This window comes from Cnephaeus nilssonii (assembly GCF_951640355.1).
Source record: "Cnephaeus nilssonii genome assembly, chromosome: 20".
NCBI lineage: Eukaryota > Metazoa > Chordata > Mammalia > Chiroptera > Vespertilionidae > Cnephaeus > Cnephaeus nilssonii.
The window spans coordinates 46,155,681-46,296,929 of NC_137091.1; the positions used below are offsets into that span (position 1 = coordinate 46,155,681).

General features: G+C 49.9%; 8 protein-coding genes across 9 annotated transcripts in view; 2 read left to right on the top strand and 6 right to left on the bottom strand.

The window, feature by feature from the left end:
* Positions 1 to 5,782: 5,782 nt before the first annotated feature.
* LOC307116136 (sialic acid-binding Ig-like lectin 5) lies at positions 5,783 to 21,281 on the bottom strand (the record flags this gene model as incomplete). The annotated part of the gene is given in 13 exon segments (XM_079799812.1): positions 5,783 to 5,869; positions 7,618 to 7,690; positions 13,217 to 13,392; positions 14,721 to 14,805; positions 16,526 to 16,718; positions 17,188 to 17,472; positions 19,043 to 19,194; positions 19,196 to 19,337; positions 19,423 to 19,677; positions 20,149 to 20,196; positions 20,352 to 20,633; positions 20,786 to 21,157; positions 21,236 to 21,281. Coding segments are annotated over 13 exon segments (2,196 nt in total).
* A 9,251-nt stretch (positions 21,282 to 30,532) lies between these two features.
* On the bottom strand, positions 30,533 to 39,028 carry LOC307116137 (beta-1,4-galactosyltransferase 3-like; the record flags this gene model as incomplete). The annotated part of the gene is given in 8 exon segments (XM_079799813.1): positions 30,533 to 30,686; positions 30,766 to 30,870; positions 31,043 to 31,165; positions 31,687 to 31,791; positions 31,793 to 31,872; positions 33,186 to 33,421; positions 34,160 to 34,437; positions 36,679 to 39,028. Coding segments are annotated over 8 exon segments (1,137 nt in total). The 5' UTR covers positions 36,735 to 39,028.
* Positions 39,029 to 45,100: 6,072 nt separating this feature from the next.
* Positions 45,101 to 63,118, bottom strand: LOC307116138 (sialic acid-binding Ig-like lectin 5). Its single transcript, XM_079799814.1, has 16 exons — positions 63,057 to 63,118; positions 62,596 to 62,976; positions 62,099 to 62,368; positions 61,817 to 61,864; positions 61,319 to 61,573; positions 60,949 to 61,233; positions 60,355 to 60,490; positions 50,120 to 50,232; positions 49,617 to 50,042; positions 49,120 to 49,389; positions 48,827 to 48,874; positions 48,314 to 48,568; positions 47,944 to 48,228; positions 47,633 to 47,732; positions 46,192 to 46,273; positions 45,101 to 45,674 (listed from the first exon to the last, which is right to left on the bottom strand). Exons 1-16 carry the CDS (start codon positions 63,097 to 63,099, stop codon positions 45,480 to 45,482), a joined length of 3,192 nt encoding a protein of 1,063 aa, XP_079655940.1. The 5' UTR covers positions 63,100 to 63,118; the 3' UTR covers positions 45,101 to 45,479.
* Positions 63,119 to 75,831: 12,713 nt separating this feature from the next.
* LOC307116533 (sialic acid-binding Ig-like lectin 5) lies at positions 75,832 to 81,750 on the top strand (the record flags this gene model as incomplete). The annotated part of the gene is made up of 9 exons (XM_079800606.1): positions 75,832 to 75,868; positions 75,947 to 76,324; positions 76,540 to 76,818; positions 77,081 to 77,188; positions 77,586 to 77,840; positions 77,926 to 78,210; positions 78,424 to 78,523; positions 80,613 to 80,679; positions 81,568 to 81,750. The coding sequence occupies 9 exons, from the start codon at positions 75,832 to 75,834 to the stop codon at positions 81,748 to 81,750; spliced, it is 1,692 nt and encodes a 563-aa protein (XP_079656732.1).
* A 5,925-nt stretch (positions 81,751 to 87,675) lies between these two features.
* Positions 87,676 to 94,578, bottom strand: LOC307116531 (sialic acid-binding Ig-like lectin 5). 2 transcript variants are annotated; one of them, XM_079800601.1, is made up of 9 exons: positions 94,512 to 94,578; positions 94,038 to 94,430; positions 93,545 to 93,823; positions 93,245 to 93,292; positions 92,737 to 92,991; positions 92,367 to 92,651; positions 91,832 to 91,931; positions 89,378 to 89,459; positions 87,676 to 88,689 (listed from the first exon to the last, which is right to left on the bottom strand). In XM_079800601.1, the coding sequence occupies exons 1-9, from the start codon at positions 94,546 to 94,548 to the stop codon at positions 88,495 to 88,497; spliced, it is 1,674 nt and encodes a 557-aa protein (XP_079656727.1). In that variant the 5' UTR covers positions 94,549 to 94,578; the 3' UTR covers positions 87,676 to 88,494. The 2 variants fall into 2 exon arrangements, with proteins under 2 accessions (XP_079656727.1, XP_079656728.1); XM_079800602.1 differs by lacking the exon at positions 92,367 to 92,651.
* A 6,299-nt stretch (positions 94,579 to 100,877) lies between these two features.
* LOC307116139 (sialic acid-binding Ig-like lectin 14) lies at positions 100,878 to 102,472 on the bottom strand (the record flags this gene model as incomplete). Its single annotated transcript, XM_079799815.1, has 5 exons — positions 100,878 to 101,017; positions 101,121 to 101,217; positions 101,459 to 101,730; positions 101,941 to 102,357; positions 102,436 to 102,472. 5 exons carry the CDS (start codon positions 102,470 to 102,472, stop codon positions 100,878 to 100,880), a joined length of 963 nt encoding a protein of 320 aa, XP_079655941.1.
* Positions 102,473 to 107,125: 4,653 nt separating this feature from the next.
* On the bottom strand, positions 107,126 to 112,035 carry LOC307116536 (sialic acid-binding Ig-like lectin 14). The gene is made up of 7 exons (XM_079800609.1): positions 111,967 to 112,035; positions 111,489 to 111,884; positions 110,997 to 111,275; positions 110,776 to 110,820; positions 108,346 to 108,603; positions 108,108 to 108,243; positions 107,126 to 107,972 (listed from the first exon to the last, which is right to left on the bottom strand). The coding sequence occupies exons 1-7, from the start codon at positions 112,001 to 112,003 to the stop codon at positions 107,936 to 107,938; spliced, it is 1,188 nt and encodes a 395-aa protein (XP_079656735.1). The 5' UTR covers positions 112,004 to 112,035; the 3' UTR covers positions 107,126 to 107,935.
* Positions 112,036 to 140,135: 28,100 nt separating this feature from the next.
* SPACA6 (sperm acrosome associated 6) overlaps positions 140,136 to 141,249 on the top strand; it is an 11,895-nt gene continuing 10,781 nt past the window's right edge. The window contains exon 1 of the mRNA XM_079799799.1: positions 140,136 to 141,249. This exon is cut by the window's right edge and continues 215 nt beyond it. The gene's annotated coding sequence lies outside the window, so the exon portion shown is untranslated.

Genomic DNA, 141,249 nt, shown 5'->3' on the forward strand with positions numbered 1-141,249 from the left:
AATCAAACCTGGGACCCTTCAGTCCCCAGGCTGAGCCAAACCAGCTCGGGCAAGGCCACCATTCTTTGAAGGCTTCATCCTCATGACATAGTCACCTCCCAAAGGCCCCGCCTCCTAATATTAAAACAGCTAGAGGCCCGATGCACGAAATTTGTGTAAGGGTAGGCCTTCACAGCCCAGGCTGCCTCCTGGCTACAGCTGCCTCCTGGCCCGGCTGCCTTGAGGCCCCGCACCGCCCCCTGCCCGCACCAACCTTGGCCTGGTGCTGCCCGCATCTGCCGCCACCCCCCCCCCCCCCCGCCCAGTTCCCCCATTCCCTGGAGCCCCCCCCCCCACATCGATCACCCCACAGAGGGTGGCCTGGGCCTTCCTCTGAAGGGGCCTATCTCCCCCACCCCCCTTATTGATCGCCTGCAGAGGGTGGCTTGGGTCTCCCTCTTTGGGGCAATCACAGAGCCCCCTGATTGATCGCCCTGCTGGCCTGGGCCACCCTCTTCAGGGCAATTGTGGGGCAATGGTGGGCCCCCTCACCAATTGCATCGCACCCGCCTTGGCTGGCCTGGTGCCAGTGCGTGTCATAGGGTGGTCTCCCGGACGGTCATTCTGCTGTTCGGCCGTTTGGTCGATTTGTATATTACACTTTTATTATTATAGATGAGGGTTAGATTTCAACATATAGTTTTTGTGGAGTCACAGCCTATAGTATGTGGGGCCATTCAGGTCACATCTTTTCTTTGTCTTGGTTGGAGGTCATGTAATTGGCATGAGCTCTGTAGTGGGCCTTCACCCTTTCTCCTCAAAACAACTATTACAGCCCTGGTGGGTTTGGCTCAGTGGATAGAGCCTTGGCCTGCGGACTGGAGGGTCCCGGGTTCGGTTTTGGGATGGAGCCCCAGTAGGGGGCATGCAGGAGGCAGCCAATCAATGATTCGCTCTCATCATTGATGTTTCTAACTCTCTCTCCCTCTCCCTTCCTCTCTGAAATCAATAAAAATATATATATTTTTAAAAACAACTATTACAAGGCAAGGAGGTGAGTCAGATACTGTAGGAGAATAACCTGGTTCACTCTAATTTCCAGGAAAGGAAAAAATTTGCAAGTTCCCTACTTTGTGATCAGTTATAATTGCTAATTACTGGTAGGTGTTGACACTCAGTGTGAAATATTATTTTTTCCAAAAGTAAATACCAATTAAAAAAATATTTTTATTGGTTTTACAGAGAGGAAGGGAGAGGAATAGAGAGTTAGAAACAGCGATCGGCTGCCTCCTGCACACTCCCTACTGGGGATGGAGCCCGCAACCAAGGTCCATGCCCCTGATCAGAATCGAACCCGTGATCCTTCCGTCCACAGACCGACGCTCTATCCACTGAGCCAAACCAGTTAGGGCAGTGGTCGGCAAACTCATTAGTCAACAGAGACAAATATCAACAGCACAACGATTGAAATTTCTTTTGAGAGCCACATTTTTTACACTTAAACTTCTTCTAACGCCACTTCTTCAAAATAGACTCGCCCAGGCCGTGGTATTTTGTGGAAGAGCCACACTCAAGGGGCCAAAGAGCCGCATGTGGCTCGCGAGCCGCGGTTTGCCGACCACAGGGTTAGGGCAATACCAATTTTTTTTGTTACAACCTAAGGATGTCTGGGATCTGATCCCTGTTGGACTTCTCCAACCTCCTAACATTTTACTCCATTACTTTACAAGATTACGCCTTCAGAAAGACTAACGCAGCCCCTGCCGACACCCCCAGTCAGCCCCGATGGTGTCCTATTGAACATGAACAATATCACAGGATGTCACACCGGACGAGGCAAACTGTGACTGTGGTGGAACAAGACGACTCCAGTCACGTCTCAGACACAAGCAAGAACTTGTCAAAGCCACCAAAGGGGCGCACACCCCTCTTTCTAGGGTTACAGGAATGACTGCTGATTATGGAACAACTCCAGCATTAGTCGCTGCTATGGATTGAACATTGTGCTTGTGCGCACACACACACACACACACACACACACACACACATCCATATGTTGAAGCTCTAACCTTAATGTGAGGGCCTTGGGGGTGGGGCCTTCAGAGCTAATTAGGTCACGAGGTGGAGCTCGCATGAACGAATTTAGTGCCCTTATCAAAGGGACCTCAGAAAGCATCCTCACGCCTTCTCCAGGTAAGGACACGTTGAGAACACGTTGCCTACGAACCACACATTGGCACCTTCTCAGACACCTAATCTGCCCGTGCCGTGATCTTGAACTTTTCAGCCTCAGAACTGTGAGTGAAAAAGAAGGAAACATTATCCATCACTGATTGGCTGCCTGCTGCATGCCCCCAACTGGGGATCCAGCCCACAACCTAGGCATGTGCCCTGACTGGGAATCAAACCAGTGACCTCTTGGTTCATGGGTCAACACTCAACCACTGAGCCACACTGGCCGGGCAGAAAACATATAATTTTACACATGAAACACAAACAGGGAAAATCCATGATCCTTGAGAGAATAAAAAAAAACACAAGATGAGATTTATAATCACCCCATTGTTCTGCTAGAAGGTAGTTTTCAATGGCGCGCGCACACACACACACACACACACACACACACACAAAGACTGAAATTTCACTGATTGAAGAGTCAAAAACTGGACATTAAGAAGACCGTCATGGCTAAAATGTGTACATCAGAATTTTAGGCAGGAAACAGCATGGCAGAAAGAGGGTTCAAGGTTGAGTTGTTTGCAAAATAACTAATGACATGTGCAAACCCCATGAAGCCAAACAAGAACAATTTCTAAAGAGAAAAAAAAATTACCAGAGCTATTAGATGGAAAATTCCCAGAGAACATAAAGTGCTTGGACTTGTGCATATTTCCTCCAGCTAGAGTGAAGACACATCCTTTAGTATATAGTATTCAATCAAATCTTCAAAAGTGAAAGAAAATTAGCACTAAAATAAAGGCTATACTAGACCTGTCTTTAAAAAGGAGGCTAATAATAAAAGAGCTGTAAAAATATTGGCACAATATGCAAGTCACTTGACTGCCTTCAAGAAAAATAACCAATGTTCTTTAAAGAAATACAACAAAACCAAGCATTCAACTACCTAAAAGTGACAATGTCCACCACCCAGTGAAAAATTACTAGACATATAAAGAAATATGAACCTGCAACACTTCATAAGAGAAAAACTTTTACTAGATGATGCTCAGACATGACAGAAATGGACTTCACACACAAAGACATTAAAATATTTCTTACAAATATGTTCTATATATTCAAGGATATAAAGGAAAACATTACCATAATAAGAGAAAAAATAAGATTAAAAACTAAAGAACTGTAACTTCTAGAGAAGAAAATACATTAATCTGAAATGCAAATGTCATTGAATGAAATTAACAGCAGGTTCGACATTGTAGAATAATCAATTAACTTGAAGATATACCAATATTTTCTGTTCTAATTGCAGAATAAAGAGGAAAAAATCGGGAGAAAGTTGCACAGATGTTCAAGGCCCTATGAAATAATAGGGGGCCATCTAGCATATGTAAAATTTTTGACCCAGAGAAGAAGGGAGTGAAAGAATAATAAATAAATAATATATTTGTTTATTAAATAAATAAATATTGGCTTCTATTTTTACAAATTGATCATAACTATAAATAGACAGATTCAAGATATTCAACAAACTCCCAACAGGATAACATCTCTCTCTATTTTCCTCTCTTTATTTTAAACACACATGCCAAGCAAATACACACACACACACACACACACACACACACACACACACCATACCAAGGCAGATATTAATCACATCACTTAAACCCAGTAAAAATTAGAAAATATTAAAACCATCCAGATATAAAGACAAACTGCAAACAAAAATAAAAATTACAACAGAATTCTCATTTTATATATATACTAGAGTCTCGGTGCACGAATTCAAGCACCGGTGGGGTCCCTCGGCCTGGCCTGCAGGGATTGGGCTAAAAATTGCTCTCTGACATCTCCTGAGGGGTCCCGGATTTCGAGAGGGTGCATACCAGGCTGAGGGACCCCACCAGTGCACGAATTCGTGCACCAGGTCTCTAGTATGCATATACTAATAAGATCTTTGGTTAATCTCTTCCTGCCCTCTCTCCTCCCCGCTCCCTCCTTCTCTCTGAGATTCATCAGTCTGTCCCATGTTTCCATACCTGTGGTTTCCACTCCTGTGTTGAACATCTGCCCCATGGTGGTGCACATCATAGCTACTGGTTGGACAGTTGAATGGTCAGCTGGTTGGCCAGTCGCTTAGGCTTTTATATATATAGATATGAAAACCAAAAGAAGTTGAAGAACTGAAAGGGAAAAAATATTTTCCTAGAATCCCTCCTTCAAGAAAAACATCTTTCCAAAGCTAATGTAAACAAATATTTTTCCAAAAAAGACCAGCTGGGAAAATTTATCACCAGCATATAAAAAGGTTTTCAGGTTAATGGAAAATGATAGGGAGAGGGAAATGAGAAATATGGTCAAAAGATACAAACTCCCAGTGGTAACATAAATAAGAACTAGGAATGTAATGGTCAACATGATGACTATAGCTAACACTGTTGTACATATATAGAAGAGCCATTAAGAGAGTAAATCCTGAATTCTCATCACAAAGAGAAAAATGTTTTTCCTTCCGTATGTTTTATTGCATCTATATGAGAAGATGGATGTTATCTGAACCTACTGTGGTAATCATTTCACAATATATGTGCCCTGGCTGGTTTGGCTCAGTGGATAGAGTGTCAGCCTGTGGACTGAAGGGTCCCAGGTTCAATTCCGGTAAAGGGCATATGCCCGGGTTGTGGACTCTATCCCCAGTAGGGGATGTGCAGGAGGCAGCCAATCAATAATTCTCTCTCATCATTGATGTTTCTATCTCTCTCCCTCTCCCTTCCTCTCTGAAATCAATAAAAATATATTAAACATATATATACATGTATATATATTTTAAACATATATATATATATACATTTATTTACATATATATATATAAATAAATAAAACTATCATGCTGGGTGCCTTAAACTTGTACACTGATGTATGTCAATTTCCAATAAAGCCAGAAAAGGGGGAACTGATACTACAGAGAAACTTGAATGAATACCCAAAAAATAAAGAGCAAATGAACATGTTACTATGTGTGTATAAATATTAAAAAGTTGATTTTTCTAATTTTAAAAAAATCACTTTAAAACTGTTTACAAATAATATATTATGAGATTTATAACAATAAATTATGGGGTTGAGTTATGGGCTTATCAGAACCACATTCAGGTAAGCACACAGAAGCAAAATATTACACAGAGTATAATGAACATTAACACGGACATCTCTGTCTCCTCACTTGCCCTCCATTCATTGAGAGAGAACTATCAGGAAGAGTCCTGGGAACCAGAGGGGAAGGGTTATTTCTGAATGGGACGCAGGACGGAGTCATCCAGCACCTCCTTGCTCCACAAAGCCGTGGGGCGTGGCTACCAGGATACAGTGGGTAGATGGACCCTCATCACCTGTCAGGGTGCTGGAGCCCAGACCTCAGCACCTCCCTGAGGAAGGGGCTCGGTCACTCCTCGCAGCCGTATCCCCAATGCGAGCCTCTACACCTGTGGGGGAAACAAGTTCTGAAATGACAGATCAGTTCCATGGAGGGTTTGCTCTGGAGAGAACAAGATGTGTGAAGCCACCATGGTGTCTCCAAAACCTTGGAGAAACCTCACCTGGTGGAGTAGATCCAGGCGAGCCCCTAGGTCAGGAGAAAGCCAGCCCTCATGAAGTGCCCACTGAGCAGGGTGAGGACCGGGGGCCAGGAGCCCTGCTGCTCCCCGTAGACCTGGGTGCAGAAACAGGAAACACCTGGCTGGGAGGCGGGGGAGGCGGGTGCGAGGTGGAGGTATGACTTTCCTCAAGTCCACATAGTGCTGATGAATGCCTTCCAACCTCAAAACACGGGTGTCCTGCTAATCCTCACCTGCACATCCATGTTCAGGGAGATGTACAGGAGACCGATAGGTGCTGGGCGTGGCAGGTGAGCGCTCCTCCATCCCCTAAGACCATGTGGGGCGGGCAGCTCCAGGACCCCAGGATCCAAGGGCTTAGAGGGGCTCAAGGTCAGGCTCTCCGGGGACCAGCTCAACCTGGCAGGGCGGTTGCCATCCGTTTCACAGACAGCGCGCGGGGACGGGCCCTCCTAGACTCCCAGGGAGGGGGCATTGCACAGGTCCTCTGGGCAGGAAGGGCAGGGCTGAGGGACCCTTCTCCGATCTGGTCACCCACAGACACAGGAATGGAAAATAGTGTCTCTGAGACAAGCATTGCAAGTGATGGCCAGAAGGTCCATGACGTGAGGTGGGGGAAGGAGAGGCAACCTGGGGATCCCAGAACAGGGCGATGGATGTTTGAGGAAGAGCTGGTTAAATCTAGACCAGGGGGAGCCCACTCTGAGGTGGACTTGAATGTGTGGCCTTGTGCAGAGGTGCTAACACAACATGTCTGATCATCGCGGGCTCATGCACAGGGGATGCTCACAGCCTCTCCCCTGAGGGATGAGGGTGCTATGGTGAGTTCTGAGCAGGGAAGGGACAGGTCACTTCCGGGGTAAGTAGCGATCATTTTGGGGCTCAAATTGTAGCAGGCTGGAGGGGGGGGGTAGGTAGGGAGACTCCAGGGCCTCTCTCACCTGTGCCGTTTCCCCTGAAGACGTGATCGGTCAGGTTCTGTGGACCACCTGGAAGAGAAATCAGTAATTGACCCCCTGCACTAGGATGGGCTGGTCATGAGCAAGGGGGTGGGTCTGGGTGTTCTCTCCACCTTCACTCCAGTCATGTGTCCAAAAACAGTCGCCACGTCTCCTCCACCAGGGCCCTGCCCCACCCTGACACTGAGCCCCAGGGACCCGTGGTCCTGGCTGAGCACTCACACACGTTGAGCCGGATGGTCCTCTTCGTGTTCACCTCAGCTCCAGGGAAGGCCACTCTACAGGTGAGGTTGATGCCATGGTCCTGGGGCCGTGGTGTGAGGTGACCACTGAGGAGTTGAACGTCCAGGGAGGTGATGGTGACCCCAATCCAATAGAATGGAGGGGGTGTCCCTCTCTCACAGGCCCATGGCTCCATATAGGTAACATTCTTGGGGTGCCCAGATTCTAGGAACCCATGGAAGTGGATGTCAGGTGTCCTTGAAAGAGCTGAAGAAAAGAGAGACAGACCCAGGTCCTGGAGGTGGGGTCCCCGGGTGTGCCCCTAATAGCAGCCTCTACCTCTACCTCTACTTCTATCCAGCCCAGAGTCCTGCCCCCATGCCTCCCTGGGGTTTTCCCCAATGAGGTTCCTTCCGGGCCCAGGAGGCCTCAGGACCCATCCATGTGCCCTGTCCTTGATCCCATTCCTTACCCATCACACGTACAGAGAGCTGGTTCTATTTGCCTCATCATGCCGTCGCTCCGCTCTAAAGAAGTATGGCCCTGTGTCCCTTTATGCCCGTTCTACGGGGAGGAAACATTTTTATCTTGGTTTACAAATAGTTCTGACAATATGTGGGCACAGCAAGAAGTGGACTGAGACCCAGTGATAGGGAACCAACCTGAAAGAGCGTGGAGGCGCCGCCACCTAGTGGCCGAATGTCGTCAGTACACTGGGTCTTCATTTCATCCCGGCTGAGAGATGGCCATGAGACCCAATACTCACTGGACAACGGCTGAAGGTTTGAATAATATATTTGTCTGGGAATTTGCCCATTGACTATACAGACCTTGAATTTATGGGTTTTAGGGATTTTCATTACTTTCTGCCTAGTTGCTGCTACGTAGAGTAATGTCTTCTTTATGTTCCCGGACGCTGGTTGCTCTCGCCTCCTATATATATATTTCTGGATTTAACTGAGCTTTGTCAGCTTTAGTGTCCGAATCAAAGAACTAAAAGTTCCTGGTGTTGTTCATGTCTATTGAATATTTTCTCTATTTGGTCTTATCACTTTGTATTTCCTTCCTTCAATTTCCTTTCGGTTTATTTTACTGTTATTTTCCTAAGGTTTTAGAAACAAACTCATTTCTGATATAGACATCTGAAGTTATATATATATTTCTTCCAATAACTACTTTAGTTTTCCACTAAACATTTTATACTTAGTATTTTAAAATATATTTTTATTGATTCCAGAGAGGAAGAGAGAGGGAGACAAAGATAGAAACATCAATGATGAGAGAGAATCATTGATCGGCTGCTTCCTGCATGTCCCCCACTAGGGATCGAGCCCACAACCCCAGCATGTGCCCCTGACCGGAATTGAACCCAGGACCCTTCAGTCCGCAGGTGGACACTCCATCCACCGAGTCAAACCAGCTAGGGCCTTAGTATTTTTATTATCACTTAGTTTTAAATAATTTTATATTTGCATTAATGATTATTTTATCCTTGACTTATTTATAAGGAATTTTATAAATTTCCACTAATATACACAGTTGTGTTTATGACTATGTAATATATTATAAATATAATATGCTTTTGTTATTGATTTCTAGCTTAATAGCCTTGGAATCAGTGAACATATTCTATATTTCAATCCATTGACATATGTTGAAACTTTACTTCATATGGCCCAGTATATCCTATCTAATAAAAGAGAAACATGTAAATTGATCATACCTCCGCCACATGCACAAGCCACGCCCACCAGCCAATCAGAAGCGAGTATGATAATTAACCCAACAAATATGGCGGCAGCCATGGAGCTGGAGCAAGCAGGAGGCTTGGGTTACTCCTGGCGATGGAGGAAGCCAAGCTTCCCACCTGCCCTGGCAGGCCTTAGCCTCCACTCAAAGCTACAAAGTTTCAATTATAGAAGATAAATAAATCCCAACAAAAATGGCGGCGGCCACGGAGTTGGAGCTAGCCGGAGGCTTGGGTAGCCCCTGGTGATAAAGGAGGCCAAGCTTCCCCCTGCCCCCCGCCCTGGCCTGCCCTGGCCTCTGCTCAAGGCTACAAAGTTTCAATTATATAAGATAAATAAATCCCAGATACCAAGGCCTCTGCTTGGGTCGCTGGGGGGCATGACTGGCCTGCAAACCACCACAGGCCCCTTTCCCAGGCCGCCTCACACCCAAGGGAACCTCCACCCTGATCCGGGACACCCTTCAGGGCAAACCAGCTGGCCCCCACCCGTACACCAGGCCTCTATCCTATCTAATAAAAGAATAATATGCAAATTGACCATCACTCTAACACACAAGATGGCTGCCCCCATGTGGTCAAAGGTGAGGGCAGTTGGGAGGGACCAGGTCTGCAAGGAAGGGCAGTTGTGGGCAATCAGGCCAGTAGGGGAGGGCAGTTGGGAAGGACCAGGCCTGTAAGGGAGGGCAGTTGGGGGTGATCAAGCCTGCAGGGGAGGGCAGTTAGGGGTGACCAGGCCAGCAGAGGAGGGAAGTTGGGGGGAACCCAGGCTTGCAGGGGAGAGCAGTTGGGGGGGACCAGGCCTGCAGGGGAGGGCAGTTAAGGGTAACCAGGCCTGCAGGGGGGGGGGCAGTTAGGGGAAATCAGGCTGGCAGGGGAGCAGTTAGGCATCAATCAGGCTGGCAGGGGAGTGGTTAGGGGTGATCAGGCTGGTGGGCAGAAGCAGTTAGGGGCAATCAGGAAGGCAGGTAGGTGAGCAGTTGGGAGCCAGCAGTCCTGGATTGTGAGAGGGATGTCCGACTGCCCGTTTAGGCCCAATCCCGCGTTTAGGCCCAATCAGGATTGGGCCTAAACAGGCAGTCAGACATCCCTCGAGGGGTCCCAGATTGGAGAGGGTGCAGGCTGGGCTGAGGGACGCCCTTCCCCGTGCACGAATTTCGTGCACTGGGCCTCTAGTGATAAAATATTTGGGAATGTTCATTGTGTGTACTCAAATAGATTAGATATATTCTCATCATTGGGACAAGTTTTCTATCTATAGCTGCAGATCAAGTTCCTTAATGATGTTGCTTATATGTAGTATAATAACACATCCTTAGTGATTTTCTTGTCTGTGTGTTTCATCAGTGATTGTAAAATATATATTAAAATCCCCTCTAGGAATGTGGATTAGTTTGTGTGTTTTTTTTTTTAAATGTCAGTTTTTGCTGTATGTTGTCATATCATGTACATTTCAAGTGTTATGCCTTCCTGGTAAATTGAACCTGTAATCATTATGAAGTGGTCCCATTTATCTCCATTAATACCTGTATTGTAAAGTATATATTTTCTGATACTAATATACTTGTGATAGTCGGTATTCCTCAGAAAAAGTCAATCAAAGAACAATCCAGGTTTCACACAGATCTCTTGTAAACAACATATATGCACATTTCCCCCCAGTCTGATCATATTTATGCTTTATTGAGAGAACTAAGTCCATTTGTGCTTAATGCAATTTTTAAAATGTGTATTTGGGTCTAGTTACAGAATCTTATATTTGTACTATATATATGTTCTTCTCTTTTTCCCTCCTCTCTTAATCTTCCATTTCTTTTTTTTCTCTGGTTTGATTGGATAATGTTTCCAGAACCTTTTATACTTCTCCTAATTTGGAGGTGATAAACTTGGGGTCAATTCCTCTAAAAATATCCTTGAGATTACAGCAACAAAATATCAAAATCTAAAGCTTACCATAATATTTCATTTGCTCCTGAATAACATAAAGACTCTATCAAATGTAAATTCTATTTACATGTTCATGAATTATGTTACTATAGAATGGTATTTAAATATTATATTTTATGTTTGACCCCTCTACACATCATTATACTTTAATAGGTCTGGTGCATGAAAATTCATGCACTGGAGGGGTGCGGTGCCTCAGCTTGGCCTGCCCCCTCTCACAGTCTGGGAGCCCTCAGGGGCTGGAGGCAACCCGGTGATCAGGGGAAGGCAACACCCCATCACATCTCTGCTGCTGCCACTGCTGGCAGCACAAGCCTCGGCCGGCCCTGGGCAGCTGGGCAGCTGGCATCCAAGGTTTGCCTGTGCCTTGAGCTGGCCCTGGGCAGCTGGGGGGCTGAGGGGACTGGGGGACTCCAGAGGCAGGTGCGAGAAGCAGCCGAGCCCACCTTGGGGTGGGCCCGGTGTTGCCATGTGCCCGCCACCCCAGCAGGGTTGAGGGGACCGGGTGCCACCACCTTGTGGCTATGGGCGCTGCCATCTTTGAGGGCGTGGTGGTCAATCAGCATATTCCCTCCTTATTGGCTGTGGGCGCCGCCATCTTTTGTGATGGCGTGGAGGTCAATTAGCATATTCCCTCTTTATTAGCTAGGATAATAAGTATTTGTTTCCTTCTGCTCACATATTGGCCACTTTATAATAGTTTCATTCCTTTTTGTATATTTCAGCTTCAATATGGGATCACGGATACCCAAATTATATCTTTTAGCATTTACTTGGAGAAGTTTTTGTTAATGAATGGTTTCGTTTCTGTTTGTATTAAAAATATTTCACCTTCAAGCTTAAAACATAATGTTCAATAAGTAGGACTTCTAAATTAACATTTGTATCTCTCAGGACATATCCTTCCATTGTATTTGGTCTTCCCATATTGTCCCTGAAAAAATCAGCTGTGGGTCTAACTCTGGTCTTTTTAAATGTATTCTGTCTTTTTCTTTTTTTTCCTACTCTTTTTTTGTTTATTTGTTAATTCTCACCCAAAGATATTTTTTCCATTGATTTTTAGAGAGAGCAAAAGGGAGAAAGGGGAGAGAGGAAGAGAGAGAGAAAAAGAGAAACATCAATGTGAGAGAGACACATCGATTGGTTGGGCCAGGGTTTGAACCTGCAATCCAGATATGACGTGCCCTTGACCCAGAATTGAACCTGAGACCCTTCAGTTCTTGGGCAAATGCTCTAACCATTGAGAACACAGGCCAGGGCATTTTTCTGACGACTCTTAAGAATTTCCCCTACTCCTCGGAGTTCATTGATTTTCTTTAGTTTCACAGATGATGTGGAGTCTTGCTTCTCTAAGAGGTAGCTGTTGGGATTGGCATGGGAAAGGAATGTGTGGCTGGTTAGAAATGAGGTTGGTGAGATCAGCTCGGACAGGGTGTGTAGAGCCTTGAACAGAAAGATGAAGTAAATAAACTTTACTTGGGGCGCTCATGAATTCTTCGGAGCAGGTTGTGACACAAACATCGGATGCTGTGGCCTCTGGCACTGACCCCTCCAGGCCAGAGGGGAGAATTGTTAGTAGAAAGTTTGTTGTAACAAAAGTCCTGACACACACATGTGTGCAGAGGTCACAAAAAGCTTTGCCAGCACTTTATTTATTTATTTACTTACTTACTTACTTATTTACTTATTTGTTAATCCTCACCTGAGGATATTTTCCCCACTGACTTTTAGAGAGAGTGGAAGGCAGAAAGGGAGGAAGGGAGGGAAAGAGGGAGGGAGGAGAGAGAGAGAAAGAGAGTTTGAGAGAGAGAAACATCAGTGTGAGAGAGACACATCGATGGGTTGCCTCCCATACAAGCCCCGACTCGGGCCGGGCATCAAACCTGCAACCCAGATACATGCCCTTGACCGAGAATCGAACCCCCCACACTTCAGTGCATGGGCCGGTGCTCTAACCACTGAGCACCCCGGCCATGGGTGTGTTAGTGCTTTTGTTAACTGTGTCATAGGTACTGTTTATTGATCTTTCACAACAGCCTGGTTAGACAGGGATGATTTCCCTGCTTTGCAGAACAGCAGAGAAATAAACCGACTCACTCAACAAGTGGTATAGATGGATTTGAACTCAGTTCCTTCGGACACACATCCTCTGGTCCTTCAGACATACCAGAGGATTCAGACCATTGCCAAGAAAATCGTTCATTTTAAAATAATCAGACACTGAGATTATGGGCTGAAAAAAAAAGTCATGAACTTAACCAGTTGAAGTCCTAAACCCAGTACCTCATCATTTCTCCTTACAGTTCTGCCAAGTTTCCACACAGAGTCTGTAAAGAGATACCTCGGTTCAAGGGAGGTCATTAGGGTGGGCCTTAGTCCAGTGTATCTGGTGTCCTTATAAGAGGAGGAGGTTAGGACACAGAGACACGGAGGGAGGACCGTGTGAGGACGCAGAGAGAAGACGGCCGTCTGCAAGCCGAGCGGAGAGGCCTCCCCAGGCACCGGGCCTGCTGGCACGTGGATCTCGGGTTTTCCGCCTTCGGAACCTGGAGCAAGTAGGTCCTCACTTGTGTGTCTTGATCTCCGAGTACACGGTGTTGGCCTCTTCCGTTCCCTGCGGCTTCAGGTTGTGAAACCTGACGAAAGCGTAGTGGAGCTCCTGTTCCCCGTTGGCGAGGGGGCCAGCATCACCAGGGGCTGGGGGAGCCGAAGGGCTGTCCGTCCAGAACGGGTGCTGATGTGCCTGAGAGGAGAGAAGAGGAAGGGTTCCAAGCTGCTCAGAAGGGTCTGGAAGAGAGTGGCCAAGGGCCGGGCTGAGGTTGGGACTGGCGGGACTTTCATCGTTTACCAGTCCATTTATTTTAAAACTAGAGGCCCAGTGCATGAATTCATGCACAGTTGGGATCTGGCTGGCCTGGCCCCAATGGGGGCGGATTGGGGCCAGGCCTGTCGGGAGGTTGGCCAGCCAGGGCCCCCCCCACCCCCCTCCCACCGCATTGGGGCTGATCAGGGCCAGGCCAGCTGGGGGGAGGGGCCAAGGGCAATTGGCTGGTGGGCCCCACCCCCAATTGGGGTGGGGGGCCTTATTGGGGGTCAGCAGCTGGGGGAGGGGCCATGGGAGGTTGGCCGGCCAGCCTCACCCCTGATTGGTGTGTGTGTGTGGGGGGGGGGCTGATGGGGGCAGAGCTGGCTGGAGGGAAGGGCCACAGGTCAATTGGGGTGGTGGGGGCCCATTGGGGGTGGGGCCAGCTGGGGGGAGGGGCTGCAGGTGGTTAGCAAGTCATCCCCACCCCCTATTGGGGTGGGGGGGGGGGACAATCAGGGGCGGGCCGGCTGGGGGGAGGGGCCATGGGAGGTTGACCTGCCAGCCCCACCCCCTGATTGGGCAGGTGGGCGTCATAGCAACCATTCGTTCTGGTCATCACAGTGTTCAGGTCACTGGCTTATATATATATAGATGTGCAGTCATTGCCCTGGCCAGTTTGGCTCAGTGGATAGGGTCCCCGGTTCGATTTCGGTCAAGGCACCAACCTTGGTTGCAGGCTCCTCCCCAGCCCAGGGCCCTGGTCAGGGCTCGTGCAGGAGGCAACCAATGGACGTGTTTCTCTCACATCGATGTTTCTCTCTGTCTCCCTCTCTCTCCTACTCTCCCTAAACATCAGTGGGAAAATATCCTCAGGTGAGGATTAACAACAACAACAAAAAATGTTTCATCATTGCCCGCCTGGCACGGCTCAGTGGTTGAGCGTTGACCTATGAACCAGGAGGCCATGGTTCGATTCCCAGTCAGGGCATAGGCCCAGGTTGCGGGATCAATCCCCAGTGTGGGGTGTGCAGGAGGCAGCCAATCAAAGATTCTCTCTGATCATGGATGTTTCTATCTCTCGCTGCCTCTCCTTTCTTCTCTGAAATCAATAAAAAATCTATTTTAAAAAAATAAATTAAATTAAATAACCACTTGTGCAATTCCAGAAAGTGTTGGACATCTAACACGGAAATGTCTAAAAGCCCCTCTGGCAGGCAGCATCCAAAAGGGATAATGCTGGAGGGGAGCTACGTCCCGTCACTCACCCCGGAGCCGGAGCCGGAGCCTGGGTTCACATCCTTGTCCACGCTCTGCATTAGCTGGGCTGCTTTTTCCCTGCAGGTCTTCACTCTAAGGAAACAACCCCAGGCCTTTCAGCCTTGCTATTTGGGGCAGGAATGGGCGGACCACCCCTAGTCTATAGGAAGAGCACGTGATGAGGCGGGTGAGTCCTGTCTCCAGGTGCTCCCCCCACCCAAGTGCCAGACATGGAGTAGTTGGGAAGAGACCCCAATCTACCTGGCCCAGTCGATTGCAGGTTGTTTCATGCCAGCGCTCGACCTCCCTTCCCTGGCTCCTGGCTTTCCCACCAGCCCGGGCTCCTCCAGCTCAGGTTTTCTGTGATCCCCAGACCTTAAGTCCTTCCCCCCCAGACCCCTCCCTCTGTCCCTGGAGCTCACTCCCACCTGAAGACGAGACAAAGGCAGAGAGAAAGCAGGGCCAGGGCCATGATGCCAGCTCCCCCAAATACTCCCAGGACTCCACCGGCCCTGGATTCCGGTTTACCTGTAGGTAATTGGAGATTGGTGTAAATTCTAACCCCAAACTGGCCATTTCTGTCTCTGTCTGGCCCGTAAGTGGACCCGCTCTCCGTCCAGGACTCAGTCACTCGGCACTCTGTCTCCTCGTAGACCCTGGACCAGACCCTTCCCCTCCACACTCCCCTTCCCCGACCTCAGGACTGAGGCTCTTACACATCAGCCACTCCCGTCCAAGCCTTAAAATGCCTCTTTTCCAAGCTCCCTCTCTCTGGGGCTGTTATGGCTTAAATTGTGTGCCCCCAAAATTTGTATGTTGCAGTCCTAACCCTCCGTACCCCCCACCACCCCACCATGCCTCAGAATGTGACCTGAGCCTTAACCGGTTTGGCTGGGTGGATAGAGCATCGGCCTGAGGACTGAAGGGTCCCAGGTTCAATTCCTGTCAAGGGCGTGTACCTTAGTTGCAGGCACATCTCCAGTAGGGGGCATGCAGGAGGCAGCTGATCAATGTTTCTCTCTCATCGATGTTTCTAACTCTCTATCCCTCCTCCTTCCTCTCTGTAAAAAAAAAATCAAATATATTTTATTGAGTTTTTACAGAGAGGAAGGGAGAGGAATAGAGAGTTAGAAACATCGATCAGCTGCCTCCTGCACACCTCCTACTGGGGATGTGCCCGCAACCAAGGTACATGCCCTTGACCGGAATCGAACCTGGGACCTTTCAGTCTGCAGGCTGACGCTCTATCCACTGAGCCAAACCAGTTAGGGCAAAGTATATATATATTTTAAAAAGAATGTGACCTGATTTGGAGATAGGGTCTTTACAGAGGTGACCGTTACAATTTAGGTCACTAGGGTGGGCCCTAAATCCAACAGGACTGGTGTCCTCAGAAAATGGGGGAATTTGCACACAGACATGCACAGGGGGAACGCCAGGAGAACATGAAAGCAGAGACTGGAGTGATGCTTGTATAAGCTGAGGAACACCAAAGATTGCCAGAAACACTTCCCCGCCCAGAAGTTAGGGGAGACCTGCAACACACCCCCAGCCTCAGGACTCAACCCTGCTGACACCTTGACCTCGGACTTCCTGTCTACAGAACTGTGAGCCAACAAGTCTCCCTGACAAAGCCTCCATGGTGGAGGTACTTGGTGATGGCAGCTGGGAACCTACTACAGAGTCCTGGCTCCTCCTCCCCAGGAATCACCCCCCTCAGCAGACCCCAGGCAGCAGCAGGACACCGGCTCTCTGGGCCTCATGAACAGTGAAGGAAGTGGCAACTGAGTCTGAGACCAGCCTGGAGCCCCACCCTCCACCGTGAGGCTCAGGGAGCTGTTGGCCCAGGGCCCCTGCAGAGCTGGAGGTGACCCTGTAGGAGGCGTTGCCATGGTTCCCCAGCCGCCAGTGCAGGGAAGGGGCTGGCTGGGCCCGGGAGGAGCAGCTGCAGTGCAGACCCTGGTCCTCCCAGGAGCAGGAGGGTCCCAGCAGCTGGGGGCGGGGGTCTGGGGGTCTGTGGGGAGCAAGGAGAAGGGTCCGTGGTGCCTCTGCCCTCCCAGGACCCAGGTGACCTGCCCCTGGGAGCCCCTCATCCCCTCCTACCCCCCAACTCACAGTGCACAGAGAGGCTTAACAAGACAGGGAGGGAGCCCAGCAGGTTCTGAGCTCGGCAGATGACTTTGCCTTCATGCTCCCTTTGCATCTCAGACAGCTCCAGGAGCCCTGGTGCTGAGGGCTGCCAGGGGCTCAGGGCTTGTTCCTCCAGCACCAGCTCAGGTGACACCACCCACTCCCAGGACTCAGTCTCCCCTCTTCCCACCTCTTTGCAGAACCCACTGTCGGTTCTATTCAGGCAGGAGATGGAGGGCCCTGTCCTAGCAATCACCCTGTCCCCGTTCAGCCCCCTCCCCAGCTCCACCCTCTCTCTGACCCACTCCCTTCTCCCTAAGCCTCTGACCTCAAAAGGTCCCTTACCTGGCAGCCGCAGGACAGAGGCGCTCTGGGCACCTAGGACATTCCTAGCCTCACAGCTGAGTCTGAGGTCGGGGCTGAGCCCCAAGCGGAGGCTCAGGGAGCTGTTGGTCCAGGGCCCCGCTGAGCGGGAGGTGACCGCGTGGGAGGCGTTGCCATGGTTCCCCTCCAGCAGCCCCGCCCCCAGCCGCCAGCGCAGGGAGGGGGCCGGCTGGGCCCTGGAGGAGCAGCTGCAGTGCAGACCCTGGTCCTCCCAGGAGCAGGAGGGTCCCAGCAGCTGCGGGGGGTCTGTGGGGAGCGAGGAGAGGGGTCAGCGGTGCCTCTGCCCTCCCCGTTGGTTGGCAGTTAGACAGACATGAGCAGAGCAAGGACGATGGGCCAGGTATAGAAAATCGCCAGGGCAGGAAAACCCCGGATGCAAGGCAAAGGGCAAAACTGGGAAGCCAAGGACCTCACCCCAGGGTGACCTCTCTGTTAGGTCTGATCAAGTAATGGAATCGATACCCCTCCCCCGGGAACTGGCTTTGCAGGCCATTTCGCTATGGACATTCCCTTTGCGGAGACCACATTTCACTTGCGGTGAGCACATTCCATGATCTCCCCTCCTTTAAAAGCCGCCGACTCCCGTCCCTGGGTGCTGGAGCCATCCAGGCTCAGCCGCCTGGCGTGCGGGTGATCGAAGAAATCCGTGATCCCTCACCACCCTGGCCTCGTGCGTTCCTCCTTCGGCGACCTAACACTTTCCTCCTTTAGCATATCGCTGGTCATGCGGTTCGGACCCTTCCCTGACCAGTCCTCCCCGGGCCTGTTGCTGGTCATGGGGTCTACGGAGAACAGCCCTTGAGCATGAAGCCTTCAGGACAATGAGGTTCTGAACTCTGTCAAATTCGAGGCCTCGGTTGTGTTTCAACTGCAGGCCCGGAACAGCAGCAAAGCCAGGAAGGGACACCACGGCTGACCTCGGGACCAGCTGCAGTGACCAATGACCCTCTGCCCTGGACTCACCAATCAGTGGACACCGTGAGCCTGAAAGGACACACCCTGGAGAGCTGATGAACATTCTATTGGGATACCCCTCCCAATGCCAGACCCCCAAATAAACACCTTCAAGACGGGGACCCAGTGTGCTGGGGGGCACACTGGGCCGCCCCCCGCCCCCACTGCTTCACACACACACACTCACACACACACACACACACTCACACACACAGACATTAACTTTATTCCTCTCTATCCTAAGCGCCAAGGGCCCCTTCCTTAGCCTCTGTAACTTGCTTTCTAAGCCCCTTACTTCTACGGATCCCTTCTTCTACCTCTCTGACTTTCTAAATAAACTTCCATTTATACTTTGAGTCTTGGCTCTGAATTCTTCCTTAGCCAGAACTCAAGAACTGAGGTTGCTGAACCAAGGTTCGGTCAGGCCCCACCAGTCTAACACCTGTTGCCATTCTCAGTGCTGCCAACACCAGGACCTGGGTGTGCTGCCCCTTGGGTAACCCAGCGCCCCCCCTCCCCCAATTCACAGTGCACAGAGAGGCTTGGAAAGGCAGGGAGGGAGCCCAGCAATGTTCTGAGCTCTGCAGATGAATTCACCTTCCTGCTCCGTTTGCATCCCAGGCAGCTCCAGGACCCCAGGGTCTGAGGGCTTTTCCCTCCCAGCATGACACCTCCCACTGCCAGGACTCAGTCTCTCCTCTTCCCACCTCCTTGCAGAACCCGCTGTAGGTTCCCCTTGGGCAGGAGATGGTGGGCCCTGTCCTAGCATCACTCCTGTCCCCCCGCAGTCCCCCTCCCCCAGCTCCACCTTCTCTCTGACCCACTCCCTTCTCCGTGGCCTCTGCCCCCAGCAGGCCCTGACCTGGCAGCAGCAGGACCGAGGCGCTCTGGACCCCGTGCACATTCCGGGCCTCGCAGCTGAGTCTGAGGTCTGGGCTGAGCCCCTCGCGGAGGCTCAGGGAGCTGTTGGTCCAGGGCCCCGCTGAACTGGAGGTGACCACGTGGGAGGCCGTGGGAGGCGTTGCCATGGTTCCCCTCCAGCAGCCCCGCCCCCAGCCGCCAGCGCAGGGAGGGGGCCGGCTGGGCCCTGGAGGAGCAGCTGCAGCGCAGACCCTGGTCCTCCCAGGAGCAGGAGGGTCCCAGCAGCTGCGGGGGGTCTGTGGGGAGCGAGGAGAAGGGTCAGCGGTGCCTCTAATCTCCCCAGAACCCAGCTGTCCTGCCCCCTGGGGCCTCCCCACTCACAGACCACGGAGAGGCTGAGAGAGACACTTGGGGAGCCCAGCTGGTGCCGAGCTTGGCAGGTGAACTCCCCTTCCTGTGCAGGCCCCACGCGAGGCAGCTCCAGGATAGCGGTGCTGGAGATGGGGGTGGCGTTCAGGCCTGGGGACCCCCGGAACCAGCTCAGCTTGGCAGGGGGGTTGCTGTCAGCCACACAGAGCAGCCTCAGTGTCTCTCCCTCCAGGATGGAAAGGGGTGTGGTCTGCAGAATCTTGAGGACTGAGAGAAAGAGAGAGAGAGAGGAGCTGAGAGAAATGGGGTGGACAAAGCTAGGGTCTCTCCTCCTTGCTATGTCCACACTAGCTCTGAGGAGAGGACCAGCACTGTCCTGGCCTCAGGCCTCCGGAACGGGCCCAAAGTCGCCCAGGCTGCCTGGCATTTGGAGGACAGCGGGCTGGGAATATGAAAAACAAAAGCAGTGATGGGCCAAAGAGGAGGTAACGGAACAGGAGGAGGCAAAACTTCAGAGAGGAGGGTGAAGCAAGAGGGATGCAAGCTCCTTTTTATTTAGCCACAGAGAGCTGTGGGTGAGCAGAAGATCAGAGAGTTGAGGTGTGGGGAGGAACCTTCCATCTGTCCTCAGTAGCTGGCCTCCCCTATATATCCCACGTAGACCCTGGCCCGTTGGAGCTCTGAGCCCACCTAGACCCTGTGCCCATCCCCGCCCTGAGAGCAGAGACCCCTTCCTACCTGTGCTGTTTCCTTGAAAGATGCTGATGGCCATGTTCTGTGGAGCATCTGGGACAGAAGGACATGGCAGCCTCAACATCCATGGAACCAGGAAAGGGGGTTCCCTTCTTGGTGGACTGTCAGGACCCCAATTTCAAGCCCTGACCCAGCTCTTCCCTGGCCACAACCCCTTAGGGACCCGGGAGTCCTGGCCCAGCACTCACAGGCCACATAGAGCCGGATGGTTCTCTCCACATTCACACCAGTGGCAGGAAAATGCACCTGACAGGTGAGGTTGGTGCCGTGGTCCTGGGGCCGTGGGGTGAGGGTGAGCACGGAGGAGAGATGATGAGACCTGAGGCTCAGGGAGCTGTGGGCAGCTGATGTCCAGGAGAAGATGGGGGCCGTGCCCTCCTCACAGGCCCAGGGCACATAACAGGTCAATTGCTTGGGGCGGCCGGACTCCAGGGTCCCCGGGATGAGGATCTCAGGTTTGTGGGTCAGGGCTGGAGTGAAGAGAGAGATGGTTAGGACCCCTCGGCATGTCAGCCTGCCCCAGGGTTTTATCATGGCTGTCCCCACCCCAACCTCAGGGACTTTCATTTTTCCATTTCTGGTACCTGACACCCGGGGGTCTTTCTTTGGGCCCCTACCATACCTGTCACTTTCAGAGAGAGCATTTTATCTTCATATGTATGTTCATAGAGTCTATTTTCTATATGAAGGTAGTACGTCCCACTGTCCCTCATGTTGACATCTCTGATGATCAGGGAGCAGTCCTTGGACTTGGGGTCCCTGAGGAGCAAGAACCGGCCCTGGATCCTCTCCTGTAGCTTCTTTTCTGGATCGTTTGTGGCCACTAAAAGATCATCTTTTCTATTCCCTTCTTTCTTGAACCAATACAGATAGGTGGATCCACCGATACTCCAGGAGTAGAAAAACTTACACCGCACTAAGACACACAGACTCTCCTGCACTGTCACAGACTCCTTTAGTTCCAGCCGGTAGCTTGAATCCTTAGCCAGGGCTCCTAGGGAGAGAGAAAAACTCAGCCTGGAGCTCCAGGGCCTCCCCCGAGTGGGCTGCCCTCTCCCCTCGGCCCACTCACCTCCCCACAGCACGGGCGGCAGCAGCAACAGCAGCCTCAGTAACATCTCTTCCTCATGCCCTGGCCCAGTCTGTCTCCTCGGTTCGGGTCCCTCTGCGAGAGAGTGGAAAGATGCAGATGAGGGAGGGCAGAGAAAGCTTAGACAGGAAGCCTGTGGTGAGAACCAAAGGTCACAAGCCCAGAAGAAGGAACCTCAGATTCAGAGAGTCTGCTATGATTGACTCTTTGAAATCATCCAGCCCCATTTCTGCCTGTGGCAAATGAACCCTGAGGCTCAGAGGAAGCGAGAGGCTTGTCCAAGTAAGATAGCAAGGACGGACGAGAGCCCCCATGTCCTGGGTCCATGGGCAATCACCTGCACTGGAAAAGCTGGTCCCACCTGGCCAGGTCCCTGACAGTCATGGCCTTAGGACTCTCATGGAGGTGGCCTGCTAGGGATGGGTCTCAGGATAGCCAATATGGGCACCAGTAGCAGTAAAGGGTCTAGAGGAGGCAACAAAAACACCACATACCACCACTCATTTCCTTCATTCATGCCTTTGCAAACTAACCAAAAAAAAAAATTTTTGAACCAGTCCTGACCTTCAACTAGTTCAAGCAGTGAGGGAAGACAGACCAGCTGATGGGCTAGAGCTTTATCTGAAGGTAATGGGGAAACCGTAGAAGATTCTTAAACAAGAAAGGAGCAGGGTCATATAGGTATCAACATGGTCTCTCTGAGGCCAGGGTAGGGAAAGAGGTGGGAGAGAGAGGCAGGAGGTCAAGAGGCCAGAGATCAAGACTATTGTGGTTGCTCAAGAAGGTGAGAACCAAATCTGCATGTTTTGGAGGAAAGATCTGATGTGAAAGACACTTTGAGGAAGTGAAATTTGAAGGGAGGTGTGACGGGTGTGGGAGGGAGGCACCTAGAGTGACTCCCAGAGCCCTGACAAAAGTAACAGGGGGGGTGGGGGTACCATCTCCAAGAGCACAGTAAATGGGCAGAGCTGGGCTGAGAAGAAAGTTGTAGGAAAACAGTAGACTTGGCCTATGGGGCTCTTTCCTGGGGACCCTTGGCTACGTGTCACATTCAGAGACAGTGTCATATATGGGGAGTCATGGTTCACGTAATCTCTTTCTATCCTGAAGTATTCCCACTTCCCCACATCTTGGAAAATCTGATGCTCAGAGAGCAACTGTGGGTCCTTCGGTCCCCCAGGTGGTGGAATGGGCCCCAGGTTCTCTCACCCAGGTTTTGATAGGGCCTGTGGCCAGAGGGGGGATGATGGTGTCTGTGGGCCACCTCCAGGATATGAAGGTGGTTGTGGAGTGGGCTAACCCATGGGTTGGACCGGAGAATGGGACAGGAGGCAGAGGCAGGCTCTCCTTTGCTGTGTCACTGACTGCAGATCACACACTGTTCCTGCAATATCCTCCAGGGACCAGTCTCTGACTGAGCCCCGCCCGGAAACGTCTTGCACAGACCTCAGTAGCCCTCACAGCTGTGGCCACTGTGGCATTGGCATCTCTGGGCTGCAAAGAAATAGTCCAGATTCCCTTGACACCATCTGACTCTCAGCCTGGAGGTGGGGGCAACTGCTGGGTGTCTAGAGACTCTTTCTGGATGGAAATGTATGGTTTCTGCCCCAAACTTCTCCCTTCAGCAGAAATACCCGTCTCTCCCTTGGGCCACTGCAGGGGAAGCGAAAGCTGAGCTCTCCTCCCCCTGGACCACAGCAGGGTGGACCCTTCCCTCCTCTTGGACCCTGAAACCCTGCCTCTCACCTCCTGAAGACCAACACCCACTTCCCTCAAGACAGATGTGTAATTTGAGGGTCAATTTCCTTCCGAAAGCTTTCTTGGAGGCCCTCTCGTGGGGACAGAAGAGTGGGATTCCAAGACTCTTCTGGGACTAAATCCTCTCTGTGCAGAACCCTTCCCAGGGCTGGAGCACCCCAGGTGCCCCAGGAAACATTGGATGAACACTCTTTAAAAAATTTTTTTAATTGATTTCAGAGGGGAAGGGAGAGAGAGAGAGAAACATCAATGATAAGAGAGAATCATTGATGGCTGTCTCCTGCATACCCCACACTGGGGGTTGAGCCTGCAACTGGGGTGAAGAGCAGAAGTACATTCTACTACATGCTCTTTGACACCCTTTGACTATATGAGACCATGCAAATAACTTGCCGGGGGCGGGGGGAAATAATTAAAGTGAAAATATTGTAAACTGAAGAGGTGAGGCTGGGTGAAGAGGTGCAATCAAGAGGGGTCTTCAAAGGCAACGTCTGATCTTTGAATTTGGCTCCTGGGGAGGCAGCTGAGAAGTTTAAGAAGAAGTCAGCTGCCAAAACAAAAGATCCCTTCAAGTGGTCCATAGAAGTGAGGATGCAAAGTCTCCATAAGATTTGACAAGAAGGTCTTTGTTATGGTGGTGAGAGGAGGGGCTGATAATTGGGGACAGGATCTAGGGTGCTTCCTAACCTCTATACTCTGCATTCCTGACCTCAGCCCTCCTACCACTCAAGCTCTGAGATTTCGACTCTATTCTGAGGTGCCGTGGACACCTCGTCCCTCCATCACACCATTGCAGAGGAGAAGGTCTCTCCTGCCTGTATTATTTCCACGGAAGACACCGATGGTCAGGTTCTGTGGAGCATCTGAATTCAGAGGGCAGTATGTTCCTCTTCAGTTTTGAAGTTAGTTTCCATTTTAGCGTCCCCTTGGCCCCCTGCCCCTGTCGGAATCCAGGCCTCAGTTCCATCTGCCTCAGGCCCTGACTCTCTTGTTGTTATTACTCACAATAACCCAGAAGTTGTGGCCCAAACTCACAAGGAGACAATGGGCTGCATGGGTAGCTCTGTGGTCACATGGGACCTCAGTAAGGTCAACTGGTAGGTGACATTGGTGTCGTGGTGCCAAGGGCTATGGGATTGTTGGCAGCAAAAACAGCACCAGGTATTAGGCCTCGGTTCAGCAAACTCAGTTCAAGGGTTCTGGCTAAGAGAAGAATTCAGAGCCAAGACTCAAATGATAAGAAGGAATGTATTTAGAGAGACATAGAAGTAGGAGAAGTGGGCTCAGGAAACAAGTTACAGAGGCAAAAGAATGGCCCTGAGAGCTTCAGAGAAAGAGAGGCAAGGAAAATGCACCTTGTGCTCAGAAGAGAGTGAGAACCCTGGGGAAAGAAGGGGCAGGAGGAAGGCATGGGTGTGCTGGTAGAGAGTGTGATGGGGGCTTTTTTTCCATCCTGAGGGCTTCTCTGGAGGACTCAGGGGAGGATCTCAATGCAGCTGGTCCTGAGGGCAGCCATGGCGTTGCTCTGTCTGGTTTTTCTGCCTTTCTGGGCCTGAAGTTGAAACACAGATGAAGCCTAGATGTCATCTATGGGGTTAATGGGTCATGTGAGGGCTTGAAGTTTTGCCCATTGCTAGGCACCTGGGGCTCTCCGCCCTGGTGACCCCCTGCACCTGGCCTATCTTTCCCACTCTGCTCCTGCCTATCTGACTGCCTACTACAGGATGATGGTGACCTCTGACAAGTGAGCTGTTCCAGGACCCAAGGAGATAAGCGTGTCCCATATCCAGAAGAAGGTATGGGGTTTCCTCCAATTACAGGCTGCTGGCATGGAGCAGATCAGGGTCCCAGGTTGGCCAGACTCTAGAAGTGCTGCGACTTGAGTGTCAGGTGTCTGGGTGAGGTCTGGGAAGGACAGAGGAAGAAACTCAAGACACAGAGAGGGGACTCCAAGGTGTGACTGGAAGTGGCCTCTGCACCAGCCCCCAAAATACCTCCTCTCTGAGCCTCGGCTTCTGGGCACACCTACCCTCACTTTGATCCCTGCCCCTACACTATAAGCAGAGGCCCTGTCCTACCTGTCACATTCAAAAACTCTGTCTTATACTTGAAAGTAAACTTCACAACAGGTCCCCTCGAGGCAGGAAATTTAGAACAGGGAACAAAGGCCTCAAGCTCTACCCCTCCCCTTTTCTGTTTTGGCCAGAACATCAAAGAGGAGATCTTCACTGACCTGTTCCCCACGTCCCCTTCCCAAATTTCCTATAATTGAGAAGATTAAGAAAGGAGGGAGGGAGGGAGGGAGGGAGGGAAGAAGAGAGAGAGAGAGAGAGAGAGAGAGAGAGAGAGAGAGAGGAGAGAGAAAGAAAGGGAGAGAAAAAGGAAGAAAGAAAAGAAATGGCTATCTGAAAGAAGGGACAAGGACAAGCTGTCTTCAGCAGTCACCCCACCAGCATCAGAAGCCAGGCACGACCCTATCCACCGCCCCCCTTGCCCACATTTAATAAAAACCTTCCACCCAGACCCCATTGATGTATTCCATTCTCAGAGGTCGCCCTCTCTCACTTCTTGAGAGAGTGCAAAGCATACTATCGCTATAATAAATTTACTGTGCTTTGCTAAATCCTTCTGTCATGCTCTCGAACCCTTTCTTGGGCTGTGACAAGAACCTGGACCCCAACATCCGGTTGAGGCCTCCCTTGGCCTCCCCGGGTGCCACCCAGCATCACCCTCTCCAACAGAAATAAGTACACCCTGCCATCTTCCCTCCTGGCATCTCTGATGTTCAGGGAGCAGGTGTTGGTCGGGGGGTCCCTGAGGTTATGGAAGCAGCCCAGGGTCCTCTTTTGCAGCTTCTGACCTGGTTGGTTTGTTTGAGAATCCTAGTGTACGTAGGCCCCTTCCAGGAAACAGAAGATGGAAAGTGGGTCCGAGTGATTCCATCTGGAGGTAGGAAAAGGTACAGGTCACCAGGACATGCAAGCCCTCCTGCATGGTGACGGGCCCTGGTGTCTGCAGCTCATACCCTGCATGGTCCTCCAGGGACACTGTGGAGAGCCCCACATTTATCTCTGGGACATTTAGCTTCAGACGCTCCCCACCCTCCTCTGCCCCAGCCCACTCACCTTCCCATCGCAAGGACAGCAGTAGTAGCAGGTGTGACATCTCTAAGACCGGAGGGCCTATTCACAACTCCTTAACACCATCTGATTAGCCCTTCCTGGCAGACATCTGGCATCTATTTGTGGGTTTTGCCCCAAACGCTCCTCTCCGACAGGAACACCCAAAACCACTGCAGGGGAAGTGAAGGCTTAGCGTGGTTCACCCCAGGGACACTTCACAAGGGAGCTCTGTTGCTTTCACTTCCTCACACAGACACCTCCTCCTGGAGACCCTTCTCCACCTTCCCTCGGGGGGGAGCCAGGAATTCAGGTAATTTTCCCATCATGCAAGGGACTCACCTGGGACCAAATCCTCCCATCCCACGCTCATTCTCAGCCCAGGTCTGGGCATGTAGGAAGCCTTGTGAAGCACTGGCCAAAGCTCCTACACTCCTCTTGTCACAGGCCGAAGGTTCGTGTGCCCAATGCTTCAAAACAAAGGCCAATATTCAACAGATCAGAGTTTTGGAGGGTCATGAAGGAAACGTCCAAACCTGTAAGAATTTTTATGAGTTTATTTGAGCCAAACTGATGATAATTGCCGGGAAGCAAAAGCTCAACGGATTGAGAAAGTGCTCCAGAGAATGGCAGTTTTGTAGTTTATATGTTACCATCAAAGGAGGAGGCATAAAAAAGGGTTACACGAAATTCATTGGTGATAAACTAGGAAGGTGGGAGAAAGCAAAGTGGGGAATTCTCTGAGATTGGATGAAGAAAAGAATAAAATGAAGAGACAAATACTTCCTTTGCATTGGCGGGTACAGGATAGTTAACATTTACAGCACATGGAGATGGTATTGGGGCAACAAGATAACAATGAGGGTTTCATGGTCTCCTGCTCTAGTGAGAGAATGTGCTCTGAGGGGTCTGGAAAAAGAGGGATTACTCTGACATTCCAAAGGTCTGTTATTGCAGATGCAAAAAAAAAAGACAATAGACAAACTTATTTAAGGAAAAGATTAATCTTTGTCAAGGAAGATATCTGTCTAGGACATGACTATCCACCATGACTCGCTTTTAGTTAAGAAGTTTTCATTTCAGACCATCCTGTGTGGTTACTTTAGGTTTCTGAGTTTGTAAGGCTACCGCGCAGGCCTTCCCTGAGCTTGTCAGGTTTAATATGTGGCCCCTTTTTCATCCATAGGTTCAAGGAGGAGCCTGCCTCACACACACACCCTCCTTGGGTTTCCCCACAAGCTCTACCTTTGTGGTGTGGTTTTCCTTTCCCAGAGAGGACCAAGATAGCCTTACCATCTGCTGCTCTCACTGCCCCAAACCCCCTCCTGTGCCTCCTCCTCAGACCTTTTCTCAGATTTTATAGTCACATAAACTCTTGCAGCAGGTCCCAAAGATTCATCCTTTTCACACATCATCCAGCTCGATCCATTGAGACCATGACAGCTTCCTTCCTCATCCTACCTCCCTTGACCCAGTAGACTCCGGGCCTGCTAAGCTGTCTCACTGAAAACCATCTGGCTTGTGTTACATGAAGCCACAAGTTCCCTTCTGAACATATGAGCTTCCTGAGCCAGGGAATGTGGTAAGACTCAGAAACAGCCAGATGAAAGAGATGCATAGGGCAAGGTATGGGGAAAGGGCACAGGGCTTCCATGCTCTTTCCAATCAGGTGCACCACGCTCCCCAATCTCCCTGTGTTCACCAGCCTGGAAGCTTCCAAACCCTGTCCTCCTGGGTTTTTACAGAGGCGTCATTACATAGGCATGATTGATTGCATCACTGCCATTGTCAACGGATGCAACCTCCAGCTGCTCACCTCTCAGAGTTGGGGGAGAGGTGGTGTGGGACTGAAAGTTCCAACCCTCTAATCACATAGTTCATTCCTCAGGCTACCAGCCCCCATCCTTAGGTGCTTTCCCAAAGTCACTTCATCAGCTTTAAAGAAAGACACATTTATAGCTTTCATCACTTGGGAAATTCCAAGGGTTTCGGGACCTCTTCCAGGAACAGGGATGAAGGCTAAATATTTTGTATTATATTACTTATTATAAATCACAATATTACAAATATCAGCCTTGGTCAGTCTCTATGTCCGACGATGGAAACCTCCTGCAATACAATGTGAATACAGTGCAAAGGAATAAGAGGTAAAGTTGCACATTTCTCAAGAGATGCAAGATTTCATGAGATCAAGGATGAAAATTGATGTTTGAAAAATATGCCAAAACCATGTATTTGGAAGGATCCAGAAGAGTTAGAACCATTACTATAACAAAATCAACAAGAACGATGACATGATGATTCAAAAGAGAACTGAATGGCAAAGCATTTACTAATGGTTTTGGAGGGAAAATGTTGAAATCTTCATACTTTTGCAAACATTGACCTCAAGTAATTTTTTTTTCCTGAGCACATCATAGAATCCTAACAAATACTTGATGAATAGGTGAAATAGAATAAATCTTATATTTTTCATGTAACAGCTCATTCTAATTATATAACAGCATTGCATATATATTTTTTGGTTACTCCTCACTGAGAATATTTTTTCCATTGATTTTTTTAGAATGGAAGGGAGGGGGAAGAGACACACTGAGAGAGAAACATTGACCTGAAAGAGACACATTGATTGGTTGCTTCCCACAGGCGCCCCAAGTCGGAGTTCAGGATCAAGTCTGCAACCGAGGTTCCTGACCATAATGGGAATCCAACCAGAGACCCTTCAGTCCAAGGATGACGCTCTAACCACTAGCAAAACCAACAAGGGCTGTTTAAACATTTTTCATGTGATCATTTGAATAATTATTCAATCCTCACAACCTTATGAAACAGAAAATTGAAGTACAGATTGGTTAACTAACTTGCCGAAACGTGAACATCTGGTTTCAAACCCTGGCAGTCAGCTCCAGAATCTTTGTGCGTCCTTGTCTCTACCATGTTCTTCTCCCACCTGCAGGGCACTGGATAAGGGCCAATCCCTGTGTTTGGTGTGTGGGATTGACAGCAACCTCCTTGCTAGAGTGAGTTGGACCCTGGAGAGCCAAGCTCAGAGCCCAGGTCCTGCAGCTGCCTCCAATGGAATCTAGCGATGGAGGGGAGCTCTGCCAAGCTCAACACCCAATGGCCTCCCAACACGTCTCCATTAGCTTCTCTGTGCCGAGTGGTGGGAGAGAAGAAGGGGCAGGATTCCTGGATTCTGAGAGCAGAGCCTTACATCAGTGTGGCAATACAGAGAAAAGGTATTTTTTTCAGAATATATAATGCCAGTTTCTCCTAGAAATAAATATATCCCGGTTTTTAATAGGTCTCCTGCCAACGTGGGAGGACTTGGACTGTACGGAATGAAAGTTCTTTGAAAATGGCGGCCTCTGGTGTCATAATCCTAATGGGCCCCCAGCCATGTCCTTTGCCTGACAGTCCCAGAAAGAAAATGAACCGCAGGATGGAGATACGACTGTAATTCGCCATGATGACCATTGGCAGGCTGTGGCTTCAAACGGGCTAGTGAGCATGCGCACAGTTCACCCACTTCCGGTTCACAGTTCACCCACTTCCGGGTTTGGGTAAACTGTGCGCAAGCTCACTAGGACATTTTTGCTCACGTGACCAACTGTGTCTAACCGTCGGTTTCTTAAGGGCCGCCGAGGTGCTGTGGAAGGTTAGCAGTGGGGATTCTGTGGGGTTAGGGAGGTGAAATCAGCTTGGTGGGAGTGATACGGGGGTAGTGGGACGAGCGGTGAGGGTCTGCAGAGTAAGTGATGAGGAGGGGGGATCCTTGGAATGAGTGTTGGGGATCTTAGTGATGGGCGCTGTGCGGTAAGAGGGGGTTTCGAATTGAAGTTGGAAGATTGGCTCGTTAATTTTCATTCCTTGTGTACTTTCTGTATGGATATAAGTATTTTTTTGTAACTTAAATTCCAAGTGTGCTTTAATGACCAGACTTTATATTGTCCCATGAAACTTGTTCATTTGAGGCGCGTCTTAAGGGGCGTTAAGTCCATGTTACTGGGGACATTTGGGGAAGTGATCTGCCGTCCGGGGCACTGAAGAAGGCAGTGATTGATGGGGAGCAGGAGCCTCTGGGATTGGAGGGTTTTGAGGGTCACACTGTGACACACACTGCTGGGGGCAGTGATTAGAGACCTATGAAATGGGTCTTCTGTCCAGTGTGAGTTCTCAAAAGTGTGTGTGTGTGTGTGTGTGTGTGTGTTAAGCACTTGGAACTGCATGGGGAGAACCAGTGCTTGGTGAATCTGAGTGGGACAATGGATGGATGGAGAAGTAGAGATGTCAGAAGAATCGAGTAAAATAAATTCTCCTTTAATAAGAAACCAGGTGAGGCAGGTCAGAGGGCTTCCCTGCAGCCCATCTTAGGGATTCTGTTCCAGCCTCCAGATAACCATCAACTTGGCACTAGGGCTCCTGGGGCGGGGACGGTGATGTCCACAGTGAGGTTGGTGTAGAGAGACTGCAGCTCCTTGGAGAGCAGTGTGTAGACCAGTGAGTTCGCGCCATCTTGTTGCCACCTGCGTTGGATCTCAGCCAGGAAGCCAGGACTGGGGGGAGCAACAGCCATGTGAGCCCAGGGCTCAGGGATGACCCAGAACCGGTCACCCCATTCCAACCCTGACTGACCTCTTGGGACTCTGCTCATGGCTGGAGTCCAGCCCCTCCTCCAGCATGTAGTAGCGGCCAAAGAGTAGATGGGGTCGTGAGAGGAGCATCCCGCTTAGTTCCAGCCTTAGAGGGAAGAGGGCAGAGGCTACATGCCAGTCTCCTCTGATAGGATCCCCACAGCGCAGCCTCTCAGGCCAGGGTGGCCCATGTCCCCCTCAGTCTAGGGCAGCCTGTAGTTTCCACGCCATGGAGGAACCTGCAGCCCTGTGCTAGGCTCCCTAGAGCAGCCCCCCACCTGGCAGCGATGTCTTTGTCCTCACGGTCCCAGCCCCAGTACGTGTTGGGAAAGCCATTTATCTTAAGGAAGTGAGCTGGACGCAGGGCAGACACCCCTCCCAGGTAGCCTTGGTAGGGCAGCCTAGAGATGGCAGGGAGAGTTGGGAACACAAAGAAGTTCAGGTAATAGGCCCTGATCCTTTCCTGGCCAGGATCTCCAAGGTTAATTTCTGGGTTAGCCCTTCTCCCCTCACCCCTGTGATAAGCTCTCCCCCAATCCATAGGATAGCCCTGCAGTTGACTCTGGCATATCCACTCCCTGAATCATCTGACAAGCCCATCTTGTGACCCCAATGATGGCCCCCTTCCTGACCTCTAATTGTCCCCTCCTATCATTCATTCCCATCGTTTGACCTCAGTTAAAAACCTGTTTGCCTACCACTTTATTAAGTGCATCCTGACTCCCTTATTAATAACCAATTCCATCCCCACTTGGCATCCATATCCAAGATGAAGATTCTTCACTGTCTATGAGGTCTTTGCTCAAGACTCCATCCCCTCCCTGCCTCAACCCCCGGGATCAGGGTCTGGATCATACATATGAATAGGGCAAGATTCAGGGAAGAGCAGGGCCTGGCCAACAGTCCCCCTCCCTCCACCTACTTATAGTTGAACGTGTCAATGGCCACAGACACGTGGGCAGGGAAGATGTCACAGATGTAGAGGTTGCGGTTGTCCTCTGGGAGTAGGTTTACATCGTGGAAGAAGACAGTCCCAGTCCTCTTCTTGCATGGCCTCCCAGAACCCCACATTGCGAAGCTTGCCCCGGTTGAAGGCAGTGTTGTTCACCTGGGTGGACAGAGATGCTCAGTGCAGTCCCCACCAGCAGGCAGTGGTGTTCTCTCACCTGTCAGGCCCATCCTTCTCACCTTCTCAAGTCCTGTTCTCCTGCCTGGAACCCCTTATTCCCACTGTGGAGCTGGAAAACCCACACTTGTCCAGAAAGGTACAATGTAAAGGTTACCTCCCCTGGGAAACTTTTCTTGGATCCTCATCCCCTACCATCCTAGGCAGAGTCAGTAACTTCAGCCTCTCAGCTCTCCCTCCTCAGCCATCTTCAAGGTTCTCAAGGATCATCACCTTTAAGAGGTCATCTGAGGGAGGCAGAGGTTAGGAGTGATCAGGGATCACCTGGATCTGTTTCTGTTCTGACCAGACAATGACTGGGTCTGATGCCCAGGAACCATGACAGGGTTTGCCGCTCCTCCTCCTCTTCTTCCTCCATTATCATCATCATCTTCTTTATCACTGCTACCTTAATTGTTACATCATCACTTATTATCATCATGTCCACCATCAACATCCTCATCATCATTACCACTATCTTCATTACCTCAAACACCATCAACATGATCACATTACCTCCATCATCACTATTAGCATCACCATCATCATCACCACCACCACCATCATCACCATCAAAACAATCATTACCATCATCAAAATTACCATCATCATTGTCATCATCATCATCATTGTCATCATCATCATATCACTTATTGAGCGCCTACTATGTGCCAGGCATTGGCTTCACTGCTATACATTCACTATGTTGATCATTTTTCCCCACAACCCAGTAATGTAGGTGTTATCATTTTTGTCTCATGGGGAGAAAACCATGGCACAGATGGTTAAGTTCCCCAAGTTTATTATACATTGTTATTCTGGTAACAGTGGGATGGATAGATGGATGGATACATGGACAGACACATGGTCCTACAATCAGATAACACATGTAGTAATGGACAAGACCAGGATTCAAATAAGCATCTAACTGATTCCAGACCCCTTTAATTTACCCCTTATCTTTATTGCCCAATCTGGCCAGCCCTGGTCTCAGAGAGGTCTCAACTTCATGAAACGGAGTCTTTCCCACAGGCAGCCATTCAAGCTGATCCCAAACTCAACTAGTTAAGACCAAAACTATAGTCCTTGGCTCTGATTGCCCCCAGTTCAAGATCTGTACTCATAAATCCAGTCCCCCAGATATTCTCTAACCCAGACACTCTCTGCTCACAGTGACAACTTCAGCTCTGATTGTTCAAACTCATGCTAAAAGTCCTCTGCCCTCTTGCCCTTCACCCTCCCCATCCCTGCCACACCTGATTCACCACATAGATGGCATAATGCAGTTGCTGGCACTGAAGGAATGGGTGCAGGTGGAAGAGCAGGTGCTGCAGGTGCTGGGCTTGCCCATAGTAGGGTACCACTATTGCTGTGTGGTGCCGTGTCCAGCAGTTGGGTGGCTGGTATTTGCCTTCCAGCTCCACCAGTGGGTTCTTTTCCACCACCTGCTCCATTGTCAAGTTCTCTGGGATCATCACCTTCAAGGGGCCACCTAAGAGAGGGAAAGGCTAGAGATTATCAGGAACCTACCCCAGAAACCCCACACCCCAGTTTTACTGGGTTGAATCATTCCCCACCCCCAAATTCCTATCAACCCAGAACTTCAGAATGTGACCTTATTTGGAAATAGGATCCTCACAGACATAATTGGTTAAAATGTGGTTATACTGGATTAGATTTGGCCCTGAAGCCAATGACTGGTGTCCTTATAAGAAGGTCATGTGTCCCTGGTCAGAGTTCTTCAGTGGTTAGAGCATTGGCCCACACACCAAAGAGTAACAGGTTCAATTTCCAGTTGAGGGCATGTTCCTAGATCATAGGTTTGATCCCTAATCCCAGTCGGGGTGCATGCAGGGGGCAATTAATCCAAGTGTCTCTCTCATATAAATCGCTCTCTCCCTCCCTCCCTCCCTTCCACACTAAAAAAACAATGGAAAAAATATCCCTCAGGTGAGGAGTAAGAAAAAAAAACCTGGGACCACTGCTCAGCTGAGCTCTTCCCAATACTCCTGACCCACATAAACCTTGAGAGTCAATGAATATTTAAAGACACTAAGTTTTGGGGCGATTCCTTGTGATTAAGTAATAGATAACCAACTCTCTCCCCATCACCCCAGCTACCAGGCCCACAGCTTCTGCTTCCAGGTTCTGACCCCTCCTTAGCAATTCCTTGCCAGCTCCCCAAAGCCCCAAGTGGGGTTGGGGCGTACGAGGCCTCCCACAAGCTTACTGATGTAGGGTGAGACAATGGGGCAGTTGGGCAAATCCTCCCTTCTGATGTCCACGTGGTGGATCTGGCTGATGTTTGAGTAGACATCCTGGTGAGGGATTCCTGGAGAGGAGACCTGGACCACAAAGGGCAGCTCTTCTCCCACCTCCGGCTTGTCTGGTGTGAGGAAGTGCAAGGCGGAGGTGAAGCCATGGCGGTAGTGGTTTTCGCAGAGTAATGCCCCATCATCAGCAGTTGTAAGCCCAGAAGTAATAACAGGAGCACTCTCTGCTGTTCCACTCTGGGAAAGAAAGCAGAAGGTAATTCCTCCCATTTTGCAAACCCCTCACTTTTGCACCATGGGTCTCAGTCCCAGTCTTTTGCAGCCATCCTTCCCTGACGGGCTTTGCACACTCCACAGAGGGGAGACCAGAGTGAGACACTTCCCAAGGCCACGTCATCTGTGTGAAAAACCTGTCTTGTGAACGTCTGCAGCCTCATCTCGTCAGCCAGGTTCAACACTTTGGTCACACTGGATGCCAGCTGGACTGCTCCCTTGGTCGGGCAACTCAACCTCCCTAACACTTGATGTCCTTGTCTGTAAAATGAGGCTTATTGCTGGATCGGGCTCATTGTGCCAAGACATGCAATGTGCTTATGTCAGGGTGTGACATGAACTCAACGTTATTCCAGGAATGGTCCAGGTTCTCTCTTATCTCCAGCATTTTTTAAATATGTTTTTATTGATTTAAGAGAGGAAGGAAGAGGGAGAGATAGAAACATTAATGATGAGAGAGAATAATTGATCTGCTGCCTCCTGCACGCCCCCTATTGGGGATCCAGCCTGCAATCCAGGCATGTGCCCTTGACCGGAATCAAACCCAGGACCCTTCAGTCCACAGGCCAACACTCTATCCACTGAGCCAAACCTGCTAGAGCTATCTCCAGCATTTTGCATAGAAGGGACCAGCCCTACTCCTGCTCATTCTGGGTGCCCTTCCCTTCCATGCCACAAGCACCAAGTTGCCCCTAGGGCAGTGATGGCAAACCTGACACGCGTGTCAGCACTGACACGCGTAGCCATTTCTGATGACACGCAGCCGCATGCCGAGGATGAAACATTTGCAACTAGAGTCTTGGAGTTAGTTTTTTCCTCAAAGTGACACACTACCCGAGTTATGCTCAGTTTTTTTTGGTGAAGTTTGACACACCAAGCTCAAAAGGTTGCCCATCACTGCCCTAGGGGCTTCAACAGCCTCAGTATTCCCTTCAACCTCCTCTGATCATTATGGATTGTGACTGCCCATGTCAACCTCCCCCATCAGACTAGGGGCTTGAGGAGAGCAGGTTCAGGATTGACTCATTTCTGGGTCCTCAGCATTTCCCAGCCCAGGAGGCCCCAGGAAATGGATGATGAATGATTGAATGGACGGAGGAATGAATGAATGAATGAATGAATGCAGATAGATCTCTTCTCCACCTGACAGACTCCTACTCATCCTTCAAGAGCCATCACAAATGCTCCTTGTCTTGTCTAAGTCCTTTATTCTCATCTACACTCTGGGCTGTCCTGGTCCCCGGTATCTCTGCTGTCATAGCTCTGGTCACCAGAACTGGAATGATATGTGTCCAGTTTCTCTTCCTCACCATCCTGGGAACCCTGAGAGGGTAGACTTGGGCATGACCCATCTGTGGGTCCCCACCATCACCCATTAAAAAAAGTTGAGCACTCACTTATTTACCCATCTATAGTTACTAAGCATCCAGGCATTATGGTGTGAACCAAGGAAACAACCAGAAACAAAGTCAACAAAAATCTATTCCTCCATGAAACCTACTTTCTGGTGGAAAAGATAAGCAAGAAAATAGATCATTTCGGATAGTAATGAAAACCTATAAATGAAAAGGGTAGAGGAGGAAAAGGAGTAGAGAGTAAAATGATGGGTGGGGGCAGCTATTTCTGCCAGGACAGTTGAGGAGGTAACATTTACACCGAGCCCTGGAGGACAAGGAGGAGGCAGCTGTGGGAAGTGTTCCTGGCAGAGGGAACACAGCAAAGGCCCTGAGGTGGGGAGGGAGGGCATATTGGAAAGAGTAATAAGAACAGAGGTCACAGTGGCCATAGGGCTAGACCAGGAACGGTCTTCCAGGTCACAGTGAGGGACCCTTAAAGTGATACGATCTGACCCACATATTTAAGATTGCTCTAGGACGGTGGATCTCAATGGGGAAATTTTTTTACTGCCTAATCCCACCCCAGGACACCTGACAATGTCTAGACATTTTTTTTATTTTTGATTGTGTATGTGTATAAAGAGATGTTGCTGACATCTGCTGGGTAGAGGCCAGGGATGCTGTTGAACATCCTACAGTATACATGACAGCCCCACCCACACCCAATCAAACCAAAGGACGTCAACAGTGATGAAGTTGAAAAACGGCTCTACAGGCAATGTGATGTTGTTTATCAATGGAGAGGAAGAATGCAACTGTCTCTACCTGTTCACTTCTCTCTTCTCCTCCCCGCCTCTCCCCCTTACCTCTCCCCTCTCTCTCCAAAGAAACTTGGCCTTGAGGCAGGAGGTAATGTCAGCATTGCTTCCGAAGGACCAGGGAGAGTTCTGAATTCCTGCTCTTCCAAAGATCCATTAAAGACAAGGACTGATTCATGGAGACTGAAGGTTTTCCTGTGTCTGTAGCTGAATCCTGGGATCTTTTTCCCTGGGCTTCATGGGCTCCTTCTGATGGATGATGAATCCTGTTTTGATTTACACTTGGAGAGAAAGTGCTGTGTTTACAGTGAAAGCTGGCAATCTTGGGAAAGATGGCAGCAAGTGGGTTGAGTTCAGAAGTCCTGCCTTCCAGGCTCATATCAGGGGATGCCCTTAAGCTGGAAGCAAATGGGTCCCATGGACAGAGAGCAGAATTTGCACTGGTCCATGCTGGTCGCAGTGGTCATTCTGAAGCCAAAGGTGAAGAATATGAATCAATGTGTCAAGAAGCTTACAAAAAGCACTAAAAGGTTACATGCAGGCTGGTGTCTCTGTCATGAAATCAGCGATATATTTTTAGATGAATTAGAAAAGTATCTCGTTGTAGATGCAGGCTCAGGATCCAATCTCAAATGTGGGGCAGAACAGAATGTGATCAGGGATAGAAAATCCTTAAAGCTTGGAGCATTGAGGAAACTACAATTTCAGTAGCAAATTCTCTGTTATGAAACAGGCATACGGAGGAACTTCCTGCTGGTAGAATTTCTCAAGCTTTCCAGCTAGAGAGGCAGCTTACAAAGGAGAGTTGCTTCAGAGAAGCACCCAGGCGTGTGAGTGGCACTTCTGGATCCAGACACCTCCTTTAAGCAAAATGAGAAGGAACTAGACCCTAACAGGTATGGTGGAAATGCACCTTGTTTGTACATAGAAGACGATTGTCAAGAACATCTAAGGAACTTCAGGTGGATTTGGTGCTGTCATTTGGGGGACCAAGATCAGTCTTGGAAATATCCTTATAAGAGTTGGCCCAATATAAGCCTAACCAATGGACACAGACAACAGGGGGTTGAGGACATGAGGGGGACTGGGGGTGGGGGTAATGGGGGAATAAAGACACATATGTAACATCATAATCAATAAAGAAATTAAAAAAAGAGTTGGCCCAGCAGTAATTTGTGGATGTGTTTGCTGGGCTGAAAAGATCAGAGCCCATACTAATTTCTGTTTCCCAGCAGTAAATGAATGGTTCGGGTGTGGAGATCACCTGAGTCGTGCCTCACTGGCCATCTGCAGGAGTTGGGGCGAGTGGGCTGGCGCTGGGACAGGAAAGGCTGCTGCGATGAAAAGCACATTTTGTCTCCTGGTAACAATGGCCCTTCCAACCCCACAGGAAACATGACAGGCATTTTTGAGTCTGAGTTTTGTAGATTTCAACAGATGATTTTGTTACTCATTTTGTAATTCCTCTCTCAATAATATGGATTCTGATTTAAAATGGTGCTACTACATTTCAGGCTTTTGATGGTGAAAGTTTAATTATGAACAATAATTTTTAAAAATAATTTGGTAGCATAATAATGTGATTATGTATGGAAGCATAAGGATTCTTGTTACCTCCTCAAAAAAAAAAATAGGGGAGACTCTTTCACTGTTAAAAGGTGAAATAAGTATAATAAAATCCTACCCACAACCACACAGAACCCTTATGTTCTAACTAGTTTTATGATTTATGAAAAATTATTTTAATAATTTCCTAAATCATAAAAGAGAGGCTAATGGGAAAGTTCATTTATTGGATCAGAAGTACACAAATGAAGTGTATCAGGTATAGTCCCTTGTCCTGGGGAGTGTGGCAGGGTGACGTTACTATTTGCTGAGACTGTGGTCTAGAGCAGGGCCGAATATATCATGGATGTAATTTAAAATTTTCAATTGGCCTCATTTATAAAGTAAAAATAAACAGGCACAATTCATTTCAATGTGACACTAACCCAAAACATAAAAGATATTATCGTTTCAACATGCAATCAAGATAAAACTAGTGAGGTATTTTACATCCTTTTCTCACATAAAATCTTCTCATCTGGTACGTATTTTGCATTTACATTACAGCTCAATTCAGACTAGCTGCAGCTCAAATACCCGTTAGTCATGTGTGGCCAGTGGGCAACATACCGAATAGCAACGCCAGGCCCAGAACAGGAAGCCTTCCCTGATTATGAGCATTAAATGAGATGAAGATAATGAAAGCTTATCGTTTGGTCAATGCACAGTAACTTTCCGTTAACTCATTTATCTCCACAAAGCACTCTGCCAGTAGGTACTGTCATTGTCATCCCCGTTCACAGCTGAGGAATTTGAGATGGTGCGTGGGAGGTGCCAAGCAGTGTCTGGCACAGGCGGGCTGCTCACTCAGTGCTGTTCCCCCACCTCCACTGGCCCCCACCCCCGCCCCCCAAGTCCTCAGCAGCAGCACTTACAACCTCTGGGCTTTATCACCCCTATCTCCCCAACCAGTCCGGAGACAGCCGTGTCTCACAAGACGGGCCTGACACTAAGAAGGAAGCCTCAGGAAATGATTAACAAACGAATGAGTCTAATGACCAAGGTTTAACCCTTTACAACAGAGCACCCCCCCACCCCCCCATCATCCATCACTCTCAATCTTCCCAATCAAGGACCTCCCTGAGTTAGACCCAAGAGGAACTCAGACAATAACACACAGGAGAGGGGGCTTGGATCTGGGGAGGTCCTCCGTGTTTTTTTGGTTTTGGGGGCTTGTGTCCCCGGGAACCCTCCGTTTCACGGGTCTCACCTGTCCTCCATCCAGAGCTCTGCCTTCAACGCCACCGGACAGAAGGCGTGCGCACTGGTTACGGACCACACCTGCGCAGAACCGCTAACCGGATCCATGTCCTGAGCCCGCAGCTCGAGAACCGTAAACCGGACCCTATCCGCTCCCCGCACGCACCCAACTGCCACCCCGCGTGGGTGCGCACCCTGTATCCCCTCGGAACCTGTCCAGCGCAAGCGCTACCTCTCCCTGTTGCAACCCACCCATTTCTCCCCCACCCCGAAGCCTCCCCAACCGCAAACTCTATCATACTCCCAAGAAAGCATGAAATCTGACAACATCCTCTCCGTCTTCGGAATAAACTGCACAGTACACAGCGCGCAAAGGCCCGCTCCCGCTCCCGCTCCCGGCGCAGGCGCAAAGTGGGGCGGACCCGCCTGGAGCCTTCTGAGGGCGGTGGGCGGGGCTAGTGACGTCAGCGCGTGAAGCTCACAGGGAGTTGTAGGCCTAGTTTGTCCGAGAAAAGCGCGCGCTTCGGGCTGAACCGCCGCACGGGCACCTGGGAGTCGTAGGCGGGTAGAGCTGAAGCCTTCTGGGAGTTGCAGTCTGGTTACCCACTTCCGCGTTTTCTGGGAGCCTGGACCTACCAGCGCGGGTTCTGCTCTGGTGAGTGACGGGCTGGACTCGGCCCTTTGTCTCGCTGCCAAGTAGAAGTTGGTGGTCTCCATGTTTCTCTCCCACGCATTCCGGTAGTCATGCCTGCAGAGATCGCTCTCCTCTCCGTGATCCCCCAATGCCCGTCTCCCGGCGACCCGCTTTAGACTCAGCAGCCTGGTCTGACGCTTGTTTCCACCACCCAAGCTGGGTGCCGTTCGAGGGCACTCTCCTCTGTCCCGGTTACCGCCGCCTAGAGGAGGCACCAGACCCAGCCCAGGGTTCAGGAAAGACTTCCAGAGCAAAGGACCTCAACTCTCCTATGCTCAAATGAGATTCCAGATTCGCTGCCTTAAACCTAACCCTCTCACAGTTTCTTTTTCCCCCCCCCATTCTTCCCCATCCCTCACCTCTTACCCACTAAATGGTCCTTCCAATTGTTCAAGCCAAAACCTTGGAGTTGTCCCGAGTCCTCTGTGTCTCTCATCCACTTCTCTCCCCCAACCATGTCTTGTGAGTCCCATCTGCTCTGTTTCCAGAAGAGATCCAGAGGCCGACCACTTCTCTCTACTTGCACTGCCTCCCTCTTCTCCGAGCCCCCATTGTTGCCCACCTGGATCATTGCAGGAGCCTCCTCACTGGTCTGCGCTCGCCACTCTCCACCCTCCGCCCTGTCTTCACACACAGCAGTCTGAGGGATCTTGTTAAAACATAAATCACTCCAGCCAGCCTGTGTGGCGCAGTGGTTGAGCATTAACCTATGAACCAGGAGGTCAAGGTTAGATTCCCGGTCAGGAATTGTGCCCATGTTGTGGGCTCCATCCCCAGTAGGGGGCGTGCAGGAGGCAGCTGATCAACTATTCTCTCTCATCATTGATGTTTCTAACTCTCCCTCTCTGAAATATATATATCTACCTATCACTCTACAGCTTAAGACCATCCAGTGATTCCTATCTCATTAAGAGAAAACCCAAGCTTCTCATCCTGACAACCTCCAAGGCCCTGACCCTCTCCTGTTCAGCTACAACACACTCTCCAACCAACTGAACACAGACAGGCCGGACCCTTCAGGTCCTTTGCATTTGTTATTAACTCCAGAACATTCTTCCATCCTGAGCAAATGCCTGACTCCTTCTTGTCCTTCTGGCTTCATCTCAGATGACAATTCCTTCATATCACTCATTATTTTTCAAGTATGGAGGTTATTTCTTGCTTATCTGTGTGTTGGTTCCTCCACTAGAACTGAGTGCCTGCAACCTTTCCTGTTTGTTCACTGCTGTGACCCCAGTACCTAGGATCCACTGAGCTGGTATTTGTTGAATGAATTAATGGATGGATGGATGGATGGATGGATGGATGGGTGAGTGAAAGCTTCATCTGAGATGTGAAGGTGCTTGGCCTGCACAGCGCTGAGGGAAATGTTCCAGACAATGGGTTTACTCTGGGCGCTACCCAGGCAGCCTCCCTGGAGGGAACAACCCAACAATTCAAAACCCACCTGAAATCTACCTCCCTTCTCTTCTAGTCCAGGAGAAGCGGAAACAAAGCATCGACATGGTCACAGGTGAACCAGATGTAGGAGTTTCAGGTATGGACTTTGTCATCAACGTGTTCAAGAAAATAGATGCTAAAAAGAAAATAGATGCTAAAATGGGGGTTTTCGCTGTCAAACTGGAACACATAAAAGAAGAACCAGGCAGAATGGAATGACTGGTACCAACCAGGCTTACCCTCCTGCTGTGAACAACTATCAAACCAGGTATAACTTGCTTGGCCACTCACTCTGCCTTGCTGCAGGTGTAGCTCATCCTCCCAACCCTGATGACCAACACCAACACCGATCCCCCCACCAGCCACCCAGCTGTGTGCCCAAGAGGCAACAGCTTCCCTGGGAACTTCCTGTGAGCTTCCCCTTTCGACTTCCACGTTGGCAGCTGGACACCTTGGCTTTTCATATTCTAGGCCGGCTCTCTCCTGTCCACCACACCTGTGCTTCAGGTGAGCTGCTCCATGACGCTCTCTCTCACCCTCCTGCTCCCTCCAGAACAGAACCACCTGGCTCCTGGCACATAGTCTAAGGTGGTCTGGGTTTCTAATAAATCCCGTCTTCTCATAGTTCTCTGGATGGCTGTCTCTCGGATTGCACTGCGTCTGATGCGCAATGACAAATGGCACAGACTACAATGTAGACCCTGGGTAGTCTTCTCCTCCAGGTATATTTACTGTGGCCTGTAGCAGGTCAGTCACTGCGATCCCATCAGGGATTGAGGGAATTCAAAACCCAGCTGCCATCCCTATGTGGTCTCATCTATTTCCACACCAAGGTCCTCGGTCATCTCCTGCAGGTTTGGCCTGGTCTTCAGGGCATAGGAGGACCGTGGAATGTGTTGGCCTCTTCCATAAATGAGAAGAAGATGTAGACGATTCTACAGTAAACCCATAAGTTTCAGGATGAGAGAAGGTCAGAGAATGAGGATACACAGGCACCATGTCCTACACCGTGTCCCCAGTCCTCATACCTGCAGCTTCTACCCTATATCCTTCTCTATGTTGTACCCCATTGAAGACCAGGGACCATGTCCCACAGCCCTGTTACCCTACACACACACACACACACACACACACACACACACAGAGCAGGGGCAACAGCAACAGCCTGGGTTTGGGGGGGCCAAGCCCAGGGCCCCTGACATCACGGATCAGTCTTTTCTCTCTGGCGACCAGGGGCAGCGGCCGAGAAGCAGACATCTAGGGCTCTTTCCGGGTTGGCCTTCCCCCCAACACCTCCCCCTCTCAGGAGCTCCCTTCTCCCCAGGGACAACCAGGAAGTAAAGGCTGACTGAGCATTTCACCCTAGGTCTGGTGACAACCTGTCAGGATGGCCCCTTTCCATCCCACTCCGCCCTCATGTCACCTGTCCCAGGTTCATCCCCATGCGCCCTCAGAGAATGGATGGAATGTGGTCTCTCTCCGATTTCCCAGTATTCTTGGGACATCTCTCTGGGAGCAGGGGGATCTGGAAGCCAGGACCTACCTGACACCAAATCCTCTCTCCGTTCTGGCCCAGAGACCAGCTCCGGTCACACAAGAAGCCTCATGAAGGGATGGCTGAACTCATACTCATCCCAAGGGGCCCCTGATGGGCAGAGGCTAGAACAAACCAGTGGCCATGATCCAGCTGCAGATGCGAGTGTGCTGGTTTGTGGGTTTCTGGTGTCGATTTCAGTTTAGAAATCTACTGAACTGGGGTGTGGTTGCCATGGTTCCTGCACTCACACCTTCTAACGTCTAAACAGTTCTTTCAGCCACAAAAGGCGTCCCATTTTTACTGCCTTTATTGACTCTCCCTCTGCTTACCCCACTCACTTGAGCTGAAGAAGTGGCCTTGGCACACTGCCAGGCAAAGAAAAAGATCACAGATCATGTTTTCCGTTGTCCAGAGCTTCGTGACAGTACAAGAAAGGGTTTAAAAGCAAAATAATGGGGAGGAAGTAAGGGAAGGGCAGGAGTCTGACAGGTTTTCTGGAGGGGGTGAGGGTAGAGTCAGCCCTGAGGGGCAAGGGACCCAGTGACCTCTAGAAATGCATTGTGTCTCTGAAGCTGTCTCCTCTTCCCTGGGATGAGGAAGGTTCCAGGGGGAGACTGAGGAGGAGTTTGGCGGCACCTCTGTCTTGTAGGACAGAATGTGACCAGCCTCATTCCCCAGCCTTACCTCCACAGGAGACAGGTCAAGGTTCAGCCTCCAGGGGACCATCCATCCAGTGGGGGAGCTCTTGGCCAGAGGGTTGGCGCTGTCCGTGGTCCTGGAGCACACCTAGGCTCAGTTCTTCCCCTGACCCCAACTCACAAGGCCAAGGTCCCTGGCCTTAGGCCAGCAGGGCACCTAGGTCCAAGGGGCTTTGGAAAGGCTGGGTTCCTCTTGGGAAGGAAAAGTCAGGAGAAGGGGTGGGAGTGGGCTGGGCTCATCTCTGTGTTTTCCTCTCACCCCTCTGCTTGCCTTACTCTTTTGAGCTGATGCCAGCAAAATGCTAAGATTCCACTTAGCATTTGCCACCGAAATGTCCCAAAAAGAGGAATTTCCCTCAGTGAATTGCTGCATGTCTTAGGGGACCTACCAATCTACTTAGGCCACCATTTAAGAATTAAGATCTCGGTTTGGCCTACAGAGAGGGTAGTTTTTGGAGGACACTGGGGCACCTATGGAGCAGTAGGGGCCTGGGAAGGAAGAATGTGCAGACACTGCTAATGACAAGAAGAAATATTGATCAAATGTGTTTACTGCCCACTGGCTGGAAAGACTGTTAGCTGTTTGCATATTTTCTTACTGGCACTAGAAATAGAGGAATTCACCCTACACAATAAGTATTTGTGGGGAAGGTGAGCTACTTGATACGTTCATAAATCAAGTTGAGCATTTGCCTTAGCTATGCAATGTGCTAGATGCTAGAGATTCAAAAGTGAACAGAGCAACCCTGGCCAGGTGGCTCAGTTCATTGGAGTATCATCCCATACACATAAAGGATTCTATTCCCTGTCATGGCACTTACCTAGATTATGGAACTCCCAGTCAGGGTGGATGCAGGAGGCAGCCAATCGATGTTTCTGTCTGTTTCTTTTTCTCTCCCTCTCCCTCTCCCTCTCTCTCTAAAAATCAACTTTAAAAAGTGAGCAAAGCAGATTTGACACTGCCTTCAGAGTGAACCAGAACATTCTGTGGAGCCTCAGTTTCTTCAGCTGTATAATGGGACAGAACACCATTACTCTGAGGTGACCTCGGGGCTGTTGTGAGGATAGGGAGGAGCTTTGGGGACCTGGACGGCCCCTTTTCTGCCAGCAGTAATGTCCCTTCATCATTTACTCAAACCTAGTCACACCTCCCTTCACCATTTCTGGGCAAGACAGGTTGTGCCATGATTCTCTCTCATCATTGGTGTTTCTGTCTCTCTCTCCCTCTCCCTTCCTCTCTGAAATAAATCATATATATATTTTTTTTTAAAAAAAGCTACTTCTAGTTTGTAACTTATGCATTCTTATTTAATTCTGTACAGTCACTACCATAAAAATTACAACATCATAATTGACTTACCAAAGTTTTAGTAAATGAACACTTCTCTCTCCTCCTAGGTAATATGTACATCTTAGGAAATGTAAAAATCCATTTACCCCACCACAGCTACTTTGGGCTTAGCTGTGATTACTGTCGGGAATTTAAATCTATATTTTTATTCTACAGGCAATAATTTCCCCATTTATTTGTTCCAAAACATCTGCATTACTTCCTCATTTTTGAATTCTCTCTGCTGAGTATAAATTATAAAGTGACATTTAAAGATAGTATCTGCTTTCTTCTGCTTTCCATGGTTGCTCCTGAAAAGTCAGTTGAACTGCTCTGAGCGAGTCCTCATTTGCCTGCGCGCTTGATCTCTGAGTACTCAGGGCTGCTGGTGGCCTCCGGGTCCTGAGGCTCCCGTGTCTTCATCTCAGAAAAGCTGAGGTTGGCGTAGTAGAGCTCTTGTTGCTCCCTGGAGGGAGGGGCATCCTTGGCGGGGGGCGCTTGGTCTGGAGGCCTGCCTGGCCCTAGCTTTTCCTTGGAACCCTGAGTGAAAGGGTGAGAAGGGAGTCAGAGAGGAATAAGGCAGACATGGTCCCAAGGGGAAGTTGGGCTGATGGAACAGTGTTCATTCTTCCTCTTATTCCACACACACGTCTTAGAACTCAACTATTCCCGCATGCATTTGACATTGTGTAATATTATAATGAAGGCCTACTAGTCACGTTTCATCCTCACAGAAACCCAGCATGAATGACACTCATTATCCTCATTTACAGATGGGGAAACAGAGGTGAGGAGAGGTGAAGGAACATGCCCACAATGGGTAGAAAGTAATAGTTTTGGGGAGATGGTTCTGGCGGCCTGGGCCTATCAGAGAGGTGAGGTGGGCTCAGTGGTCAGTGTGACTGGGGCAGGAGGCTGACCATGGGTTCCGGGAAATGAAGGGGAAGTCAACTCTGAGCTGTCTTTCCATCTGACCACAGAGGAGCTCAGTGTGGACTCTTTTAATGGGCATGCCCAGCCCCCCTACAAGAGATGAGAACACACCCCCATTACTCACCCAGGTGACTGTGCCCATGACCGGGTCTTCATCATTCGTGACCTTTGGTCTCCTAGCTGCTTGCCTCCTGTGGGCTTTCATGCTAAGGGAAGAAGTCAGCAGCTAGAATGGCTCAGGCACAGGTGGACAACTGCCCCCACTCCCTGATGGACAATGGAGGAATCTAAACTCTGAGGCCAGACTCGGAGACACTCCTGACATGCAGGTGAGGACCTCATCCCCCTGAATTATCCAGGGGCTTGGCCAAGACCGAATGTGCATCACCAAGGCCCCTCTCACATGCAGAGACTTGTGCATGAGCCATCATCAGTGTAATTCATGGTAGCCAAAAAGTAGAAACAACCCAAATGTCCATCAATGAATGAACAGACAATTAAAATGTGCCCCACCCATACCATGGAATATTATCTACACTAATAAAAGAGAAAGATGCAAATTGACCATACCTTAGTGACACCCACCAGCCAATCAGGAGTGAGTATGCAAATTAACCCAATGAAGATGGCAGGTTAATTTGCATATGCAGGCACAGAGTGGCTGGGAAGGGCAGGATGCCTGCTTCCCGCACTGCCCCAGCCACTCTGGGCCTCTGGGCAGCGTGGGAAGGCAGAAAGGCGGCTCCGGGCCAGAGTAAAGGCAGTGCTGGCAGCCAGGGGAAGGAAAGCCCATTCTTGCACGAATCTTCGTGCACTGGGTCTCTAGTTTGTAAATAAAAAGCAATACAGTGCTGTCACATGAACCTTGAAAATGTCATGGCCCTGGCCAGTTGCTCAGTGGTTAGAGCGTCAGCCTGCACACTGAAGTTCACAGGTTCAATTCTTGGTCAAGGACATGGACCTCGGTTGCAGGTTCGATCCCCATCTCTGGTCAGGGCTTGTAAGGAGGGAACCTATGAATGTGTCTCTCTCTGACATCGATGTTTCTCTCTGTCCGGCTCTCTCTGTGTCCATCTCTCTCTCTCCCTCCCTCGCTCCCTTCCACTCTCTCTAAAAATCAATGGAAAAATAATGTTGGATGAGGATTAACAAAAAAAAGTTATTATTATAATAATAAAAGGAAATATCATGCTAAGTGAAAGAAGTCAGTCACAAAGGACCATGTGTTGTGTGACTCCTTTTATATGAAATGTCCAGAATGGACAGGAAACAGGTTAGTGGCTGCCTAGGGCTGGGAGAGGATGGAAACAAACTAACTGTTTGGGGGTGTGGGTTTCTTTTGCTTGTTTTTTTTTTATTATTATTATTTCAAGCAAATGAAACATTTAAAAGTTGACTGTGGTGATGGGTGCACAGCTGTGTGACTGAACGAAAAGCCATTGAATTGTACACTTTAAATATATGGGAATTTTATCTCAATAAAGCTGCTACCTCCTCGGGCCCTACCCCCAAAAAGTCCCCTCTGAATTTACTCAGCTCTGCACCTCCCCGCCACGGAGGCTTACATGCAAAAGGAGATGAGACACAAACATAGGAACAGCAGGGCCATGGCACCAGCACCTCCAAGAGCCGCAGGAACCACTCCCGCCTGGGGCACCGCCTTCCCTGCAGAGGAGAGGGGCATGAGACACCCACTCGTGGGCCTCGGTCTCTCCACTTCCCACCTCCTCTCAGAACCCGCTGTAGGTTCTGTTCAGGCAGGAGATGCAGGCCTGTCCTAGCAATCACCCTTGTCCCCGCTCAGCCCCCTCCCCAGCTCCACCCTCTCTCTGACCCACTCCCTTCTCCGTGGCCTCTGCCCCCAGCAGGCCCTGACCTGGCAGCAGCAGGACCGAGGCGCTCTGGGCCCCGTGCACATTCCGGGCCTCGCAGCTGAGTCTGAGGTCCGGGCTGAGCCCCGCGGGGAGGCTCAGGGAGCTGTTGGTCCAGGGCCCCGCTGAGCGGGAGGTGACCACGTGGGAGCTGTTGCCATGGTTCCCCTCCAGCAGCCCTGCCCCCAGCCGCCAGCGCAGGGAGGGGGCCGGCTGGGCCCTGGAGGAGCAGCTGCAGCGCAGACCCTGGTCCTCCCAGGAGCAGGAGGGTCCCAGCAGCTGCGGGGGGTCTGTGGGGAGCGAGGAGAAGGGTCAGCGGTGGCTCTAATCTCCCCAGAACCCAGCTGTCCTGCCCCCTGGGGTCTCCCCACTCACAGACCACGGAGAGGCTGAGAGAGACACTTTGGGAGCCCAGTGGGTGCCGAGCTTGGCAGGTGAACTCCCCTTCCTGTGCAGGCCCCACGCGAGGCAGCTCCAGGATCGCGGTGCTGGAGATGGGGGTGGCGTTCAGGCCTGGGGACCCCCGGAACCAGCTCAGCTCAGCAGGGGGGTTGCTGTCAGCCACACAGAGCAGCCTCAGGGCCTGTCCCTCCAGGATGGGAAGGGATGTGGTCTGCAGAATCTTGAGGGCTTTGGAGAAAGAAGTGCGGGAGAGAGAGGAATGGAGTGAGGGAGGTGGAGAGAGCAAGAGCGAGAGCGAGAGCGAGAGCGAGAGCGAGAGAGAGAGAGAGAGAGAGAACAAAGATCAGGCAGACAGAGGTGTCGGACTGGGGTGATGAGTTCCAACCTTGCCCTTCCCATGTCTGATCCCATTCCAACTCCTGCTCCCCCCTCTTTCCCTCCAGGGCCCCGGCAGGTCCCAGCCCAGAGAGGAGGGTTCTTTCCTACCTGTGTCGTTTCTGAAGGAGACGCCTATGGTGAGTTTCCGAGGAGCATCTGGGATAGAAAGACAGGGCCCCACTTCAGATGGAAGTCACCCCAATCCCAAGGAGGGCAGGGGGAACCAGTAAAGTGGGGTTTTCTGTTTCTGGCCAACTCCTCACCTACATGCAGATCCATGCACAAGTGTTCTCAGAATAGCTCAGCCTCCTCTACACACACACACACACACACACACACACACACACACACACACACAGTCCCACTATCTCTAGGGACCCAGCCATCCCTCAAACACTCACAGGAGACATTGAGCTGGATGGTTCTCTGGGTGGTCAGCTGAGGCTGCTGGACTTTGACCTGACAGGTGAGGTTGGTGCCATGGTCATGGGGCCTCGGGGTGAAGGTGAGCACTGAGGAATGGTGGGTCTGGGGGCTCAGAGAATCCACAGCAGCTCCCGCCCAGGAGAAGGTGAAACGTTGTCCCCTTTCACAGGACCCTGGCAGGCTACAGGCCAGCTGTATGCGGCGGCCGGACTCCAGCGGCTTTGGAATCTGGATGTGGGGTTTGTCTGTCAGGGAGGAAGAGAAGAAAGGGAGGTGCCTGGTCCTCAGCGGGTAGGGACCCAAAGTGTGATCCTGAGTGGGACTCGTACCTCAGGGCCCCTGAGCACCCCAGGCCCTGTGATCCTCCAACCACCCAAGGCCCAAGGCCTGGATCAGGGAGTGTCCAGTATCCTGTTCCTGCTCTAAGATGGGGTCCTGTGCCCCTGGGTCCTCTCCTGGGCCCCTGCCTTACCTGTCACCTGCAAATCCAGCATCTTATCTTGGTAACTATATCCTTGGAACTTATACTCTTGGAAATATCCTCTGGAATTATATTCAGGATTTCTTATCTCCACTCGGAAGAAGTAGCGTCCTGCGTCACTCCTCCTGGCATCTGTGATTCTCAGGGAACAGTTGTTGGTCCTGGGGTCCGCGAGAAGGAAGCGGCCTTGGGTCTCTCTCTTCCCTGGTTTATCTCGGTTGCTCGAGGCCACAGGAGCATCATTGTCTGTGTTGTCTCCATCCTGGTACCAGTAGGTGTAGAGTTTGCTAGAGGAAGACCACAACCTCCACGGGAAGGAGAAGGAGCAGGGTACATGGACACACAGACCCTCATGCACCATCACCGATTCCTGCACTCGGAGCCCATACTGGTAGCCTGGCTGCTGCTGCAGGGACCCTGCAGGGGGGCAGAGGCTTAGCGGCTGCTTCTGCTGATCCCCCACATGTCCAGCCCCCCTCCCTCAGCCCACTCACCCCCCCACAGCAGGGGCAGCAGCAGCAGTAGGAGCACCATGTCTGCCTCTAGCCAGGCAGAGCGGGTCCAGGTCCCTGTGTCAGGGAGGGAAGTGCCAGCTCTGGGGCGGGGCCTAGGACACCCCAACAGGAAGTCCTGGGGGAGAGACTGCGGCCAGGCTGGAAGGGGAACTTGGCCTCCACAGGACGTGGGGCGTGTGGTGGCTGAGAAGTCATCCTGTCCTCCTCCCCCCTTCCACCCAACATGCTGGTGGATATGCTGAGGCCCCCAGAGGTTGAGAGGCCTGTCCAGATGTGAATCTGAAAGTAATCACCTTACAGATGATGTGTAAGTGGACAGGGAGGTCACCCAGAGGCCATTGGGTCAGAGCAAGACTTGGGGGAGACCCACCTTTAAGCTGAAACCACTGTTGGTCTGGAAAAGGATAACTTTAAATTTTCTTTAGACAACTCAAGTGCTGGCAAGAGAAAAAGGAATTTAGACTCAACTCCCTTTGAGGGTGGAACCCTAGGGAAAAGTTGAGCATTCAAGCCTTTTGATCTGAGAGCTTTGTGGGAACATGGGAAGCACACGTGTGGGTCTTTCAGGGTCTGAGGGACCTGGGACAGTGACAGCACACAGGCCCCATCAGAAGGCGATGTGTGAAGGGAGATCTCACCCCATTCAGAGGGACCCAGAGGCTGAGCCTCAGCACAGCAGCAAATTCTACACCTTTCAGCTCAGGAAGCTTCACCTTCAGGAACCTCACATACTCCTTCCCTTTTTGAAGCCCAGCAGGGGCTCCAGTGATGTGTGGACATAACCTGCAATCCTACTGCTCTTTTATGAAAGAAAGAAACTTGATCAATGTTTTCCCAAATGTGACTGTGATGTGAAACTTCAGACATTCCCAGTAACAAATTGTGTGATTGAAAGAAACGTTTCTTTAATTGTACAGGAGAAAAAGAAATGTCAATCATCCATGCTGAAGGGAACACTGAAGTCTCTCTCCATTCTCTATATTATCTATACATATAAAAGGCTAATATACAAAGTGTCCCTTGGGAGTTCAATCAGGAGACTTGTAGTTCAATCACTTGCTATGACGTGTGCTGACCACCATGGGGTGGCATTGAACAAAGGAAGACCCCAATTGGCCCTGATTGCCAGCCAGGCCTAGGGACCCTATCCATGCATGTATTTCATGTGCCAAACCTCTAGTCCTATATAATAAAAGCCTAATATGCAAATCGACCAAACAGTGGAACGACTGTTGCTATAACGCACACTAACCACCAGGGGCAGACACTGAATGCACAGGCTGCCCTCAGCCCGAAGGCCCAAGGTCAGCCAAGGTGGGTGCCAGCGGGAGTCTCCCGTTCGCTCCTCCGGTTGCCTGCAGAGGGAGGTGACCAGCAGCAGCGGCAGGGGCGCAGCTGATGTGCGGGGCCAGGGAGCAGTTGGCGCCAGACCAGCCAGGGCAGATGCCAGCAGGGGCACCCCAGATGCCCCACCAGTCGCCCAACAGATTGGCCCTGATCACCGGCCAGGCCTAGGGACCCTGCCCATGCACGAATTTTGTGCACTGGGCCTCTAGTATAAATATAATATTCTAGTAATTAATACTTAATATAATATTAACATTTATTCCTATGTGACAGAATTAATCTCCTTTGAAGAGGCAATCAAAGAGTACCAGGTAAAAACAGTGGTGCCTGGCCAGGTGGCTCAGTTGGATACAGTGTCATCCCTTACACCAGAAAGTTGTGGATTCTATAACCGGTCACAGCACATACCAAGGTTGCAGGTTCCATCCCCTGTATGGGCATGTAGGAGACAATTGATTAATGTTACTCTCTCTCATCTCTCTCTCTCTCTCTCTCTCTCTCTCTCTCTCTCTATATATATATATATATATATATATATATATATATATATATATATATATATATATCTCCTCTTCCTCGCTCACTAAAATCAACAAACATATCCTCAATTGGGGTTTTAAAAAATTGTAGGGAACATGCCTTATGCTGGTGTGCCAGATGGATATATCACATGACTAAAAAAATAGTCTGTACTTTTTTCATTTGTCTTATATTTTGTGCTTAAACATTTTCACCTTTGTGACTTAATGCCATATGTTTTCTTGTGTTAGAAAAATCCATGTGTAGCAGATTTTGTATTCTTTTGAAGCAATGATCTTGACATCTGTATCAATATCAGGCTCCACAAACCTGGGTCTGCCCCTGCCTCGGGTGCAGGTGAAAAGGAGGGAACCAGCTACACACACGCACACACACACACACACACACACACACACACACACCGCCACCTATCTGGACTCCTCACGTATTACAGTGAAGATTTTTCCAATGCAAGCAGAGGACTAAAGCAAAGCATGATTTCCATGGTTGTACCCCCACAAGTCACATTACTGAGTGGTCTAGCAAATCTCAAGCTGGGATATAAAACAGACAAGAAATAATAAGTGTTGGTAAGAATGTTCAGAAAGGGGAACCCTCTTGCACTGTTCCTGGGAATGTAAATTGGAACAACCAATATGTAAATCAGTAAGGCAGTTCCTCAAAAATTATACAGAAAGCTGACACATGACCCAGCAACACCACTTCTGGGTATTCACTTAGAGGAAATAAAAACACTAACTTGAAAAGACACATGCATCCCTGTGTTCATTGCAGCAGCATCTACAATATGTGGAAGCAGCCTAAGTGCCCATCAATCAGTGAATGGACAAAGAAAGTGTGCTATGTATACAGTGGAATGGTTTTGTGCTATAAAACGAAGGAGTTCATGCCATTTGGGTCAACAAGGATGGGCCATGAGGGCATTGTACTAAGTGAAGTAAATCAGAAAGAGAAAGACAAGTACAGTATGACCTCACTTATATGTAGAAACATTGAAAAAATCAAACTCAGAGATACAGTGAACTGATTGATGGTTACCAGAGGCAGAGCCTGTGGGGTGGGCAAACTGAATGAGCGTGGTCAATGGTACAAGCTTCCACTTATAAAATGATTAAATCATGAAGATGTGATGCACAGCATGGTGACTGTACTTAATAATAGTGGGTACTGCCCCGCTGGTGTGGCTTATTGGTTAAGCATCAACCTATGAACTAGGAGGTCATAGTTTGATTCCCGGTCAGGGCACATGCCCAGGTTGTAGGCTCGATTCCCAGTAGGGGGCTTGCAGGAGGCAGAGATCAATGATTCTCATCACTGATGTTTCTATCTCTCCCTCTCACTTCCTCTTTGAAATAAATAAAATTATGTTTTAAAATAATAATAATAGTGGGTATTAATACTATTAACTATAATAATGCCATTAATAGTACTGTGTTGTGTATTTGAAAATTGCTAAGAGAGTATATTGCTAAGAGAGATGTACTTAAAAATATAAAATGCCCTTTCTCAATGAAGGAAATTATAAATCTGTTTAGGAGGACATTAAAGATACAAATAAGTAGACACTATGCATGTTAATGTGTATGACAACAATATATACTGAGTGGCCTGATTATTATGACCACCTCATCAGCACTTCTTTGGGCCACCTTTTGCCTTCAATACTGCTGTGATTCTCTTGGCATTGACTCCACGAGATGTTGAAAGGTGATGCGAGGAATCTGACACCATGCCTGATGAATAGCATGTCCAGGTCTGTGAAATTTGATGGTTGTAGAACCAGCTGCCTGATGGCTCTTTTAACTTTGTCCCACAAATGCTCGATTGGATTGAGATCTGGTGATTGTGGGGGCCACCTAAGCAAGGTAAAGTCTCCCTCATGTTCTTGAAACAACTCCTGCACAATACGAGCACCGTGGCATGGTGCATTGTCTTGTTGGAAGAAGCCATCTCCATTGGATACGCCATCAACATGATAGGATGAACTTGATCAGCAACGATACTTAGGTATGTTGTGCTATTCAGACGTTGCTCCACATAAATTAAAGGGCCCAAATCATGCCAGGAAAACATGCCCCAAACCTAACACTGCCTCCACCAGCTTGAAGGGTTGTACTCATGTACGTGGGGTGCATGCTTTCATGCTGTTTCCACGAAATTCTCACTCCGCCATCTGCATGATGCAACTGGAAAAGTGATACATCGGACCACATGACTTTTTTTTCCAATGCTCCACTGTCCAATCCTTGTGTTCCTGTGCAAATTGGAGACGATTTTTCTTGGTAACTGCAGACAGCAAAGGTTTTCGAACAGGCCTTTGGCTTCCATATCCCATACAATGCAGTGTACGGCTAATTTGCCTACAAACATCAGGTAGTCATAATAATCTGGCCACTCAGTGTGTGTGTGTGTGTGTGTGTGTGTGTGTGTGTGTGTGTGTATATATATATATATATATATATATATATATATATATATATATATATATATATATGGCTAATAAGCAAAGTATCCCCTCAGGAGTTCCTCCAGGAGACTGGGAGTTCCATCACTTGTTATGACATGTGCTGACCACCAGAGGGCGGTGTGGAACGCAGGAAGGCCTCAACTGGCAGCTGGAAGGCCCTAATTGGCCCTGATCACCAGTCAGGCCTAGAGACCCTTCATGTGCACAAATTTTGTGCACCAGGTTTCTAGTATAAATATAATATTCTAGTCATTAATACTTAATATAATATTAATATTTATTACTATGTGACAGAATTAATCTCCTATAAAGAGGTAATCAAAGAGTATCAGTTAAAAACTGTGGAGCCTGGCCAGGTGGCTCAGTTGGCTGGAGTGTCATGCTTTACACCAGAAAGTTGTAGGTTAAATTCCCAGTCACGGCACATACCTAGGTTCCAGGTCCCATCCACTGTAAGGGCATGTAGGAGGCAACCGATTGATGTTTCTCTCTCATCTCTCTCTCTCTCTCTCTCTCTCTCTCTCTCTCTCTCTCTCTCTCTCTTGGCTCAGCAATGGAACAATGGCCTCTATCAGCAATTCTGTCTGGGAGAAATCTGCCCCTCTAGCTCTCTCCTAGATTCCAGGTAAGTAGGTTCCTCCCTAAATGTCCCAAGTTTCTTTTAAGCTGCGGCCGAAGTGCTGGGCTCAGAGGGAGTGAGTCTGAGTAAGACCATGCTCAGGCCCTTTAAGAGGAGCTGCCTGGGGCTCCAGGAGCCTCTGTGTTACTCAGCCACAATCCCGATGGGTTTTTTTGAACCAGAAGTTTGTGGGGACTTGAAACCCTTGCTCCTTAGGGAAACCTCCACAGTTAAGATATCCCTCCTGATTTTAAACCAGCACATGTGGGTGTGAGACCAGCTGGTCCTGAGAGTCTGCCCTGCATCTCTTCCCCTCCTACCCGTCTCAATGTGCATCTTCTTGAATTCCCTAGTTGTAGGAATTCCTTTCAGTTGGATTTCAGGTGGTTCTGAATGAGGATTGTTCTGTATTTTAGTTGTAATTTCTATGTTGTTGTGGGAGGAGGCGAGTGCCGTGTTTACCTATGACACCATGTTTACTGAAACTCTCAGGTGATGATTTAAATAAATTAAATCACATTTCAGTATAAAATAAGCAAACACACTTGATTCCAGGAGACTTTTCCTCTACCAATACTAAAGTAAGTTCTTCAGGAAAAGAAAAACGGTGAGGATTTTTCTTTGTTTGTTGATTAGGTTTATAATATTGGAGAGATATATATATATCTTGCCCTAGCTGGTTTGGCTCAGTGGATACAGTGTTGGCCTGTGGACTGGGGGGTCCTGGGTTCGATTCCAGTCAAGGGCACCTGCCTGAGTTGCAGGCTTGATCCCCATTGGGGGATGTGCAGGAGGTAACCAATCAATGATTCTCTCTCATCATTGATGTTTCTGTCTCTCTTTCACTCTCAATTACTCTATGAAATCAATAAAGATTTTTTTTAATTTTCCATCTTAACTATTCTAAAGTTTACAGTTCAGTAGTGTTAATAATATTGACATTATTGTGCAAACATTCTCCAGGACATTTTCATCCTCAAAACTGAAACACTGTAGCCATTTAACATTGACTCTTCATCTGTCCCTCCCCGCAATCTCTGGTACCCACCATTCTACTTGCTGTTCCTAAGAATTTGACTGCTTTAGATACCTCACAGAAATGGAGTCATCCAGTAGCTGTATTTTTGTGACCAGCTTATTTCACTAAGTACAGTGCTCTCAAGGTTCACCGACGGCACAGCACCTGACAGGGTTTCCTTTCCTTTAAGGAATGACTAATACAATAATTGTATGTGCAATAGATTGAACTGTGGGGTCAATGGTGGGATGCTATAGACTGAATGTTGAAGTCCCTCCTGAAATAAAAATTTTAAAATCTTAACCCCCAAGTGTGCCCTGCCAGCACGGCCAAGGGTAAACCTGAAAAGGGGCGGTGAAGGATTAAAGAAGACAGACAAGAGAATACAGCTGGGGCTCGGGGGATCTCCCGTACCTGGATGAGGACACAGAAAGATCCAGCCTGCAAGCCAAGGCTTTATTTTATAGTCCGATCAAAACAAGGGGAGTGGTCAACATGTTTACAATGTTCTTGTGAGTTTCACTTGTTTGGGCAGCACCTGCTGCACCTCCCACAGTCCATTAGCTTCCTAGGAAGGAGCTCGTGAGGGCTATAAGGTCAAGCTTAAATATGCTAAGAGGGCTCTGCCCTCCAAGCTGGGACTTGTTTGTGGCTCTGCCACCGGTCATTCCGAGACTTAACCCTATGGCCGCTCCCTATACCCAAGGGGATGATATTAGCAGGTGGGGCCTGAGTGAGCTCCCTCTCCCCTCCCACCATGTGATGTTCAAACTAAACGTAGGTCTCCTGTATTGTGGAAGAGGGTACTGGCCAGAACCCAGCCATGCTAGCACCCTGATCTTGGACTTCCAGTCTCCAGGTCTTTGAGCAATAAATTCCTGCTATTTATAAACCACCAGTCTATGGTCTTTTGTGAAAACATCCAGAACAGTCTAAGACATATAACTTTTTTAAATGCATTTATCCTTCAATGGACATTTGGGTTGCTGAATCCCCTTGATTATTGTGTATTCAGTAATGCTACTATAAGTATGGGTATGCAAATATTTTTTGAGGGCCTGCTTTCAGTTATTTTGCATATATAACCTCAAGAGTAGTTGTTGCACATCATGGTGGTTCTATTTTTATTTTTTTTATTTTTTTGAGGAACTGCTGTATTGTTTTCTATAGCTGGTGCATCCTTTTACAATCCCACCAAATGTGCAAAACAATTTCAATTATTGCACATCCTCACCAGCACTTGTTATTATTTCCTGCTAGTTTCTAAAAAATATATATTTTTATTGATTTCAGAGGAGAAGGGAGAGGTAGAGAGAGAGAGAAACATCAATGATGAGAGAGAATCATTTGGCTTTCTTCCTTACACCCCCTACTGGGATCGATCCTGCTACCTGGGCCTGTGCCCTGACTGAGAATCCAAGCATGATCTTCTGGTCCATAGGTCCATGCTTAAACATTGAGCCACCAGCTGAGCTGCTGGTCTTACTTTATAGTAGCCAACCTAAAGGGTGTGAGGTGATATCTCATTAAAGTTTTGACATATACATTCATTGGTTGATTGTTGTACAGTATGTGCCCTGAAAAGGATCAAACCAGCAAACTGGAAGACACTCTAACCAACTGAGCTACCCAGCAAGGGTTTTGATTTGTAGTTCTTTAGGATTACTGATGTTGAATATCTTTTCATAAGGCTGTTGGCTATTAGTATATCATCTTTGGAGAAGTATCGACTCGAGTTTTTTGCCCAATTCTTCAGTTGTGTTATTTGGGTTTCTTATGTTGCCTCATATGAGTTTGTAATATATTCTGAATATTAACCCCTCATCAGATACATTTTCTCTCTCATTCTGTAGGTGGCCTCTGGAGTCTGGTGATAATGTCCTTCTGTGTTCAGGTTTTTACATTTGTACAGACCTACTTGTCTATGTGTGCTTTCCTTGTCTGTGCTTTTGATGTAAATATCAAGGAAATCATTGCAAAATCCAATGTCATGGACTCTCCCCCCGTGTTTTTCTCTAAGAGTTTTAAAGTTTTGAGTATTAGTCTTAGGTCTTTAACAAATTTTTGAGTTGATTTCTGTATAGAGGAAAGTGATTTTGTGATGGAGACCTCGAACTGCATGAACGAAACATAGCTGTGAGTGTTATTTTTCAAAATAGTCATTGTTTACCTGCAGTATGTTCTCACAGTGGGATATGTAGAAGCTGAACTCACAGAAAGAGAGTAGAACGGTGATGCAGGGGTTGGGGGTGAGGAAACTGGGAGATATTGGTCAAGGATAACTTTCAGCTACAAGATGAATAATTCCTGGGGATGTACTGGACAGTATGATGACTATAATTAACAGTATTTTGTTATATACCTGAAAGTTGTTAAGAGAGTATGTCATTAATGTTATAATCATAACAGTAGTAATTATATGAGAGCTTAGAAGAGTTAATGAACCTTGTTGTGGTAATCACTTCATCATACAGGTATATCAAATATGCACCACTACATACCTTAAACTTGCATGCATTCTATGTCAAAATATTCTCAATAAATCTGGAGAGAAAATAGTTGTTCACATCCAAGAAATTACTAACGTTCTCTAAAGTTTATCAAATTTATAGATGTAATATATATGAACACAGCAATACAAAATGGTGAGAGTATTGGTGGATGTGTCTTAAATATTGAAGTTTTTTAGTACTCATGAATAGATATAGCCTGGCCAGTGTGGCTCAGGGGTTGAGCATTGATCTAGGAAACAGGAAGTCAGGGTTTGATTCCTGGTCAAGCTACAAGCCCAGGTTATGGGCTTGATCCCCAGTAAGAGATGTTTAGGAGACAGCTGATCAATGATTTTCTCTCATCATTGATGTTTCTATCTCTCCCTCTCCCTTCCTCTCTGAAATCAATAAAAATACTTTCAAAAATATAAATACCAATTGAAGAATAATTACAAGAAATAAACAAACTCCCTTACTTTTAACAGGTTAACAACAGCAACAACAAAAAGAGGAGATCCAGATATAGTTTGACTCAAGAAACTCCCAAAGACACTAAATAGTAAAATCAATTTTTATGTAATATCACATAAATGTTTTCATTTATGATTAAATGTTGGGATGTTTTATAACAATAATTACAAGGTAGGCATCTACGAATAGGGAAAGAAGAACTGTGTTGCTAACTATGCTGTGTATCGATGTCTACATTGATGGGGCAGTTTGAGAGACCAGAAACTCAGGTGTTAACCAGCTAACTTCTGGGCAAAGGAAGGTTAAGGTGCCAAGTTCAGTCCGTTTCTGGGCCTGAGGATGGAGAGAGAGGAGCAGGGGTTTGGGGGATGAGTGGGCAGGAGAGAAAGAGAGAGAGAGAGAGAGAGAGAGAGAGAGAGAGAGAGAGAGAGAGAGAGAGAGAGAGAGAACAGGCAGAAACAAGGGGTCAGTCACTGGGTGTGTGTTACTTGTTTATTTCTGTATCTTATGATGTTTTGAGCCATTAAACAGCTAGGAGGCCAAGGAGACACAGGGCCTCCCAGGGCCCTCCCATTCTCAGAGACAGCAGAGAATTCTGCCAGGAACAGCCTTTCACATGCAAACCAACCATCCTGAGCCCATATTGCCAGGACCCCACCTGCCCCAAATCACCCAGGACCTGGGACCAGACAAATAGAGACCACGCCCACAGGTCCAACTCCCCCAGACTGACACACACCAGCTGATCCTAAACTGCTCACCTGCCCTGCCTTGCGTTTCCCATGGAAACCCCAATAAAGGCTTTCGCTAGGCTGCCCTGTACCTGCATCTGCTTCCTGAGGAAATCTGGGCCTTCCCCGGGCATAGCCGGCCCCTCTTCTCAGGAGGTAACAGGAATAAAAGTCTTCTCTCCATGGTATTGGCTCCCCTTGTCCTCACTCAGTCACTTCCACAAACTGAAACCCCAGGGGTCCATGTGAGACAGGTGAATCAAGAGTTTCAGGGAGAAGGTGACATTGACGTCCCAGGACGGTCCCTCTAGCCTGGTGTCCACACCTCAGTCCCATCTTGAGACGAAGGGAGGATCCATCAGGAGCTCTGCCTGGTGTTCTGGGGGCCTCCACACCTGCGGGGCCAACACAGGTCTCAGCTCAGAGACTCGGCCACTTTGGCTCTAACTCCAGGCAGAGCCGGACAGCTCGGCCCCACCTGGGCCTCAGGGCCAATCCCTGAACTTCCCGGAGAGACAGGCCTGCTCACCTGGTGTAGTAGAGCCAGGTGAGGACGTAGGTGAGGAGGAAGCCAGCCCCCATGAGGGCCCCTCTGATCAGGGTGAGCACCAGGGGCCAGGAGCCCTGCTGCTCCTCAGTCACACATCTGCAGGAGTGCGGGCTGCCTGAGGACGACGGGAGGCGGGTGACCTGTTGTCCAGGTCTCCGTCCACCCCCAGCCCAACACCTGACCAGGCGGCCGGCCCCACACCTGTCCTGCAACTCACTCTGCACAGAGAGGCTGAAGGAGACGTGCTGGGAGCCCTGGGGGTGCTGAGCCCGGCAGGTGAACTCCCTCCTCCTCTAGCCCCACCTGGGGCAGCTCCAGGAGCCCTGGTGCTGAGGGCTGGCAGGGGCTCAGGGCTTGTTCCTCCAGCACCAGCTCAGGTGACACCACCCACTCCCAGGACTCAGTCTCTCCTCTTCCCACCTCCTTGCAGAACCCGATGTGGGTTCTGTTCAGGCAGGAGATGCAGGCCCTCTCCTAGCAATCACCCCTGTGACCACGCAGACCCCTCCCCAGCTCCACCCTCTCTCTGACCCACTCCCTTCTCCGTGGCCTCTGCCCCCAGCAGGCCCTGACCTGGCAGCAGCAGGACAGAGGCGCTCTGGGCCCCGTGCACATTCCGGGCCTCGCAGCTGAGTCTGAGGTCAGGGCTGAGCCCCGCGGGGAGGCTCAGGGAGCTGTTGGTCCAGGGCCCGGCTGAGCTGGAGGTGACCGCGTGGGAGGCGTTGCCATGGTTCCCCTCCAGCAGCCCCGCCCCCAGCCGCCAGCGCAGGGAGGGGGCCGGCTGGGCCCTGGAGGAGCAGCTGCAGTGCAGACCCTGGTCCTCCCAGGAGCAGGAGGGTCCCAGCAACTGCGGGGGGTCTGTGGGGAGCGAGGAGCAGGGTCAGCGGTGCCTCTAATCTCCCCAGAACCCAGCTGTCCTGCTCCCTGGGGTCTCCCCACTCACAGACCACGGAGAGGCTGAGAGAGACATTTTGGGGGCCCAGCGGGTGCCGAGCTTGGCAGGTGAACTCCCCTTCCTGTGCAGGCCCCACGCGAGGCAGCTCCAGGATCGCGGTGCTGGCGATGGGGGTGGCGTTCAGGCCTGGGGACCCCCGGAACCAGCTCAGCTCAGCAGGGGGGTTGCTGTCAGCCACACAGAGCAGCCTCAGGGCCTGTCCCTCCAGGATGGGAAGGGATGTGGTCTGCAGAATCTTGAGGGCTTTGGAGAAAGAAGTGGGGGAGAGGGAGGGTGGGAGGTGGAGAGAGAGAGAGAGAGAGAGAGAGAGAGAGAGAGAGAGAGAGAGAACGAACACAGGTCAGGCAAACAGAGGTGTCGGACTGGGGTGATGACTTTGATCCTTGCCCTTCCCGTGTCTGATCCCATTCAAACTCCTGCTCCCCCCTCTGCCCCACCAGGGCCCCCGGAGCAGGTCCCAGCCCAGAGAGGAGGGTTCTTTCCCACCTGTGGCATTTCTGAAGGAGACGTCTATGGTGAGGTTCTGAGGAGCATCTGGGATAGAAAGACAGGGCCCCACTTCAGATGGAAGTCACCCCAATCACAAGTTGGGGCGGGGGGACAAATAAAGTAGGATTCTCTCTTCCTGGCCCACTCCCCAACTACACACAGATCCATGCACAAGTTCTCAGGTTAGCTCAGCCTCCTGTACACACACACACACACACACACATGCACGCACACCAGTCCCACTATCTCTAGGGACCCAGCCATCCCTCCAACACTCACAGGAGACATTGAGCCGGATGGTTCTCTGTGTGGTCAATGGAGCCCTTTCCCGTTTCACCTGACAGGTGAGGGTGGTGCCATGGTCCCGGGGCCTCGGGGTGAAGGTGAGCACTGAGGAGGGGTGAGGCTGGGGGTTCAGTGAGTCCACAGCGGCTCCCGCCCAGGAGAAGGTGAAACGTTCTCCCCCTTTGCAGTCCCCCGGAAGGCTGCAGGTCAGCTGTGTGCGGCGGCCGGACTCCAGCGGCTCCGGAATCTGGATGTGGGGTTTGTCTGTCAGGGAGGAAGAGGAGAGAGGGAGGTGCCTGGTCCTCAGCGGGTAGGGACCCAAAGTGTGATCCTGAGTGGGACTCATGCCTCAGGGCCCCTGAGCTCCCCAGGCCCTGTGATCCTCCAATCACCCAAGGCCCAAGGCCTGGATCAGGGAGTGTCCAGTGTCCTGTTCCTGATCTAAGACGGGGTCCCATGTCCCTGGGTCCTCTCCTGGGCCCCTGCCTTACCTGTCACCTCCAAATTCAGCATCTTCTCTCGGAAATTATGTTCCACAGAGGCTCCTCTCTCCACTCGGAAGAAGTAGCGTCCTGTGTCACTCATCCTGGCGTCTGTGATGCGCAGGGAACAGTCGTTGGTCCTGCTGTTTGTGAAGAGGAATCGGTTTCTCGTCTCTTCCTTCACTGGTCCATATGGCTTGCTCGAGGCCACAGGAGCATCATAGTCTAGGTTGTCCCCGTCCCGGTACCAGTAGATGTAGAGATTGCCATAAGGAGACCACGAACTCCACGGGTAGGAGAAGGAGCAGAGCACGTGGACACACAGACCCTCATGCACAGTCACCGATTCCTGCACTCGGAGCTCAAAGCCTGGCTGCTGCTGCAGGGACCCTGGGAACAGGGGACAGAAGCTCAGCGGCCGCTCCTGCTGATCCTCCACCTGCCCAGGCCCCCTCCCTCAGCCCACTCACCCCCCCACAGCAGGGGCAGCAGCAGCAGCAGCAGGGGCACCATGTCTGCCTCTGGCCGGGCAGAGGGGCAGAGCGGGTCCAGGTCCCTGTGTCAGGGAGGGAAGTGCCCTGCTCTGGGGCGGGGCCTAGGACACCCCAACAGGAAGTCCTGGGGGAGAGACTGTGGCCAGGCTGGAAGGGGAACTTGGCCTCCACAGGACGTGGGGGGTGAGGTGGCTGAGAAGTCATCCTGTCCTCCTCCCCCCTTCCACCCAACCCTGCAGATGGATATTCTGAGGCCCCCAGAGGTTGAGAGGCCTGTCCAGATGTGAATCTGAAAGTAACCACTTTACAGATGATGTGTAAGTGGACAGGGAGGTCACCCAGAGGCCACTGGGGTCAGAGCTGGACTTGGGGAGACCCACCCTTGAGCTAAAACCACTGATGGGTTGGGGAAAGGATAACTTTAAATTTTCTTTAGACAACTCAAGTGCTGGCAAGAGAAAAAGGAAGTTAGACTCAACTCCAGGTGGGATTTGGAACCCCAGGGAAAACTTGAGCATTCAAGCCCTTTGCTCTGAGAGCTTTGTGGGGACATGGGAAGCACACGTGTGAGTCTTTCAGGGTCTGAGGGACCTGGGACAGTGACAGCACACAGGCCCCATCAGAAGGCGATGTGTGGCCCTAACCGGTTTGGCTCAGTGGATAGAGCGTCGGCCTGCGGACTGAAGGGTCCTGGGTTCGATTCCGGTCAGGGGCATGTACCTTGGTTGCAGGCACCTCCCCAGTAGGGGGTGTGCAGGAGGCAGCTGATCAATGTTTCTCTCTCATCGATGTTTCTAACTCTCTCTCCCTCTACCTTCCTCTCTGTAAAAAGAAGGCGATGTGTGAAGGGAAATCTCACCCCATTTGGAGGGACCCAGAGGCAGAGCCTCATCACAGCAGTAAATTCGCCAACTTCAGGCCCCTCACATGCTCAGTCCCTTTTCAAAGCCCAGCAGGGGCTCCAGTGATGTGTGGACATAACCTGCAATCCTACTGTCCTTTTATGAAAGAAAGAAACTTGATCAATGTTTTCCCAAATATGACAGCGATGTGAAACTTCAGACATTCCCAGTAACAAATTGTGTGATTGAAAGAAACGTTTCTTTAATTGTACAGAATAGAAATGTCAATCATCCATGCTGAAGGGAACACTGAAGTCTCTCTCTATTCTCTATATTATCTCTCTATATAAAGGGCTAATATACAAAGTGTCCCCTCGGGAGTTCGACCGGGAGACTGGGATTCAATCACTCACTATGATGTGTGCTGACCATCAGGGGGTGGTGGTGAACAAAGGGAGGCCCTGGCCGGCAGCCAGATGGCCCCAATTGGCCCTGATCAATCACTATCCAGGCCTAGGGACCCTACCCATGTATGAATTTCATGAGCCGAGCCTCTAGTACAAATATTATATTCTAGTAATTAATACTTAATATAATATTAACATTTATTACTACGTGACAGAATTAATCTCCTATAAAGAGGCAATCAAAGAGTATCAGGTAAAAACTGGAGCCTGGCCAGGTGGCTCAGTTGGATGGAGTTTCATCCCTTACACCAGAAAGTTGTGGATTCTACTGTATGGGCATGTAGGAGGCAACTGATTAATGTCTGTGTGTGTGTGTGTGTGTGTGTGTGTGTGTGTGTGTGTGTGTCTGTCTGTCTGTCTCTCTCTCTCTTCCCTTCCTCGTTCCCTAAAATCAACAAATATATCCTCAATTGAGGTTTTAAAAAATTGTAGGGAACGTGCCTTATGATGGTGTGCCAGACGGGTATGTTGCATGGCTAAACAAAAAATAGTCTGTACTTTTTTCATTTGTCTTATATTTGGGGCTTAAACATTTTCACCTTTGTGATTTAATGTGATATGTTTTCTCATGTTAGAAAAATCCATGTGTAGCAGATTTTGTATGTTTTTGAAGTAATGACCTTGACATCTGTATCAATATCAGGCTCCACAAACCTGGGTCTGCCCCTGACTCCGGTGCAGGTGAAAAGGAGGGAACCAGCTCCCCACCCACCCCCCCATACCTCCCCCACCCCCCCGCCACCTATCCAGACTCCTCAGGTATTACAATGAAGATTTTCTAGTACAAGCAGAGGACTAAAGAAAAGCATTATTTCCATGGTTGTGCTCCCACAGTCTCATCACTGATTGGTCTAGCAAATCTCAAGCTGGGATATAAAACAGACAAGAAATCATAAGTGTTGGCAAAAATGTTCAGAAAGGGGAACACTCTTGCACTGTTGCTGGGAATGTAAATTCTGACATCCACTATGTAAATCAGTATGGCAGTTCCTCAAAAATTATACATAAAGCTGACACATGACCCAGCAACACCACTTCTGGGTATATACTTAGAGGAAATAAAAACACTAACTTGAAAAGCCACATGTATCCCTATGTTCATTGCAGCAGCATCTACAATATGTGGAAGCAGCCTAAGTGCCCATCAATCAGTGAATGGACAAAGAAAGTGTGCTATGTATACAGTGGAATGGTTTTGTGCTATAAAACGAAGGAGTTCATGCCATTTGGGTCAACATGGATGGACCATGAGGGCATTGTACTCAGTGAAGTAAATCAGAAAGAGAAAGACAAGTACAGTATGATCTCACTTATATGTAGAAACGTTGAAAAATTCAAACTCAGAGATACAGTGAACTGATTGATGGTTACCAGAGGCAGAGCCTGTGGGGTGGGCACAATGAGCATGGTCAATGGTACAAGCTTCCACTTATAAAATGATTAAATCATGAGGATGTGATGTACAGCATGGTGACTGTAGTTAATAATAGTGGGTACTGCCCCGCTGGTGTGGCTCATTGGTTAAGCATCAACCTATGAACTAGGAGGTCATAGTTTGATTCCTGGTCAGGGCACATGCCCAGGTTGTAGGCGCAATCCCCAGTAGGGGGCTTGCAGGAGGCAGTGATCAATGATTCTCATCACTGATGTTTCTATCTCTCCCTCTCACTTCCTCTTTGAAATAAATAAAAATATTTTTCAAAATAATAAAAATACTGGGTATCAATACTACTAACTATAATAATGCAGTTAATTTTACTGTGTTGTATATTTGAAAATTGCTGAGAGTATATTGCTAAGAGAGAGGTACATAAAAATATAATATGCCCTTTCTCAATGGAGGAAATTATAAATCTGTTTAGGAGGAAAAAAGATGCAAATAAATAGACAATATGGATGTTAATGGGTATGAGAACATGGAGATATATATATATATATATATATATATATATATATATATATATCCAAGCAACCAGAACAGTGGAACAACCAGAATGATAGGTTGCTATGAGGCGCACTGAAGCAGCCAACTGACCTGATGGGAGCCCTGATTGATACCCCCAACCTCCCATAGCTTCTCCACCTCGCCAGCCCCACCCCTAATCATCCCCCCATCCTCATTGGATGGGGAAGCTTTTTATGAAAGGGGGCCAACCTCCCACATCCCCTCCCCCCCACCGGCCCAGCCCCAATCAGCCCCCATCTGGGAGGGCCTACTGGATCCCACCATGCACAAATTTGTGCATCAGGCCTCTAGCATTGTATAAAAGTCTAGCCTGCCCAAATTAATCTGCAGAGTTAAAGCAACATGTCACCAACATACCAGGTGACTTTTGTGAAACTTGGTACCACTACTGCAAATTTAATATATTGAAGTAAATTTTTCCAAATTCAGCCAAGGCAATCATGAAAAACAATGTATGAGGAATGGCTCCATTAGCCCTCAAGACATATTAAAATGTTATAGAAAACAAGACATGCTGTATTAACACAGGGTTAGAGCACTAGACCACGGGAACAGAACAGAGCACCTAGAAATACCATAGACCTAAACCACAGGAAACGCTATGCATGATAGAGGGGCTGATGCACAGAAGTGATGAGAAGATAAACTTTTCAATAATGTCTGTGGGCACCAAGGGATCTGAATGTAGTGGAATGAGATTGCACCCCTAGCTCCTACGATGCACTGAAACCCAGGGCAGATAGAGATCTATTGTTTTACTAAAGACAAGACAGTAGAGCTCTTAGAAGGTATTATCTTGGGATATCTCCAAAAATTTAATGTAGGGAGGGATTCCTGAACAAGATATAAATAGCACTATTTATAAAGAGAAACATAGCCCTAGCTGGTTTGGCTCAGTGGATAGAGTGTCAGCCTGTGGACTCATGGGTCCCAGGTTCAATTCCGTTCAAGGGCATGTACCTTGGTTGCAGGCACATCCCCAGTAGGGGGTGTGCAGGAGGCAGCTGATTGATGTTTCTCTCTCATTGATGTTTCTAACTCTCTCTCTCCCTCTCCCTTCCTCTCTGTAAAAAATCAATAAAATATATTTTTTTATAAAGAGAGAAACATAGACAATTTGGACTATGTTACAATTCAGGACTCTTCATAAAAGACACCATTGGTAGTGCTAAATCATCAGCCATCAGGTGAGAGAAGAATTTTACAACACATGCAAGCATCAAAGTGTTGGTTTCCAGAATACAAGAAGAATTTCTACAAATACATAAGAAAACAAAATACAGAAAAACAGGCTCTCTTCAGATTCACTTCATGAAAGACAGAAAACAAACCAGCTGGTAAACAAATGAAAAGCAGCTTCATGTCATTAACAATAGGAAAGCACTCGTTAAAACCACAATAAAATAGCATTACACTAGCTCCAAGTAGACGAACATCATAGTGTCTGAAAGCATCCAGTGCCAGTGACAGTGTGGGCCAACAGTTGTTGAAATGTGAATTGGGACCAGTGCTTCAGAGAAAACTAGTATCTTCTACTAAACTGAGGACAGTCACACCATCCCCAGCAATTCCACTCCTACCCTTCCATCCTAGATCAAAGCCACACTGCATGGGAGCCAATGGCCACTGGGGCAGGTGACCCCTTGAAGGGTCGCTGTAAAGATGTGAGCTGTAAGGGGCTAGATGATGAGTCATAAGGGTAAAACACACACTGGGCTTTGAAGACTTCCCACAAGAAAATGAATGTAAAATATCTATTTTGGTATTCTGAGACCAATTTCCATTGTGGGTGGCATGAGGAATGTCTCCCACACCACCAAGCAATTCAACTACTCAATTTTGACACTACCTACCTGAATGTAGCACCAGATGCCACATGTTTAAGGCTAAATTCTTAAACTGTTCTCCTCCTTAATCCCATGTCAGGTGCTAATCTGAAGTCCAGATTATCACCTGTGCTTCTGACCAGCAGGTTATATGTCAGTAGTTGCCAAAATCTCCTCCCCTTTGGGTTTATTAGTTTTCCAGAACAGCTCACAGGTGATATTAGGAAATGTAAAATCCATTTCCCCCATACAACCACTTTGGGCTTAGCTGTTATTATGGTCAGGAATTTAAACACTTTTTTTTTCCTAGAGGAAATGTGGGGTTATTTTTTTTCCTTTTTGAAAAGCCAATCAGATCTTCAAATTTACTCCGTTGAATTTTTGTTATTTAACACATTTTTATTGAACTTATTGGGGTGACATTGGTTCGTAAAACCATACAGGTTTCAAGTGTGCACCTCAACAAAACATCATCTGCACACTGCATCATGTGACCATCACCCCAAGCAAAATCTCTTTCAATCGCCATTTCCCCCTTATTTGCCCACCTCTACCTAACCCCCATCCCCCTTTCCCTCTGGCTGTCACCAGGCTGCCCCAGTTACTTGTTCCAAAATATCTCTATTGCTTTCTTATTTTAAATTATCTCTACTGCACATAAATTATAAAGTGATATTTCAAGATAATATTTGCTTTCTTCTGCTTTCCACCGTCACTATTGATAATTAAATTACACTGCTCTTCTTTTTAATGTCATCTGTCTTTTTCTCTCTGGTTGCTGTTCAGATTTCCTCCTTGTCTTTGGTTTTCTTTGACTTACTCTGATCCTCATACAACCTCACTGTGGGAGTGGTCTCCTTTGAAACTCCCCACCTTGGACAAAGCCAGCTATTTTTTTTTTTTTCATTTCCAGGCCACAAAGTCCACAGAACCAAAGCTCTCATGATTAGTCTAGGCAAATGCTAGTGGGAATTTTGGTGTTTTGTTTTGGTTTTGGGGTTTTTCTGTTCGTTTGTTTTTTTGGTTTGGATATTATGCCTAATTTCTGGATTCAAGCGTTTTCTAAAATTCTAACCTAATAAGGTTCCATTTAATTTTATTTCTTCTTATTTTATGCATTTATAATAAGGGGTTTTATTTTTAAAAATATATTTTATTGATTTTTTAAAGAGAGGAATGGAGAGGCATAGAGAGTTAGAAACATCGATGATAAAAGAGAAACATTGATCAGCTGCCTTCTGCACACCCCCTACTGGGGATGTGCCTGCAACCAAGGTACATGCTCTTGACCGGAATCGAACCTGGGACCCTTCAGTCCCCGGCCAACGCTCTGTCCACTAAGCCAAATCGGTTGGGGCCGGATTTTATTTTTTATATTTACATTTCCTCCCAAGGATTTTGCTATTTCCAGCAAAAATCTAGAATAGAATGATGTAACCTGTTACTACCAAAAGAAGAGTTACAATTCAACTTCTACCACACTGAAAATGGGGTTTGTGTAGTGGATGTGGGGGTCCCAATGCCCATGTAGTTCCACACTGTAAATGTCCATTCTTTCCTCAGGTCCACTTTCTAACATTTAGAAAATAACTTATCTGGGTTTGGTGTTTGTTTTGTATCACTGGGGCAGTAACATGGGCCCATAGTGCTTGTGGCCACCAGAGCCAGTGTTGTAGCTGGACCAGCCCTTGTGGTTCGTGCTGTGATTATGGGACACAGGTCATCAACAACCACAAGGGAACTTTAAAAAAAACAAAGCGCTTTTCTGCAGTTGTGATTTCCACAGTTTCTGTTCCCATGGTCAGGTCTGAAGATACTGGCACTAAATGAAACATTTCAGACAAACAATTCATAAGTTTTAAATTTCTCAGTGTTCTGAATAGTATGATGAATCTCACGCTGTGTCAGTCTGTCCTGCCAAGAGGTAAACCGTGCCTTTGTCCAGTGTCTCCCTGCTGTATACACTACCCACTTGTTAGTCACTGAGTAGCCATCTAGGTTATCAGATCAACTGTTCTAGCACTGTGGTGCTTGCGTTAAAGTCACCCTTATAGTAGCCTAAGGCTACATCACAAAGCGTAAGTCATTCACTGCCCTTCAGCCCATCATGGAGGCATTGTGTGTCATCTCACATCAGCACAGGAAGGAGGTGAGTACAGTACCAGGAGATATTTTGAGAGAAGAGAGACCACATTCACATAACCTTCAGTACAGTATATATGTTATAATGTTTCTATTATATTATTCATTATTATTGTTCATCTCTAATTTATACATCAAAATTTATCGTGTGTGTAGAGGGAAAACATCATCCTATATAATAAAAAGCTAATATGCAAATTTCCCCCTTGACCAGGAGTTTGACCAGGGGGTCGGGCCAGCCAGCCAACCACCCAAGGCCCCTTCACTGAGCCAGCCCAGCCAGATCGGCCCCAATTGGGGTGGGCTGGCCTGACCCCACCCCTGCACGATTTCGTGCACTAGGCCTCTAGTACTATATATAACGTTTGGTACTATCTGTGGTTTAAAACATCCACGGGGGTCTTGGGACATATCTCCCGTGAAGAAGGGGGACAACTTTACTTACTAGTCCTGGAGGACACACAACACACCAAGGGCCACTCAGCAAGTCACAGGTAGAGAAACAGAGAGGACCTAGTGTTCTGCCTCTATGGGGGAGGAGAGTGGGGTGCCCAGGGTTTTGCAGGTTCTCTCTTGGTGAATTTAAAGCAGAAGAGCAGGAATTAAAGTTCAAGGAAGGAAAAGAGGGCTCCTACAAGCAGTCCGTTATGTAGGTCACCCACGACTTTCTAAAAGGGAACTTCATGGGCGGGACAGCCTGGCCCTTCATCCGGTTGGATGCCTTTGACATAGGAGCCTGGGACATCCATAGCTTAGTTGTCAAGCACTTAGGATCAAAAGAACTTATTCTTAGGCACCTATGCTAGAGCATTGAATTTTTGGCTGTTGTGTTTGTGTGAGCTCTTTCTTCAGTCCACCCTCTCAACCCATGTCCGTCCAAGAACTCAAGTTTGAAGGACAGAATGGTGTTCGCCAGATGAAAGCAAGGACGCATGCTCTCCAGCGGAGTGACCTCATATTGCAAAGACTTTCATGGAAGATTGAAGGAACAAAAGCCATGAGGAAAGGGTGAGTGAGTAGATAAATGTCAGGGGAAGGTGCCTGTGATGGATTGTCTAAAGCCAGGGAGCCAGGAAGGGGTGTGTATAGGAGAGAGTCAGGGTCAGCTCTCTGGCTTGGGCCCTGGGTTGGCCTTCAGCTCTCTTGTCCCACCCAGGTAGGAATCAGGAGGACCTGAGGGAGCAGAGCTGAGAGCCCTACAGGAAACACTCTATGGTTACAGCAGAGCTCTATGGTCCTTTTAGCCCCGCCCCTTAACCTCCGCTTCCCCTCTGTAAAATGGGCTTCCTTCCTGCTTCTTCTGAGTGCTGTGCCTGCAAGTGGCTCGCCACAACTGTGTGGAGGGCATTGCAACCTTTTCTTCTTGCCTGAATAAATCCTATTTGGTGATGAAATACCTGGTCAGCTTTGGAAAGATTCCTGTGGGACCCTTAAGTGGGACAGAGAAGGGCGTGGCGGTCAGGAGGTGCTGCAAGAATGAACTGGTAAAAGTGAGGCGAGAGGACCCCAGAGAGACGATAAGATGCCATATCATGAGCCCAACTCCATGTTGGGAGGCTGGTCTTTCCCTAGGGAGGCTTTGAAGAATTCTGGGATGGAAAATGACACCAACAAGCCATCCCCCTCTCCACTGTGCCTGGTCACCTCCGGCTGCAGGAGAACTTGCCAGCAGGACCTTCCTGTTTAAAAATAAAAAAAAAAAGAGACCAGCAAGCCCTGAGCACTCGCCACGTGACCTGTGTTGGTTCATTTCCGTGTGTTACCTTCTTCAGCGCTCACGACCAGCTCTGAGTCGGATGCATGATCTCTGCTGTACAGAATGGGAAATTGAGGAACAGAGAAAAGCAGTGAGTCACTTGATGACGGTGCCTTAGGATGTGCTGAAGCCTGCATTTATTTGTGCAAATGTGAAAAGCCAAGATGTCCAGCCCCCAACGTGGGAGTCCAAAGGGGAAACTCACAGAAAGTCCTGGGGGAAGCTGTTGCCTCAGGGCACACAGCCGGGTGGCTGGTGGGGGGATTGGTGTTGGTGTTGGTCATCCTGGTAGGTGATTGGGAGGAAGAGCTACACCTGGAGCAAGGCAGAGCCAATTGTCAACCACGTTATTGGTTTGATAGTTGTTCACTCCAGGAGAGTTAGTCATTCCATTCTGCCTGGTTCTTTTTTTATGTGTTCCAGTTTGACAGTGACAGTCCCTATTTTAGCCCCTATTTTCTTAAACAAGTTGATGACAAAGTCCATCACTGAATAGATATATTCCAGGTATCTAATAATTATTAACGCTATTGTCAATGGCATTTTTCACAACATCCTAATTTTTGTTTATTGCTGTGACATAGGAATGCATTTGATTTTTTTCTAATTTGATTTTGTCTCTAGCAACCTCGCTAACTCTCTTATTAAGTTCCCAAATATTTCCATATATACTTGGGGATATTTCTATATATAAAATCATTTGTGAAAAAAACAACTTTGTTTTCTTTTCAATTTTCAAAGCTATATTCTTATTGACTTTATAGGACCCAATGCTACTGCATTAGGTGTGGTATTTGCTAAAGACACCCTCTATCTCGTTAGAGAAATTCTATGAGTTTTATCATGAAGGCATTTGAAATCACCCAGTCCTCATTGTTTTACTTATTGAGACTTAATCAGTCAAAGGCCAGCAAGAAACAACAGAAGCCCCACTATGTATTTCAGCACTGGGGATTTAATGTAAGGAATTTGTTATGCCCATGTTGGAACACCAATGGAGCAGAAAGGGAACACAGTTTGGATGTCCTAACTCTAATCAAAGTACCCAGCCTGAGTTTATAGGTATACTAGAGGTCCAGTGCACGAATTCATGCACTGGTGGGGTCCAGCCAGCCTGCCCCGATGGGGAGTGACTGGTGGTGGAGCCAGTCAGGGTGAGGGGCCACAGTCATTCCAGTCATTCCACTGTTCGGTGACTGGGCTTTTATTATATAGGATAGTTGTGATGTAATTGACCTATAACTTTTTGCTAGTTCCAAATTGTGAAGGGCCCACCACAAGCTGTTAAAAATCTTGTTAATATCCACCACCACATAGTGTTACACACTTTTTTCCATATGATGAGAACTTGTAACAATTTTTCTCTTAGCAATTTTCAGATATTCATCACAGTATTATTAACTATATTACTATAGTTCATAATATCAACACATACTATTATTAGCTACAGTCACCATGCTGTATATTATGTCCTCATGAATTAATTATTTTATAACTGAAAATGTTGACCTTTTCCTACCCCAACCCCCTCTGCCTCTGGCAGCCACCAAAGTATTCTCTGTATCTATGAGTTTTATTTTTTCAAACTTTCCACACATAAGTGAGATCATAAGGTATTTGTCTTTCTCTGTCTGATTTACTTCACTTATAATGCCTTCATGATGATCCATGTTGTTGCAAATAACCAGTTTTCCTTTTTTATGACAGAATAATATTCTACTGTACATGTACCACATTTTCTTCAGCCACTCATTTATGGATGGGCATTTAGGTTGCTTCCACATCTTGGCTGTTGCAGAAGAGGCCAAAGTGAACTTGGGCATACATACGTATCTTCAAGTTAGTGTTTTCATTTCTTCCAAATAATTACCCAGAAGTGGTGTTGCTGGGTCATGTGGCAGCTCTATTTATAATTTTTGAGGAACTGCCATACTGATTTACTAGTACAGAGTGCTGCCCTGGTTTACATCCCCACAGTGCAAGAGGGTTCCCCTTTCTGAACATTCTTGCCAACACTTATTATTTCTTTTTTTATTATTATTTTATTTTATTGATTTTTTACAGAGAGGAAGGGAGAGGGATAGAGAGCCAGAAACATCAATGAGAGAGAAACATCGACCAGCTGCCTCCTGCACACCCCTCACCGGGGATGTGCCCGCAACCAAGGTACATGCCCTTGACCGGAATCGAACCTGGGACTTTTCAGTCCGCAGACCGACGCTCTATCCACTGAGCCAAACCGGTTTCGGCAACACTTATTATTTCTTGTCTTTTTTATATCCCAGCTTGAGATTTGCTAGACCATTCAGTAATAGGAACTGTGGGGCACAACCCTGGAAATCCTGCTTTCTTTAGTCCTCTGCTTGCACTAGCCAATCTTCATTGTAATACGTGAGGAGTGCCGATGGCGGGAGCTGGTTACCTCTTGTTCATCTGCACCCGAGGCAGGGGAAGACCTGGTTTTGTGGAGCTTGGTATTTGTACAAATGTTGAGATCATTGCTTCAAAACTAATACAAAATGTGGCACACATGACTTTTTCTGAAATGAGAACACACATCATGTCACAAAAGCTACAATTCTGAAAAACAAAAACAAGACAATTCCAAAAAATTCCAGACCGTTTTTATTAGTAATATGGCATACCCTTCTGAAAACACCTGCATAACATGCTCCCCACATTTTTTTACTGATACTCTTTGATGGACTCTTTATAGGACAATAATCCTATTGTATACTAATAAGTGTTAGTATCATACTGAGAAACACGATTAATTGTTATTATACACACACACACACACACACACACACACACACACACACACTATAGGAAATAGAAAGAATTGTGTGTCCTCAGCATGGTTGAGAGAAATTTCTTTTTCTTCTGTACAGTTTAAGGAACTTATTTCAATCGCACAACTTGTTACTGGGAATGTCTGAAGTGTTTCACACCGCTGTCATATTTGGGAAAACATTGATCAAGTTTCTTTCTTTCATAAAAGGGCAGTAGGATGCAGGTTATGTCCACACATCACTCGAGCCCCTGCTGGGCTTTGAAAAGGGACTGAGCACGTTGAGGGGCCCTGAAGGTGGAGCTTCCTGAGCTGAAAGGTGGCAAATTTGCTGTCGTGTGGAGGTCCCACCTCTGAGGTTCCCCCTGAAGGGGCGCGATCTGCCCTCACACATCCCGTTCTGATGAGGCCTGTGCGCTGTCGCTGTCCCTTAGACCCTGGGAGACCCACACATGTGCTTCCCATGTGCCTCGAAAGGCGTCAGCTTTTCCCCTGGGTTCCACCCTCCATAAGAGTTGGATCTAAACTCCTTTTCTTTCCAGCATTTGAGTGATGTGAAGAAATTTTAAAAATACCCTTCTACACAATGGTTTCAGCTGGCGGGTGGATCCCTCTGAGTCACCAGGACCAGTGATGACCATGGTGGCCCCCTGAGGGACCACCCTCTCAACTTACACCTCATCTGTAAGGTGGTCACCTTCAGATTCACATCTGGACATGCCGCTCAACCTCCGGGGGCCTCAGTATATCTACCTGCAGGGTCAGGAGAGGGGAGGCGAGATAGGAATATTTCTCAGCCACCACAACCCCAACTCCTGTGGAGGCCAAGTTCCCCTTCCAGGACTGTCTATAGTCTCTCCCTCTGTGCTTCCTGTTGGGGCGTCCTCAGCCCCACCCCAGAGCTGGCACTTCCCTCCCTGACACAGGGACCTGGACCTGCTCTGTACTGGGAGAGGCAGACATGGTTCCCCTGTTGCTGCTGCTCCTGCTGTTGGGGGGTGAGTGGGCCAAGGGATGGGGGTGAGGAAGTGGGAGAGGGAAGGGGCTGCATCTGAGCCTCTGTGTCCCCCTCCCAGAATCTCTGGAGGAGCATCCAGGCTTTGAGCTCCAAGTGCAGGAATCCGTGATGGTTCAGGAGGGTCTGTGCATCCACGTGCCCTGCTCCTTCTCCTACCCCAGGAGTTCATGGTCTTCCTCTAGTGAACTCTACACCTACTGGTACTGGAAAAAGGACAACATGCAGTACAATGAACTTGTGGCATCAAACAACCCAAATGAAGAAGCAAAGAGAGGGACCCAAGGCCGTTTCTTCCTCCCGGACAGCAGGAACAATAACTGTTCCCTGCACATCAGAGATGCCAGGAGAAGTGACACAGGAATATACACCTTCCGAATGGAAAGAGGAAGTGTGAAATATAGTTATCAAGATAAGATGCTGAATTTGCAGGTGATAGGTAAGGAAGGGGCCCCGGAGAGAACTCTGAGATGTGGAACTCGGTCTTGGAACAGGAACTAGACACTGGGTCACTCCCTGATCCAGGCCTTGGGCCCTGGGTGGTCAGAAGAGACACAGAACCTGGGTGAGCTCTGGCCCAAGGCAGGGCCTCTCAGGGTCCCACACTGAGTCCCCACCCCTGGAGCTCAGGCACCTGCCTTTCTCCCCTCGCAGCCCTGACAGAGAAACCCCACATCCAGATAAGGGAGCCCCTGGAGTCCGGCCGCCCCACACAGCTGGCCTGCAGCCTGCCCGGGGCCTGCGAAGGGGGACAACCTCTCACCTTCTCCTGGGAGGGAGCCGCTGTGGACTCGCTGGACCCCCAGAACCTCAGCTCCTCGGTGCTCACCTTCACCCCGAGGCCCGGGGACCACGGCACCAACCTCACCTGTCAGGTGAAACGGGAACGGCCTCTGTTGACCACACAGAGAACCATCTGGCTCAATGTCTCCTGTGAGTGTTGCAGGGATGGCTCGGTCTGTGTGGGTAACGGCACTGGCGAGTGTGTGTGTGTGTGTGTGTGTGTGTGTGTGTGTGTGTGTGTAGGAGGCTGAGCTAACCTGAGAACACTCATGCATGGATCTGCGTGTAGGTGGGGAGTGGGCCAGAAGGACAGCACTCCCACCTTCCTGGTTCCCACCACCCATCCTTTGCATTGGGGTGTCTTCCATTCCAATCCTCCCCTCTGAACTGCGGACATATTTTTCTATCCCAGATGCCCCACAGAACCTCACCATAGGCATCACCTTCAGAAATGCCACAGCTAGGCCTGGCCAATGTGGCTCAGAAGTTGAGCTTCGACCCAGGAACCAAGAGGTCACAGGTTAGAATCTGAGTCAGGGCACATGCCTGGTTGCTGGCTCTATCACCAGTAGGGGGCGTACAGGAGGCAGCCTATTGACAATGTTTCTCATCCATCTTTCCATTTCTCTATCCCTCTCCCTTCATCTCTCTCTCTCTCTCTAAAAATCAATAAAAACGTATTATTTAAAAGAAATGTCAGATAGGAAAGAACCTCACGTCTCTGGGCTGGGCCCTGCCCACTCCGTACCAGGGTGGAGCAGAGGGGGGAATCTGAGTTTGAATGGGATCAGACTTGGAAGGGCAAGGACTAAAATTAGTGCTTCCTCGCTTGCATCCTGTTGGTGGGTGCCTGTACCTGTGTTCCCGTCCCCCTACCTTCCCTCTCCCTCTCCTTGACTTCATTTCTCTACTCAAAGCCCTCAAGATTCTGCAGACCACATCCCTTCCCATCCTGGAGGGAGAGGCCCTGAGGCTGCTCTGTGTGGCTGACAGCAACCCCCCTGCTGAGCTGAACTGGTTCCGGGGGTCCCCAGGCCTGAACACCACCCCCATCTCCAGCACCGCGATCCTGGAGCTGCCTCGCGTGGGGCCTGCACAGGAAGGAGAGTTCACCTGCCAAGCTCGGCACCCGCTGGGCTCCCAAAGTGTCTCTCTCAGCCTCTCCGTGGTCTGTGAGTGGGGAGACCCCAGGGGGCAGGACAGCGGGGTCCTGGGGAGATTAGAGGCACCGCTGACCCTTCTCCTCGCTCCCCACAGACCCCCCGCAGCTGCTGGGACCCTCCTGCTCCTGGGAGGACCAGGGTCTGCACTGCAGCTGCTCCTCCAGGGCCCAGCCGGCCCCCTCCCTGCGCTGGCGGCTGGGGGCGGGGCTGCTGGAGGGGAACCATGGCAACGCCTCCCACGCGGTCACCTCCAGCTCAGAGGGGCCCTGGACCAACAGCTCCCTGAGCCTCCGCGCGGGGCTCAGCCCTGACCTCAGACTCAGCTGCGAGGCCCGGAATGTGCACGGGGCCCAGAGCGCCTCGGTCCTGCTGCTGCCAGGTCAGGGCCTGCTGGGGGCAGAGGCCACGGAGAAGGGAGTGGGTCAGAGAGAGGGTGGAGCTGGGGGAGGGGGCTGTGGCCTGGACAGGAGTTATTGCTAGGACAGGGCCTGCATCTCCTGCCTGGCTGAACCGACAGCAGGTTCTGGCAGGAGGTGGGAAGAGGAGAGACCAAGTCCCGCGAGTGGGTGTCTCACGCCCCTCTCCTCTGCAGGGAAGTCGGTTTTCCAGGCGGGAGTGGTTCCTGCGGCTCTTGGAGGTGCTGGAGCCCTGGCCCTGCTGTCCCTGTGTCTGTGTCTCATCTCCTTCGGCAGGTAAGCCTCTGTGGCGGGGAGGTGCAGGGAGCTGTGAGGTAGGGAGCGCCGAGAGATGTCGCTGAATTTCACAAAAACAGAGCTTAGTACATCCAGAGGGGACATTTTTGTGGAGTGAGGAGTAGCCACTTTTTTAAGGTAACATTTCCATGTATTTAAAGTGCACAGTTCAATGACCTTAGTTCAGTCACAGAGCTGTACACCCAACACCACATTCAATTTTGAAAAGTTTCTTATGGGCTCAAAATGGAAACATAGAAACGCTAGCCCTGGAAGGTGTTGCTCAGTGGTTAGAGTGTCGGACTGTGAAGGATCCCGGGGCTGATTTCTGATCAAGGGCAGTACCTGCATTGCAGGTTTATTCCCTGGCCCTGGTCGGGGCACATGCGTGAGGCAACCAATTCATGTGTCTCTCTCACATCAATGTTTCTTTATTTCTCTTTTCCACCCCCTCCAACCCCTCCCTCACTTCTATTTTCTCTAAAAATCAATGGGAAAAAATATCCTCAGGTGAGGATTAAAAAGTAAAATAAAATAGAAACTTCACATTCATTAATTGTTATCCGCCTCCATTCTCCCCCAGCTCTAGGCAACCACTATTTCTTGTTTCTCTAGATTTGCCCATTCTGATGTTTCATATAAATGCAATTTTATATGAAATATAAATATAAAAAATAATATATATTTTATTGTGACTGACTTCATTCATATAGCCTGAGATTTTCAAGGTTCATGTGTTAGCACTGTATTGCTTTTTATTTATAAACTAGAGGCCCAGCGCATGAAAATTCATGCACTGAAAGGGTGGGGAGGTCCTTCAGCCTGGCTAGTCCCTTCTCACTGTCCAGGAGCCCTCAGGGGCAGGAGGTGACCTAGCGATCAGGGAAAGGCAATGCCCCCATCACACCTCTGCGGCTGCCACTGCCAGCAGCGCAAGCCTCGGCCGACCCTGCATGGCGAGGCAGCTGCCATCCGAGACTTGCCTGTGCCTTGGGCTGGCTTGCATAGCTAGGGGACTGGGGGGGCTGGGGGATTCTGGAGGCAGGCATGGGGAGCAGGCGGACCCACCTGGTGGCAGGCCTGGCCCTGCCACATACCTGCCACCCTGGCAGGGCTGAGGGGACCGGGCGCCGCCATCTTGTGGCTGTGGGTGCTGCCATCTTTGTGGGTGTGACAGTCAATTAGCATATTCCCTCTTTATTTAATAGGATACTAGAGGCCCGGTACATGAAAATTCGTGAACAGGGGCACAGGGTCAATTAGTCCAGCCTGCCCCCTCTCACAGTCCAGAGCCCTCAGGGGATGGCCTACTGACATCCAACTGGGCCAATCAGGGGAAGGCACCAACCCCATCACCCCACTGCTGGTGCACAGCAGGCCACCACGGCTGCAGACCCTCAGCCCTGGCTTTTTAGTACTGGCCCCACCAGCAATCTGGGGCCAGGCCATCTGGGAGAAGGGCTGTGGGAGTTTGAGGTACAGCAGGTCACACCCCATCCAGCCTCTGTGAAGGCATAGGGCCAGGACAGGCCCGTGCCGCTGCCTCTGTGGCTGCCTCTGCAGAAGGGGCAACACCGGAACCAGGACCGTGCAGCACCCTCTCCCACAGCCTCTGTGGAAGGGGCTGTGGTGCTGGACCAGCCCACATGGCCACCTCTCCCAGTACTCGGACCCTCGCAGCAGCTGCTGCTCTGTCTGGACGGACGTCCGGAAGACATCCGGTCTAATTAGCATGTTACTTATTAGTATAGATATTCCATAATATGGATGGGGCACATTTTATCTGTCCATTCCTTCACTGATGGACATTTGGGTTGCTTGGACTTTTTGGCTACCATGAATTACTCTGATGATGGCTCATGCAGAAGTCTCTGCATGTGAGAGGGACCTTTGGTGATGAACATTCAGTCTTGGCCAAACTCCTGGGCCATCCAGGGTACAAGGTCCTCACCTGCATGTCAGGAGTGTCTCTGAGTCTGGCCACAGTGTCTGGATGCCTCCGTAGTCCATCAGGGAGTGGGGGCAGCTGCCCACCTGTGCCTGAGCCATTCTGACTGCTGACTTCTTCCCTTAGAGTGAAAGCCCACAGGAGGCAAGCAGCCAGGAGACCAAAGGTCACGAATGATGAAGACCCTGTCATGGGCACAGTCACCTGGGTGAGTGACGTGGGTGTCTTCTCATGCCGTGTAGGGGGCGTTGGGCATGTTCATTCAAGGAGTCCATACTGAGCCCCTCGGCAGTTTCCCATACCCGCTCCTCTGTGATCAGCTGGACAGGCAACTGGGAGTTGACTTCTCCCCTTCGTCTCCCAAAGCCCATGGTCAGCCTCCTGCTTCAGGCCTGCTGATCACTGAGCCCACCTCACCTCTCTGATAGGCCCAGGCTGCCAGAACCATCTCCCCAAAACTGTTACTTTCTGCCCATGGTGGACATGTTATTTCACCTCTCCTCACCTCAGTTTCCCCATCTGGAAATGGGGATAAGAGTATCATCCTTACTGGGTGTGTGTGTGAGGATGAAATGTGATTAGTAGACCCTCCATATGGTCTAATCAGTTGTAGCATTACAGAATTTTAACTGAATGGGCAAATACTTGAGTTTATAAGAACTAGAGGCCCAGTGCATGAAATTCGTGCACTCGGGGCGGGGGTGGGGGAATCCCTCAAACCGGCCTGTGTCCTCTTGCATTCTGAGAGCCATCAGAGGGACATCCTTAATGCTGCCACAGAGGCAGGAGAGGCTCCTGCCACCACTGCTGTGCTTACCAGTCACAAGCCTAGCTTCTGGCTGAGCGGCGCTCCCCCTCAGGGAGCACACTGACCACCAGGGGACAGCTGCTGCGTTGAACATCTCCCCCCTGGTGGTCAGTGAGTGTCATAGCGACTGGTCATTCTGCTGTTTAGTTGATTTGTGTATTAGCCTTTTATTATATAGGATGTGTGTGGAATAAGAGGATGACTGGAAAACTGTCCCATCAGCCCAACTTCCCCTTGGGACCATGCTGCCTTCTACTCCTCTGACTCCCTACTCTCTCCTTCACTCAGGGTTCCAAGCGAAATCTTGGGCTAGACAAGCCCCCAAACCAAGGGTTGCCCACAGAGGATCCCCCTCTGTCAGAGGAACAATGGGAAGTCTACTACGGCAACCTCAGCTTTCACGGGATGAAGCCACAGGAACCAGAGGACCCGGAGGCCACCAGCAGCATGAACGAGTACTCAGAGATCTAGAAGACAAGCAAATGAGGACTCGCTCAGAGCTCAGTCCTGGCCAGAGGCATCGCAGCCCCTCTGCGGGGAAGACGTCGGGGACTCATTACTGGAGCATGAGAAGACCTTGTGGCATGATTAACATTAACTACTGTGTGAGCAGAGCAGAAAGAAGACAGGTGACGGGATTACAGAGATGTGGTTTCAAACGCAGGCTTTGGCACATCAAGGCAGCGGTCACCAACTGGTGCTCCGCAGACCACTGGTGGTCCCTGAGGTCCGAAAGGTTGGCGACCACCGGCAAGGCAGTGTCATCAAGTGGTGATTCACTTCATTTCTCTGTTGCTCAGTGTCCCATTCTGTGCAGAGGTCATGCATTGTGCTCAAAGCTGGTCGTGTGCATTAAATAAATCGGAAGATGGACATCAACCAACAGAGGTTCCATCACAGATGTGTGCCCAGGACTGGCTGGTCTCTTTTTGAACGGGAAGGTCCTGCTGGCAAGTGCTCCTGAAGCCAGGGGTGACCAGGCACGGTGGAGAGGGGGACAGCTTGTTGGTGTCATGTTTCATCCCAGAATGCTTCAAAGCCTCCCCGGGAGAGCCCACCCCCCTGACTTGGAATTCGGTTCATGAAGTAGTTTCTTGTCACTTCACTGGGGTCATCTCGCCTCACTTTTACCTGTTCATTCTCCCAGCACCTCCTGACTGCCAGGCCCTCCCTTGTCCCATTTAAGGGCCCCACGGGGATCTTGCCAACAGTTTGGGGACCATACCCAAAGCTGACCAGGTATTACATCACCGAAAATGGTACAGGATTCCAAGGCAGGATGAATAGGGAAACTGAGGCAGGAAAGTTAAATGAGGCCAAACATTGTGAGCAATTTGCAGCCAGCTTTTAACTAACAATCCATTATCTTCTCCAGCCAAACACACTGGAGAGAAAATGGTTAAAAAACCTCCCTAAAGAGAGCATGCAGAAAGAGAGGGTAAAGGGGAAAAGGAAAAAAAGGACAGTTTGACACCCTAAGCAGAGAAGCCAGCCGTCTCAAGGCTTGGCAAGATAAAGCTTCCAGGTGCTTCTCATGAATTCTGGGAAGGCCACCACAACGTTAAAAGAGACCTTGAGAGTGAATCTGTACCAAAATAGTCAGCAAAGGAATTTTGAAACCTATAGACAGGAAGGTGCACAAAGCCTCAGACCGGCTCACTTTTCTAAATTAGCCAGGAAAGCCCATCTGTGCTCCAAGCCGGATGAAATAAGACAGGTTTGCATGCTTTGCCTTTTCAATGAAGGCGCATGCTTTAAATGCTTTAATTAATTGGCTTTTCACAACGCAGTCAAGGTCTTTGGTACAAATTCATTTACAGGAGGAGACAAGGATGGACTCAGGAACAGCCCTCGGGGGTTGGGGGCTGACTCGGGGCGGGGGGCTGTCCACTAACCTGTCTGGTGTGGGTGGGAGGTGCCTCTAACAAAAAGACTTATTCAGGCAAAAAGAAAGGTTTGCCTCGTTACGGCGAGCCACGTGCACACATTGAGCAAGGGAGAAGCAGGAAGGAAGCCCCGTTCAGAGGGGAAGCGGAAGTTAAGGGGCGGGACTGGAAGGACCATAGAGCTCTACTGTAACCATAGAGTGTCTCCTGTAGGGATCTCAGCTCCGCAGGGGGCGCAAGAGAGCGCCTCCCACAGGTCCTCCCGCTTCCTGTCTGGGTGGCACATTAGGACAAGCCAGAGAGCTGACCCTGACGCTCTCCTGCACACACGCCTTCCTGACTCCCTCCCTTTAGACCATACATCACAGGCAGCTTTCCCTGGCATTTACCTACTCACCCACCCTCTCCCCCTGGCCTTTTTCCCTAAATCCTCCAGGTCAGTTCATACAGAAATCGTTGCCATTTGAGACCCCTCTCATGGAGGCCACACCTCCTGGCTTGCTTTCATCTGGTGCACACCTTCATGTCTTCAAACCTGAATGCTTGGACAGACTGGAATTGAGAGGGCGGACTGAAGACAGAGTGCGTATTCTTCTCCACAACTGGTGGGAAAGGAGGAGGAGAACCACTATAACAAACCTGTGTTTTCAATGTGCCTTTATCGTGTGGCTTATGTGTGTCGTACAATCATAGCAAGAACCACCAGGGCTGGTCCAGCCACAACACGGGCTCTGGTGGCCACAGCAGTATGGGCCCAGGTGACGGTCCCAGTGAACTTAACAAGCACCAAACCAGATACGTTATTTCCTAAACTTTAGAGAGTGGCCCCGAGGAAAGAAGTGGACGTTTACGCTGTGGGACGAGGAGGGCACTGGCCCCCCACAGCCACTTCACAAACCCCACTTTCACTGTGGTAAGAAGTTGAATTGTGACTCTTGTTTAATACCAGGTGAAATCATTCCGCTCAACACTTGTGCTGAAAAATAACAAAATCCTTGGTGGTAAAAAAAAAAAAAAGTGACTAGAAGAAATAAAATCTCTCATTTTGAAAGTATAGAATAGCTGAACGAAAAAGTAAATGGGATCTTATTAGGATGGAATTTCGAACAAGCTCAGATCCAGAAAATTAGGTAGAATGTCTAAGTGAAAAATAACCTCCCACTGGCATTTGCCCACACAGATCATGTGAGCTTTGGTGTTGTGGCCTCTGTGGCCTGGAGATGAGAGCCAAGACAGGCCCAGTCCACGGTGGGGAGTGTCAAAGGAGACCACGCCCACATTGAGGTCGAATAAGGGTAAGGGTGAGTCAAAGAAAACCGAAGACAAGGGGGAAATCTGAACAGCAGCCAGAGAGAAAAGACAGATTCCATTCGAAACAAGAGCAGTGTAATTGAATTATCCGGAGCAATGAGAGAAAGCAGAAGAAAGTAAATACTATCTTTAAGTATCACTTTATAATCTATACTCAGTAGAGAGCATTCAAAGATGAGGAAGTAACACAGATTTTTTTTAAAAAAATGGGGAAACTCATTGCCTATAGAATAAAACTACAGTTTTCACATTCGTGGCAATAATAAAATCCAAGTCCAAACTGGTTGTGGTGATAGACGGTGATTCCCCAGAACCATCTCCCCAAACTATTACGTTCTACCCTTTGTGGACGTGTTACTTCACCTCTCCTCACCTCCGTTTCCCATCTGGAAATGGGGATGATGAGAGTGTCATTCATGCTGGGTGATTAGTAAGCCCTCAATATGCTGTAATCATTTGTAATATTATAGAATGTTAAATGCATGTTCTGTTCTACTCTGAAGGCAGTGTCAAGTCAAATCTATTTTGTTCACTTATTTTTTTAATTTTATTTTTTAAATATATTTTTACTGATTTCAGAGAGGAAGGGAGAGGGAGAGAGAGAGAGAAACATCAATGACGAGAGAGAATCATTGATTGGCTGCCTCCTACATGCCCCCCACTGGGGATCGAGCCCATAATCCAGGCATGTGCCCTTGACCGGAATCGAACCCGGGACCCTTCAGTCCGAAGGCCGACGCTCTATCCACCGAGCCAAACCAGCTAGGGCTGCTTTGTTCACTTTTTAAAAAATCCTCACCTCAGGATATGCTTTTTTATTTTTTTCTTGTTGACTCTATTCCAGATGTACCCCCCTCCCCTTTGCCTCCCTCCACCCTACACCCATCTCCCTAGACCTTCACCACATTATTTTCTGTGTCCATGGGCTAGGCCAGTGGTTGGCAAACTGCGGCTCGAGAGCCACATGCAGCTCTTTAGCCCCTTGAGTTTTTAGCAAAGGCCAGCTTAGGAGTACCCTAATTAAGTTAATAACAATGTACCTACATATATAGTTTAAGTTTTAAAAATTTGGCTCTCAAAAGAAATTTCAATCGTTGTACTGTTGATATTTGGCTCTGTTGACTAATGAGTTTGCCGACCACTGGGCTAGGCACATATGTACATATCTTTGGTTGATCTCTTCACATCCTCTCTCCCCTCCTACCCTCCAAGGTCTATCATTTTTTTCCATTTATCCCTTCCTCTGGTCCTATTTTGTTCATCAGTTATTTTGTTCTTTAGATTCTACATTGATTTTTAGAGAGAAAGGAGGGGGAGGGAGAGAGAGAGAGAAATATTGATCTGAGAGAGAAACATCAATTGGTTACCTCCCATACATGGCCCAACTGGGTTATCAAACCCAAAGCCTAGGTATGTTCACTAATTGGGGATCGATCCTACAACCTTTTTGTACAGGGAATGATGTTCCCACCAACTTATCCTGACCAGGGCAGCTTAGTTCATTTTTTATCTCCTGCACCTAACACAGCGCATAACCAAGGCAAAAGTTCAAATGTATTTACGAATGTTTCAAAAGCTTCGCCTCCCCCACAAATAGAGTTTATTGTGGTTGGTGAATTCCTATATTGCTGGTGCCAGTGAGAAAACATGCAAACAGCTACCAGTCTTTCCAGCCTCCGGGCAATAAATGCATATGATCAATATTTGTTCTTGTTATTACTGGTGTCTGCCCATTTGTTCTCTCTTTTAAAATATATATTTATTTATTTCAGAGAGGAAGGGAGAGGGAGAGAGAGAGATAGAAACATCAATGATGACAGAGAATCATCGATTGGCTGCCTCCTGCACACCTCCTACTAGGGATCGAGACTGCATCCTGGACACATGCCCTTGACTGGAATCAAACCTGGGACCCTTCAGTCTGCAGGCTGATGCTCTGAGCCAAACCAGCTAGGGCCAATTCTTCCTCTTCCTGCCTGGCTTCCTCTCCAGGCCCCTGCTTCTCCTTAACTGGCCTAACCTTCCCCAAAAACTACCCTCTCTGTACGTCACACTGAGATTTTAATTCCTAGTGGTGGCCTGACAAACTTGGTAGATCCCCAAAGACATGTAGCAATTCACTGGGGAAACTTCCTCTTTTGGGGACATTTTGGTGGCACATGCTAAGTGGAATCTTAGCATTTTGCTGGCACAAGTTCAAAAGAGTAAGGCAACCAGAGGGGTGAGAGGAAAAGCACAGAGATGAGCCCAGCCCACTCCCGCCCCTTCTCCTGACTTTTCCTTCCCAAGAGGAACCCAGCCTTTCCAAAGCCCCTTGGACCTAGGTGCCCTGCTGGCCTAAGGCCCGGGACCTTGGCCTTGTGAGTTGGAATCCTTGGCAGAGCTGAGCCCAGGTGCGCTCCAGGACCACGGACAGCGCCAATCCTCTGGCCAAGAGCTCCCCAGCTGGATGGATCGCCCCCTGGAGGCCAAGTCTTACCCTGTCTCCTGTGGAGGTAAGGCTGGGGAATGAAGCTAGTGACAGAGGTGCAGCCAAACTCCTCCTCAGTCTCCCCCTGGAACCTCCCTCATCCTAGGGGAGAGGAGACAGCTTCAGAGACACAATGCATTTCTAGAGGTCACTGGGTCCCTTTACCCTCACCCCCTCCAGAAAACCTGTCAGACTCCTGTCCTTCCCTTACTTCCTCCCCATTATTTTGCTTTTAAACCCTTTCTTGTACTGTCACGGAGCTCTGGACAATGGAAAACATGATCAGTGATCCTTTTCTGTGCCTGGGAGAATGCCAAGTCCATTTCTTCAGTTGAAATGAAGAAATGAAGTATCAGAAGTTGGGTTGAGATGTTGTATTTGGAGCTGGTAGGTCACACAAATAAATCCTAAGTTTTAATTTATTCTACACAAAGGTTAAATATTCAGATGGGGAAAGGATCCTGTGGCCTTAGTGGACCACAGCATGAGACAGTTGTCCTTAAGAGCAGAGCAAGCCAGGCCAAGGGGAAAAATACTAGGAAAGCTGGATTTTTAAAAATTTTAATGTTTGGAGTCAACAAAAAGAAAATTTGCACAGTGAAGATGGAAGAAGCAGGAAGTCAACAGCAATGAGACAAGTATTTGGAGCCACTTTTTTATTCAAATAGACTGCTGACTCTGAGCAGTCACAGAGAAGCTAAGTAGAACATTCAAGAATCTCATGGGGCCCTAGCCGGTTTGGCTCAGCAGATAGAGCGTCGGATTGAGGACTGAAGAGTCTTGGGTTTGATTCCCATCAAGGGCATAAGCCCAGGGTTGCAGTCTCAGTCCCCGGTAAGGGGCACGCAGGAGGCAGCCGATCAATGATTCTCTCTCATCATTGATGTTTATATATCTCTCTCCCTCACCCTTCCTCTCTGAAATCAATAAAAAGGTGGAAGAAGAAGAGGAAGAATCTCATGGGGCCCGAAAAGAGGTCTTACCAAGGGGGAGGGGCCGCCATAAACATCGTCATCTGTGGTTAGGACTGAAAATAGATGAGCCGCAATAGGGCCGGAAGCCGAGTTTTGAATTCCCTCAATCCTTGATGGGATCCTAGTGACCCACCTGCTACAGGCCACAGGAAATATACCTGGAGGAGGAGACTACCCAGGGTCTACACTGTAGTCTGTGTCATTTGTCATTGCTCATCAGTCGGGGTGCAATCTGGGAGACAGCCACCCAGAGAACTATGAGAAGACGGGATTTATTAGAAAATCCAGACCACCTTAGACAATGTGCCAGGATCCCGAAAGTGACATTCTGGAGGGAGCGGGAGGGTGAGAGACAGCGTCACGGAGCAGCTCACCTGAAGCACAGGTGCAGGTGGATGTGAGAGAACCGGCCCATCACCCGCCTTCTTTCTGCTCTGCCTGGGGATGCTCATCCACCCGTTCATGTTAATCGGGCCACAAGGTCTCCTCATGCTTCAGCAAGGAGTCCTGGACTTCTTTCCCCTTCCAAAGGGGCTGTGATGTCTCTGGCCAGGACCGTGCTCGGAGCGAGTCCTCATTTGCCTGCGCACTTGATCTCTGAGTACTCGTGGGTGCTGGTGGCTTCCTGGTCCCGAGGCTCCCGTGGCCTCATGCCTTCAAAGGTGAGGTTGGCGTAGTAGAGCTCCTGTTGCTCCCCCGACAGAGGGCCCTTCTCCGCAGGTGACGCTTGGTCTGGGGGCCCGTCTGGCTGGAGGTTTTTCTTGGAACCCTGAGTGAAGGGGAGAGAAGGGCGTCGGGAGGAATGAGGCAGACATGGTCCCAAAGACAAGTTGGGCTGGTGGAACAGTTCTTTCGTTCATCTTCTTATTGCACATACACTTATAGACTCGACTATTCATTCATTCATTAAAATTTTTTTTCTTTTGTTTGTTTTTTTGGGTTTTGTTCTTTTGGTGCAAAATGAAAGAGACTTATTCAGGTGCTGCAACCTAGGAGAATGGTGGACTTTCATCTCGAAGACCATCCTCCTTCCTGCTCAAGCCTGCTGTTTTTTCTTTTTAATTTTTTGAGAGTATGGCAGATGTTGATTAGACCATATCAAAGGCCTAGTAATCATATTTCATTCCTCAGAAACCCAGTAAGCATGATACTCTCATTGTCCCCATTTACAGATAGAGAATCTGCGGTAAAGGGAGGTGAAGGAACATGCCCACAATGGGTAGAGAGTAGTCGTTTTGGGGAGATGGTTCTGGTGGCCTGGGCCTATCAGAGAGGTGAGGTGGGCTCAGTGGTCAGTGTGGTTGGGGCTGGAGGCCAACCATGGGTTCCAGGAAATGAAGGGGAAGTCAACTCCCAGCTTCCTGTCCAGCCGACCACAGAGGAGCTCAGTGTGGACTCCTTGAATGGACATGCCCAGGCCCCCCTACATGGCATGAGAAGACACCCACGTCACTCACCCAGGTAACTGTGCCCATGACCGGGTCTTCATCATTCGTGACCTTTTGCCTCCCGGCTGCTTGCCTCTTGCGGGCTTTCACTCTAAGGGAAGACGTCAGCAGTCAGAATGACTCAGGCACAGGTGGACAGCTGCCCCCACTCCCTGATGGACAACAGATCCATCCAGACCCTGAGGCTGGACTCGGAGACATTCCTGACATGCAAGTGAGGACCCTGTCCCCCTGAATTATCCAGGGGCTTGGCCAGGACTAAATGTTCAGCAAGGTCCCTCTCACACACAGAGACTTGTGCACAAGCCATCATCAGAGTAATTCATGGTAGCCAAAAAGTCCAAGCAACCCTTCCACCAATATTTACAGGGTAAAACAAGATTATTGTTAGAGTAATAAATTTGACAGTAAAATAGTAGTCAAGTTTTCAGGCAAATTTAAATTGGCTAGTTGAAACAAGTGAATACCCTAGAAAAATTAATTGTACCAGACAAAAAGGTGTTCCTAAAGAGTCAACTAAAATTTTTATTGGTACTTCATCTCATGATAAAAGTGTGCACCATATAATGAACCTAAAATAGTAATATTATAATGCAAAAAATTAAAATTTAAAAGCCATCAAGAATACATTATAAAATTTTCAAAAGCCTCCTAACATTTAAATCAAAAAAGGAGGGGATAGTAGAGGAATATCATGTAAGGAAAAATATCCTGTAAGTAAATTACATCTAGAAAATTAATACTTTAGAAAATTAATTGTAAGGCTAAAAGCAAGACTCCCATGAAAAACACACAAGGTGACAAAACAAGCCAGAGGAAAATCATTTGGGCAAAAATTGAAAAAGGATCCCCAGTCAAATTTATAGAAAATATTCCTTTATTAACCTTTGGTCGAGAATATGTTTGTATATTTTCAGAAAACAACTCCGAGACCATGTGGATTCCAGCAAGAGAGGAATCGACAGGACTACTCCAGCCATGAAGACAGAAGAGAAGCAGTCCAGAGACGGAAGACGCTGATGTGGCCTTCCCATACTAGCAGTTAGCAGCTGTGCATCACTGCAGATTGCCCAGGACCAAACCGGACAGAGTCGGACCTGCATTACCACCATTTGTCCACCATCCAGAACTGAAATGTCAGTGCTGACATGTACACATAAGGAACTGTTGGACATTGAAATTGGGTCTCAAAAGAACTGTTGGCCCAGAAAGAAACTCACTACACACTGATTCATTTGCCTGTCACCATAACCATTATTGCTTGTCTCATTTTCGGTTCTTATAAGTGTATTTCTAATAGCACATGATCTCACTCATGTAGGGGAAATAATGAACAACATAGACAGATGAACAAGAACAGACCCAGAAACAAGGAGGCATGGATCAGACTGTCGGGCCTCAGGGGGAGGGTAGGGAAGGGTGGGGGTAAAGAGGGAGATCAACCAAAGGACTTGCGTGCAGGCATATGAGCCTAACGAGCGGTTAAGGACAACAGGGGGGTGGGGGCATGTGTGGGGAGGGGTGTGGGATGGGAATGGGGGGACGAGGACAAATATGTGATACCTTAATCAATAAAGAAATTTAAAAAAATAAATTTAAAAAAATGTGGATAGAAAAAAAAAAAAAAAAAGTCCAAGCAACCCAAATGCCCATCAATGAAGGAACAGACAAATAAAATATGCCCCATCCATATCATGGACTATACACTGAATGTCCAGATTATTATGATCTCTGAACGCATAATAATCTGGCCACTCAGTGTATATCCTATATAATAAAAGGCTAATATGCAAATTGTCCCCTCAACCAATAGTTCAACCAGCAGGCAGGCTGGCCAACTGCCCATGTCCCCTCCCCCTGGCCAGGCTGGCCGGACCCCACCCATGCACAAATTCATGCACCCGGGCCTCTAAAATACACACACACACACACACACACACACACACACACACACACACTAAGTGGCCACATTATTATGGGTTCAAAGATCATAATAATCTGGCCACTCAGTGTATTTGTTAATAAAAAGGAATAAAGTGCTGACACATGAACCTTGAAAATCTCGGGCTACATGAAAGAAGTCAGTCACAATAAACATGTATTATATCATTGCATTTCTATGAAATGTCAGAATGGGCAAATCTAGAGAAACAGGAAATACTAGTTGCCTGGGGCTGGGGAGGATGGAGGCGGGATGACAATACAGGGATGTGAGTTTCTATCTCTTTTTTTTCCTTTTCAGGCTAATGAAAAAGTTTCAAACTTAGCCGTGGTGATGGGTGCACAGCTGTGTGACTGAAGTAAAAGCCATTGAATTGTACACTTTAAATACATCAGAGTTTTACCTCAATAAAGCGATTACCCCTCTCCGCCTCCTCCCTGGATGTACTAAGCTTTGTGTTGGTGAAATTCCATGACCTTTTCCAAACCCCCAGGACACGGCTCCCTGCCACGGAGGCTTACATGCAAAAGAAGAGGAGACACAAGCATAGGGACAGCAGGGCCATGGCACCAGCACCTCCAAGAGCCGCAGGAACCACTCCCGCCTGGGGCACCGCCTTCCCTGCAGAGGAGAGGGGCGTGAGACACCCACTCCCGGGACTCGGTCTCTCCTCTTCCCCCTCCTCCCAGAACCCGCTGTAGGTTCTGCTCAATCAGAGCCTGGCTTAGCTCAGTGGATGAGCATTGACCTATAAACCATGAGATCCCGGTTGGCTCCCTGGTCAAGGGCACATGCCCAGGTTGCAGGCTCGATCCCCAGTGGGGGGCCTGCAGGAGGCAGCTGATCAATGATTCTCTTTCATCATTGATGTTTCTATCTCTCTCTCCCTCTCCTTTTCTGAAATCAATAAAAATATTTGAGGGGGGGGGAACAAGAGATGGAGGGCCCTCTCCTAGCAATCACTCCAGCCCAAGCCACAGCCCCCTCCCCCAGCTCCACCTTCTCTCTGACCCATTCCTTTCACCCAAAGACTCTGCCCCCAATAAGACCCCTGACCTGGCAGCAGCAGGACCGAGGCGCTCTGGGCCCCGTGCACATTCCGGGCCTCGCAGCTGAGTCTGAGGTCAGGGCTGAGCCCCGCGCGGAGGCTCAGGGAGCTGTTGGTCCAGGGCCCCACTGAGCTGGAGGTGACCACGTGGGAGGCCTTGCTATGGTTCCCCTCCAGCAGCCCCGTCCCCAGCCGCCAGCGCAGGGAGGGGGCCGGCTGGGCCCTGGAGGAGCAGCTGCAGTGCAGACCCGGGTCCTCCCAGGAGCAGGAGGGTCCCAGCAGCTGCGGGGGGTCTGTGGGGAGCGAGGAGCAGGGTCATCGGTGCCTCTAATCTCCCCAGAACCCAGCTGTCCTGCCCCCTGGGGTCTCCCCACTCACAGACCACGGAGAGGCTGAGAGAGACACTTTGGGAGCCCAGCGGGTGCCCAGCTTGGCAGGTGAACTCCCCTTCCTGTGCAGGCCCCACTCGAGGCAGCTCCAGGATCGCGGTGCTGGCGATGGGGGTGGCGTTCAGGCCTGGGGACCCCCAGAACCAGCTCAGCTCTGCAGGGGGGTTGCTGTCAGCCACACAGAGCAGCCTCAGTGTCTCTCCCTCCAGGATGGGAAGGGATGTGTTTTGCAGAATCTTAAAGGCTTTGAGGAGAACAATTTTGAGGGAGGGAGAGAGAAAGAGATGAGAGAGAGAGAGAGAGAGAGAGAGAGAGAGAGAGAGAGAGAGAGAGAGAGAGAAAACAGGTGAGGCACCCACCAGAGGTGAGGGACTGGGGTGATGACTTTCATCCTTGCCCTTCCCATGTCTGATCCCATTCAAACTCCTGCTCCCCCCTCTGCCCCACCAGGGCCCCCGGAGGCAGGTCCCAGCCCAGAGAGGAGGGTTCTTTCCTACCTGTGCCGTTTTTGAAGGAGACGCCTATGGTGAGGTTCCCTGGGGCATCTGGGATAAAAGACAGGGCCCCACTTCAGATGGAAGTCACCCCAATCCCAAGGAGGGGCGGTGGGAACCGGGAATGGGGGAGAGCGGTCCATCTGGCCCACTCCCCACCTACACGCAGATCCATGCCCGAGTGTTCTCAGGTTAGCGCAGCCTCCTGCACACACACACACACACACACACACACACACACATACACACACACACAGGCCACCCCACCGCTCCCACAGACCCAGACACCCCTCCAACGCTCACAGGAGACATTGAGCCGGATGGTTCTCTGCGTGGCCACAGAAGATCCTTGGACTTGGACCTGACAGGTGAGGTTGGTGCCATGGTCCCGGGACCTCGGGGTGAAGGTGAGCAGCGAGGAGCGGAGGGTCCAGGAGTCCAGCGAGTCCACAGCGGCTCCCGCCCAGGAGAAGGTGAGAGGTCGTCCCCCTTCGCAGGCCCCGGGCAGGCTGCAGGCCAGCTGTGTGGGGCGGCCGGACTCCAGAGGCTCCGGAATACGGATCTGGGGTTTCTCTGTCAGGGCTGCGGGGGAGAAAGGCAGGTGCCTGGGCTCCAGGGGTGGGGACTCAGAGTGGGACCTTGAGAGAGGCCCCGCCTAGGGCTAGAGCTCACCCCAGGCCCTATGTCTCTTCTGACCACCCAGGGCCCAAGGCCTGGACAGGAGTGTCCAGTGTCCTGTTCCTGGTCTAAGACGAGGTCCCCTGTCCCTGGGTCCTCTCCGGGGGCCCTGCCATACCTGTCACCTGCAAAGCCAGCTTCTTATCTTGGTAAGTATATCCTTGGAACACATATACAGGATTTCTTATCTCCAATCGGAAGGTGTATATTCCTGCATCACTCCTCCTGGCGTCTCTGATTTGCAGGGAACAGTTGTTGGTCGTGGGGTCCGCGAGGTGGAAGCGGCCTTGGGTCTCTCTCTCCAGTGGTTTATTCAGTTCGTTCGAGGCCACAGGTTCACCATAGTTTTTATTGTACCTGTGCCGGTACCAGTAGGTGTAGAGTTTGGCAGAGGGAAACTGCCAATCCTGTGGGTAGGAGAAGGAGCAGGGCACGTGGACACACAGACCCTCCTGCACCGTCGCAGATTCCTGCACTCGGAGCTCAAAGCCTGGCATCTCCTGCAGGGACCCTGCGGGAGGGGGACAAAGTGGCTGAGATGCAGCTCCTGGCCCTCCCACACCTGCCCAGCCCCCCTCCCTGAGCCACTCACCCCCCCACAGCAGGGGCAGCAGCAGCAGGGGCACCATGTCTGCCTCTGGCCGGGCAGAGCGGGTCCAGGTCCCTGTGTCAGGGAAGGAAGTGCCCAGCTCTGGGGTGGAGCTAAGGACACCCCAACAGGAAGCCGTGGGGAGAGACTGTGGCCAGGCTGGAAGGGGAACTTGGCCTCCACAGGACGTGGGGGGTGAGGTTGCTGAGAAATCATCCTGTCTGCCCCACGACCAACCCCCCCCCCCACCTGACCCTGCAGATCAATGTACTGAGACCCCAGGAGGTGGAGTGGCTTGTCCAGATGTGAATCTGACAGTGATCCCCTTACAGAGGAGGTTGAAGTGGAGAAAGAGGTCATCCAGGGGCCAGCACACTCAGAGCTGGTCCTGGTGACTTGGGGGAACACACCCTCCAGCTGAAACTGTCAAACATAATGGAAAAGGATAACTTTAATATTTTTTTTTAGATAAATGCTGGCAAAGAGAAAAGAATTTAGACCCAAGTCCCGTGGAGGGTGGAACCCAGGGGCAAAGCTGAGTGTTAACGGCCTTTGCTCTGAGGGCTTCGTGGGGACACGGGACACACCTGTGTTGGCTTCGAGGGTCTGAGGGTCTGAGGGACAGGGAGGGCGCACAAGCCCCAGCAGAAACTGACACCCATTTGGCAGGACCTCAGCACAGCAGCAACGTTGTCGCCTGAAAGTTCATGAAAATCCACCCTCACGGCCCCTCATCGCTGGGTCCCTTTTCAGAGCCCCACCCAGGCTCATAGAAGTGCTTCCTTTCTGCTCCATTTGTGTCCCAACCCGGGCATCACGAACCCTGACATACATTCCCGCTGCTGGAGCACATAGTGGGGCTTCTGTGTGCCTCGCTGGCCTTGACTGATGGAATCTCAAGAGAGGAACCAATGAGCGCGGAGGGGGGAGGGGGGATGTCCAAGGCCTTCAGGATAACACTCAGTCAGCTAGGGACGCAGGAGGCTCCCCTGGCGGGATAGAGGGTGTGCTCAGCAAGCACCACACCTCACACAGCGGCACCCGGTTCGAGTCCAGCCAGGAAAGCACAATAAGCAAAAGCTATGAAAATTCAAAAGAGAATAAAGCTGACTTTCTTCATCAAGGAATGTGTCTATATAGGAAAATCCACAAGCACATACAGATGCATGTAGGGACTTGAGAAGAGTCAGCAAGGTGTCCAGAGACAAAATCAAATTACAAAACTCAAATGCATCCGTATAGCACAGTGAGCAATGAAAGACAGGATGGGTAAAAAGATGCCATGGACACATCAAAACTTACGATGTTCCTGGAATATTCAGAGGTGCACATCACCAATATATACTATGCACTTCCTCAGTGGAGGAAAGATAAATCTGTTTGGGAGGACATTACAGATGGAAATAGATAGCCCTGGCCGATGGCTCCATTGGTGGAGGCATTGTCCCTACAGCAAATAGGTTGCAGGTTCAATTCCAGGTCAGGGCACATCATAACTCAGTTTCCATACCAGCTCAGGGCAAGTATGGGAGGCAACAGATTTATGTTTCTCTCTCACATTGATGTTTCTCGCTCTCTCTCTCTCTCTCTCTCTCTCTCTCTCTCTTTCTCTCTCCTTCCCTCCCTCCCTCCCTCCCTCCAAGCCACAAGGTATAGACAGAAAAGCAGAAGAGGAAATTTCCCCATAACCTGTGCCAGGCAAGATGGGCCTCAGGGACAGAGCAGGGGCCAGGATGACTCACCTCAGAGCACAAGGCCCATCCCAAAGCAACCCACAGGAAAGAACTGGGGGAGGAAGCAACCATTTGCACATTCAAGAAGCCCACAGAATCCATCCCAGAGAGAGGAGAGTGTGTGTGTGTGTGTGTGTGTGTGTGTGTGTGTGTGTGTGTGTGTGTGTGTGTGTATGCCTGTGTATATTCCAAATAAGCTAATGATGAAACTTTTGTGGAGGTGACACTCACATGACATAAATTTCTAATGCTAATTTTGGGTGTGTGACCATTGGCGCTGTGTATCACTACACTTCCCCCATCATTTTCTGTACTGCAGGCCTACTATGCTCCTTCACCATTCCTTCCTTGTCCGTGTAGGAATCTGATTTGGGGTTTTGAATATTAATGCACTGATGCAACAAGCAAGACTCCTACCGGCCTAAGGAGTTATTTTATAGTTCTTCAGGATCACTGATGTTGCGTCTCTCTTCATGACTCTGTTGGCCATTTGTACATCATCTTTGGAGAAAAGTCTATTCAAGGTTTTAGCTGATTCTTCTCTTGTGTTATTTGGGTTTCTTATGTTGTCTTGTATGAGTTTGTAATGTATTTTGGATATTAATCCCTCATCAGATTCATTTTCTCTCCCATCCTGCAGGTGGCCCCTGGAGTCTGGTGAGTGTCCTTTTGTGTTCAGGATTTTAAGTTGGGCACAGTCCCTCTTGTCTATGTTTGCTTTCCTGTTCTATGCTTTTGATGTAAATATCCAGGAAATCATTGCAAAATCCAACATCATGGGCTTTCCCCCTGTTTCCCTGTAAGAGTTTTATACTTGTGGGTATTGTATTTAGTTCCTTAATACATTTTGAGTCCATCTTTGCATAGAGGAAAGTGATTTTGTGATGGAAACCTAGAGGTGCATGAAAGAAACATAACTCTGAGCGTAATTTCTTCAAAATAGTCATTGTTTGTGTGCAGTATGTTCTCACAGTGGCGTCTAAAGACGCTGAACTCACAGAAATAGAGTAGAATGGTGATGCAGGGGCTAGAAGTGAGGAAATGGGGAGATGTTGGTCAAGGGTAACTTTCAGCTACAAGATGAATAATTCCTGGGGATGTACTGGACAGCACGATGCCTATAATTAACAGGATTGTATTACATTCCTGAAAGTTGCTATGGTTCTACATCATCAGTGTTATAATCATAACAATGGTAATTATATGAGAGGATGGAAGTGTTAATGAACCTTATTGTGGTAATCACTTCACTATATAGGTGTATCAAATATGCACATTGCATATCTTACGCTTGCATATATCCTGTTTAAAAAATATCTCAATAAATCAGGAAATGTATACCTTACGCTTGCATACATTCGATTTAAAAGATATCCTAATAAATCTGAAAATGTAATAATTGTCTACAGCCAAGTAATTAGTAATGTTCTCTAAAGTTTATCAAATTTATAAATGTAAGATATATGAACATAATAATACCAAATGGTGGTGGATATGTCTTAAACGTTGCATTTTTTTTATTATTATTCATCAATAGGCATAGCCTGCCCGGTGTGGCTCAGAAGTTCAGTGTCGATCTATAAACCAGGAGGTCACTGTTCAATTCCCGGTCACGCTACATGCCTGCTTTATGGGCTTCATCCCCAGAAGGGGATGGGCAGGAAGCAGCCAATCAATGATTCACTCTCATCATTGACGTTGCTCTGCTGACAGATTTTGACTAATGTGAATAATGCTGCTATAAATACGGGTGTGCAGATATCTTTTGAGGTCCTGCTTTCACTTCTTTTGAACATATAACCTCAAGAGAGGCTGTTACATGGTATTGTAATTCTATTTTAAATTTTTGGAGGAACTGCCATGATGTTTTCTGTAGTCGGTACTCCCTCTTACAATCCCACCAAATGTGCAGAATGGTTCCAGCTCCTGCACGTGCTCACCAGCACTTGTTATTTTCTGTGGTTTCATTTCTTAGTGGCCATCCTATAGGGTGTGAGGTGATCTCTCATGACAGTCTTTGATTTATGCATTCCTTGGTTGATTGTTGTATGTGCCCTGACCAGGTAGGAACTGGCAAACTGGGTGTATCAGGAAGACACTCTAACCAACTGAGCTACCCAGCCAGTGCTTTCATTTGTAGTTCTGTAGGATTGCTGATGCTGCGTCTCTCTTTGTGACTTTGTTGGCCACTTGTACATCATCTTTGGAGAAATGTCTATTCAAGTTTTTGGCCCATTCTTCAATAGTGTTATTTCGGTCTTATGTTGTCTTGTGTGAGTTTTTAATATATTTTGCATATTAACCCCTCATCGGATACATTTTCTCTCCCATCCTGTAGTGGCCTCTGGAGTCTGGTGATAGTGTCCTTTGATGTTAAGGTTTTTCAGTTTGTACAGTCCCACTTGTCTCTGTTTGCTTTCCTTGTCTGGGATTTTGATGTAAATGTGCAAGAAATTATTGCAAAATCCAATGTCCTGAGATTTCCCCCTATGATTTCCTCTAAGAGTTCTATAGTTGTGGGCCTTATATTTAGGTATTTAATATATTTTGAGTCCCTCTTTGCATAGAGGAAAGTGATGTTGTGATGGAAACTGAGAACTGAATGAGAGAAACATAACTGTGAGGGTTATTTTTCAAAGAGCCATTGTTTATCTGAAGAAGCTGAACTCACAGAAATAGAGTAGAATGGTGATGCAAGGGCTGGGGGTGAGGAAACGGGGAGATGTTGGCCAAGGGTAACTTTCAGCTACATGATGAATAATTCCTGGGGATGACTAGACAGCATGATGACTACAATTAACAATATTGTATTATATACCTGAGAGTTGTTATGGTTATACATCATTAGTATTATAACCATAACAATGATAATTATGAGAGGATGAAAGTGTTAATGAACCTCACCGTGGTAATCACTTCATTATATAGGAATATCAAATATGCACATTGCATACCTTACGCTTGCATGCATTCTCTTTAAAAAATATCTCAATAAATCAGGAAATAAAATAATTGGATACATCCAAGTAATTATTAATGTTCTCTAAAGTTTATCAAATTTATACATGTAAGATATATGAACATAATAATACAAAATGGAGAGACGATGTGCCTTAAATGTTGCACTTTTTATTATTCATGAATAGATATAGCCTGGCCAGGGTGGCTCCGGAGTTGAGTGTCATGTTGACCTATAAACCAGGAGGTTATGGTTCGATTCTATGTCAGGTGACATGCCTGGGTGACGGCTTCATCCCCCGTAGGGGACATGGAGGAAACAGGCAATCCATGACTCTCTCTCATCATTGATATTTCTACCTCTCCCTCTCCCTCTCCCTCCAACTTCCTCTCAGAAATTAATAAAAATATTTTTTAAAAATAAGAAAAGGTATAAATACCAATTGACGAATAATGACAAGGAACACACAAAATCCTTTACTTGAAACAGGTAAAACAACAGCAACAACAAAGAGAGGAGATCCAGATGTAATTGGACTCAAGAAACTCCCACCGACACTACAGAGTAAATCAATGGTCACGTGTTTTCATTAGGAAATGTTTTCATTTAGGATTAAATGCTGGGATGTGTTATAATAGTAATTCTGAGGTAGACGTCTACGAGTAGGGAAAGAAGAGGAGCCCCTAAGTCTACTGTGTATCAGCACCTACAGATGGGAGACCAGAAACCCAGGTGGTAACCAGGTAACCCCTGGGCAAACGGAGGATAAGCTGCCAACTTCAGTCCCTTTCTGGGCTGAGAATGGAGAGAGGAGCAGGGATGTGACCGGGCAGAACCAACAGAGAGAAAGAAAGGGGGGGGAGGGAAGAAGTCAAATGGGAGAAGCCGAGGCAGAAACAAGGGGCAGTCAGTGGGTGTGTATCACTTGTTTATTTCTGTATCTTATGATGTTCTGAGCTACTCAACAGCTTGGGAGCCACGGAGACACAGGGCCTCCCAGGGCCGGCCCATTCTCAGAGACAGCAAAGAATTTCAGATGCAAACCAACCATCCTGAGCCCTATTCCCAGCCTCCCCAACCTGCCCCAAAACAGCCAGGACCTGGGACCAGACAAATAGAGACCACGCCCACAGGTCCAACTCCCCCAGACTGACACACACCAGCTGATCCTAAGCTGCTCACCTGCCCTGCCTTGCGTTTCCCATGGAAACCCCAATAAAGGCTTTCGCTAGGCTGCCCTGCACCTGCACCTGCTTCTTGAGGAAATCTGGGCCTTCCCCGGGCATAGCCGGCCCCCCTCTCAGGAGGTAAAAGGAATCAAAGTCTTCTCTCCATGGCATTGACTCCCCTTGTCGTCACTCAGTCACTCCCACAAACTGAAACCCCAGGGGTCCATGTGAGCAGGTGAGTCAAGAGCTTCCAGGGAGAAGGTGACATTGACGTCCCAGGACGGTCCCTCTAGCCTGGTGTCCACACCTCAGTCCCATCTTGAGACGAAGGGAGGATCCATCAGGAGCTCTGCCTGGTGTCCTGGGGGCCTCCACACCTGCGGGGCCAACACAGGTCTCAGCTCAGAGACTCGGCCACTTTCGCTCTAACTCCAGGCAGAGCCAGACAGCGCGGCCCCACCTGGACCTCAGGGCCAATCCCTGTACCTACCGGGAGAGACAGGCCTGCTCACCTGGTGTAGTAGAGCCAGGTGAGGACGTAGGTGAGGAGGAAGCCAGCCCCCATGAGGGCCCCTCTGATCAGGGTGAGCACCAGGGGCCAGGAGCCCTGCTGCTCCTCAGTCACACATCTGCAGGAGTGCGGGCTGCCTGGGGACGACGGGAGACGGGAGACCTGTTGTCCAGGTCTCAGTCCACCCCCAGCCCAACACCTGACCAGGCGGCCAGCCCCCACACCTGTCCTGCAACTCACTCTGCACAGAGAGGCTGAAGGAGACATGCTGGGAGCCCAGCGGGTGCTGAGCCCAGCAGGTAAACTCCCCTCCGTCTCCAGCCCCCACATGGGGCATCTGGGAGAGAAAGATAAGGCCCCACTTCAGATGGAAGTCACCCCAATCCCAAGGAGCAGTGGGAACCGGGAAGGTGGGAGAGCTGTCCTTCTGGCCCACTCCCCACCTACACGCAGATCCATGCATGAATGTTCTCAGGTTAGCTCAGCCTCCTACACACACACACACACACACACACACACACACAGGCTACTCCCCTGCCCCCATGGACCCAGCCACCCCTCCCACACTCACAGGAGACATTGAGCCCGATGGTTCTCTGCGTGGCCACAGAAGATCCTTGGAATTGGACCTGACAGGTGAGGTTGGTGCCATGGTCCCTAGGTCTTGGGGTGAAGGTGAGCATTGAGGAGCTGAGGTTCTGGGGGTTCAGTGAGTCCACAGCGTCTCCCTTCCAGGAGAAGGTGAGAGGTCGTCCCCCTTCGCAAGCCCCGGGCAGGCTGCAGGCCAGCTGTGTGGGGCGGTCGGACTCCAGAGGCTCCAGAATACGGATGTGGGGTTTCTCTGTCAAGGCTGCGGGGGAGAAAGGCAGGTGCCTGGGCTCCAGGGGTGGGGACTCAGAGGGGGATCCTGAGAGAGGACTCGGGCTAGAGCTCACCCCAGGCCCTGTGTCTCTTCTGACCACCCAGGGCCCAAGGCCTGGATCACGGAGTGTCCCATCACCCTTTCCTGCTCTAAGAGGGAGTCCCTGTCCCTGGGTCCTCTCCAGGGCCCCTGCCATACCTGTCACCTGCAAATCCAGCGTCTTATCTTGGTAAGTATATCCTTGGAAGTTATATTCTTGGAAATATCCTTGGTAATTATATTCAGGAGTTCCTATCTCCACACGGAAGAAGTAGCGTCCTGCGTCACTCCTCCTGGCATCTCTGATTTGCAGGGAACAGTTGTTGGTCCTGGGGTCCGCCAGGAGGAAGCGGCCTTGGGTCTCTCTCTTCACTGGTTTATCTGGGTCATTCGAGGCCACAGCAGCATCACGGTTTGTTCTGTCCCCCTCCCGGTACCAGTAGGTGTAGAGTTTGGTAGAGGAAGTCCACAAACTCCTCGGGAAGGAGAAGGAGCAGGGCACGTGGACACACAGACCCAGCTGCACTGTCACCGAATCCTGCACTCGGAGCTCATAACCTGGCTGCTGCATGGACCCTGGGAAGGGAACAGAAGTTCAGCGGCCACCCCTGCTGATGCCCCACATGCCCAGCCCCCCTCCCTCAGTACACTCACCCCCCCACAGCAGGGGCAGCAGCAGCAGGGGCACCATGTCTGCCTCTGGGTCCAGGTCCCTGTGTCAGGGAGGGAAGTGCCCAGCTCCGGGGCGGGGCCTAGGAGACCCCAACAGGAAGTCCTGGGGGAGAGACTGTGGCCAGGCTGGAAGGGGAACTTGGCCTGCACAGGACGTGGGGGGTGAGGTGGCTATGAAATCATCCAGCCTCCCCCCCACCCCCACCTGACCCTGCAGGTAAATGTACTGAGGTCCCTGGAGGTGGAGTGGCTCCTCCAGATGTGAATCTGAAAGTGACCACCTTACAGAGGATGTGTAAGTGGGGAGGGAGGTCACCCAGGAGCCAGCACAGTCAGAGCTGGTCCTGGTGACTCGGGGGAGCCCACCTTCCAGCTGAAACTGTCAAACATTCTGAAAACGGATCACTTTAATATTTTTTTAGACCAAGTGCTGGCAAAAGAAACAGGAATTTAGACCCAAGTCCAGTGGAGGGTGGAACCCAGGGGCAAAGTTGAGTGCTAAAGGCCTTTGCTCTGAGGGCTTCTTGAGGACACGGGATGCACCTGTGTTGGATTGGAGGGTCTGAGGGTCTGAGAGACAGCGAGGGAACTCAAGCTTCATCGGAAACGGACGCCCCATTTGGCGGGACCTCAGCACAACAGCAACGTTGCCGCCTGAAAGTGTATGAAAATCCACCCTCACGGCCCCTCATCGCTGGGTCCCTTTTCAGAGCCCCACCCAGGCTCATAGAAGTGCTTCCTTTCTGCTCCATTTGTGTCCCAACCCGGGCATCACGAACCCTGACATACATTCCCGCTGCTGGAGCACATAGTGGGGCTTCTGTGTGCCTCGCTGGCCTTGACTGATGGAATCTCAAGAGAGGAACCAATGAGCGCGGAGGGGGGAGGGGGGATGTCCAAGGCCTTCAGGATAACACTCAGTCAGCTAGGGACGCAGGAGGCTCCCCTGGCGGGATAGAGGGTGTGCTCAGCCAGCACCACACCTCACACAGCAGCACCGGGTCCGAGTCCAGCCAGGAAAGCACAATATGTAAAAGCTATGAAAATTCAAAAGAGAATAAAGCTGACTTTCTTCATCAAGGATTGTGTCTATATAGGAAAATCCACAAGCACATACAGATGCATGTAGGGGCTTGAGAAGAGAGTCAGCAAGGTGTCTAGAGACAAAATCAAATTACAAAACTCAAATGCAGCCGTATAGCACAGTGAGCAATGAAAGACAGGATGGTATAAAAGATGCCATGGGCACATCAAAACTTATGATGTTCCTGGAATATTCAGAGATGCACATCACCAATATATACTATGCACTTCCTCAGTGGATGAAAGATAAATCTGTTTGAGAGCTCATTACAGATGGAAATAGATAGCCCTGGCCCATGACTCCATTGTTGGAGGCATCGTCCCTACAGCAAATAGGTTGCAGGTTCAATTCCAGGTCAGGGCACATCATACCTCAGTTTCCATACCAGCTCAGGGCAAGTATGGGAGGCAACCGATTTATGTTCCTCTCTCACATTGATGTTTCTCGCTCTCTCTCTCTCCCTCCCTCTCTCCCTCCCTCCAAGCCACAAGGTATAGACAGAAAAGCAGAAGAGGAAATTTCCCCATAACCTGTGCCAGGCAAGATGGGCCTCAGGGACAGAGCAGGGGCCAGGATGACTCACCTCAGAGCACAAGGCCCATCCTAAAGCAGCCCACAGGAAAGAACTGGGGGAGGAAGCAACTATTTGCACATTTGAGAAGGGCCACACAATCCATCCCAGAGAGAGGACTCTGTGTGTGTGTGTGTGTGTGTGTGTGTGTGTGTGTGTGTATATTCCAAATAAGCTAATGATGAAACTTTTGTGGAGGTGACACTCACATGACATAAATTTCTAATGCTAATTTTGGGTGTGTGACCTTTGGAGCTGTGTATCACTACATTCCCCCATCATTTTCTGTACCGCAGGCCTACTATGCTCCTTCACCATTCCTTCCTTGTCCGTGTAGGAATCTGATTTGGGGTTTTGAATATTAATGCCCTGATGCACCAAGCAAGACTCCTACAGGCCTAAGGAGTTATTTTATAGTCCTTTATGATCACTGATGTTAAGTTTCTTTTAATGACTTTGTTGGCCATTTGTACATAATCTTTGGATAAATGTCTATTCAAGGTTTTAGCCGATTCCTCAATTGTGTTATTTGGGTTTCTTATGTTGTCTTGTATGAGTTTGTAATGTCTCTCTCTTTTCTTTTCTTTTTTTTTTGTTTTTGTTTTGTTTTGTTTTTGTTTTTTTATAATCCTCACCCAAGGATATTTTTTTCATTGAATTTAGAGAGATTGGAAGAGAGGGAGGGTTGGGGGAGAGAAAGACTTCCAGCCTCCAGGTCTTGGAGCAATAAATTTCTGCTATTTATACACCACCAGTCTATGGTCTTTAGTTAAAATATTCAGACCAGTCTAACATAGATGACCTTTTATTTCAAATATATTTTTATTGATTTCAGAGAGGAAGGGAGAAGGAGAGAGAGATGGAAACATCAATGATGAGAGAGAATCACTGATGAGACACCTCCTGCGTGCCCCATTCTTAAGATAGAACCCGCAACCAGGAATGGAACCGTGATCTCATGGTTCATAGGTTGACAACCACTGAGCCATGCCAGCTGGCCATCACCTTTTTTAATGCATTTATCCATCAATGGACATTCGGTTGCTGACACCTTTTGACAATTGTGAGTAATGCTGCCATAAATACAGGTGTGCAGATACCTTTCTGAGGTCCTGCTTTCAGTTCTTTTGGACATATAACCTCAAGATGGGACATTATATGGTATTGTAATTCTATTTTTAATTTTTGGAGGAACTGCCATGTTGTTTTCCGTAGCCGGTACACCCTCTTACAATCCCACCAAATGTGCAGAATGGTTCCAGCTCCTGCACATGCTCACCAGCACTTGTTATTTTCTGTGGTTTCATTTCTTAGTGGCCATCCTAAAGGGTGTGAGGTGATCTCTCATGACAGTCTCTGACTTATGCATTCCTTGGTTGATTGTTGTATGTGCCCTGACCAGGAAGGAACTGCAAACTGGGTGTATCAGGAAGACACTCTAACCAACTGAGCTACCCAGACAGGGCTTCCATTTGTAGTTCTGTAGGATTGCTGATGCTGCGTCTCTCTTCGTGACTTTGTTGGCCACTTGTACATCATCTTTGGAGAAATGTCTATTCAAGTTTTAGGCCCATTCTTCAATTTTGTTATTTGGGTTTCTTATGTTGTCTTGTATGAGTTTATAATATATGCTGGATATTAACTCCTTAACAGGTACATCTTCTCTCCCATTCTGCAGGTGGCCTCTGGAGTCTGGTAATAGTGTCCTTTGTGTTCAGGTTTTGAAGTTGGTACAGTCCCGCTGTCTCTGTTTGCTTTCCTTGTCTGGGCTTTTGATATAAATATGCAGGAAATCATTGCAAAATCCAAGGTCCTGGGATTTCCCCGTATGTTATCCTCTAAGAGTTCTATACTGGTGGGTGTTATATTTAGGACTTTAATACATTTTGAGTTCAACTTTGCATAAAGGAAAGTGATTTTGTGATGGAAACCTAGAACTGCATGAGGGAAACATAACTGTGAGGGTTATTTTTCAAAGTAGTCATTGTTTATCTGGAGTATGTTCTCACAGTGGGGTGTAAAGATGCTGAATTCACAGAAATAGAGTAGAATGGTGATGCAAGGGCTGGGGGTGAGGAAACGGGGAGATGTTGGTTAAGGGTAACTTTCAGCTACATGATGAATAATTCCTGATGATGACTAGACAGCATGATGACTACAATTAACAGGATTGTATTATATACCTGAAAGTTATTATGCTTATACATCATTAGTATTATAACCATAATAATGATAATTAGGAAAGGATGGAAGTGTTAATGAACCTCACTGTGGTAATCACTTCACTATATAGGTATATCAAATGGGCAAATTGCATACCTTATGATTGCATGCATTCTGTTTAAAAAATATCTCAATAAATCAGGAAATAAAATAATTGTCTATATCCAAGTAATTATTAATGTTCTCTAAAGTTTATCAAATTTATGAATGTAAGATATATGAACATAATAATACTAAATGGAGAGATGATGTGTTTTAAATGTTGCATTTTTTTATTATTCATGATTAAATATAGCCTGGCCGGTATGGCTCAGGAGTTGAGTATCATGTTGACCTATGACCCAGGAGGTTATGGTTCAATTCCAGGTCAGGCTACATGCCTAGGTGTGGCTTCATCCCCAGTAGGGGACTTGGAGGAAATAGGCAATCCATGACTCTCTCTCTTCATTGATATTTCTATCTCTCCCTCTCCCTCCAACTTCCTCTCAGAAATTAATAAAAATATTTTTTTAAATAAGAAAAGATATAAATACCAATTGACGAATAATGACAAGGAATACACAAAATCCTTTACTTGAAACAGGTTCAACAACAGCAACAACAAAGAGAGGAGATCCAGATGTAACTGGACTCAAGAAACTCCCACCGACACTACAGAGCAAAATCAATGGTCAGGTGATATCACGGAAACGTTTTCATTTACGATTAAATGCTGGGATGTGTTATAACAATAATTCTGAGGTAGACGTCTACGAGTAGGGAAAGAAGAGGAGCCCCTAAGTCTACTGTGTATCAGCACCTACAGATGGGAGACCAGACACCCAGGTGGTAATCAGGAAACTCCTGGGGAAGCGGAGGATAAGCTGCCAACTTCAGTCCCTTTCTGGGCTGAGAATGGAGAGAGGAGCAGGGATGTGACCGGGCAGAACCAACAGAGAGAAAGAAAGCGGGGGGGAGGGAACAAGTCAAATGGGAGAAGCCGAGGCAGAAACAAGGGGCAGTCAGTGGGTGTGTATCACTTGTTTATTTCTGTATCTTATGATGTTCTGAGCTAGTCAACAGATTGGGAGCCACGGAGACACAGGGCCTCCCAGGGCCGGCCCATTCTCAGAGACAGCAAAGAATTTCAGATGCAAATCAACCATCCTGAGCCCTATTCCCAGCCTCCCCAACCTGCCCCAAAACAGCCAGGACCTGGGACCAGACAAATAGAGACCACGCCCACAGGTCCAACTCCCCCAGACTGACACACACCAGCTGATCCTAAGCTGCTCACCTGCCCTGCCTTGCGTTTCCCATGGAAACCCCAATAAAGGCTTTCGCTAGGCTGCCCTGCACCTGCATCTGCTTCCTGAGGAAATCCGGGCCTTCCCCAGGCATAGCGGGCCCCCCTCTCAGGAGGTAAAAGGAATGAAAGTCTTCTCTCCATGGCATTGACTCCCCTTGTCGTCACTCAGTCACTCCCACAAACTGAAACCCCAGGGGTCCATGTGAGACAGGTGAGTCAAGAGTTTCCAGGGAGAAGGTGACATTGATGTCCCAGGATGGTCCCTCTAGCCTGGTGTCCACACCTCAGTCCCATCTTGAGAGGAAGGGAGGATCCATCAGGAGCTCTGCCTGGTGTCCTGGGGGCCTCCACACCTGCGGGGCCAACACAGGTCTCAGCTCAGAGACTCGGCCACTTTCGCTCTAACTCCAGGCAGAGCCAGACAGCGCGGCCCCACCTGGACCTCAGGGCCAATCCCTGTACCTACCGGGAGAGACAGGCCTGCTCACCTGGTGTAGTAGAGCCAGGTGAGGACGTAGGTGAGGAGGAAGCCAGCCCCCATGAGGGCCCCTCTGATCAGGGTGAGCACCAGGGGCCAGGAGCCCTGCTGCTCCTCAGTCACACATCTGCAGGAGTGCGGGCTGCCTGGGGACGACGGGAGACATGAGACCTGTTGTCCAGGTCTCAGTCCACCCCCAGCCCAACACCTGACCAGACGGCCGGCCCCACACCTGTCCTGCAACTCACTCTGCACAGAGAGGCTGAAGGAGACGTGCTGGGAGCCCAGCGGGTGCTGAGCCCAGCAGGTGAACTCCCCTCCGTCTCCAGCCCCCACACGGGGCATCTCCAGGACTCCGGGGGCTGAGGGCTGGGATGGGCTCAGGGCTCTCCCCTCCTGGGACCAGCTCAGCGAGGCAGGGGGGTTGCTGTCAGCCTCGCAGACCAGGAGCAGGGACTGGCCCTCCAGGACAGGCAGGGATGTGTGGTTGCTCAGGGTCTTCAGGGCTGGGGAGAGGAACACAGAAGGTGGTTCAAGAGACAGTGACCCTGCTGGTCAGGCCCGGCTCCCAGGACAAAAGGGGCTGAGCTGGGGGTGGACAGGAGAGAAGTGGGCGGACCCCTCAGGTGGAGATGCTTCAAGAATGGAGGCAGCCCGGCAGGTGAGAGGAGATGCACGGACACCTGCAAAGTCTCAGAAGGCCCAGGAGCACCAGGCACTTGATGATGGTGGAGAGGAGGCAGAGTCAGAGAATCTGGTGCCTCGAGGGCCACGCTGAGGGCAGTGGGCTGTGCCCTGGGCTCCCTAGAGAGCAGCTGGGAGCTGTGCACAGGGAGGCAGAGGGTCAGTGCCCAGACTAGAAAGATCCTGCTGGGCCACGTGGGGTCGAGACCAGAGCGATGAGACTGGAGGCAGGGAGGCTGAGGAGCAGGCTGAGGCCTTGGAGCCCCGGGTCCAGGACAAGGCTGGAAGGGGTCCAGGGCCCAGGGCAGGCAGAAGAGGGAAGTGATGTGAGAAGTGAGGTTTCCTAGAGTTGCCGATGGGGTGCGGCTGGTGAGAGAGGGAGTCATCTAGAGTGAGTTCAGACCACACGGGGTTAAGTGGGGTCGAGAGGCACCAGCAAGAGGTGCCTATTGAGTCCTGGCCAGTGTCACTCAGTGGTTAGAGTGTTGGCCTGAGCACCAAAGGGTTGCAGGTTCCATCACCAGGAGGGGCGTGTGCAGGAGGCAACCAACTGATGTGTCTCTTTCACATCAATGTTTCTCTCTCTCTCTCTCTCTCTCTCTCTCTCTCTCTCTCTCTCTCCCTCTCTCTCTCCCCCCTCCCTTCCATTCTCTCTAAAAATGAATGGAAAAATATCCTCTGGTGATAATTAAAAAAACAAAAGAGGCGCCTGCTTATGCAGGACTAAAGCTGTGGGGGGTATCAGGGCTGGTCAGAATGAGACTGGACACCAGGCAGAGACCTGGGACGCAGTGAGCGAGCCCGGGAGAGTGGGGAATGGGAACATGGCAGGCTCGTGGACACAAAGACGGGATCGGAGATGAAGGAGGACGGGTCTCCGAGGAAGGAGGGCAGACGGGAATTCTAGAAAGAGGAGCAGGACCAAGCAGAGCCTGGGGTTGTCACTGTCTAGAGACAGGAAGCGATGCAGTGGCCGGGGGTCGGGGGCAGGGACTGGGAGGGGCAGGTAGTGTCTGGTGGGGTGGTGGTGCGGTTCCCCCGGATGGGAGAGATTATGCAGGTGGGCTGCACAGCCTGCAGGTGAGGTAACCGTGCGGAGCGACCCCCTTAGACGCGGGGGAGGAGGTAAATGGCATGTTGCGTGGGCTTCACCACCAGGGAAAGTAAACTTAGAAGTCGAAAAGGGGAGACGGAGAAAATGGTGGCAGAATAGAGACGTGTTCTGAGCCTGGTCCTGGGGCGGAGAGTAAGAACAGCTGAGGTTCACGCAGGAAGTGTCTGTTGGCAAGCTAAGGGACAGCTAAACTCCAGGAGAAGGTGGGGGAGTGCTAGGCAGGGTTCCCCTGACCGTGCAGCACCCACAGTGGCTGGTCCCCTCCCAGAGCTGCGGGCTCAGAGGGGGAAACCTCGCCATCTTGCAAGGGGAAGAGGATTTTATTGGAGCCTGATTTTCCACAACCACGGCAAACACTGAACAGCTGTGAGCACCAGAACACCGGTCCCCAATCGGTGCAAACGCGCGGATTCAAAGGAACTCTTCACTGCACCAAGGAAAGTTCAGATTTCGCCTGGGATAAGGAGAGAGAGAACTACATAACCAGACATCCGGAGAAGAGAGACTATGGGGAGACAAAGAAACAGCCCCCATAGGAAAGAAAAGCAGGCATCACCAGAAAAGGAAGTAAACGAATTAGAGGCAAGCAACCTATCAGAGAAAGAATTCAGAGAAATGGTCATAAGGTGGCTGAAAAGAATGGAAGACAAATTCGACAATATGAGTAAGAACAAAGAGGAAATGAGAAGTCGAAAAGGGAACAGGGAGCAGCCAAAGGCTATGGTGGCCCTGTGGATGTGAGAGGCGGGAAGGGTGCAGGGGGTAGACCCACTGCAGGGGGCTGCAGGGCGAGGGAGGAGGATGTCACCTCCAGGCCCCGAGCCTGAGCTGGCAGAGGCCCCGCCCCCCTTCATCCCCAAGAGGAGGGAATGGCTCCTACCTGTGCTGTTTCCCTGGGAAAGTCTGATCTTCAGCAGAGGAGCGTCTGGGGAGGAAAAATGTGCTGACACCAGAGGGGCATTTGCCCTTTGCCCCAGGGGCCTCTAAGTGGGAGGGGTGGGGTTTTACTTCAGCAAAATCCCCTGAGAAAGGGAACCCAGGACTGAAACTCCCTCTGGCCCCCTCTGCCCCGTGAGACCCAGCCACCCCTCCAAAGCTCACAGGAGACATTGAGCCGGATGGTTCTCTGTGTGGCCACCGAAGATCCTTGGACTTGGACCTGACAGGTGAGGTTGGTGCCATGGTCCCGGGGCCTCGGGGTGAAGGTGAGCACCGAGGAGCGGAGGGTCCGGGAGTTGAGCGAGTCCACAGCGGTTCCCGCCCAGAAGAAGGTGAGAGGTTGTCCCCCTTCGCAGGCCCCGGGCAGGCTGCAGGCCAGCTGTGTGGGGCGGCCGGACTCCAGAGGCTCCAGAATATGGATGTGAGGTGTCTCTGTCATGGCTGCGGGGGAGAAAGGCAGGTGCCTGGGCTCCAGGGGTGGGACTCAGAGTGGGTCCCTGAGAGAGGCCCCGCCTCAGGCTAGAGCTCACCCCAGGCCCTATGTCTCTTCCGACCACCCAGGGCCCAAGGCCTGGACAGGAGTGTCCAGTGTCCTGTTCCTGCTCTAAGACGGGGTCCCCTGTCCCTGGGTCCTCTCCGGGGCCCCTGCCATACCTGTCACCTGCAAATCCAGCGTCTTGTCTTGGTAACTATATCCCAGGGGCTTATATTCAGGATCTCTCCTCTCCACGCGGAAGAAGTAGCGTCCTGCGTCACTCCTCCTGGCGTCTCTGATTTGCAGGGAACAGTTGTTGGTCCTGGGGTCCGCGAGGAGGAAGCGGCCTTGGGTCTCTCTCTTCCCTGGTTTATCTGGGTCGTTCGAGGCCACAGGAGCATCACGGTCTGTGTTGTCCCCCTCCCGGTACCAGTAGGCGTAGAGTTCACGATAGGCGGCCTGCCAACTCCTTGGGTGGGAGAAGGAGCAGGGCACGTGGACACACAGACCCTCCTGCACCGTCACTGATTCCTGCACTCGGAGCTCCAAGCCACGTGGCTGCTGCTGCAGGGACCCTGATGGAGGGGGACACACAGGCTCAGATGCAGCTCCCGCCCCTCCCCCACCTGCCCAGCCCCCCTCCCTGAGCCCACTCACCCCCCCACAGCAGGGGCAGCAGCAGCAGGGGCACCATGTCTGCCTCTGGCCGGGCAGAGCGGGTCCAGGTCCCTGTGTCAGGGAGGGAAGTGCCCAGCTCTGGGGTGGGGCCTAGGACACCCCAACAGGAAGTCCTGGGGGAGAGACTGTGGCCAGGCTGGAAGGGGAACTTGGCCTCTGCAGGCTGGGGGTTTGGGGGAGGGGGGAGGGAGATGCAGGAGGGTTGAAATGTATTGTGACCCCTCCCCCACAGTTACACAGGGCACTCTGAGCTAGTGAGCTGGGACAGGCTTGTGCAGGATCCTAAGGTCCCATCCTGGCAGCGCTTCCCTCTGGCACCATGTCTACCCAGGAAAGAGACCGCCGCCCGGCGGGCCACCAGCTCCCTGGGGACCAGAGCCACTGGGGCCTTGGGCCGACCACAGACCAAGTCTTTATGGCATCGTGGGAGCAGCCTGAGGCACCCAGGCCAAGGGTCCAGGTGGCTGAGGTCGCCTGGGTCTGGAGAAGGTTCATTTTCGGGGCGAACACATCAGGTGGACAAGAACTGTGGGCCCGCCGAAACCGGCTTGGCTCAATGGATAGAGCGTCGGTCTGCGGACTGAAAGGTCCCAGGTTCGATTCCAGTCAAGGGCATGTACATTGGCTGCGGGCACATCCCTGGTAGGGGGTGTGCAGGAGGCAGCTGGTCGATGATTCTCTCTCATCGATGTTTCTAGCTCTCTATCCTTCTCCCTTCCTCTCTGTAAAAAATCAATAAAATAAAATAAAATAAAAGAACTGTGGGCCCCACCAGGGACCCTGGGCCTTCCGGCATTCTCACCACCTTACCCATCACCTGTTCCGTTTTACCAACGTCACTCGGCCTCCCGGGGCCTGTTTGCTTGTCTGTGAACTGGAATTGTTGCATGAGGATTAGAGGCGTTCGTATGGGTCAGAAGCACAGGGGGGCAGTGCCTGGAACGGAGTCTTCGTTCATTCAACCGATCTTTCATGGACATCAGCTGTGTGCCCCGCCCTGCTTTAGTGGCTGTAGATACAGCAAAGGGTAAGCGCTCAGGATGGAAAAGATGAGTCAAAAACTCACCCTTGCCCGACCAGTGTGGCTCAGTGGTTGAGCATCCACCTATGAACCAGGAGGTCATGGTTCGATTCCTGGTCGGGGCACATGCCTGGGTTGCTGGCTCAATCCCCAGTGGGGAGGCTTGCCGGAGACAGCCGGTCAATGATTCTCATCATTGATATTTCTATCTCTCCCTCTCCCTTCCTCTCTGAAATAAATAAAAATATTTTTTTAAAAAAACTTACTCTTTAGCCCTAGCCAGTTTGGCTCAGTGGATAGAGCATTGGCCTACAGACTGAAGGGTCCTGGGTTCAATTCCGCTCAAGGGCACATGCCCAGGTTGTGGGCTTGATCCCCAGTGGGGGGCATGCAGGAGGCAGCTGATCAATGATTCTCTCTCATCATTGATGTTTCTCTCTCTCTCTCTTTCTCTCTCTCTCTTTCTCTCTCTCTCTCTCTCTCTCTCTCTCTCTCTCTCTCTCTCTCTCTCTCTCTCTTTCCTGCCCCCCTTCCTCTCTGAAATCCATAAAAATATATTTTTTAAAAAAAAGAATGAGCCTGGCCAGCATGGCTCAGTGGTTGAGCATTGACCTGTGAACCTGGAGGTCATGGTTTGATTCCCGGTCGGGGCACATGCCCAGGTTGCAAGCTCAATCCCCAGTAGGGGGCGTGCAGGAGGCAGCTGATCAGTGATTCTCTCTCATTGTTGATATTTCTCTCTCTCCCTCTCCCTTCCTCTCTGAAATCAATAAAAATATATTAAAAGAAAAAATAGAAAAAAAGAATGAAAGCACATTTAAATAAATAGATGGTAAATAAATAAATAAACAAACGATGAGGACCATGTCCAGGGTATCAAACATGTCACTCCACTGAAAAACGCAAGGAGGAAAAATTATTGTAAATCTTAAAACCATGGAAGGGCTAACGAGAGAGAAGAATGTTCAGTCCAAAACCTAAGAGAGGGTGGGAACCCAGAAAAAGGAAGGGGAAGAACCAAAGTCGCACACATGCCCCGGGCAATTCTGAGGGTGGGGAACTTCATTGACCTGAGGATCAAAGTCAGACTAGATGTCAGTGTAGGGGAAGCGCGTGGCTTGTGGCCGCACGTATCTTTCTGCAGGATCTTCTTACCTGGTCCCTAGCAGGGAGGGTAGAAGCAGCTCTAGGCAGCTGGGTCAAGACCCTGCCCTTGGATTGACTTATTCTCTCACCTCGAGCTCTGATTCCTCTGTGAGGAGATGGAGCAGATGAGATCAGTGAGCGGGAAGGAAGTCGCATCCGGAAGCCGCAACGTGTTGACACAAGGACCCTGATTGAACAGAGGAGGAAGTTTCCCCATCACAGCTCCAAGGAAGGAAGGGCCCAGACCTGACAACCTCAGAGCCCAGTAAGCGGTGAGACCGAACCCGAGAACAGAGCCAGCAGGGGGCAGCAGAGCTACAGGCTTAACAAACGCAGCCAAAGGATTTGGGTGACATTGACTGCCCTCTGGACACCTCATGGCCTGAGCCAGTGCACTTCAGAACTTTTCAAGTCTACACCGGGTTTTGTTTTTGTATGGTGTTTTTTTTTTTCAGTCCGTTGAATTGCTTTATTTCTTTTTTCAATATATTTTTATTTTTTAAATACATTTTATTGATTTTTTACAGAGAGGAAGGGAGAGAGATAGAGAGTTAGAAACATCGATGAGAGAGAAACATCAATCAGCTGCCTCCTGCACACCCCCCACTGGGGATGTGCCTGCCACCAAGGTACATGCCCTTGACTGGAATTGAACCTGGGACCTTTCCGTCCGCAGGCCAAAGCTCTATCCACTGAGCCAAACCGGTTTCGGCTAATATATTTTTATTGATTTCAAAGAGGGAGAGAGAGAGAAAGAAACATCAATGATGAGAGAGAATCACTGATCAGCTGCCTCCTGCACGCCCCCTACTAGGATCGAGCCCTCATATGCCCTTGACTGGAATCGAACCGGGACCCTTCAGTCCACAGGCTGATGCTCTATCCACTGAGCCAAACCGGCTAGGGTGCTTTATTTCTTAAAGATGTATTTTTTTAATGCAAATCTTTCCATAGTCCCAATTAGGTATTCTAGCCTAAAACTCTTTTTTTTTTCTGAGTCTATTTTCTGTTAAATATACAAAGGAATATATTTTATTTTTATTTTTTAATCTTTATTGTTGAAAGTATTACATAGGTCCTCCTCTTTCCCCCATGAACCTCTTCCAACCCACTCCCATCCTTCCCCCCACACACATATCCCAACCCTCATCACCTCATTGTCTGTGTCCACCTGTTATGCACACATGCATACAAGTTCATTGGTTGATCCAAAGGAATATTTTTAAAATATATTTTATTGATTTTTTACAGAGAGGAAGGGAGAAGGATAGAGAGTTAGAAACATCGATGAGAGAGAAACATCGATCAGCTGCCTCTCCCACACCTCCTACTGGGGATGTGCCCACAACCAAGGTACATGCCCTTGACCAGAATCTAACCTGGGACCTTTCAGTCCGCAGGCCGACGCTCTATCCACCGAGCCAAACCAGCTAGGGCAGGAATATTTTTTCATAGAGTGTGTTGAACATTAGGAAAATCAAAGGTCCCAGTTCTGTCCGGGGCAGTGTATAGAACAGTGATGGCGAACCTATGACACGCGTGTCAGCACTGACACGCGTAGCCATTTCTGATGACACGCGGCCGCATGCCGAGGATGAAACATTTGCTGCTCCTGAGGATGAAACATTTGCGACTAGAGTCTTGGAGTTAGTTTTTTCCTCAAAGTGACAAACTACCCGAGTTATGCTCAGTTTTTTGGCGAAGTTTGACACACCAAGCTCAAAAGGTTGCCCATCACTGGTACAGAATGTTATGTTCATAAAATCCCATCGCTCTGATATGCCTTGAAAATTCTAGCTCTTTTGGAGTATAAATGCAGGGAGGAAAACCGAGGCATCGGTAAACATTCACCGTAAGGACTTGAATTGGTTTTATGCAACCTCTCCCCTACCCACCGTGCCCACACCCCGTGGCCTCCTCGGCCTCAGCCCCTGTCACTGCCCAAACCCTCCGCTGGTAACTTGACTTCAGGTTTGCAACTCCTCGTTGCACTGGTATTGGCTGTGTGTTCATGCAGGTTCCTGCCACGCACTCTCCTCTCCCTCCGGCCGCCAGATCCCTCGCCATCAGTCAGAACCCTTGCCCAGTTGCTCCCCTCACCCTCCTCTTCTTCACTCATGTACCATTAACTGCCTTGTCCATAGAGGGATTTAACCGGGGGGACCCTGACGGGATTAAACAAAAATCCTACAAGCTGAAAGTGTCCCTGTAATAACTGGTCTTAGAGGCCAAACTCACCAAAGGAAAAAAAACAGTGAGCAACAGCACCCCCTGCTGGACACGTTAAACTTAGCATTTTCAACATATTTCCGACGTTGACTGCATGTGTTCTTGAAGTACTAGTATACCTCTGCAAGGCCCGGCCTTCAACAAGCATGTGCAAAAGAAAGGAAAAGGGTAAAAATGACATAGCAGGAGACCTCTGATTTCAGCTCTGACATGCAAATTGCCTGGAGCAGTGGTCGGCAAACTCATTAGTCAACAGAGCCAAATATCAACAGTACGACGATTGAAATTTCTTTTGAGAGCCGAAAACCGACTTCTGCGCATGGGCCACGAAGTTTCAATCACACTGTATGTGTGCACCCGCACGTGGTATTTTGTGGAAGAGCCACACTCAAGGGGCCAAAGAGCCGCATGTGGCTCGCGAGCCGCAGTTTGCCAACCACTGGCCTGGAGTATCACTCTCATTCTTAGAATAAGAAAAAGCTGAACAAGTGGGGATCAATGAATTTTTCTTAGACCCATCAAAGAGCTAAGATCAGCCCTAGCTGGTTTGGCTCAATGGATAGAGCATCGGCCTACGGACTGAAGGGTCCCGGGGTTCAATTCCTATCAAGGGAACATGCCTGGGTTGTGGGCTCGGTCCCCGTGCAAGAGGTAGCCAATCAATGAGTCTCTCTCATCATTGATGTTTCTCTCTCTCCCTCTCCCTTCCTCTCTGAAATCAATAATATATATATCCTATATAATAAAACCCTAATATGCAAATCGACGGAATGGTGGAACAACTGGTTGCTATGATGCACACTGACCACCGAGGAGCAGACGCTCAATGCAGGAGCTTCCCCCTGGTGGTCAGTGCGCTCCCATAGGAAAAGGGTAAAAATGGCATAGCAGGAGACCGGGCTCACAGCTGGTGAGCGCAGCGGTGGTGACGGAAGTCTCTCCCGCCTCCACAGCAGCACTAAGGACCCCTCGGGGGATGTCCGACTACCGGCTCAGGCCCACTCCCCACAGGGTCCCAGACTACGAGAGGGCGCAGGCCAGGCTGAGCGACTCCCCCCAGTGCATGAATGTCATGCACCAGGCCTCTAGTATATATGTAAAAAGAGAAAATTATCAATAATTAAAAAAAAAAAGAGCTAAGATCACAAAGCAAGCCACCATCCCGAAATCTAGAGAGACTGGCAAATGCAGGAAGTTACCATGGAGAACCGTTTAACTAGCACAGAAGCTGCCGGAGTCATGAAGTGATAGGGTGATGCTGACAGTTGGGGGGAGGCTGAGTGTGGAGCGTGAGAAACTCCTGTGGGGCTCGGTCTCCCAGGCCCCACGCCTTCCTGGGTTTTACCTCCAGGAGCCCCACCAGGCTTGCACGGCGAAGAGCCTCCTGTGGCCCTGGCAAAGAGAGAGAAGAAGAATCATTGTGAAATAAACCCAGCACCTTCTCCATGGCGTGCACCTACTCCCCGGGGGAAGACTGGACCAGAGCCTCTTCCCATCTGGAGGGAGGCATTTCTCTAAGTCCAGCACACCTGAGCTTTCCTGTCTCCCCTGAGAGGGGTGAAGGGAAGCTGAAGGTCACCTGGGAAAGCCACAGCCCAGAGACACGGCCCCACTGTGGTGTGGGCCCCCGCCTCAGTGGCGGCCAGGGCTGAGCAGCGGACCCTGAGCGACGGATGAATGATTGCCCTGATACATGTTTCTGTGAAAGAGAGGCTCAGGGACGACCTGGCTAAGTCAAGTAGCCCCGTTCGCCTGCCTCCTCAGGCTTTTATTGTCACAACAGCTTGAACTGAAGTTAACCTCTAGGTACTATCAGCAGGGCCAGCACCCTTGAGAAGAACACCTGCATCTATAGTGTGTCTCAAACAAGGGCGTTTTGAAGTCTGAACATAAAGATTCTAGTAAAACACCCCGGGGGCTCAGGCTCGTTTGGAAAAGTGAAGGCAGAGTCTGCCGCCTTCGGCCAGGCCCCCCAGAGGCCTCTGACCTTTCACACCAGGCGTCCTCAAACTACGGCCCGCGGGCCACATGCGGGTGTTTTTGCCGTTTTGTTTTTTTACTTCAAAATAAGATAGGTGCAGTGTGCATAGGAATTTGTTCATAGGTTTTTTGTTTGTGTGTGTGTGTGTGTGTGTGTGTGTGTGTGTTTTTAAATATATTTTATTGATTTTTTACAGAGAGGAAGGGAGAGGGAGAGAGAGTTAGAAACATCGATGAGAGAGAAACATCCATCAGCTGCCTCCTGCACACCCCCTATTGAGGATGTGCCTGCAACCAAGGTACATGCCCTTGACCGGAATCGAACCTAGGACCCTTCACTCCCCAGGCTGACGCTCTATCCACTGAGCCAAACCGGCTAGGCTGTCCATAGATTTTTTTAAACTATAGTCCGGCCCTCCAACGGTCTGAGGGACAGTGAACTGGCCCCCTGTTTAAAAAGTTTGAGGACCCCTGTTTCAGAGGATCCTCCTACCAGACTTCCCAACCAAGTCCCAGGCTTCCCCACAAGTGGTGATGCTTTGGGCTGGTAACACCTGGGCACCCACCTGGCCCGTATTACCGGTAGCCGGCCCCAAAGACACCTCCCCAGCCGGAGCTGACGTTGCTCTTGGAACGAATGCACTTCAGCAAAAACCACCAGGAAACTTTGAAGAGCAAGATTACTCACAGCCCTGGCTGGTTCGGCTCAGTGGATAGCGTGTCAGCCTGCAAACTGATAGGGCCCCGGGTTGGATCCTGGTCAAGGACACAGGCCTGGATTGCGCACTCACTCACCAGTAGGGGGAGTGCGGGAGGCAGCCAATCAATGATTCTCTCTCATCGTTGCTGTTTCTGTCTCTCTCCCTCTCCCTTCCTCGCTGAAATCAATAAAAATACATTTTTTAAAAAGAGTTATTACTCGCGGGGTCCTGGAAAGGACAAACAGGTGTGGTCAATGTCGCAGGTAGAGAGAGAACAAGGGAGCATGGACCTGGGACTCTGCCCTTAGTAGAGCCCAAGGGTGGGGTGTTTGGGGTGTCACGGGTTCCCTCTTTATTGGCTAATTGAAAACAGAAGAGAGGGCATTAAGGCGAGGGGATGGAAAAGCAGGCTCACTCGGTGCTCAATTATCTTGGTTACCCAAGGCTTTCTAATCAAGGGACCTTCACGGGCAGCAGTGGCCTAACTCAGAAGCTGTACCTAAAAAACCAGCACTGTTTACTCAAGGTGGATGCATTTTGAAATGGATGTTTTGGCAATCCAGAGCTCAGCGTCAGGCACTCACACTATGCCCAGCCCGGGGCCCTGGTCGGGGCTCGTGCAGGAGGCAACCAATCAATGTGTTTCTCTCACATCAGTGTTTCTGTCTTTCCCTCTCTCTTTCTTTCTTTTCTTTTCTTTTTTTTTTTAATATATTTTTATTGATTTCAGAGAGGAAGGGAGAGGGAGAGAGCGGGATCAGTGAAGAGAGAGTCATTGATTGGCTGCCTCCTGCACGCTCCCTACTCAACCCGGGCATATGCCCTTGACTGGACTCGAAATCAGGACCCTTCATTCCTCAGGCTGATGCTCTATCCACTGAGCCAATGGAAAAATCAATGGAAAAATATCCTCGGGTGAGGATTTTAAAAAATAACAATAATAACACATGATACTTGAGTTTAATCTTCTGATGTTGCTGATGTAGATGTAGAAAGTGTCTCTGCACATTGGTTTTGGAAGCAGCTGCTCTGCTAAATTCACGGATCAGTTCCAGGAGGTTGCCTTTGGGATGTGTTGGGCTTTGCACGTACACTGTCTTGTCACTGGAAACAATAATGTTTTATTTCTCTTTTTCCAATCACGGTGCCTTTTATTCATTTTCGCGCCTCATTGTTCCTTCTGGAAATTTCATTAAAATGTTGAAAAGAAGTGGTGAGAGTAGACACCCTTGTCTTTCTCTCGACCTTACGGGGAAAGTGTTCATTCCAAATTTCACTTTTCAGTGTAACTGGAATCCCAGGCAACGAAAGTACAGAGAATACAGTGCCTCCCGCCAAAATAATAATAATAATAATAATAATAATAATAAAATTCTAAATCCTAGTTTGTATTTCGTTTACACACAGGTTTTTCCAACATCTTGAATGTCTTGGTCACCGTTTCACATCTGGAGATATCTCTGAATGCCTGGCTTTTGAAAAATGTCAATATCTGGCATTTCCGTGGGACAGAAATCAGCTGGGCCGAGCCGGAGCTGCGGGTTTACTTGCTGCATTCTCTCACCAAGTGCTGTGGTCTCCCCTGCGCTGAAACCAAACAAACATTCCTTTAGCCAGCGTTTGACTCTCTCACTTCTTTCCTCAACAGTGGATCTTTGTCAAACTGAGGGAGAAAAATCAAAGGCCAAGTCCGCCACCTGCTGGACAAAGTGTGCTCAGCACACTCGACAGGTAAATCACAGAGAGACCAGGATCCACAATTCAGATGGGGGCGGGGGGAGGGGGGGGGGGAAGAGAGAGAGAGAGAGAGAGAGAGAGAGAGAGAGAGAGAGAGAGAAGATGCCCAAGGCTCCAGCTCTCTTCCAACACCATTTTGACAAACAGCAAAGCAGAAAAAGAATATAGCGTGGAAAAAATTATAAAACGTATTTTAACTGATTGATCTTATGAAACAAAAGGAGCGGTAGACTGTAGCAGCTTCCCAGTCATAAGGAAATTAAGGAAAACTTTCATTTTAGATATAAGCAATAAAGACAACCGAATAAGAACTGCACTGGAAGAGCTAGGGGAAATAGAGAAAAAAAATAATGACAATTAAACATAAAATGTCCTGCCCTGGCCGGTGTGGCTCAGTTGGTTGGGCGTGGGCCAGTGCACCCAGAGGTTGCCGGCTTGATTCCAGGTCAGGGCACATGCCCCGGCTGCAGGCTCCATCCACGGTGGGGCCCATGCAGGAGGCAGCTGATGGATGTTTCACTCTCCCATCAATGGTTCGCTCTCTCTCTCCCCCCCCCCCCCCTTTCTCTCTCTCTCTCTCTCAAAATCAATAAAAATACTTTTTAAATAAAATGAAATGTACTCAGAAGCATAAAATGCAGTGCTTGGCACACAGAGAATAAAAGCCAGTGGCACCGAGTCCGCAGTCGGGAGAATCACCTAGGACAGTGGTTGGCAAACTCATTAGTCACCAGAGCCAAATACCAACAGTACAACGATTGGAATTGCTTTTGAGAGCCACATTTTTTAAACTTAAACTTATATAGGTAGGTACATTGTCGTTAACTTAATTAGGGTGCTGAGGGAAGGGGACAACACTGAAGAAACCAAATTATTTACCAAGTTCCTTGGTAGTAACTGGTCCACAGCATGCACCTGAGTTGCAGGTTCCATCCCTGTCCCAGGCCTCTCTCACATTGGTGTTTCTTTGTGTGTGTGTGTGTCCCTCCCTCCCTTCCTCCAGTCACCCATCCCTCCCACTCTCTCTAAAAATCAATGGGAAAAAATATCCTCAGGTGAGGATTAACAACAAAAATAATTTTTAAAAAAATAGAGCTCTAGCCCCAGCTGGTTTGGCTCAGTGGATAGAGCATCGGCCTACAGACTAAAAGATTCGGGGTTCAATTCCCATCAAAGGCACATACCGTGGCTTCAGGCTCCTCCCTGGCTTGGGCCCTGGTTAGGGTTCTTGCATGAGGCAACCAATTGACGTATTTCTCTCACATTGATCTTTCTCTCTATCTTTCTCTCTCTCTTCCACTCTCCCTAAAAATCAATGTAAAAATATCTTTGGGTGAGGATTAAAAATCCTATATAATAAAAGGCTAATATGCAAATAAACTGAACAACCAACCGGTTGCTATGACGTGCGCTGACCACCAGAGGGCGTGTGCGGACCATGATGGGCATTGGCCGCAGTGGGATGGTGGAGCAGGTGAGCGGGGGCACCAGACCAAGGCGGGGCGCTGGTCACTGTCATCGGGGTGAGCCTCTGGTGGTTACTGATAATTCTTTGCTCCCGTACGCCACGGTCCCACCCGGCACTTGCACCTGCTGCCGGCGCTGGTCCCACTCACACCCACTGCCAGTGCCGGCCCTGCTCACACCCACAGCTGGCACCAAAGCCGCCGCTCACACCCGCTGCCGGAGCCCGACACGGGTCCCTATCACTTGGTCCCTATCAGCGGGTGCAAGCAGAGGCTGCCGGCCCTGATCGCCCTGAGGGCTTCTCTACTTCCTCCTGCTCCTGAGGGGTGATTAGGGCAGCAGCTGCCACTCGAACCTGCTGCTGGCGCCCGCCCCAATCGCTCCACGCCGCCAGTGGGTGGGAGTGGGGCTGGCGCCGTCAGCGCATGGGAGCGGGGCTGCCAACAGACAGGAGACCGGGGGCCACGGCTGGAGGGGCCAAGACCCACCCCTGTACCTACTGCAGCCTCATGGCCCACAGTTCCTTTCAAGGTGCACAAATTCGTGCACTGGGCCCCTAGTACATAAATAAAAATAGAGCTCCGAAGTCATCGGGGATGGCAGAGCAAGGCGGATATCTGTGCAGAGCCGTGACCTAGAATGAGGTGTCTCGGGAGAGAGAGGAGGGTGTCTACCCAAAGTGCCAGTGAGGAACGTCAGGACCCGAGCAAGGTGAGAAGGTGGTGCTGCTTCCACTCAGGAACGACCCAGGACCCAGCGGCGTGAGGAGGGAGTCCTTGGAGAGGGGGGTGGGGACATCCCAGCAGGTGGAACACAGCCAAGCAGGATGAGGAGGGAACCACGCAGGGGAGGCCCTGGGGCCGAGGTGGGGATTGGTTACACGCAGGGGAACTGCCCAAATAAATCCACTATGGACGACGGGGAAATCGGTCTCTCGCCCTCAGAGAAAGGAGTTATGCACAGGAAAAGGCAGACGACGAGAATGACACCTTTGGTACACTGGCTTAGCACTGGAGCGGCAAAGGCGTGAGCTCACGGATTTCAGCATTCGCTTTACGAATGAATGCATAGATGAGTGCCGATGAGAGACGACTTGGAACGAAGTCAAGAACGAGACAATGGCACCTGCTCTCTCAGTTCTTACTTAACATTCTACCCAGCACAGCCCTTGGATGCGAAGAGAACCCATTTGGGTTCACTTAAGCAAAAAAAAAAAAAAAAAAAGTGGTGTTTTTTTGTAGGACATTGGGCAGCTCTCAGATTGGACGGGAGCTAAAGTACCAAGTTTAGAAAATGGGTCAGAACCCAGGGAAACAATGAAAGGAGCCTCGTGGCCAAGTTTGCCTGGGGACAGCCTGGTTCGAGGCCAAAGCCCTCAGAGGGAGCGCTGGGGAACCCTTGCCTCTTCATAAAGTCGCAGTGTCCGCTTACTCAGACGCCTGCACACCAGCCACCGGGTTTCAGGGAAAGCAAGCTATGTTTTCGTTGTGTGTGTTTTTTTAATTGATTTTAGAAGGTGGGGGGAGGGAGAGAGAGAGAATCATCAATGTGAGCAAGAAACATCCAACGCTAGCAGCATCCTTGGTGTTGGGAAGTGGGACCACACACGATGATGGGATTCCCAAGCAGAGAAATAAGCGTCCCCCCCCCCCCCCCCCCCGGCTGCGTGCAAACATTGTTCTGAGAGAGTTAGCCATGGGCAATCAAAAAGAGAACCAAAGCCCTAGCCGGTTTGGCTCAGTGGATAGAGCGTCGGCCTGCGGACTGAAAGGTCCCAGGTTCGATTCCGGTCAAGGGCATGTACCTTGGTTGTGGGCACATCCTCAATAGGGGTGTGCAGGAGGCAGCTGACCGATGTTTCTAACTCTCTATCCCTCTCCTTCCTCTCTGTAAAAAATCAATAAAATATATTTTAAAAAAAAGAGAGAGAGAACCAAATATGAAGTATACGTACTGGAGAGGGCATACCCTTGTTATTTGCAAGCAGTCTAATTGTATGCCTGGGAAATCCACAATTCGCTGGAAAAACTATTAGAAGCAACCCAATAACTCATTAAGGTGTCACGTTACACCACACTTTTTCCATCTCGGGACTCTTCATAGCTGGAAACCGACAACAGGATAAGGACACCCGTAACCTGCATGGATGTGAAGGAAAAGATCCCCTTAGGTGGGGAGCAATCTGGCATCCTTCACGAGCGTCGCACCTACACACTCACTTAATCTCAGCAATCCCACTCCTGGGAACCCACCCCATTAAAACCAAGCCCTCCGTGTGTGCGGATAGGCGTACCAGGAAGTTTATTGCACCCATAAACAAAAACCACAAAACTGGAAACAAAGCAAGTACCCATTAATCGGGTAATGGCTTTGGCACATCGACACCGCTGAACGCAAGGCAATTTTTTTTATCCTCGCCCAAAGATAGGTGTGTGTGTGTTTTTCTTGATTTTTAGAGAGAGGGGAAGGGAGAGAGAGAGAATCATCAATGTGAGCAAGAAACATCCATCGTGCATGTGACCTGACAGGAAATTGAACCCTTTGATGTACGTGACGTCGCTCCAATCAACTGAGTCACCTGGCCAGGAGATATGACGCAAATTTTTAAAAATATCACAGTATCCCTGGTCCGTGTGGCTCCGTTGGTTGGAGCATCATCCCCTAGACCAGTGGTCGGCAAACTGCGGCTCACGAGCCACATGCGGCTCTTTGGCCCCTTGAGTGTGGCTCTTCCACAAAATACCACGGCCTGGGCGAGTCTATTTTGAAGAAGTGGCGTTAGAAGAAGTCTAAGTTTAAAAATTTTGGCTCTCAAAAGAAATTTCAATCGTTGTACTGTTGATATTTGGCTCTGTTGACTAATGAGTTTGCCGACCACTGGTCTATACCAAAAGGTTGCGGGTTTGATTCCTGGTCAGGCCCATACCTAGGTTTCGGGGTCGATCCTCAGTCGGGGTGTGAACAGGAAGGCAAGTGATTAATGTTTCTCTCTCACATCGATGTTTCTCTCTCTCTCTCTAAAATTAATAAGCATGTCCTACCGTGAGGATAAATATACAGGTGTCCCAAAACAATGTGTACACACTTTGAGTAAGTATAAAGACAGTGCTTATTAAAATACATTTCATTTTAAAAATGTAACAACTATCTGCGGTTAAAGTGTGGATACGTGTTTTTGGAGACATCCTGTAAATATCACCAAAAAAAATTGACTGAAGAAGCAGATATGCCATTTCAATTACCTTCCATTAAGCCAGATGTTTTAAAATCGTGCCAAAATGTAAAACGATGTCATTCTTTACATTGATTTTTGGTTTTGAAAATCCAGGTATATGTTGTTATATAGATTAACTGTTTTATGTCAAATGACTTAATACACAACTATTTTCACAACAACTTTCACTGGGTGGGGATGGTAAAGAACCCACAAATTTAATTGGGGGGAAAAAATGAGAAAACCCAATAGAAAAATTGGCTAATGACCTGAGCAGACTTTGCAAAAAAAACAAGTCCAAAAGACTGCCAATTAGATGACAAGATTCTCGATAGCTTCTTTTAAAAATATGTAATGTTAATAGTTTTGCACCCATGTTAATTTCCTGAGGTTATAACTTTTTTATTATGATAACACATAACATGAGCTTGACCTTCTTAACAAATTTTTAGGTGCACAATAAGGTGTTGTTGACTGTAGGTCAACAGTGTGATATAGCAGATCTCCAGAACTTGTTCATCTTTTTTTTTTTTTTCCTAATATATTTTATTGGTTTTTTACAGAGAGGAAGGGTGAGGGATAGAGAGTTAGAAACATCGATGAGAGAGAAACATCCATCAGCTGCCTCCTGCACACTCCCCACTGGGGATGTGCCCGCAACCAAGGTACATGCCCTTGACCGGAATCGAACCTGGGACCTTTCAGTCCGCAGGCCGACGCTCTATCCACTGAGCCAAACTGGTTAGGGCCAGAACTCGTTCATCTTGCTCAACTAAACTTTATGTCAGATTACTAGTAACTCACCAAGTCCCTCTCCCTCCAGTCTTGGCGACCATGGTAACACTCTTTGAATTTTTTTTTTTTTTTTTTTTTTGATTTCAGAGAGGAAGGGCGAGGTAGAGAAAGATAGAAACATCAATGATGAGAGAGAATCATTAATTGGCTGCCTCCTGCATGCCCCACACTGGGGATTGAGCCCGCAACCCGGGCATGTGCCCTTGACCAGAATAGAACCCGGGACCCTTCAGTCCGCAGGTCAACACTCTATCCACTGAGCCAAACCAGCTAGGGCAGTTCTTTGAATTTGACTCCTCTAGATATCTCACAGAAGTGGAATCATTCTGTATTTGTCATTCTGTGACTGGCCTATTTCAGTTCACATGATCAAGTTTCATCCTGTTATTGCATCCTGCAGGATTTCCCCCCTTCTTAATGCTGAATAAAGTGCCATTGTATGTATACACCACATTTCGTTTATCCATTCACCTGTCAATGAACATGTAGATTAACTCCACATTTTATTTTATTTTTCATTTTTTTTATTTCAGAGAGGAAGGGTGAAGGAGAGAGAGATAGAAACATCAATGATGAGAGAGAATCATTGACCGGCTGCCTCCTGCATGCCCCCTACTGGGAATCGAGCCTGCAACCCAGGCCTGTGCCCTTGACTGGAATCGAACCTGGGACCTTTCAGTCCGCAGGCCTATGCTCTCTCCATTGAGCCAAACCAGCCAGGGCATTACCTCCACATTTTAGCTGTTGTTAATCGTGCTCCGATGAGTACTAATATGTTCTTGAGATTCTGGTTTTAGCTCTGCTGGATAAATATCTAGAAGTGGGATTGCTGTATCATTTTTTTTAAGAACCTCCATGCTACTTCCAGAGCTACTGCACCATTTGGCATCCCCACCAAAAGTGTACAAGGGTTCTAATTTATCTGCATGTGGACCAGCACTTGTCATCTTTTGTGTTTGTTTGTTTGTTTACTTATTTTAAATACTAGAGGTCCGGTGCACGAAATTCATGCACTGCGGGGGGGGGGGGGGTCCCCTCAGCCTGACCTGCGCCCTCTCGCAGTCCGGGAGTCCTCAGGGGATGTCCGATTGATGGCTTAGGCCCACTCCCCCATCAGTCGGACATCCTTAACACTGCTGCAGAGGCAAGAGAGGTTCCCGCCACTGCCGCTGTGCTCAGCCATGAGCCTGGCTTCTGGCTGAGTGGCTTTCCCCCTGTGGGAGTGCACTGACCACGGGGGCAGCTCCTGCATTGAGCAGCTGCCCCCTGGTGGTCAGTGCGTGTCATAGCGACTGGTCGTTCTGCCATTCCGTCGATTTGCATATTAGCCGTTTATTATATAGGATGTTTTTATTGATTGTAGAGAGATCATCTTTTGTGTTTGTTTATTTACATATTTTAAATAGACGTACAAGGAAGTTTACATACAAAGACGTACAAGGGATGTTTTTATTGATTGTAGAGAGAGAGGAAGGGAGAGGGAGAGATAGACACATGGATGAGAGAGAGAGAGCATTGATCGGCTGCCTCCTGCACACCCCCTACTGGGGAGGGAGCTGACAACCTGAGCATGTGCCCTGACCAGGAATCAAACTGGTGATCTTTTGGTGCATGGAAAGATGCCAACCAACTGAGCCACGCCGGCCAGGCCTTTTGTATTTTTTATTCTCGCCATCCTGGCAGGTGTGAGGTGATATCTCATTGTGGTTTTGATTTGCATTTCCTTGATCCTTAGTTATGTTGAGCATTCTTTCATAAAGCTACACGGCCACATGGACTACTCTCCAAAACACAACATTGGAGGAATAAAAAGACACACAAAATACGTAAAGTCTTGTTCCAAATATAAAAATATTTACTCCTAATAGCCATTTCTGTCTTCTTTGGAGAAAGGTCTATTCAAGTCCTTACTCCACTTTTAAATGGGGTTACTAGGATTTTTTTTAATTCTGGAATTGTAGGTGTTCCTGTTACATTTTTGGAGATTAACTCCTTATCAGATATATGGTTTGAAAATATTTTCTCCCATTCTACAGGCTTTATTCTTTTTCACTCTGTTGATTGCCCCCCCCCATTGTTGTGCAGAAGCTTTTAAAATATATACTTTTTATTGATTTCAGAGAGAAAGGGGGAGATAGAAACATCAATGATGAGAGAGAATCATTGATGGGCTGCTTTCTGCATGCCTCACACTGGGGATTAAGCCCAAAACCCCGGGCATGTGCCCTGACTGGGAATCGAACCATGATCTCCTAGTTCATAGGTCAATGCTCAACCACTGAGCCATGCCAACCAGGCTGTACAGAAGCATTTCAGTGTGATGTAGTCTCACTTGTTTTTGGTTTGGTTTTGCTGTTTTTGTTCGCTGGGCTTTGGTGTCATAGCCATAAAATCATTACCAAGGCCCTAGCCCCGTGGTCGGCAAACTGAGGCTCACGAGCCACATGCGGCTCTTTGGCCCCTTGAGTGTGGCTCTTCCACAAAATACCACAGCCTGGGCGAGTCTATTTTGAAGAAGTGGCGTTAGAAGAAGTTTAAGTTTAAAAAATTTGGCTCTCAAAAGAAATTCAATCGTTGTACTGTTGATATTTGGCTCTGTTGACTAATGAGTTTGCCGACCTCTGCCCTAGCCGATTTATTTATTTTAAATACTAGATGCCCGGTGCACAAAGGAGATTCTGAAATATTGAGTATATTTCATTTCTTGACTTCTATGACAACAAGAGTGTTTGCTTTAAATTTATAATATATGTATGAAGACATTTGTTTCAGGAATCTTCCTCTATGTATGTTATACTTCACAAAAAGTGGATAGAGCGTCGGCCTACGAACTGAACGGTCCCAGGTTCGATTCCAGTCAAGGGCACATGCCCGGGGGTTGTGGGCTCGATCCCCAGTGGGGGACTTGCAGGAGGCAGCGGATCCACCATGATTCCCTCTCATCACGGATGTTTCTATCTCTCTCTCCCTCTCCCTTCCTCTCTGAAATCAATTAAAATACATTTTTCTAAAGAAATCATTACCAAGACCAATGTCATGAAGCTCTTCTCTGTGTTTTCTTCTAGTAGTTTTACAGCTTCAGGTCTTATGTTTGAGTCTTTAATCAATTTTGAGGTGTGTGTGTGTGTGTGTGTGTGTGTGTGTGTGTGTGTGGTGTCAACAAAAAAGGGGAGGGGGCCCAATTTCATTCTTTAATGTGAATATCCAGTTTTCCCAGCAACATTTGTTGTAAGAGCTGTCTACTCCCCATTGTGTGCTTTTGGCGCCACTAATATAAGACGCTAACATTTAGGGGAGTTTGCAAGAATTGTAATCTGGGAGTTCTGGGTACTATTTTTGCAACTTTTCAGAACACTACAATTACTTCAACATAAAGAGTGAAAACCGTATAGTAGTCTCATTTTAACATTCTAACATTAGAATGCGGAAACTATTATTTCTCAACATTTTTAGCTGTTATTCTTTTCTCAGTTCTTTTTTTTTTAAAATATATTTTTATTGATTTCAGAGAGGACGGGAGGAGAGAGAGAGAAACATCAACAATGAGAGAAAATCGTTGATCGGCTGCCTCCTGCACACCCCACACAGGGGATTGAGCCTGCAACCCAGGCATCTGCCCTTGACAGAAGTTGAACCCAGGACCCTTCAGTCCATAGGCTGATGCTCTATCCACTGAGCCCAACAGACTAGAGCCTTTTCTTAGTTCTGATGCTAAATAGATGCTCACTTGGCCAGTAAAAGATCCTAGCGAGGCCTAGACGGTTTGGCTCAGTGGACAGCGCACTCACCCCTCAGACTGAAGGGTCCAGGTTCAATTCTGGTCAAGGGCATGTACCTGGGTTGCAGGCTTAATCCCGGCCCTGGTCGGGTGCATGCAGAAGGCAACTAATCAATGTCTCTCTTACATTGATGTTTCTCTCTCTCTCTCTCTCTCTCTCTTTCTCTGTCTCTTCCCCTCCCTTCCACTCTCTCTAATAATCAATGAAAAAATATCCTCTGGTGAGGATTAGCAAAAAAAAAAAAAAAAAATCCTAGTGAGAGTGATACTGCCACCAAGTTATTAAAGCGTTCCTTCCTCACTAATAGAAACTAACTAAGGGAATGGATTACTTCCTCTTCGAGAAAATTTGGTCGAAAGTGATTGTCATTTCATTCAAGCTGAACCACAAACTGGATCTTTGCTGCTTCCTCAACAGTTTCAGAAGTAGACGTAAGATTGTTATAGTTTTTGTGAAGTGTAACATCCACAGAGAAAGATTCCTGACACAGATGTCCCCATACATATATTATAAATGTAAAGCAAACACTCTTGTTGTCATAGAGGTCGAGAAATGAAATATACACAACATTTCAGAATCTCCTTCAGTGGCTTCCTCAAAGGAACGCCTCCATCCCTCCAGAAGTGGGTAAGCAACACCCTAACATGTTTATGATCTTGCCCTCACTCTTCTTTTTAGTGCTGCCGCTTATGTCGTTTTCTTTTGACTGATATTAATATGAAATACTTTTGGAACAAGACTTTATGCATTTTTAAAAATATATATATATACACATATATATGTATATATGTATATATATGTATATATGCATATATGTATATATACATATATATATACATATATATATATATATATATATATATATATATATATATATATTGATTTCAGAGAGGAAGAGAGAGATAGAAACATCAGTGATCAGCTGCCTTCTGTACACCCTGCACTGGGAATCGAGCCCACAACCCAGGCATGTGCCCTGACCGGGAATCGAACCATGACCTCCTGGTTCATAGGTCAATGCTCAACCACTGAGCCATGCCAGCCGGGCTATGCGTTCTTTTGTGTCTTCTTATTTTCTCCATTATGTTTGGAAGAGTTGTCCGTGTCATCATGTAGCTATAAGTTTTTTTCAATAGTATTCCATTGTGTGGATGTACCGCACTTTATCCGTCTGATGCTAAGTGGACATTTGAATTGCTTCCAGATTGGGGGCTATGACAGATGCTGCTGCTGTGAACATTCTTGCACATGCATCTGGTGTAGCTGTGCACAAGTATTGCTAAGGTAGCAGTTCTCAAACATTTTGGTCTAAGGACCCCTTTACACTATTAAAAATACTGTAAAAATATCTCCACACACATAAACTGCCCTGTTTCTGTAAAATTATGTGCATGTACAGCCCTAGCTGGTTTGGCTCAGTGGCTAGAGCGTCGGCCTGCAGACTGAAGGATCCCAGGTGTGATTCCTGTCATGGGTACATGCCCAGGTTGTGGGCTCAGTCCCCAGTAGGCAGGAGGCAGCCAATCAATGATTCTCATCATTGATGTTTCTATCTCTCTCCCTTCCTCTCTGAAATCAATAAAAATAAAATTTTTAAATAATAAAAATAAAATGATGTGCATGCACATAAAGAAATGAGGATAAAGAGCTAGCTCTCTCTTTCTCTGTAGGAATAATAACACCAAATAATTTCTTATGTGGTTTACCAGGTGCCACGCACTGTTTTAAGCACTTCACATTTATTAACTCCTTGAATCCTCATACATCAACCCTGCAATGTAGGTAGTTCCTATCATTCCCATTACGAAACTGAGGCATAGCCAGGCTGGTGTGGCTCAGTGGTTGAGTGTCGACCTATGAACCAGGAGGTCACGGTTCCATTCCTGGTCAGGGCACATGCCCAGATTGCAGGGTCAATCCCAGGTTGAGGATGTGCAGGAGGCAGCCAATCAATGATTCTCAATCATCATTGATGTTTCTATCTCTCTCTCCCTCTCCCTTCCTCTCTGAAATCAATAAAAAAAAAATTTTTTTTTTAAATAACAACTGAGGCATAAAAAGACATAGTTAGGCCCTGGCCTGGTAGCTCAGCAATGCGCTAAGGTTGCAAAGTTTGATCCCCGGTCAGGGCATATAAAAGTATCAACCAATGAATACATAAATACGTGGAACAACAAATCAATATTTCTCTCTCTCCCCTCCTCTCTGAAGTCAATAAAAATATATATTTTAAAAAAATAATAAAATAAATCAATAAATAACTTTTTAAAAAGATGTAGTTAGCAAAATAGTTGAGCCAGGATTCAAACACAGGCAGCCTGGCTTCAGAGTCTGTGTTCTCGATCACTTTGTTACATACAACAGAATTCTGTTCTTGAAAAACACTGTACAGTATGTCAGTACAAGTGCTCGCATATTTTAGAAGACATGAAATAAAGGGTCAAGGTTGTTGTTTTTTTAATCTGGGGTGTGAAGAGCACAGCAGCTGAAGGCCCTTGGAGGTTCTGACAAACGGAAGAGGTGGCCCAGAGGGGAAGAGGCTGCCGACGAACCCTCCCCCAAAATCCAACCAGCCTGTCCAGAGAAAGGGTCCATAGTGAGAATGAGCTTTGTCTTCCCCCCACCCACGAGAGAGAGAGAGAGCCTTGTCCCCAATTCCCACAATCCACCAGTGAGAGTCACCACCCAGGATTATTATTATTTTTTTTAATATATTTTATTGATTTTTTTACAGAGAGGAAGAGATAGGGACAGAGAGTCAGAAACATTGATGAGAGAGAAACATCGATCAGCTGCCTCTTGCACACCCCCTACTGGGGATGTGCCCGCAACCAAGGTACATGCCCTTGACCGGAATCGAACCTGGGACCCTTGAGTCCGCAGGCTGACGCTCTATCCACTGAGCCAAACCGGTTTCGGCCAGGATTATTATTTTTTAAATATATATTTATTGATTTCAGAGAGGAAGGGAGAGGGAGAGAGATAGAAACATCAATGATGAAGGAGAATAATTGATTGGCTGCCTCCTGCACACCCCCTGCTGGGCATGGAGCCCAAAACCCAGGCATGTGCCCTTGACCGGAATCGAACCTGGGACCCTTCAGTCCGAAAGCCGATGCCCTATCCACTGAGCCAAACCAGCTAGGAGCGTCCGTAGAGTTTGGATCATCTGTATTGCGGATGCTCTGCTAGTCTGAGGATTATGGAGCCTGTGGAGATTAACTAGTGCTGTGGGATTATCTCAAGTTTGGGGTGTAACCCCCACCTAGAAGGATTCCCTGGCGGTGCTGTAGGATTAGCTCAGGTTTGGGGTTGATCCCTCACACAGAAGGATTCTCCCCTGCTTTGACATTCCTCGTGCCCTGGGGCTTCCTTCTGTGGAGTGTGGGTGAGTCCTTGACTCAGACCCACCTCACGGCAGGTTGAAGTGTGTTCCTGGCTACCAACTCCTGTTCCGGGCGCGGGGGATGGCTTGTGAAGGGCGGGCTGCTTCTATCTTCACATGGGCACGCTGTTCGGAGGGATAAAACGATGGTGGAACTTGGGTCTCAGGACGTGATGGGAATGGTGGTTCCTGTATCTTAGGGGTATAGGAATTATGGTGCTGGGTATGAGGACTGGCAAGAACGGTGGTCCTTGTGTGCCAACGTCTGATGAGAAAGGTGGCCCCAGTGTCTCCAGGGTTGAGGGGGATGGTAGGTCCTAGCTGTCAGGAGCTGATGAGAATGATGGATCCTACTCACAGGGGCTGATGGGAAAGTTGATCTTGAGTCACAGGGGCTGATGGGAAAGTGAATTTTTTTTAAATATATTTTTATTGATTTCAGAGAGGGAGATAGAGATAGAAACATCAATGATGAGAAAGAATCATTGATTAGCTGCCTCCTGCACATCCCTTACTGGGGATCAAGCTCACAACCTGAGCATGTGCCCTGACTGGGAATCTAACCATGACCTCCTGGTTCACGGACCACTGAGTACCCCCGCACCCCCACCCCCGCCAGGCTGGGAAAGTGGATCTTGAGTTGCAGGGGCTGATAAGAATGATGGATCCTGAATCTCAAGGGCTGATGGGATATTCAGTCATAGAGGCTGCCTGGATGGATGGTGGACCCCAAGTCTCAAAGGCTGATGGGAATGAACGGTGGCTCCTGAGTCTCAGGAATGTATGCGACTTCTGCAGCTGAGTCTCAGGTGCCAAGGGCCCTGTGAACCCTGCCTGTCGGAGGAGGGTGCCGACAGCGGCTCCTGTGACTCACGAACTAATGGGAATGGAAACCATGTTTCCGGAACCGAGAGGAATTATGTTTGCTTACCCCAGAGGCTTCTGCCAGCCCCAGCCGAACCCATAAACCCTGTTATTCATCCATCTCTCCCTCTTCCTGAGCCCCTGCTCCGAGCCACACCCTCCTGGGTGATCCTGAGGACAGAGATGACTCAGACCTGGATCCTGCCCTCAGTGGATTCCCAGAGACAGACTCAGGCACCAGGGGCTCAGAGCCAGGCCCAGGAGACACGCAGGGTGGTGTGGCTACCACCCCGGCCTGACCTGGGGGCCTGCGGGGTGAGGCAGAATGACGCAATGAGGGTAATTCTGGACGCCAAGTCAAGGCGCCGGATCTGACCAAGGCCCTTTTCATCATATGGGAATTGGTGTGCGTGACGAGTCCATGATGTGCCCATTGTCAATCCCAAGTCAGCCGCACATGTTTGCAGAGGCGGCCGGCTTCCAAAGACAGAACATGGGACTTGGGGCCAGAGAGGCCTGGGTTCGAATCCTAGCTCCGCCATTCACTGCGGGAGCTTGGGGAACTCGCTACTCAGAACCTTAGTTCCCTACATGGAGATAAAATAGTTCCTGATAAATGAGATTGCTGTGATGACTGAGTGATACCATGTATAGAAATGCCCAATCCTGGGCCTGTCTCTAAGCATGTGGTCAATAAAGGGTATGTTTGTCATTATTCCTATCATTAGTAAATAATAAAAGACCTATTAGTATTTATCAACTATCTAGGTTCAGAGGCTTAAGAGCATCAGAAGGAATCAATAAAAAACAAATAAACCCTGTGATTTGCATATGCATCAGCATGTTTCTTTATGTAAAAATGATCTCCCAATTGAATAAGTATAAATAAATGTATACATTGGGACACTATACAGTCACTAAAATGAACAAGGTAACTGCTAGCATGGACATAGGAGACTGCCGTGACATAGTGTTAAAAAAGGAAAATGTAGCACTAGCCGGTTTGGCTCAGTGGATAGAGCATCGGCCTGCGGATTGAAGGGTCATGGGTTCGATTCCAGTCAAGGGCACATGCCTGCAGGCTCGATCCCCAGTGTGGAATGTGCAGGAGGCAGGCAATCAATGATTCTCTCTCATCATTGATGTTTCTATCTCTCCCTTCCTCTCTGAAATCAATAAAAAATAATAAATGAAAAAAAGAAAAGTGTAGAATAATGTCATCCCATCTGGGCATAAAAAGGAAGAGGGTGGGCCCTAAGTGGTTTGGCTCAGTGGATAGAGCGTCGGCCTGCGGACTGAAGGGTCCCAGGTTCGATTCCGGTCAAGGGCATGTACCTTGGTTGCGGGCACATCCCCAGTAGGGAGTATGCAGGAGGCAGCTGATCGATGCTTCTAACTCTCTATCCCTCTCTCTTCCTCTCTATAAAAAATCAATAAAATATATTTTTTAAAAAGGAAGAGGGTGGTATAATATATGTGCATAGGAGTATAGAAGTGCTCTGGAAAGATTCACAAGAAATTGGTAAGTGTACGCTGTCCCCCAGAGAGATCTGGGTGGCCAGCCTACAGGGTGGGAGGGAAATGCATTTTTCACTGGTGAGCCCCAGAACTGTATACCTACCACTGCCTGAATGTCTTCCCTAAATGCACACACACACACACACACCCAGGCCCCTAATGGCCACTGGGTTCCAAGCTGTGCCCAGCATCTTCCCTCTCCTGTACCCTCTTCTTCCTCCTGGCTCCCCCCTGGACACAGCGCTCGCCCCCTCAGGTCCTGGGCCAGACTCCTGGTTGTCCATCTTCACGCCTTCCCTCCCGGTCACCTCCCAGAGCCTGTCAGGGCTCAGTCCCTCCAGCCGCCACACACTCACCGCCCCACCCCTGCGCTCCGTCCCCAGGGGTCCCAGCCCCAGCTCTGGCACCCTCCTCCCCAGCCTGCCAGCTTCCCCCAGCGTCTCTCCCCCCTCCGTGCATCCCCCCCCACACGGGGCCCAGAGGGGCCTTTCGGACACCCGGATCTGCCCCTCCCCTGGCTCCGAACCCTCCAGGGCTCCCGTTCAATCTCCAGAAAAAGTCCCCCAGCCCGGCCTCCCGGGCGCTTCCCAGCCGGCCCCGCCCACCCCGCTCGGCCCCGTCTCCGCCGCCGCCCGGCCCCAGTCCTCTCGGCCTGGACTGCGGCGCTGCCCGCCCTCCCGGGATCGCCCCTGCTCTCCGGCCCCGGGGCCTCCGCCGGCCCGGCACGCCCCGGCTGCCGCCCTCGCTCTCAGCCCTGCAGACCCAACCGCCTGCTCCCCGTCCCTGGAGGTCCCGCCACCAGCTCTGCCTCCTCCGCCCGGTCCCGCGGGCGCGTCTCCGGCCGCCAGGACTCCTCCCGCCCCCCTCGGCCGTGCCCCGTCTCCCCGGGATGGCAACGGTGTGCGTCTGGGCCTGCCTCCCCCATCAGACTGGGAGCTCCGGCAGCAAGGGCAGATGTGGGTCTGATTCACCTTAGGGTCCCCGGTGGGGGGGGGGGGGGGGGAGACCGCAGCGCAGGGGGAGGGAGGGGGAGAAGGCAGGGAGAGAGCGGAGAGAGCAGACCCTGATGGGGAGATGGGGGTGGGGAGGGAGGGAGACAGGGAGAGAGAGAGAGAGAGAGAGAGAGAGAGAGAGAGAGAGAGAGAGAGAGAGAGAGAGAGAGAGGAGAATGCGCCGGGCCGGGAGGCTGGCAGAGGGAAGGAAGGGAGGCGCGGCGGCGGGGACGGGGAGCCGAGACGGGAGAGACGGGCCCAGCCGCGGGAGGCGGAGGGCGGGAGCGGTGGGAGCGCCGGGCCCGCCGCCTCCCGGCCCCTTTTGTCCCTTCCCTCCGCCCTGCGTCACGCTCCCCGGCCGGCCTCCCGCCCGCGCCCTCCCCCGCCCGCGCCTCCTCCGGGCTGGATGGAATTTTTTCCCCTGGACCGGGGCCAGCGGCGGGGCCGGGGGAAGCCAGGCGCGCTGGGCCGGGCGGCGGGAGGGGCCGGGGCGGGGGCCCCCCGGGGAGGGGGCTGGGCCGCGGGGTCCGGAGCGGGGAGCCGGGCCGCGGCGCCCGGGGGGCGGGGGTGGGGGGGAGTCGGGAGGAGGCTGGCGGGGACGCGGAGACCGGGGAGCGGCCGTCGGGCGCGGAGGCGGGCGGAGGATGGAGAGCAGCCAGCGACCGCGGGGCCGGGGCCGGCCCGGGAGACCGTTCCCTCCGACGCGGGAGCCGCGGAGCCGTGAGTCTGCGGGAGGGGAGGGGAGGGGAGGGGAGGGCGCCGGGGCCCCGGTCCCCGGGGTCCCCGAGGGAGGAGGCACCCGGAGGCCCCGGGCGGCTTGGGATCTGGGGGGGGCGGCGGGGGGGGCGGGGTAGGTGGGGAACCCAAGCTCCGGAATTCTTGGAGGCGGTGGCTGGGGGCCTGGATTCGGGATCCAGAGAAGGAGAGGGCGGAGAACATCCCCTGGGTCCCTCTTGGAGGAGGGATGGGCTGGGGGTACCCCGATTCCGAGCCGAAGGAGACATGGGGTGAAGAACGGGGGGTGGGGGGGGGGGGCGCGCAAGATGCCCGCCCGCGCCCTCGGGAGAGGTGCCGGGCGAGAGTCTGGCTTTGGAGGTGCCTCCGGCGGCGGAAGGGTTAACGTCTGTCTGGAGGGGCGGGGGAGGGGCAGGGAAGAGGCTGCGGGGCTTCGAGGGGTCAAGGGTGAGCCGTGCCGGTGGGAGGGGGCCGCGGGGGAGGGGGAGGTTGTCTGGGCCGCCAGACAGGCCAGGGTCAGCGGCGGGGGCAGGGGATGTCTGGCGGCTCCCTGGGGGACCTGGGATTCCAGGCCCAGCCCCCTCTTCCCCTAAACCTGGGGGTCCGCCACCCAGCCCTTCCCTCCGAATTCCAGGATCCGCACCCCCAGCCCCCTGCCGCCCGGGACCCAGGAGTCTGGCTTCCCAGCCTCTCCTCTCAGACTTGGGGGGTGCACACGCCAGCCCCGGCCTTGCACGAACCCCCAGAGCTAGGGCCCCCCCCCCCCGCCCCAGCCCCTTCCTCCCCGGAACCCAGGAGTCCCCACCTCCTCTTCAGCCCCAGCTGGACTCCATCCCTGCGGGGGCTAAGGGGGCGGGGCCATCTGGTTGCCATGGTGCCAGACTGTTTGGGTCTGCTCTCTGACCCTTGGGGGCTCCCCAGGGTCTGCAGAGAGGGGGGAGGGGGACCGAGACCTGGGGGGAAGTGCCAGCCCCTTCCCCAAATCGCGCCTGTGGGCCCAGGGAGTGCGAGCCTCCACTGGCGCCGGGTCCGGTGACCTTGAACAATCCCGACCCTTCTCTCTCTCCTTGGGCCTCAGTTTCCCCGAGGAGACATCTTTTGGGGGCAGCGGGTAGGTGATCGGGTCCTAGAAATCTTTAAGATTCTCAGCTTCCTCTCTCCTCTCGTCCCCCTCCTCAGGCCCCAGGCAGCCCCGGGGCATGCTGGGAACCCAGGCCTGGGCTCTGGGCCAGGTTGTTGGGGGGGGGGGGCGGCGGGGGCAGCCTCCTCCCTTCCCCTTCCTCCCCACCTTGGCCTGACTCTCGCCCCCGCCTGAGGGTCTGGGAGGTTGGGAAGGAGGGAAGGGGGCTGAGAGCTGGGACCGTGGACCCGTCCCTGGCCCCCCGCCTCCCCCCCTTTCCTCCTCCGCCCCCTTCCCGCCTCTCCTCCCCCTCCTCAGCAGGTCGCTACCCCAGCCCTGGGCCCCTTCTCCAACCACCCCCACCCCACCCCCAGCTCCAGACCTGGCTCGGAGCGGCGAGGGGGAGGGAGAGAAGGAAGGAGAAAGACAGAGAGAGAGAGAAGGAGAAGGGAGGGAGACAGCCGGAGAGAAGGGAGTGGGGGGGGGGGAGGGAGGAGAAAGACCTAAGAGGGAGGGAAGGAGAAAGGAGGCGAGGAAAGGAGAGAGACGGAGGGAGAGCCGGGGACGGGGATGAGAGATGGAGGGAAGGGGGAGGGGAGGAGGGAGAGGGAGCGAGACTGGGAAATTGAGGGAGAGAATGAGAGGGACAAAGACCGAGGGAGGGGGAGGAGAAGGGGAGGAAGAAAGACGGAAGGTGAAGAGAAGGAATGAGAGGAGGGAGGGAGGGAGGGGAGCGAGCGGGAGTCTGAGAAAGGACCTGTGAGCGAGGGGGACCGGAGGGGGGGGAGGGAGGCGCAGATGCCGGCGGAGATGGGATCCAGGTGAGACCGAGGCCGAGACAGCCCAGCGGCGCCCCGCCGGCCCCGCGAGCGCCCACCGTGGCGCTGGAGCTGGAGCTGGGGGGGGGGGGGGGCAGTGAGCGAGCCGGGGAGCTGGCCCGAGGCAGGGCCCCCGGGGGCACAGACTTCGGCGCCCAGGGGTGGGAGGGTGGGTGCTGGGTGCCGCCCACCTGGGAAGCCGCCCCCTCCCCCCACTTGCAGCGGCCAAGTCCCTGAAAACTCCCTGAGGCTCACCTGCAAAATAAGGGGGGGGGGGAGGGGGGAGCAGTGCCGAAGGTCCCTGGGTCCCTGGACCGAGATGGCCGAGGCCCGGGGCGGTGTTGGCGCTCGGGGACCACCGCTGCCTCCTTAGAAAGGACGAGAGGCCACAAGAAGGGGTGAGAGAGGGGAGAAAAGGCCCGGCGGCGCTGGGAAGCTTTTGTGTCCAGAGGCTGGATTCCTGCGCCTGACAGGTGGGTAGGGAGCCCCCTGGTCCCCGGGGCCAGACTCCCAACCAGGTGAGGCTTCCAGGAAGCGGGGCCGCCTGCGCCTTCCCCGGGGAGACGGGGCCAGGCTGGACGGCGGCGGAGGGAGGAGGAGGGGCTGGGGCCTGGACTCCGGGGACCTTGGGGAGGAAGGGGGTTGGGGGCGGGGGGGGGGGGGGCGGGTCACTGAACTCCTGGGTCTCCACGGTGAGGATGGGCCAAGGGACTGATCCTTCCCGGGTTCCTTGGGGAGGAGGGGGCCGGGGGCCCGCATTCCTGGGTCCTGGCACCCACCCGTAGAACCGACCTTGCGGGGCCTTCGCCGCACACAAGCTCGTGTCTGTGGGTCCGTGTCGGGGGCTCACCATCGCAGCGGGGGCCTCCCCGGCCCTCCCCCACCCTCCCTGGCCCTCCGGGGCCCCCTCCCCTCCCCCCCCCCCCGCGTCTGTCCGTCCATCCGTCTGTCTGTCCACCCGCCGCGCCCCCCGGGCTGAGGTAGGAGGTTGTATAGTTGAGGAGGACACCCACGGAGATCACTATACGGCCTCCTAGCTTTCCCCAGGCTGCGCCCTGCACGGGACGCCCACCCGGCGGGGACCCCAACCCCCCCCCCCCAGCCCCAGCCCCACCCCGCTGGGCTCCGGGGGGCTGCCGCAGGGACCCTGGGAGGAGGAGCGAGCGAGCGATCGAGCAGGGCTGCCTCTCCTGTCTTCGTTTCCTCCTCCTCTTCCCTCTAAGACTTTCCCACCCAGAACCCGCCCCGTCTGCTTTCTCTGTCTCCCATCGCTGCTGTGTCCTGAGCTTCCCTTGTGTCTGCGCAGGGGCCGCGGCCTCTCCATCTCTCTCTCTCTCATCGTGCGTTCTGGTGTCTCCCCGTGTCTGAGTTTCCGTCTCGGGGCGCTCCCAGCGTCTCTCTCTGACCCCCCCACACACACACCGCCCCGACCCCCCACCCCCCCACCCCCTCCAGGGCCTGTCGGGCCGCCACACACCCTACTGCCGGCCTCTGGGTCCCTGAGACCCTTTAACCTGTGAGGACGTCCAGGATCACAGGTGAGGTTCTTGGGAGCCTGGCATCCGGCCCAACCACAGCCTGAAGGTTGCAGGCCCGACACCTGACCCCTGACCCCTCTCTCCTGCCTCCCTCCAACCCCAAGCCTGACATTTGACCTGCAAGAGGAATCTGGCCTCTGACCTCAGGCCACAGGCCCCTCCCCTGTCCCACAGTGACCTCACAAAGGTCACCCGCTTCTTTCCCCAGCCCAAGCCCCTGTGC

Bases quoted from the DNA above. Each gene is read 5' to 3' on its own strand.
- LOC307116531 (XM_079800601.1), bottom strand. From the start codon at position 94,548: ATGGTGCCCCTGCTGCTGCTGCCCCTGCTGTGGGGGG. The intron at 92,992-93,244 runs GTAGGAAAGAAC...TTCTCCTCAAAG, and splicing joins CTCCTTCAAAAACGGCACAG to CCTTTAAGATTCTGCAAAAC. The intron at 88,690-89,377 runs GTGAGTGACGTG...CCCTTCACTCAG, and splicing joins TCATGGGCACAGTTACCTGG to GGTTCCAAGAAAAACCTCCA.
- LOC307116536 (XM_079800609.1), bottom strand. From the start codon at position 112,003: ATGGTGCCCCTGCTGCTGCTGCCCCTGCTGTGGGGGG. The intron at 111,885-111,966 runs GTGAGTGGGCTC...CCCCTCCATCAG, and splicing joins GCTGCCCCTGCTGTGGGGGG to GGTCCCTGCAGCAGCAGCCA. The intron at 108,244-108,345 runs GTGAGTTGCAGG...CGTCGTCCCCAG, and splicing joins CTTCAGCCTCTCTGTGCAGA to GCAGCCCGCACTCCTGCAGA.
- LOC307116138 (XM_079799814.1), bottom strand. From the start codon at position 63,099: ATGGTGCCCCTGCTGCTGCTGCTGCTGCCCCTGCTGTGGGGGG. The intron at 61,574-61,816 runs GTGGGAAAGAAC...CTTTCTCCAAAG, and splicing joins CTCCTTCAGAAATGCCACAG to CCCTCAAGATTCTGCAGACC. The intron at 50,043-50,119 runs GTGAGTGGGCTG...GCCCCCCTGCAG, and splicing joins GCTGCCCCTGCTGTGGGGGG to GGTCCCTGCAGCAGCAGCCA.